This window comes from Malania oleifera, chromosome 7 (genome assembly GCF_029873635.1).
Source record: "Malania oleifera isolate guangnan ecotype guangnan chromosome 7, ASM2987363v1, whole genome shotgun sequence".
NCBI lineage: Eukaryota > Viridiplantae > Streptophyta > Magnoliopsida > Santalales > Ximeniaceae > Malania > Malania oleifera.
The window spans coordinates 45,965,547-46,109,725 of NC_080423.1; the positions used below are offsets into that span (position 1 = coordinate 45,965,547).

The following is a 144,179-nucleotide window of genomic DNA, read 5'->3' on the forward strand; positions in this document are numbered from 1 at the left end:
CCGCTCTGGTAGATGCGTAGAGAACTCCACCAGGAGTGTCGTGGTAGCTTCAGATCGTCGATCCGGTGAATGGTGGGGCCGAAAATGAAGAGAGAAGGGAGAGAGGGTCGTAGGAGAGAGAGAGAGAGCGGCGAGAGAATGACAAAAATCTCGGGTTTCCACTACTTATAGGACCGAGTTCGTCGATGAGACACGTCACTTCGTCGAAAAATCCTTTAGTAAATTCATCGACGAAGCCCTGTGTTCATTGACAAAATTCTGAGAAACCCGAACCGTCTCTCGGTATTTTCTCGTCGACGAAGCCCTGTGTTCGTCGATGAAATCCTTAAAGCCTTCGTTGACGAAACCCTGTGTTCGTCGATGAAATTCTTACGGCCTTCGTCGACGAAACCCTATGTTCGTCGATGAAGTCTACGGCCTCCTTCTATTTCTATATCTATTTTCTCTCTCTCTCTCTTATTATTAAAATACTATTATTCTTCGGGTTACTACAATTCTGGCCTTCTTTACTTCATCGGGAACGATATATGGGCAGAAACGCGAGAGCTCAATAAATCTTGCCGCATGCTGCTGGACTGTCATCGACCCTTGGGAAAAGTTCAGGAACTCCTGAATTTGGGCCTCTCTAACCAAAGCAAGATAATATCTATCAAAGAATATATCCTTGAAATGGGCCTAGGTCATCGACACTGGAGTCATCCTCTGCTCCTCCAATAGTCTAGTGGTCGTCCACCATCTCTCAGCCTCCCCTACCAGTCTATACATGGCGTACATAACTCTTTGCTCGTCGGTGCAGTGAAGTACTGTCAGGATCTTCTCTACCTCCAGCACCTAATTCTCAGCAACTATAGCGTCAGTTGCTCCAGAAAAAGCTAGCGGGTTCATCTTCATGAATTTCTCTATGGTGCATCCCTGAACTGGAGATGGACCTCCTTGCTCTTTGGCACTCCGGGCTATCTCAGCCATAACTTGCTGAGCCACACTACGTAGCATAGCATCTAAATCCCCACCTACTGCACCAGAAGGACCAGCACCATCATTCCCACTAGCGTGAGTGCTATTGCCTCTTAGGTCCATCCTGCAAACACATAGAACAACGTTTCAGAATTTTATTTCCCTATAGACCCAACTTATTCAACTAAAACTCCAAATTCTCTATTAACCATCCCTCCTGATCTGAACCCCAAAATCCACTCCTACAACCCAAACACATGACTCGTCGACAGTTTACTATGTTTTTCCTGAAATCGTCACCCCACGAAAAACACAGAAACTACCATGAAATCCTGTATCCAGATCACAGAATAAAACCTTAAATCTTTTTCCCATATTTTGGTATTGTTTTCCGCTGCACTCTAGAGTCTACAGAACCTAGCAACCTAGGCTCTGATACCAAAAATGTAACATCCTCAAAATTCTTACCATTTTTTCTTTTTTTATATATGTATATCTACATCCACACCTAAGCAGTGGAAACACAAGTCATATAACCATTTATATATATATATATATATATAAATGGTTATATGACTTGTGTTATATATATATATATATATTCTGTATAATACCAGAATCTAGTATATACAAGCCATAACCATACAAAATAAACCCCTCTAGCATCATCTAACTCAAAAATACAAAACTCTGTCATAACTCACCCTACAACTGGGGTAATCAAGTAAACTTCCTATCCGCGAGCCTAATCTGCTCCCCTACCTGTCTCACCTGAAAAATGGTAAAGTAATGGGATGAGTCGACGCTTAGTAAGTGGAAATATGTTATTACTAGTGTGTGGCAACCGAGTCATAAAATTATAATAATAGTATTTAAAAAACTACATAATCTGGCAATTCTGTACAACACATGTATGATATCTTAAAACATTTGTATCATCTAAACTTTCTAGCATTCATAGTGTTACATCATACTATTTACAATAAAAGTTGTAAAATTGTATACATATACATAACTGTGTTCTTTCCCCAGGACTCTGTATGTCATGATTTGACCCCTCATGACAGGGTTGTGCAGCCCGTAGGCGGGACTTAACCTGGTCGACCCTCTAGGTAAGTCATCATACTCTACACTACCTCAGCCTGGCCAAACTGCATCCAATCCTAAGCACGGGACTGGCTACTACCTCGTCTAATCAGCCCCCTCTACCCAGCGTACTGGGGAGCTGCATCCTCTCCGAGCACGGTTAGATGGTACCCACACACTATCTGAGATATGTGGTTGCACTCTATCTGTATATAGCAACGGTACCGTGCTCTGTAAACTGCATCTATCTATAATGTCTCCAAAGGGATCTAATACTATATAAGTACATCTATATATATATATATATATATATATATATATTGTAGTAACCCAACCCCGAAAAAAAATAATAATAATAATAAATAAATAAAAAGATATTTTGGAGAAGATATTTTGAAAAGAGATATTTTGAGATATTTATATATAAATATCTTGGAGGAGATATTTATTTAGATTACTTAAGGGATAAGTTAGGAATTATTCTATAAATTTTCTTATTCTCTCTCATTCTCTCTCTCTCTCTCTCTCTCTCTCTCTCTCTCTTTCTATCTCTCTCTCTCTCTCTCTCTCTCTCTCTCTCTCTCTCTCTCTCTCTCTCTCTCTCCTCTCTCTCTCTCTCTCTCTCTCTCTCTCTCTCTCTCGCTAAGATCCGTCACCGTTCGTCGTCCGTTTCCAAAAATGGAGGGTACTGCGTGGATCAGAAGAGGAAACTCTACACTTTTAGTGGATAGGATCGTCGTTTCGGAGAGTTTCAGGTTTTCCCAAGAATCGAGGTAGGAATCTGATCCTAATTTTGATTAGATATTTGGATAGCAGTAGAAAACATGGTAAGGTTATATTCTATGGTTTTAGGTTTTCGGGATCTCGGGTTGTCGATTTGAACCGTTTTCATATGAACTTTCATTTCGAGTATAAGGTAAGGGGAATTTGATTACAATAGCTATTTTGGAAAACTAAACCACTAAAAAGCTAGTTTATGTTATTATCTATGATTTAACTGCTTATTTTTGAAATTCTACCGAGCAAAGATGCCGGTTTGACGATTTTACGGTTTTTGGTAAAAACGAGGTTTTCAACGTGTAATCTCCAAAATTTTACGAACATCGTTTATTTGTGTTTATACTATAGTAGGAGAGGCTCGAATCCTTTATTTATTCAGTTAAACTATGTATATTGAATTTCTATCATTTAGCGGGTTTTTGTATTAAACTTGTGTGATATATGTTGATATGGGAATGAATGGATTTTCTATACTATTGATATAGAATATGGGAACGAAGTTCCAAATTTGTTATACTGATAATGTGAATAAACATAGGCTGGTAATACACCGAGCCGCATCAGTAAACAAAGAAGGGTAAACTAAGTGGAAAGACACCGGTTTGAACCCAATGCTATTATGTGAATTTGTGAAAAATACTAGAAATGCGCAGGTTATCATATTTGTATAAATTGAATTTATGATACATGGAACCACAGCTTGAGAGTCCTGGGAGGGTTGAAAAATACTTTCTTTGCAGGGTGAAATGAAACCACTGTTATATGATACGGCATGATATCGTAGCTAGATGTACACGTGCAACCACACGTATTAAATGATGTGGGTACCAAGATGGTCGGCTAGCAGGGTGAAACCATTGGCTGATATTGGGCCAATGGAGGCAGTCGGATCGTATGTAGGTACTCGACAGTTTCTGCACGAACAGGGCATTGGACGAGTATCAGTGCACAACCCGAGCCACGGGGTAAAACTGGTTATAGGGATATTTTGCTGTTGGTCATATGATAAATCATTAAATGGTCGAAAGACAGATGTGGGAATTTTGTAATATGAATAATGATATACCTAATGCATTACTGTATTGAAAATATTTGATTTATATTCTAGTTGTTGAATGAAAATATGCATGTATACAGTCACACACTGTTGTAACTCCTTCTTCCTTACTGGGAGGTGTCTCACCCTATCTTACAACCTTTGTTTTCAAGTCCGTCCGCGCATCGTTCTTGGTAGATAAAGGGACTGGGGAGGTTATTTTGGTTAGCTTACGTAAGCATCTAAATTTTGTACTAAACTTGATGAAAGTCCTTTTTGGAGGGTTGTAATATGACGATTACTTTAAGTCCGAATGTATGTAAATTATGGATGTATTAGTGAACTTTGGTATAAGGCTAGTAGTAATCCCAATGGATGTTTATGTTTTTCCGTGACATTTACATCATGATTATGTATGATTTACACTCGTATGTCCCTGTTTAGGGCGGGTTGTTCCCATATCTTGAACAGGTATAGGTATTTGATGTATGTGAGTGACAACTGAGTCCGTGTAAAGGGTCGGGTCGTTACATATATACTTTCATTATGTTTCCAAATTAACCATAATGCTATAATTCGGTACTGTAAATACTGTAAAATCGTAGTAACTGTAGCATCTCGATGCTATAACTATATAATCTGTCTTTATAAACTGTGTGTTATGGTATTCAGGAAAACATAGCATTCTGTAAAAACTATGATATACTGAACTGAATAAAATCTATATAAATCTGTCTGTTAATCATCTGTGAATAACTGTATGTACATACTATATAACATGATATGCTGAAGTACTGTATAAATTTTACATCAAGTAAATATCTACTCAGGCCACACAACATTTAAACATTCGTTCTGTAAAAATTGCAAAACAACTAGTTTATATGTATCTATGAAAACTCTGTCAATATTCTTAAAACCCTAGCATAGCATATTTCCCTTACCTGGTTTTTGCTAAAATCCCCTTTCTGTAACAGGTTCTACACCCCTAGGGTTCTCCACTCAACACCCTGAAAACCACATTTTCCAGAACAATATATCAATATTTCTTGGCCTACATCATTTCCTACAACTGTCAGAAGGCCGAAAACTGAATAAAAGACCTTACCCTGGATTTGGGATGAATTCCAACTTCATTTCACCAACGATCCACTTCGACAGACTTGCAGAGAATTTCGCCAAGAGCGTCGTGGTGACCTCAGATCGTCGATCTGGTGATTGACGAGGCCGAAATCGAAGAGAGATGAGGGATGAGTCATAGGGGTAGAGTGAGAGAGAGAAAGCGGCGCTGATTTTTTGTGATTAAAATGAATTTAGGGCTATTTATACTACGGGATTCGTCGACGAGCCACGTCATCTCGTCAACGAGTCCTTAAGTAATTTCGTCGATGAATCTTACCCTTCATCGACGAAATTTAGAGTAGCCCAAATTCTTCTCTCGATATTTTCTCATCGACGATTCGTAGCTTCATTGACGAGGTCCCCTTATGCACTCGTCGACGAACTCCTTGTGTTCGTCGACGAGGCCCTGTGGAAAATCTTTCGGGTTATTCCATCGAAAATGCAATATCGTCGATGAATGCCTCGCTTTCGTCGACGAAGTCAGCTACCTCCTTTTGATACTGTTTCCATTTCTCTCCCTCGTTATTGTTTAAATACTATTATTCTTTGGGTCACTACACATATGATAAACACATGAAGCTCAATATGTATGTAACGATAAGATCGTTATATGAGTAATGTGATGCTTCCCAAATATATTTTTAATCAATATTTCCCAAAAATAATTTCTTAAAAATAAAAACTTTGGAGATCTTAAGGTTTGATTTCAACTCACTTTATGTAAGAATAACGAATAAGATCTTTTAAAAAAATTGCCTTTAATATGCTGATCTAAGTTCTTGCTATCAAATAACTTGTAGATTAAACTTTTGAATAAACATATGTTTTTGGATATTAAAAAGATTTAAAAACAATAGTTTTTCAAGTACTTTTTGCACCAATAATGTAAAACTCTTTGTATAAAGATGTAACTTTGAATATCACAAAGATTCAATCTTTAGAGTGTTATTCCCAAAAGATTTTTTCAAATAAATAACTATAGGAAAATAGGTGTCTTGCTCCCAAGAATATTTTTATATAAACAACTAATGGAGAAGAATACTGTTTAATAACATATTGAATACTCAATGAAAGATTTTTCCAAACCTCAAGATCAAACCTAGATTAGCAGAAGCTGTGCATGTATTCGCTTGAATCTTGATGATGAGAATGCCCAAACAAATGTGTATTCTTTGGAATGCAAGCAAAGATTCTTAGCGGTAGGATTCAAGGCTCTCAGAATGTAGGCAAAAAAGTTTAAGGCTCTCAATAATATGCAAAAAGGTGTTCTTCTAGGGTTTAGAGACTATTTTTATAAGTGTTCTCGACCTTAGATTAAGTTCTGGCTGTTGGATCATTTAGATTAAGTAAATTTTGTGCGTATCCTTGCTAAGATGTCGTTCAGTGCCGCAACCTTTGTCGATGAATGGGTACGTTCATCAACGAGTGTACAACACTCATTCGTCGAGAGGCCATGCGCTCATTGACGAGAGAACTGTCTGAACTTTTTGGGCTCTCGGTATTTTTTTGTCGACGAGAGAAAACTGTTCATCGTCAAGTGGCCTTCATGCATTTGTCGACGAGGTCATGGGGTTCGTCGATGAGGCCTCTAAAATTTTGCCTCTAAAAATTTATTCAACTTAGAACTTATGTAAATGTATCTTTCATGAAATGCAGGAGTCCTAAGGTCTGTTTAGGGTATATTTGAGTTTCAAATTATATCGTATGACATATGTAAATAAATTCAATTCTAAATACTCATTCTCATTGAAGATCTTGAACTTGAAGCTTGCTTCTTCATCCTTTTATTCTTCTAATTCCATGGATTGAGCCAAATGATATGTACTTTAGATTCCTTGTGACTTCCATGTCAAGCTTACCATTCGTGCATTCTAAATCATAATCTTGTTCACAAACTCAATTGCGTAGGTCAAATACCAAGTGATTTGTCATTATCAAAACATGATTGGACTCATAGAGTCAACATACGTAATTTCCTTCAAATCATAATTTCAACCTATCATATGATCATAATCACATAAATACACAAATATGTATAAAGAATTCCTTTTTGGCCATGTCATGTTTAACCCCCATGGCTGGGTTACGCGGTCTGAAGACTGGACTGGACTTAACTGGTTGACCATAAACCAACTAGCCAAAATCAAAAGTTTATGTCTGTAAGATCAGTTTGCTTGTCATATCCTCATACTCATTCTCATATTCAGGCCAAACTGACCATCCATCGCCAACACTTACACAACAGTGTGATTTCACTAATATTCATCTGTAACTAAGACCATCAGGGTTCTTAAAACATATAATACAATTTATGCAATTAAACCGTATAACAATATGAACATTTCCCCAACATCAAATTTATAGTCAAATCGCATAAATATTTTCAATAAATCACATAATAAGCATAACACTGCAAAAATCCCAAATTTGCTCAATTAAGCAAAAATATAAAATTAACTCATGCCACACGATTTGTCTAATAATTATAATTTTAACAAATTACCATAGAAAATGTATAATAATCCACATATTTAATTTAATACCAATATAATCAGAAAACCCGATTTAATAAAATCACCATAGTACAATTTAACTCAGGCGTAGTCAATTTAATTCAGACATATTTTAAAGTAAAATCTGACATAATTTAGCCCATTTACCCTAACCCTGGAGTGGTGCCTACGGCGTGTAGATGATGAAATCTCTCCAATTAAATCCTTGGAGAGCAGAGTTGGGACCTAAGAATGCTGTTCGTTTTTTAATTTGGCCAAGAAATGGCAGAGAAATTAAGAGATCTAGAGAGAGAGAGAGAGAATAAGAGATGGATGGGGGTTATTTAATTAATTATTTTTTTTATTTTTATTTTTTTATTTTAATTTTAATTTTATATTATTTTAATTTTATTTATTTATTTATTTACACTTCCAATCATATTATTTTTGGGGTCGTTACAGTTAGGATCGGTCAGTTGAACATTGTAGTTCATTTTTGGGCTGGTCAGCTGGGCTTTAGAAAATCAAGCCAAAATCTTAAAGATCGGTTGGTTGGGGCTTTGAAGCTTTAAATATGGTCGGTCGACTGAGACTTTATAAAATAGGCCAAAACATGGTCGGTTAACTTGGGTGTTTAAAACAAGAAAAGGGTCGGTTGACCGAGGTTAATAAAAATTTAAGTTTTAGCCTTATTTTGACCTCAAATTCATTTTAAAAACTTTTGTAAGATTTTATCAGTTTAGAAAATAGTTTTTCATGAAGGTGTTGGTTTCTAAGGTCAGTTTATGGTCTTGTTTGAACATTCACCCACATTATGCAAGATATGCATTACTACAGACAAAATCTAAATGCATTTACAAATCAAATAATATATGTCTTCTTCCTCTTTGCTCTTTTGATTCTTCATGGAATACACCGAACGATATGTTCTTTAAGTCCTTTAGGCTTCCATTTTTCCTTTTCTCTTATGTATGATATGAATTATAAACTTGTTCACATGCTAAGTATACACATAAGATACTTGTGCTTTGTTAGCATCAAAACAGGGATCGAACTTAAAAATTCAACATCCTCTAAAGAGGAATCAAGTCACATATTGTTCCCAAAAAATGTTTTCAAATTTTAATTTTAAAAACATTTTTTTGGTTATTTCAAAAAAACTCATAAAATTTGAATGCTTTGATTTCTTAGGAGGAAAACAATGAAACCCAACTTGAAAACTTTGATTTTGCCTTTTAGAGAAGAGTTTTATATATATTCATTTATTTATTTATTTATTTAAGCACATCATGAATAGTTCACTAAAAATTATATTTTCTAAAGGATGTTTTGATTTCTTTGAAAAGAAAATCATAAAACCCAACTAGACATCTTTGGTTTTGTTTTCGTAAAAGAGGTCCTTCGATCCATCCATTATTCACATCATGGATAGTTCATTAAAAAGTTAAATTTTCTAAAAATAATTTGATGTTTTTCAAGAAAAAATCATAAAACTTGAAAAATGATGATCTTTCACTTCTTTTAAGAGGAAGAGATAAAACTAGCATGCCAGGACATGACCAATCTCATCATATATCATACAAATATTGCAACATTCCAGAAAATCAAAAGAAAATACCAAAAATAAAACTTCAACATTTTGGTCGGGCAGTTAATTGCCTACATGCATATTCCACAATACTTAAATTTTCATGCAATTTTCATTGAATCTAAAGTACAATCCTACTTTAACCTGATCTTAGATGACATCCTATCACTCAAAATCAACATACATATAGGAATCATACAAAATCAATCATGTCAACTTATATTCTCAAATAAATAATAAAGTAAAAGTGACATGCAAATGAATACAAAATAAAAGATGTATGATTTACTTAAAAATTGCTTTTCAGTGTAGATTAGAGGGGAAAAAACTCTCACTTGATTGAATTATGGAAAGATGGAAAGGATGGAAGTGTGAAAAAAAGTTAAAAATGATGGGAATGAGAGATCTTCTCCAAGCATGTAGAAAATCCTCAACTTTGTCATTATGCTCTTTTTTCTCTCTATAGGCATGCTCCAAAATGGTCCATGCATGGTATATTTATTGTAATAACCTAAGAAATTTATCTAATTAAGCCTCATCGACGAACACAGGGGTTTCATCGATGAAGGTTCTTTAGGATCTCGTCGACGACGACACGTATCGTCAACGAGAAGATACCGAGAGTGGGTTTAAAGCAGACTGAAAGTCATCGACGAACTTTCTATAAGACTCCTCGACGAGGTGACGTGTCTCGTCGATGAATCTGACTCTATAAATAGCTGAAACTCAAATTTTTTTATAGAACTTTCAACGCAAATCACTCACTCATTCTCTCTCTCTCTCAAAGGCACCCCTCCCCTTCTCTCTTCGATCTTGGCTCCATTTCTCGCTGGATCAAAGATCTGAGGTCACTACGACGCTTTAGTGAAGTTCTGTACAAGTTTTCAGGAACTGATCGTTGGAGAAGTTGGTTTGGAATTCATCCCAATTTCAGGGTAGGGCAATTTATTCAACATTTGCTTTCCTTACAGTTATAAGAAATGTTGTATGTAGGAAAATACTGATATTTTGTTCTAAGGGATGCTGTTTTCAGGATATTGAGTTAGGAACCCTACGGGTATAGGGCCAGAATTCAATAGGGGTTTTTCCAGAATCTAGGTAAGAAAATATCCTATGCTAGAGATTTTGTTATATATTTTAGAAGATTATGAATGTGTATTTACAAGCATGCAAATTAGGTTATTTTTTCAGAATATTATGAACATTATTTTATAGAAAAAAATTACAAAAATTGAGCATGATATTTTTAGTATTTAAATGTGTGGCATGAGTTTATTACAATATGATATGTTGATCATGTAACATTACAGATATTCAGTTATACAGATGAATAGTAGAAATGAGACTAATAATATTTCCCAAAAAAACATGATTTCTAAACCATAACACTCATATAGATTCTTCAGACAGATTATGCAGTTATAGCATCAAGATGCTATAATTAGATTATTCAGAGATTACAGATATTATATACATGGAATACAAATATTATATACAGATATTCTATACAGATATTATAGATAGTACAAACAGAAATCACAGGTGATACAGATAGATATTATATATATATTTCAGTCAGATATCTTAGATATTACAGCTCAGAATGATAGTGTTATGGTTATTTTTGAAGTCAGGTTAAAAGTAGTAAGATAAATATATATTTACATATGTATACAATATTACACAATATCAAAAATCCTTGTGGAAATTTCAGATAGAGATAAACGGCAGAGCACGGTACGGTTGCTATTACAAAATATAGAGTGCAACCACATAACTCAAATAGTATGCAGATTCCATCTAGCCGCGCCAAGAGAGATTGCAGTCTCCCCAGCGAGCTAGGTTGAGGTGGCCGGTTAGACGATGTTAGAGTTTGGAGATTGCTCGGAGAGATTGCAGTGGGCCAGATTGGTGGATGTACAGATATAGATTGACTTGCCTGGTAGGCCAACTAGAGTAAGTCCAGCCTATGGGTCGCATAATCTTATCATGAGGGGTTATATCATGATACACAGATCCTAGGGTACAACAGAAGTTCCTATGTACAAATATATCACACAGCAGCAGTTTATATTATTATATTAGCAGTATATTCCGATTGAAAACTTAGAGACACAAATACACTTTAAATTACATAACATATACTCTATACAATTTATCAGTCTATTCATATTACAGTATCAGTATTTGAAATGTGTAACTCAGCCGCCACACACTAGTAATAACATATTTCCACTTACTGAGCATTATCTCATCCCGACGACTTACTATTTTTCAGGAGATCCGGCTAGGCGAGCAGATCACGCTCACGGGTAGAGGTTGACTAGAGCTACCCTTATTGGGAGGGTAGGTGTGTTTTGGTATCAGTGATTTGGGGATAGTTTCCAAATTTTGATGTTGTCACTGGATATTTAGTATTGTAAAAATATATTTCAGATTATGTAGTTTTCTGGTATTGTGTATAAGACAGTGTACAGTTTTTTCAGTTACTGTTACTTAGATACATATGATATACAATATTATTCTCAGCACTCCTTGGAACCTGAGTTTACCAGTAGTATTTCAGACATATGACATTTATTATATTCAGATAGAAGGAAAAAAAAAATTATAAATAGCAGGTCGTTACATTTATAGACCATACAAAAAATGAAGAAAAATAAGTTTGAATTTTGAATTTTAAAAATTTAAATTTAAATTTAAATTAAAATAACTACCAACAACCAACGACCAATGTCCTTACCTTGCTGCTTAACATGAGGCAATAATTAGGATACGTGGTATAACCAAAAGAATCAATCAATCAATCACAAGAAATACATTCAAAATTCAAATTCACATTAGACTAGTCAATTGTCTTGGATCGGTTAACCGCCTTAAGAGACTAGTCGACTGTGTGCAAATGACGCCAACCATCTTTGCAAATGTACAAGAAATTGGGAAGAGAATGGGGTTAGTTGACCGCCTATAGGTGCCCAGTCGACCATATTGTGAAAAATTTATCTTCTTTACTTTTTTTTTCTTGAATTTTGATTTTTTTAGTTAAGATTTGTTTGGATCTCATTCATCCTCGTACTATCTCCCTTTTCTCCTACAATGTGGGGATTTGCAAAGAAACCCTCAACGCAAATGACATAATTAGAAATAAAGAAAAAAAAGAACCACAATCTCGTAACCCAAAGTCCTTACAAAGAGAAAGTACTCACAGAATCAAGTAAGAACACCCAAACTTTCACCCGTCTTCATTCACTCTAGACATGTGTAAGATTGCAAGATAATCATACTCAACTTAAAAAAATATTTAAAATTTTTGATTATAAATAATATAATATAAATAAATTATGAATTATAATTACAAATTTCTATTTAAATGAACAAAAATTCAAATTCTATTACATAGGGGTGAGCATAATTCGGTGAAAACCGAATTAACCGACCGAAATTGGTCGGTTCGGTTTGGGTAAAAAACTTGATTCGGTTGGTTCGGTTGGGATTTTTCAAAAATTCGGTTAATCGGTTTCGGTTCGGTTGACAACAAAAAATAATTCGGTTAACCGATTAACCGAAATATTAATTAATTAAATTTTAAGTATAAATTATGAATATAATTGTTTTTTATTATGAACATGGATATACCTTGTGGAAATTAATGTTGTCGTCGAAGGGGATGACGACGCCGACAATAATTTTTTTCAGCGAAATTTTTTTTATCTTTTTTATTTTCAACATTTCAATAATAACAAAAACATCGCTTTTTTTTATTATTTCCACTTGATTTGTGAAGACCTAGAATATATAAATAAATAAAAATTATTATACCTCAAAATAAATAAGCCTATGTGATAGAGTAAATGCATTGACACAATTATTAAAATAAATTAGTTATAAAATTTTTATTTAATGTATAATTGAATAAATTCGGTTAAAATTGTTTAACCGAATTATCCGAATTGGTAATTCGGTCGGATTCGGTTCGGTGTGATTCAGTAGTTCGATCGATTCGGTTAACAGTATTATTTAACCGAATTTTTCGATTAATTCGATTAATTATCCGAATTTGGCCTAATCCATCGTTTGCTCACCCCTACTATTACATGACATTAAAGCAAATTCACTTTGTTCTTGGATAACTTTCCAGGCATAGAAAAGTAGCCGTGAGCATTAGAATTTGACGGGCGCGTGCCAGCAATCAAGGATCACAGAATATTATCGGAGAGATTATTACACGGCACTGGAGAGGAGCCGGAACCTTGGGTTGGGGGTTGCCAGCCACAGAGCCACTCACATGGGAGCCGCCGCCGCTGCAACTTGTATTTTTTACAACCTCCGATTTTCGAACACCGACAAGCGCTATGAAACCACTAAAACCATTACGCATCTCTCTTTTCTTCCCACGCTTTGCCCCACCGTCAGTTCTCGGGCGGCTGCAAATTTGCAGCTCAAAAGGGTCACTGCATGCAGCTTACCATCTGCTCCTCACAGCCACGGCCCCTGCCAACAGCTCGCTGTTCTTCTTGAAGTTGAAGGGTGTGGGATCTTATTTTTCTATATGAGGATATTTGTGTTACTATGTGTTCTTAATTTCTTCTGCTACATTTGGTGTAAGATTTTCTACGTGGTTGATGGTACTGTTACACTCGCTGTTCTAGCTCAGACTGCTCAGTCATATGTTCTGCAATGCGTTTGGCGAAATGGGCTTTCTCTGTGCTGTTACTTTCTCAACTGAGCTTCATAATTTTTTTTTTTTTCAAATTTTCTTGCGGGACCAGAATTTGAAATCGAAATTTAAGACCTTGGTCTTATGAGTTCTTCATTTGCTATGTAGAAAGCAATATCCGCGGCCCAGTTGTTATAAAGATTCTTCACGTCTCCTAGGTTGAGAATTTCCTCCCACGAGAGTTTGTTGCTTGAGCATGAATCCCTGAACGCGAGCATCTGGAAGCACGGGAACGATATATGCCTGTGGATTAGTCTCCCTGGGGATTACATTCCACGGCTCGACCGCATTCAGTCCAGTATTTGCACTCGTTTTCAGTATACCACATTGAATTTTCTCCAGAGTCTCAATTGCTCAGGGCGATCGGGGTTGCGGGTGCCAGTTCGTTTCTACTAAGATTAGGTCATATTTCTTCAGCCCTCCTTGACTTGCCGCATTATTTGGTCTCATTGTTCTCTTCATTTGAGTTGGCAATTTGACTTGTCCTTCCTCAAGACCCCTAGGATGCAGACGGGTTTCCGTATAAAAGAACGAGCGCATAACAGTGCTGTTATACTAATTTTATTAGTTTGTGTTCTGTATACATACAATTAATTTTACAAAAATATATTTGAACATAACTCCTGTATGCTCCTGAATGTAATTTTAGTTGTCACTCGGCCCTCAAGTGCTCGTCTATATCTTTTGGGGTCTTGGAGACTTGGTGAGGTTGGGTGATACATAAAAAGCTTCTGGAAATGCCGGTGGCCCCTTCTGGATGCTGTAAGTCTCTACCCCTATTTTTAGAATTGGTTGACTATCCCCTGTCCTTCAGTGACTTTTGTGCTGCCTCCTGCTATGGTACTCTTAAATGCATTCACAAATTTTCTACAGCAAGGGAAAACTAAGAAGCACTTGCTTCCTTCAACTAACGACACCTTGCTAGCAAGGTCTCTCCCTTTGTTCCTCCACTGAGTGACCAAAGATTGCTTAGTTATGATTACCTGACGTAAATACTAATGGTGTGTAAAATCAAAATTTTGTTCATTAGTTTGCTATATATTTTATTTTCATCCTTATTTATATCAAACTCGACAAAGTACATTCCTTCAAATTTTTCTTTCCTTTCCTTAATGTTTTCCAAGCTCCTAATGGGGTCTTAATTTGCCATGCCTCCTTTGGTGATACCAAGCTCGCCATGCAGGTGTTTCTCCTTTATATGAATCTTGGTGGGGCTGACCGAATTAACAAGGTCCTTCTTGGCTATTTTGATTAAATGCTTGGCAATGTCATCTATGAAACTGAACCAACTAATGAAGCTTGGCCTAAAAAGGCTCCCATCCACACACTTGTGGACACTACAATCCCAGCATCCAGTTTAAGGAGTTTTAAGGCTCACTTTTACTCTGTTTCACCTACTGTCAGCCTGGTATGACTCCTTATACAAGTCTTGGTGGGCTTAGGCTAGATGAATATTCAAGATCCTTCTCAGTCATTTTGATGAAATGTTTGGCACTGTCATCTATGAAACTGAACCAACTAAAGAAGCTCAACCAAAGAAAGTTCCCATCCATACTCTTGTGGACACTACAATCCCTGCAGCCAATTATTTGGTCACTCCTACTGATACAGTGACTAAGAAGTACAACACTGCAAGTTTGTTGGCTAATTCTACATGTCTTTCTAATAGAATTTTCAAGTGGCATATGGCTCTTAATGTGATGCCTTAAAAACACTAAAGGAATGAGATGATGCCAAATACTGCAAAAGTTGGCCCAGTTGCTTTAAAAATACCCCAATGCCACTTTCGGCTGGGTATATAAACCCGTCAACTTGGCTGAGTTTCCTCCAATCCTGCTGAATGATCCTTTTTCCCTTGCTCAAGAAATAAAATACCCATATTTGAGCTGATAATTGGTCATCATGGATCAGCAAGAGGTTATCAGAGCTGGGAGGATTTGAGGATGTTATTTCAGCATTGAGTGATCATGCATTTTAAAATTTTGAAACTTTCTTTTCAGCTCCTATTCTGAGTGCATTTACAAAACTGATCACATCAAGAAATAGCTGTAAGGCTGTTGTTCCACTTCCACCTTTGGTCGTACTTAAACTTCCTTGACCGATAAGTGACTCCTGCTTCTTACAACTTAAGCTATGCATATTCTGTGTAAGGGAGTTACAAGCATGTTGGAACTAGATTCAGAAACCTTCCCAGCCTGGTCTCTCACCCAGACACCCAGACAAACAATAGAGGACAAGAAATCATTAATAAAGAAAACAGAAAAAGAAAAAAAGCCTCACAAACAGAACTGTTCATCATCCAAAAAACCTAACAAAGCTACCTGAGAAAACCCCCTTTTCAATCCCTTTCCATCATAGTTATTAGAACACTGCAAATTAGCCAATATCCATTTTCCCTTCTTGGCTGTATTTTTACCATCATCTGGATGGACTTCCTTCCACTTTTGATTAGCTGACCACAAACCCATTTGATCTAGCAAATGTTGAAAGAGAGACCCTGATACAGCAAAAATTCCGGCCTCAGTCTGCTCAATCTTGTCTCTTTCCTCTCCTCTTCCATCATTCTCAATAACGGAAACATCGTCGAAATCATCCATTGGAGGTGGAGGCTTGGAGGAGAAATCACCCATAAACCAAAAGAATCTGATCAAAACCCAAGTTGTTCACGAACCTCGTTTATATGTAATCCTCCATCACAATTAAAATTGTTATACAACTCACCCTACTTGTCAGATTCATCACCCCATTTCTTCTTCTCAATAGGATTTTCTTCACTAACCTTCTTTATTGAATATATCTTCAACCCATTCAATAGCTCCTTGATGCAAAAATTGTCATCACTATGTCTTTTCAAAAACTTAACAACCCTCGCATCTGCTGCTTCTTAACTGAGTGGTTCCTTTATTCTATGCCCTTCCTCGTAGTCAAAAAATTTTGTCCCCCCATCCATCCCCACCTTATTGTTATTAGAACTTGCACCATTTCAATCTCAAAACTGATCAGCAACATGCCAACAAGATTAATCTCCATCTGCTGCAGTTTTGCAACCTTTATCTGATGTTCATTCTCCAAGGGAGCACCTCTGGAAAACTCGTCCTATTCAAAACATCCTTTCTCGCTGCTCGCTGGCCAGTAGACAAAAGCTCATGATGCCCACTGGCACTAACAACTCTTTCCAGTGAAAATATGCTGCAAATCTCTTTCTCTTCCACCTTCAGGGTTTGTCCAAAACCAATCCTGCTGTGCCCATACTTTTTGAAACCATCCTCCTGTGGGCCTCACACTCCCAATCTGTTGAGATGCATGCTGGGCTTCAGATCTTCTATCTGTATGCCCTCTCCACCTGTATAAGAGGTCCCCGGATTCTGTTGGACAGCTACATGGTGCCGCAATGACAGCAGTGGCAGTTACATTCTGGCTAGACAAATTCCCTTGTGTATTAGAAAACTAAATCTGCGCCTGAACACATCTATTGCCATCTATTGTTTGCATATAGGTAAAATCCCTTGAAAGCCCCTGGCAAATTTCCAAATAACTGGGTTAAACGTACAATAATATTTAGTATTCCTGGCTCAACCATTCCAAAGCCCACTCCACTCTCGGTTGCACATGTGATCACCCCTTGCCCTCACAAACCCTAGCTTCCCTGAAACCTTCTGAACCACCATCTTCCTCCAATCCAATGCTTACCAATTGGGAACCTCCACAGTACCAGCATTGCCATCCACCTTTTGCTACTTCGAACTATCGAATATTACCTCCTTCAGCCTTCTGCAACTATGAGACCTCAAAGGTTGACCCATGTCTTTTGCTTCTCACTTGTTTGTTTTCTCTGACCTGCAATCACCTGCAACACTGGCATAAACCTTTTTCACCCTCCCCTTCCAAACTTCTAGGGATAAAGATTGCATGTCCCTTGCTGCTTGATCATGGACACATCTCCAGAAAATTGCCCTTCTGGTTTGATTTGAATTATTCAATCATCACAGAGTATTGCTTCTTTTGCTGAACTTCCTGTAACAAATGATCTGCTCCAATCTTGATAGAACCAAAGGCAATCGCTCTCATATGCATCGAAAATAATCTTTATCCACCAGCTTCAATTTTGGGATTTCTCCTCTAGCTGAAAAAAAGCTCCTACATCAACCTTTTCCAGTAGATTGAAAGTTGAGGAACTCCTCTATACATAGTAGTTAAAAGCGTGCCTCTAGACGCGAGGTGCAGCGAGGCGACCAAGCTAGCTCCTCCTCCTTCTTCAGGCGAGGCGACCTTCAAGAGGTGCAGGTAGGCGGACTGAAGTGCACTGATTCTTCTGGCACACTGAGTCGCGCCTTGAAATTTTTGAAACTGTTAAGAAATAAAACATAGCCAGAACCAGCCCCAGCCCCAGCCCTAGCCCTTCGTCTTAAACCCTTCAAAGCAGCACGAAACCCGCAGGAGAAGTTCGTCTTCGACCAATCGATCCTTTGAAGCAGTATGAAACCAGCAGGAGCCCTTTGTATTCGATCCTTTGAAGTTCGAACCAACATGAGGCTTTCGTTTTCGACCCTTCAAACCAGCAGGAACTCTTCATCTTTGAGCCTTCAAACCAGCAGGAGCCCTTCGTCAGTTCATCTTCGAGCCCTTGAACCAGCAGGAGCCCTTTGTCATCGAGGTTCAAGCCTTCTTGAGTCATCAGGCTGCTTCAATTTTCAAACTTGTAAGTCGTCGTCGTCTTCTTCTTCTTCTTCTTCTTATTCAGTTCTTGTTCGGCTTCTGCTTTTTTTTTTTTTTTTTTCAGTTCTTCGTCAGTTCTGCTGCCTACTGTTGGCTGCTTCTTCTTATAATATTAACTTGCATTAAGCCTATAAGTTAATATTATGTACTGTGTAATTAATTATGTAATTTAATGCAAGTGTATACTTTATAATTAATATATAACATTTTATACTGAATTTTGCTGCTTTTTTGTCATTTGTTTGGAAATGCAGGGTACAAACTATACATTTTCCTGAAATATATTATTATATAACATTTTTTTACTGAATTTAGCTGCTGTCTTATTGTACTCTTTTCTTTTGATATTGAAGATGCTTTTGGGCCTTTAGCTTGGCAATTTTATTTCATTTCTAATTCAAAGCTTGAAATCTTGCATGCGTAATTACTTATGTTGAACTATGTTTGTTTCACTTGGAACTTGGTACTTGGTTGTCATAATTACTATTGAATATTTTGGCATTTTAAATTCTAATATAACTATAGATGTATTTTTATATCAATTACCCACCAAATAGGCATTGTACACAATTTTAATAATTGTGCGCCTCACCTTCGTGGGCCCCAAGTACCCTCTGCGCCTCAGTGCGCCTTGCACCTTTAACCACCATTCTTCTATACCTACTTTTGAACAAATCTACCTGTCGCTATTTGACCAAACTAGTTTTAATCTGTGCATTTTCTCAATTTTGGGACACCATTTGCTTGTTCTTTGCCTCTGGTCGACTTGAGAAGGGTCTTGTCTTTGTTTTGGAGGGCTGCTAAGTTAATTTACCCTATAATTGGGGAAATTCCCAAATGCCCCTTGAATCCATTGCAGTTGTGCTTATGATTCAAATTAAAAGCAAGGGGGCAACTTCCAATTTTTAAAAGAAGGGGGAAATCAAAAGGATTTTTCTTTATTTTTAGTTCTTATATATATATATATATATATTTTATTTTTTAATTTTTTATTTGCAGCAATATGTGAGGTTCTCCTCCATGCCTAGTTTTGAACAAGTCTACTTGTCGCCATTTTGACCAAACTACTTTTAATTGGTGTCCATTCTCTCAATTTTGGGATCATTGATTATTCTTTGCCTTTGGTCGACTTGAGAAGGGTCTTGTCTTTGTTTTGGAGGGCTTCAAAGTTAGTTTACCGTAAAATTGGGGAAATTCCTAAATACCCTTTGAATCCATTGTGGTTGCACCTATGATTCAAATTAAAAGCAAGGGGCCAATCTTCAATTTTTAGAAGGAGGAAATCAAAAGGATTTTGTCTTGTTGGGACAAATTGAAATTTGTATTTAATGTGTCATTCAAAGTGAACCCTTAGAGACCTAATTTTGGATTTTAAAGAGAATTCTGGGGTGAGACTCGACTTTGGGGTTTATCTCCTTTTTCCTCCAGTACAAGTTATGTCGTTTCTTCCATATTCTCCTTTACATTTGTTTAGCACAATTCTTGCTTTGCATTGATGTTTATTATGCATAACTTATTTTATTTTTAGGGCCTTTGTTTGGTTTTGTTTAGCTTAGAATAGTGACGAAGAGATGAAGGATAGGTTTGTTCTTGGAAAGTGCAAGGCAGCCACTTAGCCTTGGCGGTTGTGCATGGTGTGTGCACACGACTAGGTTTTAGAAAAAGGTTAAAGAAAAATAGTTAAAAGGAAACCAAAAGGGGAGTTTGAGAAAGATTTAGGCATGGGAAGCTGATAGAAACCAGAGCCAGAGGAAGAGCATAGAGAGGGGAGATAGAGTTCGGTGTTATAGTCTTTGGAAATTTGTGTCTCAAATCTATCGGTCTTTCTTCCCTAACTTCTATTATAAAATGGGTAATGAGGAAAGAATCTATTTCTAGGAGAACAATTGGATCAACAATGTGCCTTCAACTATTTTCCCTCATTTGTTTAGTCCTTCTAATCTTCATGAGTATTCTATTGTGTGGCCTTCCTCATTTTGCAAGAGAGTGGCCTTTTGTGGGACTCTCGCTTTAGGAGGAACCTATGAGAGAGAAACTAATAAGTTTGCTTCTTTGACTATTATGCTTGATTCTTTTCAAGTCTAGGTGGGGAAAATAAACGTTCTTGGGATCTTTATTTTTGTGGGGATTTCTCGTGCAAATTTTTTTCTCTCATTTGATCCATGACCGTAATGTCAGTTCCTTTGGCCTATATTCTTTAATTTGGAAAGCTAAAGTTCTTGAAGATCAATGCTATTGTCCCTTCTCTTTTGGACTTTGGAATAATTTATTTAGGATATTTGGAGGAAATTGGGTATGACTGGCTTCTTTGGATCATTTTTGTATTACTATGTTTGGAGGCTTTGGGTAAGAGAAAGGAAAGGAAAATTCTTTGGCTCTGTGGTGTTCTTTGGTGCATGTTGTAAGGTTAGAGATGGAGTAGAGAAGAAAAGAGGGAGAAAAGGAGAAGAAGAGAGGGAGAAAAGGACAATAAAAGAAGAAGAGAGGGAGAAAAGGAGGAGAAAAGAAGAAAGCAAGAGAAAAAAAAAAGGCGGCAATTACTTGAAGCCTTATGTACACCTTGAGGTTTGCTCTTTCATAGATTGTTAGATTCCACTTTACCTAAAAGCCTAAGCTATTAGTTTAGCCGACAATGTATATTAGCCCTTAACACTCCCCCCACGAGTGTAGCCTGACAACATGTGGAGAGAGAGAAATGATAAACAACACTCATTATAGGGAATAAGATAATTCTTAGAAAACAGACAATAAACATGGGCAACGAGGCTAGAACCCATGACCTCGTGGCAACCTGGCTTTGACACCATGTTTGGTTACCACTTTACCTAACAGATTAAGTTGTAAGGTTGTGGTCCAACAATGTATATCAAACTTTAACATATATTAATAATAAAAAGGACTTAGTAGCCCTAAGGGTAGGTCGCGTTGCTTTGAATTGGTTGTTATCTTAGTTAGGAGTGCCTTTAGGGGTTTAATCCTAGATCCACTAGTTTTTGGGACCTTGTTGTCGAGAGAGTGGCTAAGCGAAGCAACAATAACTCTTTTCTTATGAAGGGGTCTCATTTTGCTGTATGGACTTCTCCCAAGGTATAATAATTATCTAGCTAGATCCTAAAATTTTGATCCACGTCGTAGTATCCGTAGACGCTTTTTTCTTTAGGAGGTAGGATTACTCTCATTTAAGCTTGTTTTCTAGTATCCCTCTATATTTTTTTGTCTATTTTCAAAATTCCTGCAGGGGTGGCTAGTAGGATAGAGAGAATCATGAGAGATTTCCTTTGGTCAGGGGTGGGGGAGTGTTAGGGATCATTTGATGAGTTGGGGGGGGGGGGTGTGATCTGTAGGCCTAAACAAGAAGGTCGCTTGGGTCTTGGTAATTTGGTGTCGAAAAACATAACTCTCTTGGCCAAGTGGCTTTGGCGGTTTCCTTTGGAGGCCTCTTCCTTGTGGCATGAAGTTATAAAAAGTAAATTTGGACTTGATGGGAACGCTTGGGATACCAATTTGGGTCTTAGATGTTCTTTGGAAAGTCCTTGGAAAGCCATCTCTCAAATTTATTTCCTCTTTATTCCCCATACTATATTTATATTGGGTAAGGGCTGCAATATTTGCTTTTGGAAAGACCTATGGTTGGTGAATGTTGTTTTGTCCATCTCTTTTCCTTGCCTATTTTGCTTAAGCTTAGGACAATAAGGATCTATTTTTTCTTTCATTGTGGAGCCAGATCGTCCTTTACCTTCTTGGAATTTTCAGTTTAGGAGACCCTTGAATGGCTGGGAGATGGAGGAGCTATCCTCCTTGTTAGTTTTGCTGAATAATTGTCGAGTCTCATTGGAAGTTGATAGTTGTTCTTTGTCCTTAGTTCCGTTGGGGTTTATTCGTACAAATCTTTTTGTTAGTTTTTGACTAGCTTTGGTTTTTCTTTTCCTCTCTATAAAACTACCTGGAAGGCCAAAGTTCCCTTTAAAGTCAAAGCTTTTATCTGTCTAGTTATGCTTAATAAGATCTAAACCAATAACTTGTTATAGACAATGTCTTAAATTTTGATTTTGACTCAAATTTTAAAGCTCCAAAAGTACAAAAATTTCGACTGAAATTTTGATTTTGATTTGAAAAAATAACGGAAATCAATAGTAAAACATGAAATTTTTTTTATGAAATTTTAGAAATGGTTAATAGACATAATAATATAAGTTTTAGAACTAATATATTACAAGTTAAATACGTCTATGTTGTGTATGAGGTGGAAAATTTGTAATATAATGTGTGTGTCAAACGTATTTGTTAGATAATGTACATTAAACATATTCAATTAATACAAATTAAAGTAATAAATAATTTAAATATTATTTATTATAGCAATAACGATAATTTAGACATGAATGGTTAATAAAATGTTGTTGTAAGTTTATTTTTTCAAATAATTTCAAAAGCCCTTGCAATAATCTTTTGTTTCGATAAAAAAATAAATTATATTAGGAGAGAAATTTCACTCCACTCTTGATCTCTCATTTGAATTCCGAGGAAATTTCATTCTATAATTAAAATTTCGACAAGTTTCACTAAGATTTTGAGATTACGATAAATTTCGGATGATTCTTAGAAATTTGAACGAAAATTATGTAAGATGTAATCGACTGCCATTTCGATTTCGAGGGTGATGGATAACCGAAATTTAAATGGAAATTTCGATAATTTCGTGGAAATTTAAGACCATTTAGAAGACCATTAAAGACTTTATCTCCAGACGTATGTGTGCTTTGTTTTAATTGTTCTGTTTCTTCCATTGTGATTTTGCCTGGAGGATTTGGAACAGGCTATTTAATTATTTTGGGGAATGCTGGGTTTGTCCAAAGACAGTGGAGGAGTTTTTGGCAATTCATTTTGTTGGTTTTGGCAGGAAAAAGGAGGGTAAGGAGTTATGGAATTGTGCCTTATTTGCTGTTTATTGGGGTTTGTGGATGGAACGAAACGTGTGCATTTTTAGTGGGAAGAAGTTGTCTCTTACTAGTTTGAGAGAAGATTCAACATTTGGCTTCTCTTTGGTGTGTCGGTAACGGGAACTTCAGGGGGATGCACTTTTCGGACGTTCAGTGTGATTGGCATTCCTTGTTGAAATGATAGGGCTTGCTGATTTTTATTGGGTTGTTTCTAATGTTGTTTTTGGTTTGTCATTTTCCTATTCTATCAATAAAACTCTACTTGCAGATTTTTATTGGGTTGTTTCTAATGTTCTTTTTGGTTTGTCATTTTCCTATTCTATCAATGAAACTCTTAGAAACTCTTATTATTATTATTATTATTATTATTATTCTATCAATAATTTTATTATTATTATTATTATTCTCCATATTTTTCATATTTTTCTTAAAATTAATTTAGAAGAGTGGTTTAGCGGCTTTGAATATGACAGTCAAGTGTGTCACGAAGTGGGCCACGGAAGTAAGGTATGGTATTCTGGTTTGGCCTTTGAATTATATAGGTGTCCGGTGCCCCTTTGGGGCGTAACCCTAGAGCTGCGGATTTTTGGAAACCGGTAGTGGAAAGGGTGATGAAGAGATTAGATGGTTGGAGAGGAGCCCTCTTCTCTCTTGGGGTTAGAATTACTTTAATCCAGGCTTGTCTTGCTAGCATCCTGTTATGCTTCTTGTTTGTTTTTAAGATTCCGGTGGAAATTGCTAGCAGGCTTGAGAGGATTATAAGAGATTTTTTGTGGTCCGGTGTGGGGGGGGGGGGGGGGGGGAGGGAGGGTTTCATAGGGACCATCTAATGAGTTGGGTTGAGGTTTGTGGATCTAAAAAGGAAGGGGGGTTTGTGTCTTGGCAAGATGTTGTCTTAAAACATTGCCCTTCTAGCTAAATGGCTACGATGCTTCCCTCTGGAAGAATAATCCCTTTGGCATAAAGTAATAAGAAGTAAGTTTGGGATGGATGACAACAGGTGGTATACCAGTGCTAATTTAAGATGTTCCTTGGGGAGTCTGTCAAGGTCCATTTCTCAGATCTATCCCTTTTTCACCCCTCACACTAAACTTGAGGTGGGGAGGGATTCTAATATCCGTTTTTGGAAAGACCCTTGGCTGGGAAACACTCCATTTTCCACTTCTTTTCCTCATCTCTATCATCTAAGCTCTGAGCAAAATAAAGCCATTCTGTTTTTTTTTGGTTGGTGACTTGAGCAGCCCTTTTGGTTTCCTGGAATCTCCACTTTAGGAGGCCTCCCAACGATAGGTGGATGGTGGAATTGTCATATTTTTTATTATTGAATGGAGTGACCTTTCTTCAGGGAGGGATGTTCGTTCTTGGTCTTTGGACTAGTCAGGAGTGTATTCCTGAAAATCTTTTTTTGAATTTTTGATTTGTTCCAACTCTTCTTTCCCACCCTATTCTACTATTTGGAAGGCCAAGGTTCCCCTAAAATAAGGGCTTTCACTTGGTTGGTTGTGTTTAATAAGATAAATACTAATAACTTGTTGCAAATTAGGAGACCTTTGAAGGCTCTCTCTCCCGATGTATGTATGCCCTGTTACAAGAACTCTGAGATAGCTTCTCATCATCTTTTGCAATGTGAATTTGTTTGGAGGATATGGAATATGATTTTTGGAGTTATGGGATGGAGAGAGGTTTGGCCTCCTTCGATGGAAGACTTCTTAGATATATCCTTCGTAGGCTTTGGTAGAAGGAAGGATAGGGCAGCTTTATGGAAGTGTGGTTTTTCGCTGTCGGTTTATGGATGGAATGTAATACTCGAATATTTTCAGGAAAATTTAAACAGATGCTGGTTGGGAAAAAAATAAGTACTTGGCCTCACTGTGGTGTGTTGGTTATGGATTTTTTAGATAGGCTAGCTTCCAGGAATTTCAAAGAGATCGGAGGAACATGCTGACTTGATAATTTCTTCTCTTGGTTTTTATTTTTTTTATTTATTTATTTTTTATTTTATTTGTTTAGTTTTGGAGTGTCTCAGTTTGTTTTGGGAGATATCTTATTCTCCCCCTTGTAAATTCTTTATCTATTAATGAAATCTTCTTTTGTTGTAAAAGAAAGGACAAAAATACCCCCACTCACACAACCTAGGTACTCAAATAAAATATTCTCTTCTAACATTCCATAAGTTGGAGGTGTATAAATATCACCTAACCCCTGCTTGTTACAACCATTAATTAAGGCAGGCTTAAACAAAGGCTTTGTGAAAACGTCGCCTCAAACTAATCTGCTGATTTCGCCAAGGGAGTCTCATGACTCTCTTCAACACATCATCCCTCACAAAATGATAGTCAACTTCAATATGCTTTGCCCTCTCACAAAATACTGGATTGGCTATATAAATGGAGTTTGATTATGACGAAACATATGACCAAGAATCCCATTTTTGACATGAGAGACTTCAGCCACATAAACTCCCTTATAGCTCAGAATTCTGTTTCAGCACTACAACTTCTTGGCGCAAGTTGGTTTTCCATGGGGTTCTTGAGAGCAATCAATAGTATTGTTTTCCTTGCGACAATGTGTGCAAATGCGATAATTGCCATGACGAACTCCTTGTTCTGACAAACTACCTCTGGCATGACCATTTTCCAAACGTTGCCCTTGGTCCCTAAGCTTTACCATGTTTGGAGGCAATGCTAACCATGGTTGAAATATCATGGGAAGAAGCTTGAGAAGAAGGCTGTGAGCCATCTTTGGTGACCGTTGGATTCTAGTATATGCTTCATTCCATGGATGGAATGGGTGCACTCACTAGAGTCTGATAGCGGATGGGTTGAAGCTCAGGGCTCAACCCACACAAAAACCGGCTGCCAAAAAATCTTCCCTTTGCCACTTAATCATCTCAACATTGGAATTGACTAGTTTATAGATGTTGAGTTCCTCCCCCCTTCAAAGTGCTATAATACTCAGTAATGGACCTACTTTTTTGGTCATATTTTGAACTTTTCATATAGATCAAAACCACGATTGTGATTTTTTATCTTGTTAGCAAGCTTTCACGAAGGTCATCCCATACGGCCTTGTTTGTTCTATGGAACATCATGTTTTTAGTATTGTGGCTCCATGCTATTCCACAACCATGCAAGCAATATGTTTTTATCCTTCATCCAATTTTTCTAAGTCTTGGAGTCTGGAGATAGAGGAGAATGCAATGAATTGGACTTCCCTTTTGAGTTAATAACACACACACTGCTGTAGACCACAACAGGTAGTTGGATTTGATGGCTGTTATCTGTTCATTACCAGTATAAGATGAAGCTCTCTCTGTAGAGGCCATAAAAACCACGCTCTATACTGTACAATCAGTGCACACCGGTATAGGGAATGAATAGACAACAACTATGCACATTCAGGCATCACACAGGCACAGAGCAGCACTTCATAACTTCAAAGATCCTTAAACCAAAGAGGCAGTCTGACCGCAAAACTGGATTTACAATTGTATGATGAATTACTTGACTATGAAAGAGAAGGAAGATCACAGGAAGCACCACAAACGCTTGATAAACAACATGGCGGTGCAGCAGCTGCAGGCATTATTGCTGATAGCAGCTAGAAGCCAGTGCAGGCAAGAGCCAGAAACAGTCATTGAACACCAATCAAAGCCACTGGAAACTTATACTCGATTGCAAGAAAGCAAACAATCACAAACACACAGCATTAAAACAACATCATCGATTCATCATGCCACAACCAGCTGGTGAGCAGTAGAACAGCACCAGCAGAATACCCAAAACAGAACATAACTGTTTCACACCAGCAAATCACGACAAATGCACACAGCATCGAACCAAGGATGCTGCACAACCAAACTAAGATGAAAAGTGTCCCTAAGTGACTCTCAAACCAACTAGAAAACCAGATTTGATAACTAATTAGGGGAAGATAAGAATAAAAAACAAAAAAAAAACAAAACTGAGTATCTGAAAAACAGTTCTGATAAATCACATTTAGAGGAGATTAATCCTCTATTACCATGTTGTATAAAAATGGAGCAGAGAAGAAGAGAAAAGAGAAGAAAAGAAGAAGAAAGAAAGAGGGAAAAAAAAAGGCCGCAGTTTCCTGGAGCCTTAAATAGTTCCAGGTCTGCCCTCATATGTCAATTTTAATAATAAAAAGACTTAAGGGGCTGCCACTTCCAGGAATATGCTTTGGAGTGGACTGGTCTTTCTGGCATCTCTTTGGTGTTTGGCTGAGGGATTCTTCTGGCATGTTTCTTTGTAAGGCATGCAGCGAGATTGGCTGGCTCAACTTTATTGATTTTCTTTGTTTCTACTTTACTTCCCGTTTAGTTGCTTTCTTATTGATATGGGAGGATATCCTGTCATCCCTCTTTTTTCAATCTTCCTTTTCTGTTTTGTTGATTGTAATTCTTGTTTCTTCCTTAATATAATTCTTTGTTCGACAAAAAATAATAATAATAATAGAAAAAAATAAATAAAAAAATAATTGCACTTTTTTGCTTAATGAATTTACTTTCTTTCAGGGTCCTTATGGATCTGTACCGTTTGGGCAACTGCCAGGCTTTCAATGTAGGTGCGCTGACGTAATAATTAATATGTAATACACTCAGAGATTTAGGTTGTATTGCAGTTATTAATGCATAGTTAATCATACTTAGTTAGCAAATTAATACTTATGAGTCTAACATATTCTTTTTATTTTATTTTATTTTGATATTATCAGCATTTCAAAAGCTAGGGTTGGACTGTGCAAATTGGACTGAACCTATCTATTTTGATCTTGTAAGGTGTGAGTTCAATAAAGTTTTTGTAATGATTATATGGGTTGCTTTATTGAACTATTATCTTATATTTTGGACTAAAATGACCTGTCTATGCCTTGTAAAAGTCTATCAATCTCCTTTTCATTGATATAGATTAATTTTTCTCTTCAGCAGAAAGCTTGGAGGGTGACTCTTTTTAATGTCGTTTCTAATTTATCTTTTCCTGAAGCTCATGAAAGTCATATACTTGATTAAAAATGTGTTTTCAGTTAATTGTCTTCACTGAAAAATCATACTTTGCCCTCCTGGATCTAATGCTCATGGGAACGTTACAAGTTTATCTTTGTTTTAATGGATAACACATTTTCAGTTTTATCATCTACTTCTTGATTAGTGCTTGTTATTTTTTATCTCAAGAAATGATTATGATGAATTTTGCGCTACCTGTAGGAAGAGTTCTGGTGATGAGGAAAGGATGCTAATATTATTTTTTAACAGGGTGTGTTCCTGTTCTTTATTTTCAAGAAAAAAAAAAAAATGCTAACAGATAGCTCTATGTATGTATCTTTGGCAGATGATGTGTTTAATGTGATTCTACTGTATTTCTTTTTGCAGATTGGTTGGCCTACTTCATTGCCCACAAGTGAGAAAGGAACATTCATGAAAAGTGTTCTGAGAGAAAAGGTTAATATAATAATAAGCAAAACAAAACTGTCTTGAGTCTTGATCCTATTACTTCTGCTTAATTATTAATAACTGTTGCAATACAAATGTAGTGATTGCTCAGATGCTTTCTTTATTATTAGGCTGCATACATCATGCCCTACTGAGATTCCCAACTGGGAGCTTGTGCACTGCTGGTTGTTTTATATGGAGCTCTTTTTGACTTTCTTGATCATATTTCTAGATTTAAATGGTGAAAGCGGAAATGCTTTGGATTACTTTATAAGTTGAGGTTTAGATGTTTAATGAATGTTCTTTGGGATTGAGCGACAAAACTCTGTTTGCCGACTCATTTTTCCTATAATGTTTAAGATGCATTTAATGAACATGCTTGTTTTGTGTTTTTAGTTCTCTCTCTCTCTCTCTCGCTCTCTGTGGGTTGTGTGTATGTGTTTTTTTTTTCCTCACAGGAAGGGAAGGCCTAGGATAGTGTTTTGGGCAGATGAGTTAAACTACTGCCTTTTCCATTTACACCTCCTATTATATAAAAATATCTTATTTTCATTTGCATTAAGTAATTGAAATGAAACCCTTAAATAATAGTTTATTCTAAATTTGATCAAACTATGGGGAAAATTTGTTCAGAAAAAATGATTTATACTAAAAAATTTAAAATGACATAAATACAATTGAGAGCTTGAAAGCTGAAATTTATTTCAAGTTAAAAAGCTTTGGCTTTGATGATGACGACAATGACAATGACGGTGATTATTAATTCATTAGTGAAGTGGGATTTTATTAAAAAGGCACAGAGGGGGTGCCTCTCATACAAGCAAAGAACTGAGAAAAAAAAAACAAGAAGTAATGACCCAGCTGTGGTTTTAGGGTACCCAAGAAGTCAAAAATTGTGTGTGTCCAGCATACACAGCCTGCTGAACAAACTTGTAAGAGTTGTAAGCCATCTTCCTTGAGCATTGTGGGAGAGTAGTTGTTTCTTCAAAAGCACTAGCATTTCTTTGTGTCCAAACTATATAAAACATAGTGAGTAGATCAAGGACAAGGCGTTTTTCCTTTCCCTGTGATGGAGGACACCTATACCGTTTAGGTAGCCCATTTAGAGTGCTTATTTTTGGTGTAGATTCAGGAAACTATGCATGTATTAGGTTGTAGTTTGTGGTGTTTAATTTTTTGTGTGTTTTTTTAATTAGATGTAGGGTATCAGTACTTAGGTAATTGTGTTGTGTTGGACAATTATGTTCTTTGTGTTTTATTGGACAGTTATGATCTGAATTTGGAACTGGTTCCCTGTTTCCCTCTCTTTTCTCCTCTTGTTCTTCCTTCTTCTTCTCCTCTCTTTCTGCTTCTCTCTCTATTCTGTTTTTATTTCTGTTCTGTCCCGCCACAGTCTCTCTTCTTCTACCTTCTTTCTTTTTCCCCTCTTCTTCTCTCTGTTACTCTCCTCAATTCTCTCTGTTCTTGTTTCTGCATCTGTGCAACATCAATTTGTATCATAGCAAACCTGATTATCTATGTTTGTCTGGAGTGATCCACCATAAATGTTTTAACTCCCACAACAATCTCCCTTGAAGAATCATAAAATAAATAATTTGAACAACAGCTATGAAGCCACGACAATTCTCTTCCATTGCTGCTAACAGTGCTTCAAACCAGAGAATTCCAACAATTTAAGCACAGAAATCAAGGAAAATTCAAAGTCCAAAGCACTGCTCATCAACCTGCAACTTCCCAGAAAATTATTAGTGCACCCCTTAATTTCGAACACTATTTTCCATGCATCATTTCAGAACTTTACCATCACCATCAGCCTCAGAAACTTCTGAGAGGCCCTCCCCTGAAATTTCATTGCTGTTGATAGCCAGGAAGCTCCCATGTGCCACCTGAATTTTCCCCAGCTACTCTCCATTCAAAGATAAAAATTTAACAGAGTTCTCTTGACACACCACCACCACCATTGGAATCCCTCAATCTACCATCAGCCAGAAGACCAATTTCGGGATGACCACCACTGGTGGTGCACAAGTTCCATGTGCTGGCAACGCGCGTGCGGAACAGAGGCAGCACCTTTTGTAACTTTCCAAACTTTGAGAAAATGAATTTTTCCATGATAAACTGGATTTTATGCACTATATTTTGAAGTAAATTCAGTTCTAATGCTTGCTACATATTTTGGGAGATGAGTTCTGTTCTGCCAGCTCCCTATACTGACCTATTTGCTGCATCTCATTTGTTTGCAAGAACTTTAGAAATGGGGAATTAGGGTGAGAAAATTGCATGACTGAGCTGGGACTCATTACGAGTTGTGCTTAGAGTTATTGGTGACATAACCAAAAGTTCTCCCATTTATCTTGAATAATGTTTAAATCTGTAGGAAAATTTGTAATTTGCATATTTTAAGTTTCTTGCTTCCATCTAAAAAAAATCTGCACTTTTCATGCGTGCCTTTGGTTTATTCATTGTTTGAATCCTTGTTCATCCCCATAATCCCCCCTTGTATTAATACTTAGGACTGTGTCAAGTCATGTGCATCTTTTTCAATAGCTTAATTGTGTGCATGTAGTAATTTTGGGACTCTGTCACTTTTAGTGGTCTTTGTCAGCATCACTGTACCATATTGAATTATCCCATGGTCACTAACTAAACCACTATATCCATGACCACTGAACCTGCATGATACCGAATGTGTTTTATTTGGTGTTAGTGAACGGGAGCCTAAATCTTGGTTTAGAGCTACAAGGGGGATTTGACAAGGAGACCCCCTCTTTCCCCCTTTTTGTTCATTTTAGGGGCAATGTCTTAAGTAGGATGATACTATCTTTTTCTTAGAGGATCATAGGTCATCTGTTTTGAATATTCTGGGGCTTCTTCATATATATGAAAGGGTTTCAGGGCTTAAGATCAATTTGGGGAAGAGCAGCATGGTACGGAGCAGCATGGTACGGAGGAGCATGGTACGGAGTTAGCCTTGGAGGTAGGTTGCGTTGCTTTGGATTGGCCGTTATCTTATTTAGGAGTTCCTTTGGGGGGTAATCCTAGATCTGCTAGTTTTTGATACTCTGTTGTCTAGAGAGTGTCTAAGCAATTAGATGGTTGGAAGGGTGTTCTTTTTTCTTTAGGAGGTAGGATTACTCTCATTCAAGCTTGTCTTTCTAGTATCCTGCTGTATTTTCTGTCTATTTGCAAAATTCCTGTGGGGGTGGCTAGCAGGATCGAGAGGATCATGAGAGAGTTCCAGTTACTTCAGGTCCATTTCCAACTTCTTCAAATAAGTAATTAATGGAAGCCATATATGATCTCTCTAGCTTGCTCCTTATATTATGGCGGTGATGAGGCAACTCTGAGGTGCAGGAGGAATTGATTTTTGGTTTGACTCATTCGTCCATGGAATTGTGGTTAGGGTGGTGGTGGATAAGGGTATGAATATGGAGAGTGGGCAAGAATAGGTAAGGGAGTAGGATTAGCATATGTAGGCTTAAGATAGCCTCGATTATAGTGTGGATAATAGTATGGGGTGGAGTTGTGGTGGATAATATTGTGGATGTGGAAGATGTTGATATGTCCCATATGGGTTATGGCTCTCATGACTCCTCTCACTCTTTTTTTTTTATATCACCGAGTGTCCTGGGCTTACGCACTGGACTAATCACGTAGGAGGTAATAACTCCTCTCACTCTTGGTGCTATGAGAAGTTGACTCCTTAATGCCAAAATTTTCAGAACTTTTCCTGATTCTATAGGGGTCCTCTGTTGGTCCATGTTCATGCCTATTTATTCTCCTTTGACTACTATCGCTTGCCTTATCACAACCTCCACAGCCACGCCTAGAATGAGGAAAACCCATAGGTTAAAGTCATCTAGTAAAGATTCTAATCTGTGATCTCCTTCAAAAACATGACTTAGTTGAACTTGCTCACCTTCACCAAAACTACAACTAGCACTGGGACCACCACGAGCACCAGTTCTTGGACTAGCATTATTACCACTAGGAGTAGTCAAACCACAACCATCACTTTGAGCTAACTTTGCGAATCGATATATCCTGTCTTGAATAAATTGACTAGGGAGCTAATATCCTCTTCTTTAACCAAATCCGTTCCTCCCTTCCTACTGCCGTGTCCACTACCATCATGCCATCACCAGCGAGCTGTTTTGACTATTACCCACCCAAAATTAAAGCTGGCACTCCATATCTCTCTTTTCCTGTCATAGTTTGAGGGCTGGTAAGCTGCTGCTGGGCTCTCATATATGTAATCACTGTTCATCACCATTGGAACCCACTGGTGAGATCTTTTCCCTGCTCAATTATTTTTATTACGTGTGCATGGATCCTAGACCTGGCTCTAGGTCAGGCGTTAGATAATTTTGAAGGGAACACAGGTTAAGAGTAGGAATTGATTACTTAGAGGTTGGTTTTGGGTTTCAAGTTTCTACCTTTTCTTTTTGAATTTATAAAATTGTTTGCATCAACCACTTACTGACCTAAAAGCTAACTTGCATAATTTACATTTTGAATTTTTATACAACTTGAAAAATCGAACACTTTTAATTCCAAGAATACTATAACTTCATGTGCATTCTAACAACCTCCTAGTTTCAAGGACAACTAGCTTTCACTCCAATTTTCAGGTTAGGGCTTGCGCAGCCTTTGTTTTCCATCTTATACACTAGCCCTTTTACACCCCGGATTTTCAGAAAACAGAATTATATGCATAAGCTTCATGTCTAATTTTCAATAAAGGACTACACATTTATCTACATTTAAAAAAAAAAAAATCTTTCCTCAAATGATTAGATTACTTGTACTTCACCTTTGTGGCACTAAATTCCTTAATTATCCCTATGCATAGTTGGTCCCAAGCTCGGATAAAGGAGGGTTGCATTAGGTAGTTAACAGCCAGCATAAAACTTTTTAGATCTGTATGATATGAATCCTTACCAAATGTTCACTGAGGCGTCCCCTATATGCGACATGTTGCACTTCTACCACCTGGGTGTGACAAAAAACAGAAAAGGGTGGGCTAGGACAGGCCCTACTAGATGTGAGAGGGTCAGGAAAGAAGTGTAGGAAACTAGGGTTGGATTAGCGACTTGGAACATAGGGACACTTACGGGAAAAAAAGCATGGAGTTAGTTGATATAATGATTAGGAGAAAAGTCAATGTATTCTACCTTCAAGATACTAAGTGGATAGGGCAGAAAGCTAGAGAAATTGGAAAATCTAGATTTATACTATGGTACATCGGAAAAGAAAAACATGGTAGCCGAAGACCTAAAAGATAGTGTGGTAGATATTAAAAGAATAGGAGATAGGATCATACAAATTATTATGACTTTAGGCCAAGAGATAATAATATTATTAGTGCCTATGCTCCCTAACTATACGTTAACAGAAAACCTTGAAAGACAATTTTGAGAAGATATAGATAGTATTATTCAAGGGATACCAGGGTCTGAAAAATACATTAATAGGACCTGATTTGAATGGAAACATTGAAAAGGATAATAAAAGGGTATGAGAGGATACATAGAGGCTATATGGATATGGAGATAAAAATGTTGTATAGTTAGAGATGGAGGAGAGAAGAAGAGAAGAGAAGAAGAGATAACGGTAGGGAAAAAAAAACTGAGTGGTTGTTTCTTGGAATCTACGTAAAAATACCTCTAGTAACACAACCTAATTATTAAAATAACATATTCTCTTCTAACAATTCCCCTCAAGTTGGTCACCTAACCCCAGCTTGTAACAAACATTAGACAAGGCAGACTTAAATAAAGACCTCATAAAAACATTGCTTAATTGATTGACAGATTTCATAAAGGGAGTCCTCATAACCATCTTCAACATAGCATCCCTCACAAAATGATAGTCAACTTCTACGTGCTTTATCCTCTCATGAAACACTGAATAGCCAACAATATAAATGGCAGCTTGATTATTACAAAACACATCTACTGGCATCGTTACCAAGAATCCCATCTTTGACATAAGAGATTTCAGAGACCGATGCGAACCTCAACCGACACGCTTTGAGACCCGACAAACAATTTTGGAATACTTGCCCAAAAAAGCTAAAATTCAGATTTTTGATAGAAAACCCCGACCCAACGTTTATAAATGAAACACAAACCAAATGTATAAAGTAACAAACCTCGACCCAATGATTATAATTGAATCACGAAACGAAGGTATAAAGTTTGAACGCCACAAGAAAGAATCCTTGATAAGTTCACAAGTTTTCTGAAGAACCAATAGAAGAAAAAAACCTCACATTTTTATTTTAATTTCCATTCCATTTTTTTTTCATTACAATGAGTGCATGCTATTTATAAAAAATGGCTGAAAATCACGCCAATAATGCATCGTATTGGGCAAGGAAATCACGCCTAAGGAAGGTTTGAAATAGGCAAGTCAATCAGCCAATTAATTGGTATGGAATAGGAAAGTCAATTAGCCATTTAATTGGTATGGAACTGGAAAGTCAATCAGCCAATTAATTGGTCTGAAATTTAGAAAGTAATCAGCCACTTTCTCCTTCTAATTTCCACCCCCACTTAAGCCATAATCAGCCATTAATCCATGCCATTTCTAAGGAAATTACAGCCATGGTCTTAAATTTCCACGAAATTGTCGAATTTTCCATCAGAATTTCCGGTTTCCATTACCCACGAAATCAAAATGGCAACCGATTTCCGTCTTGCTTAATTTACGTCGAAATCTCATTGAATCGTTTAAAATTCATCGAAATCTCAAAATTTTAGCAAAACTTGTCTAAATTTTAACTATGCAATGAAATTTCCTCAAAATTCAAATGAGAGATTTAGGAGTGAAGTAAAATTTCTCTCCTAATTTTTTTTTTTATTGGTTTTGATCGAAACATAAGATTATTACAAGTGCTTTTAAAATTATATGAAAAATAAACTTACAGCAACATTTTATTTAATCATTCATGTCTAAATTATCATTTTTTGTATAATAAATAATATTTGAATGATTTATGAATTTCATTTATATTAACTGAATATCTTTAATTTACATTATCTTACTAATATGTTTGATACACATACTATATTATAAATTTTCCACCTCATACATAATATAGATGTATTTAACTTGTAAATATTAGTCCTAATACTAACATTATTTTGTTTGTTAACCATTTCTAAAGTTTCACAAAGAATTCCATGCTTTACTATTGATTTACGTTATTTTTTTTTTTTGAATTGAAATAGAAATCGAACTTTTCGTACTTTTGGGGCTTCGAAATTTGAGTCGAAATAGAATTTAAGACCTTGATTACAGCCATTAATCCACGCCATTGCAAAAGAAATTATGCCCAATTAAGCAAGATCAGCCCCATCAATAGCTTGGATTAAGTTTATTACGCCTTCATCTTTCTTTGGGCCATGCTTGGAATGCTCCATTTTAGAATCAACCCAAATCTCTTGAATCAGCCCATTAAGTGCTTCTTTGATCTTCTTGGATTTTGCTTTAGTAATAGGCCCAATTGGAACATGCAATGGATCCTTTAATGGTGCTTGTTGATTCTCATCAACGACATAATCTCACTCATAGTATGAGCCATAGCTCGATATGCTCCTTGAGCACTTGATCTTGCTATAGTAGTTTGTTTCTTGCTGAGCTAAGTAACAGGGTTACCTCTCACAAATGTACAATATCTACTAGTAGACTTTCGATCATTAACAGTTCCAATTCAATTTGCATCAGAGTATCCCAAAATATCCCAATTTTTTTTTTATATTTATATAAAACCTTTGCCATAGAGCCGTTGAGATATTGCAAAGTCCTACAAACAACATCCCAATGTGGTTGTTTGCGATTTTCCATAAAATGACTCACCACCCCCATTGCAAAAGATATGTCACGTCTGGTCCAACATCCCTAGACAACTTAACATTGTGGTCCATGGGAGCGTCAATTGGTTTAGCTCCCAACAAACTAGTCTCACTTAGCAAGTCCAACACATATTTTCCCTGAGATAGATTCAACCCTTTCATACACTATACAATCTCAATATGAAGAATGTAACTCAGAATACCCAAGTCCTTGATTTGAAAATTTTCTTGAAGCCACTGCTTGACATCTACAAACCCAATATGGCCACTTTCAGTGATGATGTCATCAACATAAACTACTGGAGGTACTACACTTGTCTCCGTTTTGCAGAAAAAATTTGAATGATTAGAGTAGCACTAGATAAAGCCAAATGCAGAGATTACAACCTTAAAATGTCAAACTAGGCTTGAGGAGTTTTTTTAAGACCATAAATGGCCTTATGCAGCCTGCATACTTTACCATTCTCATCCTAAGCAACATACCCAGGAGGTTGCTCCATGTATACCTTCTCCTTCTGCAAGTCTCTATAAAAGAAGGCATTCTTCACATCCAACTAATGTAAGGGCCAATTGAAATGAACTGCCAATAAGATCAGTAAGAGAGAATGTCTCAAAATAATCAATACCATACATTTGGGTGTAACCCTTGGCAACCAGCCGGTCCAGCCCTGCCTTAAGCTGTTCGATAGAGCTGCCAACAAGATATTTGATGGTGTATACCAGCAACATCTAACCACCTCTTTACTAGGAGGAAGATCCACCAAGTCTCATGTCCCTTGAGTGGTCAAGGCATCCATTTCTACATCCATTGCATGCTTCTACCTAGGGTTAGCAAGTGCTTCAACATGCGAGGAAGGGATAGAAACTGAGGAAATAGAGAAGGCAAAAGAACGTAAGAACTAGAGAGGTGAAGAACTAAAACATAATGAGTAATAGGATTAGAAACTAGGGATTGATGGGCACATCTTTGGGTAGAAAACTTGCAATAAGAAGAACTTCAGTCTAAAAGGTTTTGGGAACATGCATATGAAGGAGTAGAGATTGTGCTATGCTATGTCAAGTAGACATCTACTTTTTTTGTTCAACTACTCATACTTTTTTGTTCAACTACTCCATTTCGTTAGTGGTATGTATACGTAATGTTTGATGAATGATTCCCTTGGCCATGCAAAATGATTGGGGCTCATTTTGAACTAATTCAAGTGCATTATTAGATTGAAAAATTTGAATACCGATGCCAAACTGATTTATTTCCTGGAGGAATTGAATAAATACATGCAAAAATTCAGACCTATCTTTTAACAAATGGATCCAAGTCATATGTGAAAAATCATCCACAAAGGATACAAAATACTGATGACTAGTCAAATACTAGTTGTACCCATACCCTTAGTGTTTGAATGAATAAGAGAAAACAATGATTTACTAGGATACTCGATTCTAGATGCAAACGATGTTCTAATATGCTTTCCCAACTAACATGTAGAACACTCAAAACGAGAAACGAACTTGAACGTAGGAAAAACTTGTAGTTTTTGCAAGGATGGATGACCCAAATGAGCATGCCACTGATCAAGAGAAAATGAGTAGAAATTGAGGAAGCTATATGACAAGAATTGGACCCACAATAACATTCATCGAAATAGTGCAAGTCATCCTTCTCAAGCCTTCCTCCAATCCTCTTCTTTGTCTAGAGTCCCTAAAGAAAACAATGAAGAGGAAAGAAGGTCTTAAAACAATTATGAGACTTGGTTAATTGACTAATTGATAGCAGGTTGAAGCGGAATTTAGGCACAAATAACATAGATGAAAAGGGAATAGAAGGAATTGAGAGAATATTTCCAAAATCAGAAACTGGTGTAATCGAACTATCAACATGAGTAACCTTAGAGTGAAAAGTACTTTGGTTCATGGACAAAATCAAATTAGGACTAACTGTTGTGGGAAAACTGTGTATAATTTGTTAGCTATTTTAAGATATTCTTTTTGTAACAGATTGTATCCTTAGAATTAGGCCTATACAGCTAAGTTTCCTATTCTGTTAGGGTGTCCCATAAATCATGGGATTTCCTATTCTATTAGGGTGTCCCATAAATCATGGGATTTGATTTATTAATTTACTTTTTAGGAATGCTAGGATTGTTGTATATATTCACATGTAATGTTTAGATCAATACATAACTCTTTTCAATTTTCGACATGGTATCAAAGCCAAATTAGGCTCCTTAGGGTTTCAATTTTTTTTCAGCCTTCATCACTGATATTTCTAGCCTTCATTGCTGGTATCTTCCCGTCTTTGCAGACCTTTGTTCTACTCTATTTTTTGAGCTCGTGTACCTCTGTTTCTGCCAAACAAGGCTTGTTTCATCAAAGCCTTAAAAACTTTTGTTTGCCTTCATTGCCAATTTTTCTCTTCTGTGGGTTTCACTTTTGCCTAGTCGTCATCATCATTTCTGCTTCCTATTGACATCATCATTGATTAGCTGATTGTTCAAGCCTTCAAGATGTCAGGAATCGTGGAGACTACTGCTACAGCCCAATCAGAAGAGGTAATTCGACCCCAACAAGCAGGAGAATTGCAGAATATTCATGCCTCCTACCGGTTAGATGGAAAGAACTACCTTAAGTGGTCTCAACTCATTTGCATAGTGTTGAAAGGCAAGGGAAAGATTACCCATCTCACGGGTACAAGTACTAAACCAGGGGATCCTAAGTTTGAAGCATGGGATGAAGAAGACTCTTTGATCATGGCGTGGTTGTGGAATTCCATGATTCTAGAAATAAGTAACACATGCATGTTTTCAGCTACTGCAAAGGACATTTGGGATGCAATTCAGCAAACCTATTCCAAAGCTAATGATGCGGCACAAGTGTACGAGGTCAAGGTAAAAACTATGGTTGCAAAACAAGGGAATAAAACAATCACTGAATATGCAAATCAATTGAAATCCTTGTGGCAAGAATTGGATCACTATCGGGTGATAAAAACAAAATGCTCTGATGATGCAGCGGTTCTAAAGGCCTTTATTGAACAAGATAGGGTGTATGATTTTCTGGTTGGACTTAATCTAGAATTTGATCAAGTGAGGATATAGATTCTTGGGAAGCCGGAGGTTCCAAGCTTTAACGAAGTAGTGGTATAATCCAAAGTGAAGAAAGTAGAAGAGGGTTGATGCTTGTACCACAAATCATTGATAGTTCGGCTATGGTGGCTAGTGGTAACAATAAATCAGCCACAAACATGGAGAGAGGTGCAACACTTGAAGGAGAAAAAGGTGGCCAGCCAAAAACCCAAAATCGTGACGGATTATGGTGCACTTACTGCGAGAAGTCTCGTCAAACCCGTGAAAAATGCTTGAAACTTCATGGAAAGCCTCCAAGCCGAGAATGGGGCCAAAAAGGAGGACAACCACGGAACAATGGACAAGTCCACATTGGTGCAGGACCATAAGGTGAATCGACATCGCAGGAGCTGAGTAGTTTCAACCAAGAAGAGATTGAGAGGCTGAGATCACTTATCAACAGTCTTGGAAAACCTGAAGGATCTCCAGCTACTTGTTCTTTGGCATATTCAGGTGAGCTTCCATCTTCTATTGGATTAAATGTCTCAGATAAAACCTTTACCAACTCCTGGGTCATGGACTCAGGAGCAATTGATCATATGACCATTTATCCAATATTTTTTCAACCTATACTCCATGCCCAAGCAGTAGGAAAATAGCCATAGCAGATGGATCCTTGACCACTGTAGCTGGTTTTTGGGATGTGAAAATAAGACCATCAGTAACTTTGAAAAATGTCCTTCATGTTGCTAAATTGTCCACAAATCTAGTCTCTATACATAAACTCACTCAAGATTTATGTTGTAATGTGATTTTTGATAGTAGTAATTGTATATTTCAGGACAAGGATTTGGGGAAGATGATTGGACGTGCTAGGGAAAGGAATAGCCTCCACTATCTTGAAACACCAAGTCAGTTGCACATGACCAAGGACAGATTATCTTCTTCCTTTATGTCAGAGTTTGTCTTATCCAATAAAGAAAAAAATTTACTTCATCATTGTCGACTTGGACATCCATCGTTTAGGGTTATTAAAGTTATGTTTCCTTCCTTGTTTAAGGATTTAGATGTTGAAAACTTTCAGTGTGAGGTATGTGAACTTGCTAAACACAAGCATGTACCTTTTCCAATTAGTTACAGAAGAAGCTCAATTCCTTTCTATCTTATTCACAGTGATATTTGGGGTCCATCTATTGTTTCTAATGTTTTTGGGGCAAGATGGTTTGTTTCTTTTATTGATGATTGCACTCGTGTTACCTAGATTTTCTTGCTTAAACATAAGCCTGATGTTAGTATTGTGTTCCCAAATTTCTATTCCATGATCAAAAACCAATTTGGGGTCAATATCAAAAGGTTTAGGTCAGATAATGCCAGGGACTATTTCAATCAAATTCTTACCCCATATTTTCAGACAGAAGGAATAGTACACGAGTCATCTTGTGTCAATACCCCACAGCAAAATGGGGTAGCAGAGAGGAAAAATGGCCATCTCCTTGAAAAAACCAGAGCTTTGTTGTTTCAAAAAAATGTGTCTAAGGTTTTTTTGGGGGAAGCAGTTTTGACAGCCACTCATATGATAAATCGTTTGCCTTCAAGAGTCTTGGGTTTCAAGAGTCCTATGGACATACTTTCCACATTCTACCTAGACCTAACCACTACAAACAACCTTGTTCCTAGGATTTTTGGGTGTGTGTCATTTGTCCATGTTCATAGTCACAACAGGGGGAAATTAGATCCGAGGGCTCTAAAATGTGTCTTTGTGGGCTATTCTTCTTCTAAAAAAGGATATAAGTGTTACCACCCTCCGTCAAAGAAATTCTATGTCTCGGTGGATGTTACGTTCAATGAACAAGAGTCTTATTTCACTAATCCTTATCTTAAGGGGGAGAATTCAACTAGGGAAGATAAGGAAGATTTTTTGCTTGATTTGCCATCAATTCCTATGTCTAAAACCTCAAACCCTATACCTGTACCTCCTTGTTCATCTTGTTCCAACCATGTACCTGAGAGTTCTTTTGAACCTGTGCTTGAAAAACCAAATGAACCCAAAGAAAAGATCGATTTTGCTCCTAGAAATACCATATTTGGCAAGGTGTTCACAAGAAGATAGATGACTGTTCCTGAACCAATGCAAGGCCAAGAGTCCAACTCAGATCGTTTGAATGAGGTAACAATTGTTAACCATCAATTGCAAGATGAAACTGAATCTCATGTTGATAATGATGAACAGGACCTTCCAATTGCCATCAAGAAAGGAACCCGAAAATGCACAAAGCAACCATTGTACCCTCTTGCACATTTATTGTCGTTTAAGAATTTTTCACCATCCCATAGAGCCTTTCTTGTAAGCCTAAATACCATCACCATTCTTACCACATTATCTGAGGCTTTGTCCAATGGAAAATGGAGACAAGCTATGAATGTGGAGATGGAGGCGTTGGAAAAGAACAAGACTTGGGAGTTGGTGAAGTTACCGGAAGGAAAGAAACCAGTGGGCTATAAGTGGGCGTATATGGTGAAGTATAGGTCAGATGGGTCGATTGAGAGATACAAGGCGTGGTTGGTAGCCAAGGGGTATACTCAAACCTATGGGATTGATTATTTAGAGACCTTTGCTCCTATTGCAAAGATGAACACGGTTAGAGTATTATTATCCCTAGCAGCTAATTATGGTTGGGAGTTGCAACAATTTGATGTCAAGAATGCTTTCTTACATGGGAAGCTAGAGGGAGAGATTTATATGCAGGTTCCACCGGGATATGGGAAGAATTTGGCTGCTCACACTGTGTGTAAATTGACAAAGGCACTGTATAGCCTTAAGCAATCACGACGAGCATGGTTTGGGAGATTTGCGAGAGTTATGTTGGCTATGGGATACAAACAAAGTCAAGGGGATCGCACATTGTTCATTAAATACTCTTTTTCAGGGGGAGTTATAGTCCTTCTAGTGTATGTTGATGACATAATAGTGATAGGAGATGATGCTAAGGAGAAATAGGTCTTGAGTCAATATTTGGCTAAAGAGTTTGAGATTAAAGTGTTAGGGAGACTAAAGTATTTTCTTGGGATTGAATTTGCTCACTCTGGGCAGGGAATTTTTATCTCTCAACAGAAGTATGTCAGATATCTTCTCAAGGAAACTGGCAAGACAAACCAGCAAGTACTCACATGGATTCTAATCTTAAACTTGGAAAAGCTGAGGAGGATGTCGCAGTAGACAGAGAAATGTATCAACGCATGGTAGGAAGACTCATTTATTTGTCTCACACACGACCAGATATAGCATATGTAGTGAGTGTGATTAGTCAGTTTATGCATAGTTCGAAGGAAGTTCATTTACAAGCAGCCCATAGAGTACTACAATATCTCAAGGGAACACCAGGGAAAGGTATCATGTTCAGAATAATGGAGGATTGGTACTTGAGGCATACACTGATGCTGATTATGCTGGATCAATTGTTAATAGAAAATCAACCTCAGGATATTGCACCTTTTTCGGTGGGAATCTTGTGACATGGAGAAGTTAAAAACAAAGTGTGGTAGCTCGGTCGAGTGCAAAGGATGAATTCTGGGCAATGGCTCAAGGTGTGTGTGAACTACTTTGCTTGAAGATCATCCTTGAAGATTTGAAGATTAAGTGGGATGGCCCTATGAGACTTTATTGTGACAAATCTGCAATTAGCATAGCTCATAACCCAGTACAACATGATCGAACGAAGCACATTGAAGTTAACAGGCACTTTATCAAAGAAAAGTTGGAGAGTGGATTGATTTGTACACCTTACGTGTCTACACATGGTCAACTTGCAAATGTCCTTACCAAAGGGTTGAGTAGCTCTGTTTTCCAAACTATTGTTTCCAAGATGGGAATGGAGAATACCTATTCACCAGCTTGAGGGGGAGTGTGGGAAAACCGTGTATAATAATTAGCTATTTTAGGATATTCTTTTAATAACAGATTGTATCCTTAAAATTAGGCCTATACAGCTAAGTTTCCTATTCTAATAGGGTGTCCCATAAATCATGGTATTTGATTTATTAATTTACTTTTTAGGAATGCTAGGATTGTTGTATATATTCACATGTAATGTTCAGATCAATACATAAGTCTTTTCAATTTTCGACACCTGTCATATAAGAGGAGGCACTAGAGTCTATAACCCAAGGTGAGGAGGATGAAGAGGCAAGAAGCCTGGTTGTACCTGAATGGGCCATAGTAGCACTAGACGTAAAAGACTAAGTTTTGAGTTGTTGAACCATGCAAAAAAGATTGTTAAACTCCTCTTTGAACATGATGGATGATGTACTTAACTCCTCAGTGGAGTGGCTAGGTGCAAGTGAAGCGTCAATAGTAGAATCGCCCTTTACAAGAAACTTATTGGCCCGAGCTAATTTCCCAAGGAGATCCCAATATTGATCAATGGTATGAGTTTCCTTGCCACAATGTGTGTGAATGCGAGAATTGCCACGGTGAACTCCTCATCGTATTACATAACCGCTGCCATGACCACACTCTAAACCTTGTCGTCGTCCTCCCAAACTTCCTCTACTACAGTTAGAGGTGGTATCCATGGCTGACTCATCACGGGAAGGAGCTTTTGGAAGTTAGGTAGCACACACTAACACAAACATCACTTTCAGGATTTAAAAAAATCCAAAAATTGCAACACTTCAAACTCTCCAAAATCCAGATCTTCAATAGGCAGCTATGACTACAGAACTGCGCTTACAATATCCTAGGAGGATTTACTTAACCACCATGAACAGGGCAGACCACAGCAAGGTACTGCAGGCATTTAATAAACAACCTGGCAGCAGCTCCAGGCATTACAGCTGGCAGCAACTGGAAACCAATGCAGAGAAGGAACAGGAAATAGATATTTAAACACCAATCGGTACCGACCAGAGATCGGTACATGATTGCAAGCAATCAATCGCTGAATACACGTTATCAAAACATAATCATCAGCAAACCACGAACAGAATGACAGAGGAACAGCAGCAGCAGCGGCAGCATACTAGAAACAGAGTATAACTAACTTCACATCAGCATATCACCATGAAAACACACAGCTTCCTGCCATGGATGCTGCATAACCTAACCCAGAGGGAGTGTATTCTTAGACGACTCTCTAACTAACCAGAAAATCATATTTGAGAACTAATTAGGGGAGGATAAGCAAAATAATGGAAAGCAGAGTATCAAAACCAATTCAAATAAATCCGATTTTAGAAGGAGATCAATACTTTGATACCATGTTGTAAAGTTAGAGATAGAGGAGAGAAGAAGAGAAGAGAAAAGAGAGGAAAATAGAAGAGAAGAAAAAAAGGAGAAGAAGAGAAAAGAGAGGAAAATTGAGCGGTTCCCGGAGTCTACATACAACTCCATGTCTGCCCTCTTATATATTATTAATAATAATAAGATTTTAAGGACAGAAATACTCACATTAACACAACCTAATTATTAAAATAACATATTCTCTTCTAACAAAAATGAGCTCGGTGATATGATTTTTAAAATTTTCAGTAAAGCCCATCTTGTTGCCATTAAACTTCCCAATCAAATTCATCGTAACACTCATAATGATCAATTTTACGAAGATCTCATTCTATTCTGGAAGCTCATAGCATTGATCCAGATAAACCCCAATTTATTGCTTCCTCTCTGCCAATAATCCCCACTCCTTCAACTTGTTCTAAAAAAAAAAAAGGGATTCCGTATAATAATATATATAATAATATAATAAATTTTTGATATTTAGTAATTCTTGAAAAAAAATAATCGCAGAAATCCAAACATTTATCTATCCAACCATGAGGTAGATCGGCAGCTACTCCTTTGATACGAAAATAATTATGCACCATTCTCATACCTGTGGCAGTTTCAAATAGATCATATACCAATTCTCTTTCTCTGAAAATATAGAAGAAAGGAGTCTATGCATCAATATTTGCCATAAAAGGGCCAAGCCATAACAAATGAGAAGCTATACGACTCAACTCCAACATAATTACTCTGATATAGCTAGCTCTTTTAGGTATTTGAATATTTCCCAATTGTTTTGGTGCATTCATAGTTATTACTTCTGTGAACATAGTAGCTAAGTAATCTCAACGTGTTACATAAGGCAAGGTTTTCTGTAATTTTTTCCAACTTTTCAATCTTCCCATTGATTCCCTGTGGACCCTTCTTCCACTAATTCTTTCCATTCTACCAATGAGTAATCTATGATAATTTGCAAATCCAGATCGGCTAATTTTTCTTGGATAGCACCTGCCCCAGTAGAGATTTCTCGATTTCTAAATGTATCGAAGCTTTGGGTAGTAAAAAAAGTGGGATGCTGTATTTCTAGGATGGGATTTCATATTCGAATGAACCTCATGTCATACAATTGTTATAATGAAAACCTACTTTAAGAAAAGAGGAGAACAATTATTAACCTTTGAGAGTGGACAAAATGAAAGTGAAGTAGGCTTTTCTTTTTTTAATTTTAATTTTAATTTTTTTTCAAACTAGGAGAGGAGATCGTTTATCTTGTAAGGATTGTAAAGTTATCCTAGGGGGAAGCCTAACTTCTCAACATAGGTTTTTAGTATTAGATATTTGTACAAGGAAATGGAAGAAAAAGACTAACATAAATCAAGGCATGAGAATTAGGTGGGGGAGTCTAAAGGGAGAAAATATAGTAAATTTTTAAGATAAAATGATCAAAGAGAGTGTTTTGACAGTAGGATATAAAGTAAATGCGAACACTTTATAAATAGTATGGCTAACTCTATTAAAATGATAGCAAAAGAAATTTTAGGTGAATCCAAGGGAAGAGTTTTGGACATCAAATAAAGCTGGTAATGAAATCAAGATGTCTAAAAAGTAGTAAAGACAAAAATATTATGGTCTAAAACTTGGCAAAATTGTAGAAATGTAGAAAACTTTGAAAAATATAATGAGTCTTGAAAAGAAGAAAAAAAAGCCATTAGTGAAGATAAATATAGAGCTTATGATAATTTATATGCTAGAATAGATACAAAACAAGGTGAAAGAGACATCTATAAACTAGCTAGAGCTAGAGAAAGAAAGTGCCAAGATTTGGGAAATGTAAAATGTATAAAAGGAGGAGAATTGTAATGTCTTGGGGAAAAAAAAAAGACATAAAAAGAGAGGCGGTGAAGATACTTTAATAAGTTGTTTAATGAAAACCAAATAGAGAGCTTAAACCAAGAAGTGAGAAATAAGGAAAAGACAAAGTCAAAGATTTATTCGCAAAATTAGAGTTATTGAAGTTAAGATGGCTCTAACAAAGATGAAAAGTGGGAAATCTATAGGACCAGGTAACATCCCAATTGAAGTTTGGAAATGTCTAGGGGATAAAGGAAATATATGGTTAAACAAAGAAAATGCCGAAGGAATGGAGGAAAAACACATTAATACCTATATACAAAAACAAAGGTGATATTCAAAATTGCGATAACTATCACAAAATTAAACTTATGAGTCATATGATGAAATTGTGGAAAAGAGTAATTGAACAAAGAATAAGAATAGAAACTAGGGACCTAAAGAATCAATTTGGTTCTATGCCTAGGAGATTGACAACAGAAGCTATATATACACTAAGATGATTAATGGAAAAGTTCAAGGAAAGAAATAAGGACTTGTATATGGTCTTTATTGACTTAGAGAAAGCGTATGATAGAGCACCTAGGAAGTCCTTTGGTGCGTTTTAGAAAAGAAAGGAGTGTGCAACAGGCATACTGATGTCACGAAGGATATGTATGATTGAGTAGTGACTAGCATTAGGACTATAGGAGGAAAGTTTAGAGAATTTCCAATCACAATAGTTATATATCAAGGTTCTATTTCGAGCGCCTATCTACTTGCTTTTGTGATTGATGAACTCACTAGGAATATCCAAAATGAAATCCCATTGTATATGTTGTTTGTAGATGGTATTGTTTTTATTGAGAAAATAGCAATAGGGTAGAATCTAAGTTAGAAGTTTGGAGAATTGAATTGCTTTTTTTAATGGTTTTAGGATAAGTAGAAGCAAGAAAAAATATATGAAATGTAATCTCAACCGTGTGAGGAGGAATATTGAAGATAAGATTAAACTTCATGAGCAAGAAATCAACAACTCTAATAGATTTCGATATCTTGGATATTTATACAAGCAGAGGGAGAAATTGAAGAGGATGTTATACATGGAGTTGAAGCACATTGGATAAAATGGAGGACACTTCGGGTGTGCTTTGTGATCATAGAATGCCACTAAAATTGAAAGGAAAGTTTTCTAGGACAACAATAAGACCAACAATGCTGTATAGATCAGAATGCTGGGCAATAAAGAAACAACATATTCAAAAAGTAAAAATGGCTGAAATGCACATGATATAAGGTGGATGAGTGGTAAAAAATTAATGGATAAATAAAGGAAGGAACATATCCGCCATAAGTTAGGGCATACCACTAGTAGAAGATAAGATGAGGGTGGGATAGGTTGGGTGGTTTGGGCATTTAAATGCTGGTGAAGTAATGCACTAGTAAGGAGGTGCAAGCTAGTTACTGCTAATGGTTGTAGCAGAGGGAGGGTTGGACCTAAAATAACTTGGAATGAGTTAGGGAGGAATGATTTAACATCTCTTTAGTTAGTTGAAGAAAATGCCCTTGATCGAGTGAATTGGTGGAAAATGATTCAGCTAGCCGACCCCACTTAGTGGGACTTAAGGCTTGTTGTTGTTGTTGAAGGTGAAGTTGTTTGGCTTTATACTCTTAGAGCAATATGTTGGAGTTTAGGTGCACAACTACTATTTGATATCCACCATTCCACTGCATTGTTAAAATCATTTATGCACGACTACTATTTGATCACCCCTTGACAAGATACTTATTGGCCTAGGTAGGTTTCCCATGGAGATCCCAACATCGATCAATAGTATGATTGTCCTTGCTACAATGTGTGCAGATGCAAGAATTGCTATGATGAACTCCTTGTCTTGATAGATTACTTTTGACACAACCGCCATCCAAACCTTTTCCTTATCCTACTACTTCCCCGACCACGATTAAACATACTTCTAACCATGGTTGAGCTATCTCGTGAAGAAGCCTATAAAGAAGATTGAGAGCCATCTTTTGTGATCGGTTGGATTCTAGCGTATGCTTCATTCATAGATGGAGTAAATTCAAGAACTTGGTTTACTACTTCGAGACGCGTTAGACAAGGAGACCCATTATATGCCCCTTTTGGTCTGTACTAGTGGCTGATGTTCAAAGTAGGATGGTGGAGAGGGCGGTGGATGGAGGGTTGGTTAAAGGATTAGGTGTGGGGAATGAGGGGGTGGTTGTTTCTCACCTTCAATTTTCTGACGATACCATTTTCTTTCTTGACGATCATAACATTTCATTGACAAGAATTTTGGGTCTTCTTAATGTTTTTGAGAGTGCTTGTGGGCTTTAGATTAATATGTGGAAAAGTGGCTTAGCAGCCCTAAATGTACCCAATGAGAGGATAAAAGTTTGGGCAGCAGAAGCTAGGTGTGGTTTATTGGAATGGCCCCTAACTTATTTAGTGGTTCCATTGGGTGGGAATCCTAGAGGGGCGGGTTTTTGGAATCCAGGAGTGGAGAAGATTACAAAGAGATTAGATGGTTGGAAGGCTGCCCTTTTCCCTCTTGGTGGTAGAATTACACTTACCCAAGCTTGTCTCTCTAGCATCCCTTTGTACTTTTTATCTATTTTTAGAATTCCAGTGGGAGTCACTAGAAAAATTGAGAGAATTATGAAGAATTTATTGTGGTTTGGTCTTGGTGGTTGTAGGGACCATTTAGTAAACTAGGCGGAGGTTAGTAATTCTAAAAGTGGGTAGGGTTGGGTCTTGGTAATTTGGTGTCTAAAAACACCGCACTTTTAGCTAAATGGTTTTGGCGCTTCTCTTTGGAAGATAATTCCCTATGGCATAGAGTTATTCACAGTAATTTTGGGTTGAATGAGAATGGGTGGGATGCCATTGCTAGCTTGAGATGCTCTTTGGGGAGTCTGTGGAGGTTTATTTTCTAGATTTACTCTATTTCACCCCTCACACTAATTTGTAGTGGGAAGGTTCATATTTGGAAATACCTATGGCTCAGGAAGATTCTTTTTCCATTTCTTTTCCTTGCCCTTTTAGATTGTGCTTTGAGCCAAACAGAGTTATTTCTTTCTACGTGGATAATGGGAGTGGTGTTCTAGTCTCTTATAATCTTCATTTCAGGAGACCTATAAATGATAGGAAGATGGCGGAGTTGTCTTCCTTGTTGTCAGTATTGAACAATTGCAAATTATCCTTGGGTAGGGATGTTCATTCTTGGTGTCTGGATCATTCAGGGGTGTTTCGTGTAAATTATTCTTCAACTTTTTGACCTATTCAAATTATCACCTTCCTCTTTATTCAGTTATTTGGAAGGTTACAGTTCCCCCTAAAATTAAAGCGTTTACTGGGTTGGTTGAGCTTAACAAAATCAATACCAATAACTTGCTGTAGATTAGGAGACCTTTGAAGGCTCTACCTTCAGATTTTTGTGTGCTATATTATAGGAATTTTGAAACCGCCTCTCACCTCGTTTTGCATTGTGATTTTGCATGGGAAGATTTGACATAACTTGTTTGGTTTTATGGAAGAGAGTTGGGTCTGCCCCTAATCAGTGGAAGAATTATTAATCACGCCTTTTTGTAGGCTCTGGTAGAAGGAATGATACGACAACCCTATGGAAGTTTAGCAAGTATGCGGTTTTACAGGTATTTGGTTGGAACTCAATGTGCGTTTTTTTTTGGAGAAAAAGCTGAATTTGTATTTTGGTGGGGAAAAGATTCGGTTCTTGACTTTTTTATGGTGTATCGGGTTTGAAATTTTCAGAGAAGCTAGCTTTCAGGATTTAAATAGGGATTGGAAGAATTGGTTGGATTGATTTATGTTTTTGGTAATTTTAGTTTTTATGGTTTGTTCCAGATTTTTTTTTGTGAGAAACCTTTTCTCCCCCTTGTATATTCTCGTCCTATTAGTGAATTTATTTTTCTAAAAAAATGAAATAGATTCACCAGCAAGAGTTTGATCATGGATGGGTTGAACTCTGCATTCAACCTAGCCAAAAATTTGGCAGCCAAGAACTCTTCCCTTTGCCACTTAATCATTTCAATTTCAGAAGTAATTGGTTGATAAAATGTTGAGTTCCTCCGACATATCCTTCAGAGTCCTATAATACTCACTGCACCATCTACCTAAGCTACGCAGGAAGGGCCCAAAGCCAATCCCAAGGATCAGTGAAGCTTCATAGGATCTTTCTATCCAGGTGTAGGGAATCCGTATCTTCAGACATGTCAATTTCATCGAGCCTGCATTTGAGATAGTGCCCAGATCGTTATGCCTTTCATTTGGGTTGAAACTTATTTGACGAGGAATTTGCTATGTTAGAACTGCTATAGTTACAACCGCCGTTTACCAAAGCTCTGGTCACTGGCTCGGTCATATTTGAAAAACTTCTCGTGTAGGTAAAAAAAATTGGAGTTTGATTTTTATTTTGTGAGAAGCTTTCACATAGATCATACCATACGGCCTTGGCTGTTCTATGAAACATCATGTTTGCAGTAATTCATGGCTCCATGCTATTCAACAACCAAATAGGCAATACTCCATCCTTGTTTATCCAATCTTCATAATCCTTGGAATTATAGACACAGAGGAGAACGCAGCAAATACTTGACTTCCCTGTTGCGGTAATATACAAATGCATTGCCTGATAGCATAGTAGGTAGTTGGAGGCAAGGTCTTTAATTTTGATTTTGACTAAAATTTCGAAGCTCCAAAAGTAAGGAAATTTCCATTCGATTTGTGAAAAAGTTGGAAATTAGTAGTAGCATGAAATTCTTCTATGAAACTTTAGAAATGGTTAATGCACATATTAATGTAAGTTTTAAGACTAGTATAGTACAAATTCAAAATACATCTATGTTGTGTATGAGGTGCAATAGTTGTAATATAATATGTGAACTAAACATATTCGATTTGTTGAGATTTTCTGTAAAGCAAAAGACTCAACACAATGATAGGTCTCTCTTTATATTTACAATACTTTTCAAATACATTCAAATGACCATTATACCTTTACTAACTCTCACTTAATGAAATTACACTTATGCGCTAATGAGAAGAGAAAAGAAGTGTGGACTTAGGAAGATGCTTTGATTGTTTCTCTTTTGTGGAACTCGATGGTACCCAAATTTCACGGGTGTGCATGCATCTGGACACATGCAAAGAGATTTGGGATTATGTCAAGCTGTTGTATTCCAGTAACATTACATGTATGTATGATTTATCCCTGGAGTCCTTTCAGTTATAGTAGGAAGATAGGAGTGGTACTAAATATTTTGCAAAGATGAAGCATATTCATGAGGAGCTCAACATTGTGAAACCTATAACCCCTGATGTTCGCGAGATGCAGAAGTAAAGGGAGCAAGTGACAGTTCTTTGGGTTCTAGTGGGTTTGAAACCCAAGTTTGAAGTAGTTCTGTCTTAGATATTTGGTAGTGCAAGTTGCCATCGTTTGGCAATGTTTATTCTCGCATTCTTCGTGCTTCCTTGAGTACACATTCGCTTGCGTGTGGGTCTGAGGGGACAGCCTTTGCCACGTTAGGTGATTTTTATTTTCAACCAAGCGGGTGTAGAAGTTATTAAGGTGGATCGAGTGGCCCTGGTGGAAGAGATAGACAAGGTAGAGGCACTCATCGCAAGTGCGCTCATTGTGGACAAGGTCATACTATTTAGTAGTGTTGGGATCTCCACGGTAAACCTTCTTGTGTTGCAAATGCAACCCCACAGACTCCAAAGTTTTGGGGCCAAGTGGGCAGCAGTGTACTATATCTATGTTAAAGGAAGAGTATTCCAAATTCCAGCAGTATCAAACGTCCCTCCCAGCAAGCTTCTCTGCCCATTGCATCCCTTGCCCAAACAGGTAACCCTACAGCTTGCTTGTCATCTAATACTTCTTGTCCTAGCCCTCGGGTTATAGATTCCGTAGCCACTGATCATATCATAGATTCGTAGGTATATCTAATTTCTTCTCTACTCTGTACCACCCTGAAAATTTACCTTGTGTTATTTTTGCTAACCGATCCACCGTTGCCTTTAATGGAATTGGGACTGTAAATCCTACTTCCTCTATTTTTCTTCCTTCGGTTTTGTATATTCCTAAGTTTCCTTTCAATCTTATATCATTTAGAAAAATCACCAAATCCATGAATTGTTTAGTAACATTCTTCCTTGATTTTGTGATCATTTAGGATTTGAAGACGAGGAAGATGATTGGTGGAGGGTGTGAAGCTGGTGGACTTTATCACTTTGAGCCATTATCTCCTTCTACCGCCTGCACTGCTTGCTGCCACACCTCTCCAAATCCATTGTTTTCTGGGTCATCCTTTGTTAGAAAAATTGAAACTACTAGTTCCTTATTTGAGACCTGTATCAAATCTTGATTGTGAGTCTCGTCAGTTAGGAAAGTGTCACCCTTTTGCTTCCCGAATCAATAAAGGGGCAGCAGGCCCTTTCATTTTAGTCCATTATGATGTTTGGGGTCTTTGTTGAGTTGTGTCCAAGTTGGGTTTCCGATATTTTGTAATCTTTGTGGATGATTATTTAAGGATGACTCGGCTATATTTAATAAAAGATCATTCTGAGTTATTTCATATATTCTGTGCCTTTTGTTCTGAAATAAAATCTCAATTTGGTTCACCAATTCGGCCACCTTGGAGTGATAATGCTAAAGAGTATTTCAGTAATCAATTACTACTTCTATGACTTTGCTGGTATTGTTCATCAATCATCTTGTCTGCACACTCATCAGGGTTGTGGAGAGGAACTGGCGACGACCGAGTTTTCTAACAATCCCTGGACTTGTTTCTAGGTTGAGGAGTGTGGTTGATCCTCCTATACCGACTAGTTTACATAGGATAGCTCCGTTTAGGGTTTGGTTTGGTGGTAGTGTTTAGGTTTTGGTTTGGTGGTGGTGGTGGTAGGGTTGGATCTTGCTCTGGTATGATGTTGAAATTTGGAGTAAAACGGAAGGCCTGACTCAGCAATATGTCTCTTCCTCTATTTATAATATATGTCAAGGACATTCTAATGACCATAATACCCCTACTAACTCTCACTTATTGACACACTAACAATACTAAATGACTAAAATAACCATTAACAGAACATAAGTTAAAATATCCTACAAGAAATTACATGACATGGAAGTGGGCAAATCACAAGAAGCCCCACTGGCACTTGATAAACAATCTGGCTGCGCCACAGCTACAGGTAAAATGGCAACTAGAACTGAGTGCCGGAAAGGCAGGAAATAAGGTCATTGAACACCAATCAAATACACCAGCAACTGTTACAAGATTGCAGCAATCAATAGTGAACACACAGCATCATTGTGCCACAACCAACTAATGAACAGCAACACAGCAACAGCTGATACCAGAAACAGAGCATCACTTCACATCATCAAATCACCATCAACACATGCCAAGGATGCTGCACAGAGAAACAAAGATGAAAGTGACCTTTAACGACTCTCAAACCAATCATAAAGTCATACTTGAGAGCTGATTAGGGGAAGATAAGAAAGAAAATAAAAAACAGAATGTCTGGAAAAGAAACCCAGACCAGATTTAGAGGAGATTAGTGCTCTGATACCATGTTGTAAAGTTAGAGATGGGAGGCAAGAAGAAGGGAAGAAGAGAGGAAAAGAAGAAGAAAGCAAAAGAAAGAAGACAGCAGTTTCCTGGACTTACATTCAGTTCCAGGTCTGGCCTTCTATATATTAATATTAGAAAAATCTTGAAAGACAAAAACACCCCCACTCACCCCACATAATTACTAAAACCTATCTCTTCTGACATAAAATAAAATAAAAAAAAAATCAACTTCGTTTGGCACAAGAATTTTCGAAATAGCTTTCCAGGGGAAGTAAAGCGTCACCACATGGGTTGTCCAATTGCTTCTTGATGGAACCAAGGACTTAAATTTTGGTTGAAATGATTTAGAGTTTCAGAGGGTATCAAATGGAAGCTCACTTTCAATTTCAGTTTTGAAAAATTTCAGTGCCAATATGTCAGAACAGAAATCAGATTCAACAAAACTGTTCCAGGGGCAGTGCAGAAGTAAATGGTCACAGTTTCAAAATCTTCTTTTTATAAAAATTAGAAATCATCTATCGGCCAATCTGAAACCCCTTTTATTAAGGTTATTAAGACTGACGATCTTCTCCAAAGTGACCTCCCAAACAAAATAAAAAAAATAAAAATAAAAAAGCTACTTTAGTTGGCAGAAGATTTTTCCAAATAGCTTTCCAGGGGAAGTTGAGCCTGGCTGCATGGGGTTGTCTCATTGCTTCTACGTGGAATGTGGAACCAAGGACTTAAATTTTTGTCAGAACAGGTTCGAGTTTCAGAGGGTATCAAATGGAAACTTTCAGTTTTGATTTTTAGAAATTTCATTGCCAGTCTGTAAGAGCAATAACCAGATTCCAAAAAAAACTATTCCAGGGGTGGTGGAGCAGTTTCAGCATCTTGTTTTCATGAAAATTAGAAAGCATCTATTGACCAATGTGAAACCTCTTTTCCTAAGGTTATTAAGAATGATGATTTTCTCCCAAGTTGCCTCCCAAGTAAAAATATAAAATAAAAATGGAAGAGGCAAAATTTTTGGTTGGCTATGGCACAAATTTTTTTCCAAATAGCTTTCCAGAGAAAGTTGTGCCTGGCCTGCTGGCTGCAAGGGTTGCCCAATTGCTTCTAGATTGAACCAAGGACTTAAATTTCAGTCTAAACAATTTTGAGTTTTTTTGGAGGGTATTGAATGGAAGCTCACTTTCAATTTCATTTTTGAAAAATTTCAACAAATTTCAGTAAAAATTTGACAGAAATTTAAAAGTGTTCAGTAAATTTTGAAATAGCTCAAATTTTGATGGTAAAAATTGGAAAATAAAAATGAATTTTGAAGCCCTAAACAAAGCATACCTCATCAGTCACCCTTGTTTTGAAGCCCAAAACTAAGCGTACCCCCTTATGATGATGATGATGATGTAATTGAAATACCCTGTCACCCTGTCACCCATACCCAATTGCAACATTTACCCCATTGTTTAACTATGGCCTTACTATTTTTATCGTTGTCGTCGTTGTTGTTAATGTTGTTATTATTATAAATGTTCTTCACTGTCTTGTTTGATTCATGATATGCAATTCATATACCCTACATACCAAAAATTTGTCATGTATGCATTTTCTAGATTTATCTGGTTCCAAATTGTGCATAATCATCTATAATAATAACAACATTAACAACAACAACGACAACGATAATAATAGTAAGGCCATAGTTAATAATCACCTATTTTATTATTTCCCAACATTTCATTGTAAATTTTGATCGTTTACAATAAATTTCTGTCATTTTCTTTAAATAAAAATTGAGATTGAAATCAAGATTTCAGTTGGAATTTTCGCAAATCAAGACCATTGAAATTTCCCCTGGAATTAAATTTTAAGTCCCTGGATTGAACTGATGATGAAGTAGCATTTTGTTGAGCTTCCATATAAGCACATTCAGTTGGATCCAGTTGGGGACATTTGATCCACATCCAAACACTTATCCCATAGGATTGCTAGGGCTCTTTGCATGCCCATTTATTGTTATCGAGGTCTTGCTTTAAGGTAATAAATCTTTGTCCATAATAACACCATCTCATTCATGAATTTGGGAAGCCATTTATGAAGGAGGGCCTTATCAAAAACCACAAGAGGTTTGAGTCCGAAGCCACCTCTTGGAATTGGTCATGAACAACTTCCCATTCAACTAAATGGAATTTGAAAACCTGCCCCTTATTTTTCCCAAGGAAATCTTTTTTCATTGTCCTAAATCTTTTGGCCAGAGAGCAAGGAATAGGGAAGAGGGATGTGAAGTAAACCAAGAGGCTGGGGGGAGTGCTTTTAATGAGAGCGAGTCTTAAAACTGTCAAGTCAGATAGAGTTGAATGGCCCTGTTTCGTGAGGGTTCATCCAAGATTCTACATCTCGCTTCTTTTGAAATCTTTCAACAATAGGTTCCTATATCCTTTTTTTTTTTCTTGAAATTTGTACTGAGAGGGAGATTGTGGCATTCGAAGGAAAGATCCCCAGCTTGAAACCCTTGATACCAGCCAGGAAAATGACTTCATTTGCATCCCCTACATAAGCTTGCTCTTTCCCAGATTGAGTTTCAATCTCAGATGAAGGATTTGATGTGCTTCATCTCACAGAAAATCATGGTATGGTCTGCAAAGAGGTGGTGAGAATCTTCAGCTCCCAGCCATTTACTTCCACTGTCAGCTGTTTTATGAGTACTGTTCTCTTGGCATTTTGTAGCAAGAGGCTTAGGACCTCCATAGCAATGATGAATAGCAAAGGGAATGGGGATCTATTTGTTGTGATCCCCTAGAAAAGTGTAAAGCAGTCTGAAGAGCAGCCATTAACAAGAATTGGGAAGGACGGCCTGGTGATGCATTGTATGTATTTTGCACCAAGTTCTCAGAACCCATTTTTATGAGAAAGTAAAAAAGAAAATCCCAACAAACAGAGTCCAAAGCCTTTTCCATATCGAGTTTGCATGCAACACCAATCTTCCAGGCTGAAGTCAATATGACAATTTCTGAACTATTATTGTTACCATTATCATCATCACCACCACCACCACCACCACCACCACCACCACCAACATTATCTTTGCAAATTCTCTGCATAGTATGTAATGCATCACCAACAAAACGGTTAAAGACTGCACTTCTGATGGTTTAAAACTTGCACCATCAATCAGCTAGCTAGTTTTCGCAGCAAAATAGCTAGATAAAATAATGTTCCAGTTCATTGATTCTGATAAATAGCATGCGCGCTTCTTGAGAAAAGTAAGCAGAACTTTTCTTGGTCAATATTATTCTCCCTAACGTCAAAGTTATTTATTGGCATGTCTTGCTGATGATACCCCTTCTGTCCTGCTGCTTGTTTGAGTTGTAGCCTTTTGTGTTGCGTGTAATTTAAACTTCTTATTTGGATTGTTCTATACTATTAAGTTTGTTAGCAAAACATGTTTAATTTCTTGCCTTAGGTCTTGGCTGTAATTTGAACTTCTTATTTGGATTGTTTTGTACTTTATGCTTGTTGGAAAACATGTTCAATTCCTTTTCCATGCATATAATGACACAAATTTTCAACTCTTCCCCTTTTGAAAATTAAGATGAGCAATTTTCTCGTGTAAACTACTAAAGCATGATTAGTTGTTGGCAGAAAAATGCATTGGAGGAATTTGTAATGGCAAAAAGTCTACCTTTACGACCCGGGGTAGAAGAGTGAGTATTCTTGTACTGATTAAATATCTGTCTGATGTCTACCTGGAGTAGCTATCTGTTCTCAATTTTCAAGGCCTCCATATTGGCAACACAGATTCTTTCCTTTGAAATTATAGTTGACTTTTCTTTGCCCTTTGGTAGTCATATTAGCTTTTCTAGACTTTTGAATGAATATCAATCTCAGTCAGTTGGATAGTTTAGATGATTGACTCTTTTTTATGCTTGGCTTAGTAATAGATTGACTACATGTCGTGAAACTTGATTTTCTACTGAGCATCATTTGCAACACTGTATCATATTTTTTGCACTATATGGTTCATTTGTGTACCCACATTTTTATTTTGTGGATAAAAAAGAAGAGATTTCATTAAAGAAGAAAGAATGTATGAAAGAGCGAATAAGACATCCTCCTTGACTAAGAATAAACTACAACCAACATAGCACTGTCTTACAGTCTTACTGCAGATCCTAAAAATGACATCTCATTAAAACATCAAGCTGCAAATGGCCAAAGCAAAGCCAAATAATGAATTCTTTCCCGTAGTAAATAACATGCTACTTTCTTCTCCATAAAAATGAGTTCAGTTCATTCGAACCAAATTCCCCATAAAAGTGCAAAAATCCTCAACTCCACAAAGCTGAGCTATCCACTCCTCCCAGGTCCTGTTAAAGAAATAATCAATAAATCCTCCACTGATGCTCTGTGCAAACCCCAATCCACTCCAAATAAACCAAACAACTTATTTCAAATCTTTCAAATCCTCCAAGAGAAAAGGCAACACAAAAAAAAAAAAAAAAAACGAGAGAGACGCAAGTTTTGCCCAATCAAATCAGTTGTTTTAAAAGGCGAAGGCAGAAGAGGAGATGCATAAACCTTTTAATAATTTTATTTTAGATGAAAATATGTAAATAAATTGTATATTTTAAAAAATAAAGAAAAAAAGTTAAGAAAATGACAAACAAAATGTGAAAAAAATATTTTGTAAACTACTTGTTGACCATTCAAAAATTGTGAACTTGAATTCGTTATGTATATCATGGAAAGAGAGAGCTATAGCATTACACAGTTCAAATTGTTTTCAAGATCTACAATGCAACTCTTAATTATTTTAAAAGGATGAGGTTCAAGAGTTCTAAAAATCAACTCATATTACAAATTCCTTTTCTAAAAACATGTTAAGATTTTTTAGCCAAATCTAGCTCGAGAATCACACAACAAAAATGGTAAGCCTAAACTAAAAAGGCGCAAAAGGCATGCTTTTGTACAAACACGTTAGTCCAGCATGTAATGTGGTAGTCTTTTTGGGATTTGGTATTTTACATTGAGCCTCAAGGCATTTTAGGCATGCCTCTACTTAAGGCGAGGCTTGATTGCCTTAAACATAAGGTACACACAACTGTGAGACAATGTTATCTTTATATCAAAGGCTTTTTTATTTTTTTTTGTAATTTATAGGAAAAGAAATTCATTAGATAGATTTACAAGCAGGAGAGAAGACATCTCCTTAGAAAAGTCTGATAAAATCCTCAGGGAAACCAAAAAAGAAATTGCAAAAATAAAAAATTACAAAAGAAACTCAAGATGCCCTAAGAAGAGACTTTCAGTTGTGTTGAACATCTGAAACAGACATTCCCTTGAAATTTCTATAGACCATACACCATAAAGAAGCCATAAAAGAAACAGACATTCCCTTGAAATTTCCATAGACCATACACCATAAAGAAGCCATAAAAATAATCTTTTCCCACGCCAACTAATATGGTAACTTTTTCCCTGCAAATATATGCGCATAACGTTCCTTCCACCAGCTCCAAAATTCTGCAAATAAAGCACAAATCCATAATGCAATTCCTTCTTCCTCCTAAACCCCACAAAATAAATTGCCAAGAGCTCCGCCACTGTTCTAGGACAAGTCCAGCTTTCTTCAAAATAATTGAATAACTTGTTCCAAACCTTCCATGCAAAATTGCAGTGCAGGAAAAGGTGTGAAAAAGATTCTGAACAATTAAAGCTAAGCGTACATATATCAGGAAGGATAGCCTTTAAAGGTCTCCTCATCTACAAGAAGTCATTAGTATTTATCCTATTAAGCACAACCAACTAAAGAACCGCTTTGATTTCAGGGGGAATTTTGACCAGAATCCGACTACCAATATTGACTATCATTTTCAGAAGATACTCTACAATTATTCAGCATAATCAATAAAGAAGATAACTCAATAGTTCCCCCTATAATTCATGTCTCTTTTGAAATGAAATTCTCTTGAGGGTAAAAGGACTGCCCAAGTCTACTCTAAACCAAGAAATGGGATCATTTTGTTGTGAGCTCAATCGAAAAATGTGAGGAAAAATAGGTGGACAAAACAACATTCCCCATCCCTTGATCTTTCCAAAAATGGATATTACAACTTACCCAAAACACATTTTTAGTATGGGGAATAAAGAGAGGGTAAATCTAAGATACAACTTTCCATGGACTTCCGAAGAGCATCTAAAACCCAAATTAGTATCCCATCCATTCCCATCAAGTCCAAATTTACTTTCAATAACTTCATGCCATAATGTAGAAACCTCTAGTAGGAACCGCTAGAGCCACTTAGCCAGAAGAGTCGTGTTCCTAGACACCAAATCTCCAAGACCCAAACCACCCTCCCTCTTAGTCCTACAAACCACCTCCCAACTCTCCAAATGATGCCTAGAACCCACAACCCCTGACTAAAGAAAATTTCTCATAGTTCTTTCAGTCCTACTAGCGATTCCCAATGGAATTCTAAAAATAGAAAGAAAATACAACGGAATACTAGAAAGAAAGGCCTGAGTTAAAGTAATCCTTTGTCCCAAAGAAAAAGGGCTCCCTTCCACCCATCTAAATACTTGGACACACTGTCCACCGTAGGATCCCAAAAACTAGATGATCTAGGATTACCTCGCAAAGGAACCCCTAGGTAGGACAATGGCCAACCCAACTAAGCGCACCCAACTTCCATGGCTAAATCCCTAACACACTCTATAGGCATGTTAATAGGTGCAATATCACTCTTACCCAAGTTAATCTTAACCCGCGAAGCCCTTTCAAAGATTTAAAGGAGCCACAAAATTTTAATGAAAGAAGGTTTATCATCCTTCAGAGAAAGATAGTATCATTTGCAAATTGAAAGGTGCGACACCGTGATCTCCTCCCTACCCACTTTAAGGACTTTTACTAAACCTCTATCCACTGCCCTATCAACCATCCTACTCAAAACATCAGCCACTAGCATAAGCAAAAATAGAGAAAGAGGATCTCCTTGTCTAATCCTCCCGTGGCCTTGAACCAAGATTTAGGCTCACCATTCATTACCACCACAAAATTCACATTAAACATACAACCTTTCATCCTTCTACACCATCTCTCTCCAAACCCCTTTCTTAGAAAGACGTTATCCATAAAGTTCCAACTCACTTTATTGAAAGCTTTTTTGAAGTCCAACTTAAAAACAGACCCCTTCTTCTTCCTCCTCCTAAAATCCTTAACGGTTTCATTTGCAATCAGGATTGCATCCACAATTTGTCTACCCCCAACAAAAGCACTCTGGGCCTTATACACACTTAAACCTCTTATATATCAAAGTTGATTACCTACTTTTTTTGTGTTTTTGTACCATATGCAATATATGATTCAGTTCGTTAGTTTTGTTTTAATGAGTTAGCAGCAAAAGATAATACACATGTAGAGTTTGCAATGCTCTCTTAGTATGAAGGCTCTCCTGACTTCTTCCTTTGACTTTGTGAGCATGGCTGGCCTGACCTCTCCTCTTCAACTCTATTATTTTTCATCCTCAATTGATACACTGTTCAAGAAAGCAAAACCTAGCATTGTTAAACCAACAATAATCAAACTATTTTCTTTTCCTTTTCCTTACTAGAAAACCCTTCTGACTTCCAACATAACATTGCAGCAGATTTTCAAACACACTTTTACAAAATCATCCTTGGCCTTCAGAAAGAAATCAACTTACCATTTTGTGGCTGTAGGAGAACACTCGTGCAGGAGTCTGAGTCTCCAGAGTGTTGGGCGAGCATGGTTTTTGGCTTTTTTGCGACTTAGGTTCATCGGAGTTTGGATTGAAGAATGGGGGAGACTATCCGCTTATCAAGTAAGAATCTGTTTGGGTGGGGAGGGCATTCCTCAGGTTGGGTTGATTGTAAAATCTTTTGTGCTAATCGTCTTGAGCCCTCAGTCTTCCAAATTCTGGAGTTTGCAGGGAGAAAGTTTTCTCCTATTCTACTACAGGAAGAGGAGTTTCTCAGGATTGTTAAGTTATTGGGGGTGACTTGCAAAGGAAATCAAGGCATTGATGAGCTCTCTTGAGGAGGCTTATACCTAAAAGGCAAACGATCTTCGGCCTCAATCAAATTGTGATCCAATGATAAAGGGAGATTCCCTCGATTAGAAAAGGGGCCTGGAAGAGGAAAACAAAGCATTATTTGTGTTCTTGAGAGTAAGAACAATGAAGGCTGGAGAAATCTCTTCGAAGCCCTATTGCAGCTTTCATTTGAACAAAAAAAGGAGAGTATCTTTAGATGTTCAGATTGTGGTTTCTTGAACATAATAAGATATAGGAGGTTAATGCAGGAGCAGAGTGGGGCTGAGTCAGTTGGAGAAGTAATCTTTGCAGAAGAGTTCGATGATGTGCCAGGAGGGGAAAGAATGATTTAGGAAGGAATGATGGAAAATCTTGTGATTTTAAGAAATATTTTCTAGCTTTCATACCCATGCGAGATTTTGAAATTGCTTCCAAATATAATATTGGGCTTGAGAGATGGAAGTCTGGGCCTATTATTAGTGGGCCACTTAGAGCCACTAAATAGGCAATTAAAAGTAAAGGGGACAGAAGGCCAAGCCTTATCCAAAAGGATGTTGGGTCTGTCTTAGAAGATGAGAAAATAGAAGCTTGTATTCCAGACTCGAGAGAGCACTGGAAAAAACAGCGAGGAATATATTGAGACCAGAACTGTGGAAGAAAATATAGAAATCTAACCAGAGGTGAATGGTTGCAGCGAGCATACTCAAATTAATTTAACCTGAAATGATAAAACTGAGCTTCCCAAAGATTCAGGGGCGGAATTAGGGGGAGAAGGTTGAATTAGGTGAAGGGGAAGTAGAGATTTCAAATGATGTACCTCGGTAGTAGGACATTTTAGAGGATTTGGTACAACAATCAACACAGCAGAAAGAGGGCAGCTCCTCTTACGAAATCGATCATTGTTGCAGCAAAGGGCTGTATTCAGTTGAATATGAAGATACTAAAATTGATGAGTTCAGTGAGGATGAGAGGTGCTTAAAAGTAGATGATGACCTAAGCAGCTTTTGTGATTCTGATTCTGACTTACTAGATGATCAGATGAGAAGTGAGTTAGAGATGGGAGGAGAAGACAATTGGGAAGAACTTGCTGGAGATTTTTGTTTAACGAAAGAGCGGAAGTGATATTATTGAGTAAGAAACAATCACATACACCTCAGCTTATTCATAATAAGATGGACAATGGTCTTAGTCTTTCAGGTGTCGGGAGGGGCAATGACGAGGAGACAGTGGCACTAGTATTCGATCTGAATTTTTCAAAACCTGGAAAAGGTATTCTTCTTGTTTCGATTCCGTCCTTCTTTCCTGATGATTTTTTATGCCACAATGAAGTGACGACTTTGAGGGAGGTCTCTTATTAAGTCTCTTTCCTTCCTATTGATCTTGCAAGAAGGGGTGAGGGAATGAATCGAGGGAGTGACTTTGGTGTTGGCCGAGGGGTTAGTGAGATGGACCACAGTGACCCAAATGGGCTCTTTATGTTATGGAGTTGAAGTTAGTGAGTTTTGCAGGAGTTGAGGTTAAGTTAGGGATGAGTCCAAAAATTTATGAGAGGAAAAAAAATGTGGTAATAGAATTAAAAAACTTGATTTCTGCCATCAATTATGGCAGAGGGAAGGGGATAGGGAAAGGGTGTAAGTGCAGTACACTATGAGGATTATTAGTTGGAATGTTAGGGGTGTAGGGTATGTTAGGAAGAGAAGTCTGATTGGGGAGGTTTTGTTAAGGAATTCCCTAGATATTGTCTTAATCTAGGAGACTAAGCTTGAGTCAGTAGACGGGGAGGTAGTTGGGGGGATTTGGGAAGGATGGTGTAAGGATTGGGTTTTTCTACCATAATGGGGTTCAGTGGTGGCATTTTAGTGTTATGGGACACTGGGTCCATTATTGAAGTGGGCAGTTTATTGAATCTTCTCTCTCTTTCTGTCTTGCTTGATATTAGAGATAGGGGTCAATAGTGGATTGCCTCTGTGTATGGTCCTTCTAGGCCCGCTCTTAGGGTAAATTTTTGGGATGAACAGTATGTTGTTTCTTGTTTTTGCTCGCGTAGGTGAATTGTGGGCAGTGATTTTTAATGCAGTTAGGTTCCCTTAGGAAAAGAAGTGGGGTGGCAGGGTTAATGCCTCTATGCAGAAGCTTGATTTGGTTATTAGGATGTGGGTTGAGGTATCTTCCCTTGGGCAATGCCAAGTTTACGTGGTTAGTGGGTGGGGCTAGAGAGGTGGCTAGTAGAATCGATAGGTTCTTGTTTTTTAATGCAGCTAGGTTCCCTTAGGAAAAGAAGGGGGGTGGCAGGGTTAATGCCTCTATGCAGAAGCTTGATTTGGTTATTAGGATGTGGGTTGAGGGATCTTCCCTTGGGCAATGCCAAGTTTACGTGGTTAGTGGGTGGGGCTAGGGAGGTGGCTAGTAGAATTGATAGGTTCTTGTTTTCTAATGACTTGGAGGAAGATTTTTATAATCTTTCTCAAGTAGTATTACCTAGACCCACTTGATCATTTTCCTATGTTGTTGGAATCTAGGACAGTGCCTCGGCGCCCCGCCTTGTTTAGGTTTGAGATGGGTGGTTATAGTATGGCTCCTTTCAGACCTTGGTAAGTGATTCTAGGAGTGAGGATGTTGAAAGGGGTTAGGAGGGGTTTAGATTTATGAAGAAGTTAAAGAGGTTGCAAGAAAATCTGGAAGTGCAGAATAGGGAGGTGCTTGGAGATGCTAGGTTTAAAAAGTCTACTATTCGAGGAGATTGAAAGAGTTAGAAAGGAAGAAGTAATCCTTTCAAGGGAGGAAGAGGCTAAAAGGGTTTCTTTGAGAAACGAATGGGAAGAGCTGATTGTTAAAGAAATGAGAAGTTGGTGGTAGAAGACAAAGTTTAAATGAGTTAGAGATGACAATTATAATTCTTAACATTTTTCATAGGATAGTGATGAACAAATGAGGAAGAATTTGATTAGGGAGATGGAGGTGGATAGTGGGGGTTATTATGTCAAATTCTAGTGTAATTGCCTCTAAGATCACTGACTTTCATATAATTTGTGTGTTGATGATGAGAGCAGACTGATGTTGGAAGGATTAGAGTGGAATACTTTGCCTGTTGATTGGATAGCTTGCTTAAAGAGACCTTTCGAGGAAGAGGATGTTACGGCTGTAGTTTTTGGAATGGAGAGGGATAAAACTCCTAGGTCGGATGGTTTTAATTTAGCTTTTATCAAGTTTGTTGGGTGGTGGTGAAGAATGACCTAATGAAGGCTTTCAATGAATTCTTTTTGAATGGGGTTTTAAGCAAGAGTATTAATTCTATGCTAATCACTTTAGTGCCTAAGAAAAGTAAGTCTATCAGGATTTCTGATTATATACTGTTTAGTCTAGTTTCAAGTGCTCGTAAAAGAATCGCCAACGTGCTAGCTAAAGAGGTCAAGGGTAGGGCTTCATATGACTATTTCTAAGGCCCAGAGTGCGATTGTGGGGGGAAGACAGATTGTGGATGCAATCCTGATTGCGAATGAAACTATTGAGGATATTAGGATGAAGAAGAAAGGGCTTGTTTTTAAGTTGGATTTTGAAAAAGTGTACAATAGAGTGAGCTGGAACTTTATGGATAACATTTTTCAATTAGGATGAAGGTAGGTCCATTAGTGAGTATTATTGCACTTTGAAGGGTAAGTGTGAGGAACTCAGCATCTATCAACTGGTTAGTTCTGATGTAAGATGATTAAGAAGCTGAGGGTAGAGTTTTTGGCTGCCAAGTTTTGGTTGAGTCTTGAGCTTCAATCCATGTGCGATTAGATTCTTGCTAGTGAATCCATATCATCCATGAATGAAGCATATGCTAGAATCCAATGGATCACCAAAGATGGCTCGCAGTCTTCTTCTCAAGCTTCTTCTTGTGATATTCACCCTTGGTTAGCACCAAGGTCTTAAATTTTGATTTCAACTAAAATTTCAAAGCTCCAAACGTACAAAAATTTTGATGGAAACTTCGATTTCAATGTCAATTTCGATTTTGATTTGAAAAAAACAATGGAAATTAGTAGTAATTATATTCTTGGTAGTGAATCCATATCGTTCATGAATGAAGCATATGCTAGAATCCAATGGATTGCCAAAGATGGCTCGTAGTCTTTTTCCCATGCTTCTTCCTATGATATTCACCCATGGTTAGCATCAAGGTCTTAAATTTTGATTTCAACTAAAATTTCAAAGCTCCAAAACTACAAAATATTGGATGGAAATTTCAATTTCAATTTGTAAAAACAATGGAAATTAGTAGTAAAGCGTGGAATTCTTTTATGAACTCTAGATATGGTTAATATATAATAATGTAAGTTTGAGGACTAATATATTACAAATTAAATGCATCTATGTTATGCATAAGGTGCAATGGTTGTAACATATTATGTTTTAAACATATTTGTATTGGCCAGAAGTGAAGGTCTACCGTGGAGATCCCAACACTGCTCAATAGTATGATTACTCTGTCCACAATGAGTGCACTAGCAAGGAGTACCTCTTCCTCGCCTGTCTCTTCCACCAAGACCACTCGAACCGCCTCGATAACTTTTGTGGTTGTGTGGTAGAGAACTAGAATCACCCTGTGTGGTTGATGTCCTCCCACATCCAAATGCAAGAGCAAGAGAATGCGTGCTAAAGGAAGCACGAAGGACATGAGAATAAACATCGACAAATGATGGTAGCTCAACACCACTAAGTATCTGGGACTGGATTGCCTCAAACTCGGGTCTCAAGTCTGCTACAACATGAAGGACTGTCCTCTGCTCCCTCAGCTTCTGCATCTTTAGAAGGTCAGAAGTTATAGGTTGCACAATGTTAAGCTCCTCATGAATATGCTTCATCTCTCCAAAATAATCTGCAATACTCCTACCTCCTTGTTGTAATTGAAAGTACTCTTAGGATAAATCATACATACGTGTAATGTTATTAGAATATACAAGTTGGACATAATCCCAAATTTCCTTGCACGTATCTAGATGCATACACATTCACGCAATCTACGGCTCCATAGAATTCCACAAGAGGGAAACAATCAAGGCATCTTCTTCAACTCACACTTATTTTCTCTTCTCATCAGAAGGATCAGATTGGAGCAAGTGGTTAGATTTTCCTAATCTGGCTAAATAACCCTGAACAACTTTAAACCATTGAACATAGTTCTTTCCATTAAATTTTGAGTTGTTATCTGTGCTAGGCCAGCGATGTGGGAAACAAATTTTTGAAATTCATAGATTCCATCCCAACACTCACAAATCAGCAGCCACAGCAATGTCAAAAAAGAAGAACAATCAAAACTAATCAGGACAATAACAAACTATGTGAAGCACCGACACAACCACAGACGAGTTGAATGACTCACTATTCACTAACGAATATAGCACTGCTATAGCCTCACAATTGGACATACGAATGCTTCCACTGCTCCAAACAACTCACAAATAAGCCTTCACAAACTTCAAACAGAGATTAACAGAGTACCGCGAGTGCATGGTTGAAAAAGATTGGATTTTTTTTTTTAATAAAAAAACAGGCCCAACATCTTGATAATATGTCTAGAGAAGGAATTAGAAAATGGCATAGGGAAAAAAATAAAAAAAGAAAGAAAAAGGTGGCTGGAAACTCACTCACGTGTTGAGGCGTGGGGTTGGCACTGCCGGCATTTGGCCGGCGCATGGTGGCACATGGGAGCTTGTTCATTGATGGGGTTTTGTGGGGTTAGGCTTCGGAGGGTTCTGTTTTTGGTTATATGGTTGGTTATGTGAAATAATGAGGGGTGGAGTTGGATCTGGGAAGGACAACTACGGGAATGGATTTTCCGGTGACGGCTGAGAGGAATAGGGTTTAGGTTGGATCACACTTTGTTACCATGTTAAGATTTTGATTAAAATGAATGACCTAACTTGATGATAGGTCTCTCCCTCTATTTATAATACAAATTAAGTGCATTCTAATGACAATAATGCCCTTACTAACTCTCACTAATTAACATACTGACACACTTAATAATAATGATACTAAAAGACATAAATAACCTCGAACAGTTTTGGCCAAATTTTTTATTTGTTAAAATGTCCTTCTGAGTACCTTTTCTAAAGGGACATTGACACTCTAACGATGACAGGAAATATAAAAATAACTAATAACGATTTTCATTTAGGTTAACTATACTTGATATTTGTTTTCACATTAAATTTACTATTTTCGTTTGTATTCGCTGACAATTAGAAGTATGGAAATTTTATAAACTATACCTATAACAAAGAAATTAGAAGTACGTAAATTTCATAGGCTATACCTATACCAAAGAAAATTTATTGGTCATAATTGATGTAAACATCTTAGGACATGCTATCTATTTCTCGGGAGGGAATCATGGTATGACATGAGGGAGTTAAAGGTGACAATGATTATAGTGGTTCAATGGCCGATAAATTAAATGGTCATTGCAGTGGATATAAATAGGAGAATGAAAAAGGTGAGAATTTTTATTTACTTAATAAGGGCAGCCTCAGGCCATAAGGTTCCCCATTTTGCGAGGGTGAGGGGAGGGTCGTCACAGTGTAGGCAGCCTTAACCCTGCTTTTATGCAGAGAGGCTGTTTCCTTGGAGTCAAACCCCAACTAGTCACAGAGGAGCAACCTTACCATTGATCCAAGTCTTGCCCTCAATTTTTATTAACTTAATGAAATAATAAAATAAAAATATCAAGACAATAAAGTTTTAAAAACCGATAATATTTGTTTACTTTCTATATGTGATATATATATATATATATATATATATTTATTTGAGTATAATTGTTGTTGTGTGACCTAGAGGTCACAGGTTCGAGGCATGGAAATAGCCTCTTGTAAAAATGCAAGGTAAGGCTGCATACTATAGACTCATTGTGGCCCGCCCCTTCCCCTCACCTTGCATACGTGGGAGCTTTGTGCACCAAGCTGCCCTTTTGTTTATTTGTTTATTTATTTATTTATTTATTTTTAAATTATCAAATACAATGTTCTAGCAAACAAATGCACAAAAGCAGCGAAGCGTGTGCATTGGGCGTGCCCACAGCTAGTTTATTACATGGATAAGGACAATTTAAACATGAATGATTAAATAAAATAAAATAATGTTGTAAGTTTAATTTTTCATATAATTTCAAAAGAACTTTTAATATTATTTTTTTTTAATAAAAAATAAAATAAATCAAGAAATATATTTCACTTTGCATCTAAGTCTCACATTTGAATTCTAAATAAATTTCATTCTCTAGTTAAAATTTTGACGAGTTTTGCTAAAATTTCGAGATTTCGATAAATTTCAGATAATTCATTGAAATTTTGATATATATTATGTAGGATGGAAATTGACTGCCATTTCAATTTCGAGGTTAATGGAAGGCAGCGGAAATTTTGATAATTTCATGGAAATTTAAGACCATGGTTAGCACTGCCTCTAGTTATAGTAAGTGAAGTGTTGGAGGACGAGGGTAAGGTATGGAAGATGGTTGTGGCGGAGGTAGTGTGTTAAGACGAGGAGTTCGTGGTGGCAGTTCTCACATATGCACACATTGTGGCAATGAAAACAAACTGCTTTTGGATCTCCATAAAAATTAGATGGGCCAATAAGTCTTTTGCAGAGGGCGATTCTACTATTGGAACTTCAATTGCAGCTGACCACATGGGGGACGTGAGACTTTATGGATCTTCCTCTTGGTAAAGAGTTGGTTTGGTGTCATTGAGTCTGCACCTAAATATCTTCCTCACAGCCCTATCGAGTGGCTTAAGATTTGTTTGGTTGCAAGGGGTACACCAAAACATATGGTATTGTTTATTTTGAGACCTTCTCTCTTGTTGCTTGACTATATTCTTTTGCTGTATTTATCTTGTTGGCAATTAACTTTGATTGGCCTTATATTAGTTGAGGTGAAGAACGCTTTCCTGTATAGATATTTGATGGACGAGGGATGCATGGAGCATGTTGCTCAAGGGGAGGGTGCTAAAGTACGTAGGTTGCATAAGGCCTTTTATAGTCTTGAGTTGCTCCCTGGAGCCTGGTTTCACAAATTTAGTGTGATCGTCTCTGCACTTGGCTGATAATTCGATTTTTAGCCACCAAAAGGAGACAGGTGTGGTACTTCTAGTGATTTTTGTTGATGATATCATCACTTTAGCGACCATAGCTGGATTGTAATTTTTAAATTGTGGATTCAATCAAAATTTCAAAGTGAGGATGTGGATACTCTGCATTGCTTCCTTGGTATTGAGATTTACAGTGTAGGAAAGGGTTGTATCTATCTCATTGAAAGTATATGTTGGACCTGCTAAGTGAGGCTGGTTGAGGAGCCCACTGGTCCTTTACCTTTTTGGGATTTTCATTTTAGGAGACCCTTAAATTGTAGGGAGATGGTGGAGTTATCCTCCTTGTTAATCTTTTTGAATAATTGTCAAGTCTCATTAGAAGCTGATAGCCGTTCTTGGTCTTTGGATCCCTTGGGGTTTTATTCCTGCAAATTTTTTTGTGAGATCTTGACTAGCTTTGTTTTTTATTTTCTTCTCTATAATACTATCTGGAAGGCCAAAGTTTGCCCTAAAATCAAAGCTTTTCTCTGGCTGGTTGTGCTTAATAGGAACAACACCAATAACTTGTTACAGATTAGAAGACTGTTAAAAGCTTTCTGTCCAGACGCACATGTGCTTTGTTTTAATTGCTCTGAAGCTGCTCCGCATTTTTCTTACCTGGTGACTTCGCCGCGAGGATTTGGAACAAGCTGTTTAATTATTTTGGAGAATGCTGGGTTTGTCCAAAGACTGTGGAGGATTTTATGGAAATTCATTTTGTTGGTTTTGGCAGGAAAAAGAAGGGTAAGGAGTTATGGGATTGTGCCCCATTTGTTGTATATTGGGATTTGTGGATGGAATGAAACATGCACATTTTTTCAGGGAAGAAGTCATTGTTTTTTCTGGTATGGGAGAAGATTCACCACTTGGCTTCTCTTTGATGCGTGGGTAATGGGAACTTAAAGGGGATTCACTTTCGGATATTCAGTGTGAATCGTGATATTATTTCTTTGTTGAATTGATAGGGCATGCTGATTATTTTGGGTTATTTCTAGTGTTCTTTTGGTTTTTCCTTTTTAATTTTTGTGGGGGTAAGCCAGAGTTTTGAAAGGAGATGCCTTATTCTCCTGTACATTCCCATTCTATCAATGAAATTTTTTGTTGTCAAAAAAAAAAAAAAGTGGCTGGTTTGTTGGTAGTTAAACTAGTTGATACTCATATGAGTCCTAGTGTTGATGTAGGTAGTAGTAGGTTGGTAGGTTGATCTACTTGATTGTTCACTAGGTTTGACATCTCTTCTGCATTTAGGGTGTTGGGAGAGTTTATGGAAAGTCCCAAAAGACCACATTGGGGTGCTATATGTTGGATTTGCAGTTTTTCAAAGGCTTTCCTAGCACAGGCTTGATGTATAGTTATATTAGAAACTGTGACTACCCTGTGTAGATTAGGCTGGCTTTGTTGATGATCAAAGGTCTAGTACTGGATACTGTGCATTTATTGGAGGTTCTTGGTACATGGAGAAGCAAGAAACAAATTACTGTAACAAGAGTTAGTGCTGAAGCAGAATATTGAGCTGTGACCCACACTGTGAGTGAGCTTATGTGGTTGAAGTCTCTTATGTCAGAGTTGGATTCTTGGAAGCAAAGCCAATATATGTTATGTGACAATCAAGATGCCATTTATATTACTAGCAATCCGGCGTTTCGTGGGAGGACAAAGCACATCGGAGTTGAATATAATTTTTTAAGGGATGTTGTGTTGAAGGCCATGAAGACTCCCTTTGTGAAATATGTGGATCAATTAGATGATGTGTAGGACAGCATCAAGGATCTTCAGCCAAGGGAGAGATTAGAAGAAATTGAAGAGAGGAAGGAGAGGAAGAGAGGAGATAAAAGGGGGAATCACACTTTTACTTCCAATTCAAATTCATCAACCACCTCTTCCTACATGGATTTCACACGCTATTTATAAGAAAGCCTCTCAACACCTGAAATTGCAGATATACCGCTAAAGCCGCATGAAATTACAAGCAAACCCCTAAATACACAAACATTACAAACAACTAATTAACTAACCGCATTTGGGTTTATGACCCATTAATCCATTGATCCTCTTCTTTGACATAGGCCTCCAAATTGGATTGAAATATCCATCCAAATACCCACAGAAGACCCAATAATCCTTTGAGCCTATTCTTTGACATAGGCCTCCAAATTTGGTTGAAATGATCCATCCAAGTACCCGCATCTTGTCCTACATCACGATATTTTCATGAAGCCTTAATTTAAGGCTGCTTTGTCTACTGGTTGTAGCAACAAGCTGGGGTTAGGTGATGTTTATACACCTCCGGCTTGAGGGGGAGTGTTAGAAGAGAATAAGTTACTTTAGTAATTAGGTTGTGCGAGTTAGATATTTTTTTAATGAAAGTCTTTTTTTTTTTTTTTATTAATATCTAAGAGGGCAGACCTGGAGCTGTATGTTTGTTCCAGGAAACTGCAGCCACTTTTTTCTCTTATTTTCTTCTTCCCTGTCTCTCCCCCCATAACTTTACAACATTTACAATTAATTTTAATAAATAGATTTTTAATTCATACTGTCTCTTTCTTTTGCAGTTTTATAGATGATGCATGTAATGAAGGAATTCCAGTGGTAATACTAAAAGCCTACTGTAAGAATGGTGACAAGATAGCCAGGTTTGTTGAGTAAAAATGAAAGCAGTTGTTTACGTTAATTATTTTTCTGAAGATGGCAAAGCTAATTTTGGTTTATAGAATATGAGATATGCTTGATTGAGATGAATTTATCTCATATACATGAACTGAATGAGAGGATCTTCATTTTCCAACGGAAGTGAAATTTACTGATATTGCTGTATAATGCATGGGAGTACTTTCTGGAGATAAATCCGGCATATATCTGTGAACTGAATGAGAATATTGTTATTATCCTAACAAGGTGAACTTAGCTAATATAGTTGTACTTAATGTGGGAAGAACTAATTTTGCTCGACTTCAATATGAGGATATGAGCTCCAAAAGAAGCATTTTGGAGTTCCATTTGATAACAGCAAGAACAAAAAAAAACCAAGCCTTAAGTCCTAGTACGTGGGGTTGGCTATATGAATCATTTTTTACGAATTTATGTGATCATGGGCCATTTTTTTTGACAAATTCAGGGCTATAAAATCTTTACTCACTATCTCATTCCAAGTTGTTTTAAGACTACCCTTACCCCTTCTATTGCCCTCCACAGTAAGTGACTCACCCTTCCTCATTGGTGCACTATGTGACCTACATTGCAATTGCCCAAACCATCTAAGTTGTCCATCCCTTATCTTATCTTCTATAGGAGCTACATCTAACTTACCGCGAATATGTTCATTCCTTTATTTATCTTTTAGTGCTACTGCTACACCACTCATCTATCCAAGCGTTTTCATCTCGGCAACTTTTACTTTTTGGATTTTCTATTTCTTCGTCGCCCAACATTCTGATCCATATAGCATAGCTGGTCTTATAGTCGTCTTATAAAACTTCCCTTTTAATTTTACGGGTATTCTATGATCACAAAGTACACTTGAAGTACTTCTCCATTTTACCCAACTTGCTTTAACTCTATGCATTATATCATCTTCAATTTCTCCTTCAGCTTGCATAATAAATCCAAGGTATCGAAATCTACAAGTGATATTTATTTCTTCATCGTCAAGTTTAACTTTGTCTCCAATATTCCTCCTACTATTGCTAAAAATACATTTCATATATTCTGTCTTATTTCTATTTATCCTAAAGCCTCTAGATTCCAAAACTTCTCTCCATAATTCAAACTTCGTAGTTTCATCAATCAATACTATATCATCTGCAAACAACATACACCATGGAACCTCATTTTGAATGCTCTTAGTCAGTTGGTCCATTACTAAAGCAAAAATATGAGGGCTCAAAGCAGAACCTTGATGTACACCTATGGTGATTGGAAATTATCTAGTTTCTTCATCTGTAGTCCTTACACTAGTCATTACTCCATTGCACATATCCTTAATGACATTGGTATACCTACTATGTACACTTTTTTTTTTTTTTTTTCTAAAACTCACTATAAAACTTCCCTAGGTACCCTATCATATGCTTTCTCTAAGTCAATAAATACTATATGTAAGTCCCTTTTCTTTTTTTTTTTTTAAAAATTTTTCCATTAATCTTCTTAAAAGATATATAGCTTCTGTGGTAGATCTACCACGCATAGAACCCAAATTGATTTTTCTGAGACCTTCATATCTAGCCTTAATCTTTGTTCAACTACCTTTTCCCACAATTTCATTGTATGACTCATAAGTTTAATTGCACGATAGTTATTTCAATTTTGATATATCTCCTTCATTTTTGTATAAAGGCATTAAAGTGCTTTTCCTCCATTGATCTGACATTTTCTTAGTTTTTTATAATTGTGCTAAATAAAGTAGTTAACCATGTAATTCCATTATCACATAAGCATTTCCAAACTTCAATTGGGATGTTATTCAATCTTATAGATTTTCCATTTTTCATGTTTTTTAGTGCAAACTTAACTTCGTTAACTCTAATTTTGTGAATAAATCTCATATTCTTAGTCTTTTCCTCATTTGTGAATTCTAAGTTTAATTCTTCTATTTGGTTTTCATTAAACAACTTACTAAAGCAATTTCGCCATCTTTCTTTTATGTCTTCCTCCTTAACCAAGACAATTTCATCCTTACTTTTTATACATTTTACATTTTCTAACTCCTTACTCTTCCTTTCTCTAGCTTTAACAAGTTTAAATATATCTCTTTCCCATTCTTTTGTATCTAATCTATCATACAAACTATTAAATGTGTTTAGCTTCATTAGCGGCCTGTTTTGCATCTTTTCTCGTCTCTTTATACTTTTAAAAATTCAAAGTTATCCATGTTTCTACATTTTTGCCACGTTTTATACCAAATTCTTTTTGTCTTTATGGCTTTTTGGACATCATTATCCCATCACCAACTTTCTTTGCTATTTGAGAATCTTCCTCTTCATATGGATATAAATTAGCTAGTGGCGATGGAGCTTCTTTTCATTAGGTTCTTTTTTCTTGTCATAGAAAGTTTCCATCTGGCCTCCGCTTTAGAGGAACTGACTTTTCTATATCATGGGTAATGCCTTGAATAGTGAAAAATAAATGCAATCAATTGTTTCAAAACATTGTACACTGCTAGTGAGAACAGGATGGACAGAGTGTTATAGACTATCGAAGTTTTTGTGGTTGTGCAAAGTAGTGAGTGATTTCTTACCCCATATGAATATGTTGTGGCAGTGTTCTGTGACTTGTTTGATAATTGTTTTTGTTAAAGAAGTGCAGGGTATTTATGCATTTATTATGTATGTGGGAGTATTGTTTTGTCATAAGTACTTTATTAAATAAATAAGTTATGCTTGGAGGATGTATGTTAGAAAGCTTTCTCCAGATATCAATTTTCTCTTCCCGCTTTTCTCCCTGAGACTTCATTCATCTATCTCTTTCTGTGACTGTAAATACATCATTCTTTTGCTAGTTAACTTAGATTTCTTTATGTTTGTAACATGGTATTAGAGCAATAAACTCTTCAAAACCTGATTGATCTGCTCTCTCTTTAGTTTTTTGGTTCTTCTCTTCCTTGCCTTATTTTGAGCGTTGTTTGTTTTTCTATTGTCCCTGCTGTACAGTCCCATGCATCCTGTCTGTAATGCAATGTGTGGTTGTGACAGAATCGTACTATGAAGGCCTCTCTTCTTTGTCATTAGATGGTTGTGATTGCTGTATATGATGTTCATTTTTGTGTTCTTAGATGCGCCTCTGTTCTGGCATTGGCTGTAATCTTGGTTGTACCTATGAGTTTTGGCATTTCCTCTCCAATCTTGTGACCTCTTTCAATCAACTGTAGCTGCTGGCGTGTGGCGGATGCAATTTGTTATGGATTTGTTTTCTGTTTGCAACTTCTCCAAGAATGCTGCATGGGTTGTTTCATGCCTGCAAGTTCTCTTAAGCTTTTTAGTTGCTGATTGGTGATCATCCAGCTGCCTTTGGTGATCTTCCTCATGCTTATGCTTCTTTCACAGTTGGCTCAATAGATATTTGGTTAAATACTATGCATGATCATCATTATTGCTAACTTGTTAACTTATTGAGGGTAGCAAATGAAATGATGATCTGGCAATAGGCATCATAAATATAATGCCCCTAAAAGAAAAATCCTAACTGAAATTGCATTGTGGCATAACTGATCCTAGAGATGTGCGTTGTTACTGGATATTTTTAACTATTGAGCATTATTTCTGTGCTATTGTTGCGCTAGCATGCGTGAGTAAGGTATTATGGTCATTGTCATGTACTTAACATATATTATAAATAGATGGAGAGTCCTATCATTGTGATTAATTCTTCTATAACAACAATAATAACAAACCAAGCTTGAAGTCCCACTAGGTGGGGTCATCTACATGAAGTCTTTCCGCCAATTCACACGATCATGAGCAATTTCCTCCAACAAATTTAGGTCTATTAAATCCCTACTATCTCATTTTAAGTCTATCCCTATCCCTTCTATTGTCCTTCACAATAATTAGATAACTCCTCTCATTATTTGGCCTATGTTGCAGATGTCCAAACCATTTGAGTCGTCCCTCTCTTATCTACCTTCTATAGGATCTACGTCTAAATTACTGTGAATATGTTCATTTCTTAATTTTTAATTTGTCTTTTAACGTTATACTATTCATCCACCTTAGCATTCTCATCTAAAAAAATTTTACTTTTTGGATATGTTGTTTCATAGTCATCGACATTCTAATCTATATAGCGTAGCTGTCCTTATGACCGTCCTATAGAACTTTCCCTTTTAATTTTAAGGATATTCTACGATCACACAGCATGATTGGAGCACTTCTCCATTTTACCCAACTTGCTTTAACTCTATGCATTTCCTCTTCTTCAATTTCTCCTTCAATTTGCATAATAGATCCAAGGTATTGAAATCTACTAGTGTTATTTATTCCTTGACCCTCAAGTTTAACCTTTTCTCTGCTATTCCTCCTACTATGATTGAAATTACATTTCATATATTCCGTCTTATTTCTACTTTTCCTAAAACCTCTAAATTCTAATGTTTCTGTCCATAATTCTAACTTAGATTCTACTGCATCCATATTTTTATCAATCAAGACAATATCATTTGCAAACAACATACGAAATGGACTTCATTTTGGATACTTCTAGTAAGTTCATCTATCACTAGTGCAAAAAGATAATGACTCAAAGCAGATCCATGATGTACACCGATTATGATTGAAAATTCTCTAGACTCTCCACCTGTAGTCCTAATGCTAGTCATTATTACATCATACATATTCTTAATGACATCAATATACCTACTACAAATACCCATTTTTTCTAAAACTCACCATAGAACTTACCCAGGTACCCTATCATACGCTTTCTCTAAGTCAATAAAAATTATATGCAAGTCCCTTATATTTTTCCTAAACTTTTCCATTAATCTTCTGAAAAGATATATAACTTCTATAGTCGATTTCCCGGACATACAATGAAATTGGTTTTTTGAGACCCTCGTTTCTAAACTTAAAAAATCTTTGTTTGACTACTCTTTCCCATAGTTTCTTTGTATGACTCGTAAGTTTAATTCCACAATGGTTATTACAATTTTGAATATCTCCTTTACTTTTGTATATAGGTATTAAAATGTTTTTCCTGCATTATCTAGCATTTTCTTAGATTTTATAATTGTGTTACGCATATTAGTTATCCATATAATTTTGCTATCACCTAGGCATTTCCAAACTTTAATTGGGATGCTATCCGGTCCCATAGATTTTTTATTTTTTATCTTTTTTTCCAATGCAAACTTAACTTCATTGACTCTAATTTTGCAATTAAATCTTATATTTTTAGCCTCTTTTCTCATTTGTCAATTCTAAGTTTAAGCCTTGTATTTGATTTTCATTAAGTAGCTTATGTAAATAAGTTTGCTATCTTTATTTTATGCCTTCTCCCTTAACCTTAAGATTTTATAGATTTTATAGTACCTAAGTCCTTGCTCTTTCTTTCTCTAGCTCTAGCAAGTTTAAATATGTCTCTTTCCACTTTTATTGTATCTAATCTAGCATATAAATTATTAAATGATCTATTTTTAGCTTCACAAACGACCTCTTTTGCATCTTTTCTTGTCTTTTTATACTTTTCAAAATTTTCCATGTTTTATACCTTTTTTCTTTCCCCTCATCTTTACAACTTTTTAGGCATCTTGAACCCACCACCAACTTTTTTTGGTACCTAAGAATCTCCCTCTTGAGTCACCTGAAATCTCTTTTGCTAACTGCTTTAATAGAGAGCTAGCTATTATACTCTAAAGAGTGTTTGTGTCTACACCATCTTGTATTGCCCAATGACCATCTTCGATCATTTTATCTTTGAAGTTTATTATATATATATTCCATTTAGGTTCCACCACATAGTTCTCTTGCATTGATTTATATTATCATTTCTCTTTCATTTTTTGGTACATGTATCTAACAAAGACTTTATCTTGTCTCGTTAAACTTTTACTTGGAATAACTTTACAATCCTTACATGATAAAGTGATAAACGATCTACCCTCCTAGTTAGGAAAAAATCTATTTGATTTTTATTTTGTCCACTCTTGAAGGTTATTAAGTGTACTTTTCTCTTCTTAAAGAAAGTATTCATTGTAATAAAATCATATGACATGGTGAAGTTTGAGACCTTATCCTTAGACTCATTTTTATCACCATATCCATGTCCTCCAAGTATCCTCTCATACCTTTATTATCCTTTCCAATGCGCCCATTCAAATATGCTTTTACAAGTATTGTCCCAGTCCTTGATGTGCCTTCTACAATACTATGCATATCTTCTCAAATTTGTCTCTTAAGGTTTTCTGTTAAGCCTATTTGAGGAGCTTAAGTGCTAATGACATTTATTAAATCTTCTAATTTGCCAAGCACTTCAACATGGTATTAGAGCATTATCAAACCTAAACTTTAAGTGCCTTAGCTGCAACCAAACCCTAAACATCATAATCTTGTACTAATCTGCCATTGGAGGAGGGGCCCACCGAAGGCTAGAAACAGCTCCCAAGAGTTAGTGGAAAACTCTTGGACATCATTGAAATTTCGGAACCTGAAGACCTTTAGGTTTTACAAAACTTACCTGATAGATAGCCATCAACACTGCCGAATCTGCAACCCCTTCAAATTTCATTGTTGGTGCCTTGGACAGCTAGCCATGTGCCTGCATGCGCCAATAGACAATTGATTGCATTGACGCTGCATGCTGGAGCATGAGACCTCATTGGGCACTGTTTTTGCTCCAATTTCTTCCATAATGCCAAGTTGCAGTTCATGTATTTTGTTCGAATTCTAACCTTTTGTAGTCGTTCATTCGCAGAATTTTGTTGATGGTTTTTTGGTACCATTAAAGTTGTAGGTCAGCTTCCTAGGGTGTGGCAGTGTTCTACTGGTGTGTTTCTGGCTCGTTTTTGGTTGTTTTTCACCTTTTTGTGGTTGTTTAGGTTATTCCTGTTGTTCACCTTGCTCATGGTTGTCCTTGTTTCCTGTTGATCTCATTTGCGAGTCTGGACTGTTGAGATGAAGTCGATGAATACTAGAATTGTCATCTCTTCATCATTGCTCTAAGAAGTCGGATGGAAAGAATTACGGCAGACTGTGTAGTGGTCTAATTTGTCAAGATCTATTTGACGGACTTAGTCAATCTGAACATTTGTTTCAATCTAGGACCAGTGATGACAAAAAGTAAGAAGTATGGATTCAGTAAGATGCGTTATTGTCTCCCTACTGTGGAACTTGATGGAACCCTACATTGCACAGATGTGTATGCATTTGGATGTATGCGACGAGATTTGGAATTATATCAACCTCTTATATTATATTCCTGTAACATACACATATGTATGATTTATCCTTGGAATGGTTTTATTTGCAATGAGGAGCAGGAGTGTCACAAAGTATTTTGTAGAGATGAAGCACATTCACAAGGAACTTAACATTGTGCAACCCATATGTTCATGAGGTGCAAAAGCAGAAGGAGTAGATGACAATCCTTTGGGTCCAGCAGGTTTGAAACCCAAGTTTGAGGCAATCTAGTCACATATCCTTGGTAGTATAAAGTTGCCATCCTTTGCTCATGTTTCTTCTCACGCCCTTCGTGCTTCCTCTTGCACACATTATTCCTCAACCCTTGGTTCTTATGTTTCAGCCTCTAGCTTTGAGAAGATTGCTTTTGTTACACAATGTGATTTTGGTTTTTCACCAAGTGTTCATGCAAGTTCTTAGGCTGGTTCATGTGATCATGGTGGAAAGGATGGATGTGGTAGAGGCCCATTTAGCAAGTTCCCTAATTTTGAATGAGGACTTTATACAATTGAGTAGTGTTGGGATCTTCATAGTAAACCACTGCTCATCACCAATGCAGCCACTATAGATTCCACTATTTGGGATTTGGCAAGTGAGAGCAATGTATTATATCTACGTCAGAGGAGAAGTTTTCAAAGTTCCAACAATATCAAGCATCTCAACAAACTTCTTTTCCCATTGCATCTCTTGCTTAGATATGCGGTAACCCTGCAATTTACTTGTCATCTAGTAATTTCTTCAACTAGCTCTTAGGTAATAGATTTAGTTGCAACTACATGTATAATACGTATAGCCATTTTCTTTTCAACATGATGGGTCCTACTACCGTTAAGGGAATAGGGATAGTAAATTGTTCATCTCTATTTCCCTTTTGTGTTTTGTATGTTCTCGAGTTTCCCTTCAATCTTGTCTCAGTTAGCAACATTACAAAATCCATGAGTTATTGAATAACATTCTTTCCCCATTTTGTTTTTATTCAGGATTTGAAGATGAGGAAGGACATAAGGTTGGGGGCTTTTAGCACTTTGAGTCACTATCTCCCTATACTACCTACGCTTTTGCTACACCACTGCAAATCCATCGTCTCTTTGGCCATCCTTCATTCGGTAAGTCATAAAATTAATTCCTACTTCAAATTTTGTGTCTAGTCTTGAGTGCGAGTCTTTCCAGTTATGAAAGCATCATTGTGTTCCATTTGCTTCCATAGTCCATGAAAGGGGTAGTAAGCCCTTTCATGTTAGTCCATTTGGTGTTTGGGGTTCTAGTCGAGTTGTGTCTAAGTTGGGGTTCCGATATTTTGTAACTTTTGTAGATGACTATTTAAAGACAATGTGACTTTTTCTAATAAAATATCATTCTGAGTTATTTCATATCTTTTGAGTTTTTGTTTATAAAAAAAGAGTTAATTTGACTTGTATGTTCAGATACTCTGTAGTGATAATGTCCTCAAAGTGTTTTGGAATGATGTCATGTTTATTGCGTGCTCTCTTGTCAGCAAAATGCGATCCTCTATTCTTGGTGGTAAAATTCCATAATCTGTTCTCTTCGCAAATGCTCCTTTATTCTCTTTCCCTTTTTGTATATTCAAGTGTCTCTCCTTTTTTCATCAAGATGGGTAAGTTGGATCCTACTACTTTTTTTTTTTTGGGGTAGTCATGTATCGAAAAAGGATATTGCTGTTATAGTCCTTCCTTGCATTATCTTTTTGGTTATGTTGTTGATACCTTCTTTGAGTTTACACAATACTATTCATTATTCACATTCCTTGAGCCTATGACCTTGATGTGTCCTTTCTTTGCCTTGCCTTTTGTAGCTTATTGGCTTTGCCCAATCATTCACTTGCATCTTCATCTACTTTGAGTCCTTGTGGTTGGGTTGTCTTCCTAATTTGAAGGTTTATACACAACAACAACTCAAGGGAGGAGAGCCTCCTCCAATGCTTTTATTACGCTTTTAGTTTGCTCGGATGATGATGTTCCTATTGTCACCCTCATATTCTTGTTCATCTTTATCTTCAATTGCTTTTCTTAAATCTATTTGTGAAGCCTCAACCCATTCTGGGTGTGTGTAACATGATAAGTCTTTAGTGGGAGCTCGTACTTTTCCTCTTGATAAGTCTATGGTTGGTTCTTTGGGTTTATACAATGAAAGTCAATCTTGATGGTTCCATGGCTCACTTAAAAGCCTACTTGTTTCCAAGGGATATACTTAGATGTATGGTTTGAATTATTTTGACACATTCTTCCTGATCACCAAACTTTACTAATTTCCTTACCACTACATGTCATTGGTCAAGCCACCATGGTTTGTTGCTCAAGGGGAGTCAGGATTGGCATGTTGGCTTAGGAAATCATGTAAGGACTAAAGGAATCTCCCATCACATGATTTGGTTGATTCAATGCCATAGTACATGAGTTTGGATTTCAATAGTGTGGTAGATCACTCTTTATTGTATGGTCATACTACCTCTAGTTGGATTATGCTCATGGTGTATGTGGATGATATTGTGATTAATGGTGATGATGATCAAGGTATCCGATGGTTGAAGCATTTTTTTATAGATTAAATTTTAGACCAAGGATTTAGGGGCACCGAAGTACTCCTTTGGTGTAGAAATATCTAGATCTCTTACTATGGGCCATCTCGTCACAAGTGCAAGTATCTTCTAGACCTTTAAGATGTGACCATGGTCTTAAATTTCCATGAAATTGTTGAAATTTCCATAGAAATTTCCATTTTCCATTACCCTTTTAATTGAAACTGTAGTCGATTTCTATCTTACATAATTTCCATTGAAATTTCAAGGAATCATCTGAAATTTATTGAAATCTCAAAATTTTAGCGAATATTGTCAAAATTTTAACTATAGAATAAAATTTCCTTGGAATTCAAACATGAGATTTTGATGCAAAATGAAATTTCTCCCTTAATTTTGTTTTTTTGGTTTTTATATAGAAGCAAAATGTCATTACAAGTGCATTTGAAATTATATGAAAATTTGAACTTACAACATTTTATTTAACCATTCATGTTTAAATTATCTTTATTTATGCAATAAATTATATTTAATTGATTTATAGTTTTCATTTATATTAACCAAATATGTTTAATGCACATATTATATTACAAATATGTTTAATACACATTATATTACAGCCATTGCACCTCATACACAACATATATGTATATAATTTGTAATATGTTACTCCTAAACTTACATTATTGTGTATATTAGCCATTTCAATAGTTCCATAGAAGAATTCCATGCTTTACTATTATTCCATCATTTTTTTCAAATCGAAATCAAAATTTCCATACTTTTGGAGATTCAAGAGTCGAAGTTGAAATTTAAGACCTTGGATGTGACTAGGTTGTTTGGATCCGAAGCTGTGAGTACACCCATTGATCTTAACAGCAAGTTAGTACTAGATCTGGGTGATTTGTTGGTTGCCACTGGATGATGCTGAATACTTGTTGGAAAGTTGAACCATCTCACATTTGCACGACCAAATAGATCATTCGTGACAAGTGTTGTGAGCCATTTTCTTGATTTTCTTGGTGCAAATCACTAGGATCAGTCATTCGTATTTTGAGATACCTCAATGGTGCACTTAAGAGTGGTCTCTTATATCACAATCAGGTTCACACTTATGTTTATGGATATATAGATGCAAATTGAGCCAGGCCACCTTTCGATAGAAGATCGACAACTAGGTATTGTATTTTCATTGGTGGTAACTTGGTGTGTTGGTCAAATGTTATCAGAGTATAGGTCATGGCCCACCCTTCATGTGAAGTTATTTTTCTAAAGAACATGTTGGAAGATCTTGGATTTTCACATTCTTGGCTTATGAGTTGATGCGTGGTAATCAAACTACAATTCATATTGCCCCCAACCCAGCCCTCCATATGCGGACAAAACATAATGAAGTTGTTGATTGTGACTTCCTTCTGAAGAAATTTGTGCAAATTCTCATTACTACCATTCGTCTGAAGTCTGAATTCCAACTTGCTGATTTATTCACTAAAGCACCGCTTGTGCTAAATCCATTTGTAACAAGGAATATATGATCTCTATGCTCCATCTTGAGGGGAATTTTGCTAGTTCTTTTTAGTTATTTAGCATCATGGCTGTCTGCTATTACTGTGTTAGTAAGCTTGAGATAGTAAGGTATTGTGGCCATGGTGATGAACTTGGCATATATCATAAATGGAGGGAGAGACCTATCATTGTGATTAGGTCTTCCGTTTTACCCAATACTTCAACAGATGAAATCCAGCTGAAGTCATTTTATCCATTAATCCATCCAAAAGGAGAAAAGGATTGGTGCAGCACTGGTGCTCTAGTAGGATACAGCTGCTGGTAGCTTGCAAACCAATACAATTCAATTCATCTCAACATATGCAAGTTTTGAAGAATTAAATATAACTGGGGAACAAACTGCTATGTATTGCTCCCCATAATGCCATGTAGAGTAATATAACTATTTTGCCTTCTATAAGTAGATTTTGTACCATGTGACCCCTAATGTTCTTTGTGATTTTGATACCTTAGTTTATTGATGAGCCATCTAGTCTGCATACCTGTGGTCATGTGACTCTCATGGTGCCGTTTTTTTCCCATTTCTTTTTCTGGCGTGACTGGCTTGGTTAGTGAGCAAGGGGGGTGGGCTTTAATACCACATGTAGGAATATTAGATTAAAGAGGGAGGAGGAAGAAGATGAATGGGGACAAAAGGAGGAAAGAAAGGGAAGAGGAAGCAAAAATTAGGGAAGGGAAAAGGGAAGTTTATACTTTTTCTGCAGTAAAACTGAAGTTGTTCAAATGGAGTTTTATTAGAACACCCAAAAAGCAGTACATATAAAGGGAAGCAGAAAAAGAGGGACAGAGTAGAAGGCTGTAGCAAGGAGTCACCAAATCAATATTTTTATTCCATATTCAAACGGGTACAAAATCCTAAAATCTCTAGTATATTTTTACTTCCACAAGATTGACAAAATTAAGAAATTTCTAATTATCCAAAACTAAGCCATATCCATATAACCCAAAATTCCAAGCACAATAAATTTTTGTCTTAGCTTGGCTGCTTCATCAAAAAACCTATATATTTTATTTATATGTTTATTTATTTTTGCTGAATATGCTTCTGGATTACCTACTCAACTTATTTTTAACTGAGTCTAGCAATCATAAGGTTGAATCTCAGCTGAAAACTGGCTCAGAAGGCACTCATTTGATCTGAAGGTCTGTTTATGATCATTGATGTGATGGAGGCTGATGGGCAGCTTGAAAGGAAGATAGCATTCCCTTTAAAAATGGATTTTTAATTTAGGCTGTAGCAAGCAATCACCAAATCAATATTCTTATTCCATATTCAAATGCTTACAAAATCCTAATTGTCTCATATATCTGCACTTTACATGATTGAGAAAATTACAAAATTTCTATTTATGCAGAACTAAGCCATATCTATATAATCCAAGAACTCAAGCACAACAAATTTTTGTCTTGCTCGGCTGCTTCGTCAAAAAACTGTCTTTTTGTTGAATATGTTTCTCTGAATACCTTTGGCACTCAATTATTTTATCTGAATATAGCAACCATGAGGTTGAATCTCGGCCCAAAACTGGTTCAAGAAGCACTCATTTGGTCTCAGGGTCTGTTTACGGTCGTTGACGTGATGGAGGCTGATGAATAGCTTGAGAGGAAGATAGCATTGCCTTGAGAGATTGGAAATTCTTTGATATTCTATGAACTTTAATTTATTAATTACTGTCTGAAGTACTTGTTTATTTTCTGTATCTTTTGGTCTACTAGGTCCTGCACAGCATGACTTGTGGACTGCATTAGGCAGAGATCCTGAAGCTTTTCTTTTCATTTTCATTTAAATTTTTGAATATTGTTAGATCCATTATTGAAAAACTAGGAAAGGAACGGCTATCGAAGACGAAGATCGTTGGGAATGAGGAGGTGGAACAAAGTCTCTATGGACAACTTGTACTTGGTAAAGGAATGTCTTCTGGTTTGGATGAGCAATTAGCTATGGAAGCTAAAAAAGCAGGTTGCTTCTTTATCCTGATTTGGTTTGCTTGTATTTCTTCAACCAAACCCTCGTATTGTTATGCAGAAGATTAGGTAGTAATGTGATTTGTTCTTGCTTTTTGGATCAGCTTCTGCTGAGAAACAAAGGATAGCGAAGGAGGTTGCATCCGTGCTGAAGTTGAGTGTGGATATTGATACTAGCTCTACTGAAAGGTTGGGTAATTTTTTTTTTGTTTCTATTTTTATGCATTTGTAATCCCAATCTGCATCGACAACTTCTTCTTTGGGTCATATTAACCAATAGGAGATACGATGTCTGAAGCAAATGCATCATTTGGAATTTTATTCACAGGTATTGCTTGAGCTAAATGTTGGAAGTTGTTTATCTGAGAAGTTCTCATAATTTCATAAATCTAAGATTTTATTCTTAATATTTATCCTTTGAAAATGATTTTTTTTTTAATCTAAATGACATTAAAATTTTATCCATTACTGGTTGGATATAATTATTGTTAAGAATATTTTATCTTTCTTAATTGTAATAGATAATGGCATCTCCACAAAATTATTTCTTAGTTGCTCTCTCTCGCAGGTTCTGTTCTTCTTTTCTCTTCTGATTCTTCCTCACCTTTTGTTCTGTTCTTCTTCTTCTTCTTCTACATTAGGAACTTCCTTTCTTTCCTTTCTTTTCCTTCTTTTCTCCCAAAGACCCAAAAAAATTCAAGGATTCTTGTCTCTTCAGCCCTAAAACCATGAAAAAGCAGTAAAGGTTTTATGGGTTGAGAAATCTTGTTTCTTCAATATTCTTGGATTTTGAATCTTGAATCTAGATTGAAGAGTTCTTGCAATCCCTCATTGCTTAAATATTCTTCGATCGATTTTCGTTAATAGCATTAGATTTCCTGAGGTAGAGATGAGGATATAGTAGCCGAAACCATAGAAAATAAAATCTTGGTTGACCCAAAACTTCATATTCATTTTCCGATTCAACTCCTATTGGGCAGATTGAATAATTATTGCAATTCCTCATTGCTTAATATTCTTCACTTGATTCTCATTACCAGCATCAATTTTCCTGCATCAAACGGTATTTTTCAAGTTGTTGTCTTCACTTTTTTAGTTTCAGCCACCGGTGAGATTTTTTCCTCTCTTGTTATTTCTTTTTCTTAAACCTGTTATTAAATATTTTCTTTTTCAGTAGTTGGTTAGCTGTGGTGATTTTTGTGTCTAGGATTTGTAGGCTTAATATTTGTTTTTTGTGTTTTCATTTGCGATTTGCTAGCCTTGGAATATAACAAAATTTATTTTTTATTTTTTATTTATTTTCAAAACTTACTATTGTGTGGATTTTAGTCTAGCTTGGATGCACACTCAAAATTGTATGCTTTTAATTTTTTTATTTTATTTTATTTTTATGCATTGTATAGTATGAATAGTTTCTACTTGTTGTAGAGTGTAAATTAGAAAACTGTCTTTGTGAAATTAGTTTTCTAAAAAAAAAAAAAAAAGGGCCTCAAATGTGTACTTGGCTTGTGTAACACAAAGTCTTTGTACACACAGCTGGTCCCAAGCCTGGATAAAGGAGCAGAGTTGTGTTTGGTAGCTGACAGTCAATGTAAAACTTTGTCAGATCTTTTTATCATGAATTCTTACCAAAATCACCTAGATCAAAGTAATAGACTAGGTTAGCATAAAAAGGAGAGGGTTAATAAGTTAGTACAAGAAACTAAGATAAGATTAGCAACTTGGAATATAGGGACTCTTATGTGAAAAAAGTATATAAGTGGTGGAAATAATGCTTAGAAGGAAAATTAATTTAGTTTGCCTTCAAGGGACAAAATGGATAGGAGAGAAAGTCAGGGAAATTGAAAAATGAAGATTTAAACTTTGGTACACTGGCAAAGAGAAACATAAAAAAGCGGTGGGTATTATTATATACAGAGACCTAAAAGATAATGTAGTATATGTTAAAAGAATAGGGGATAGGATCATTACAATCAAGTTAGTTTTAGGCCTAGAGATAGTGAACATCATTAGTGCATATGCTCCCCAAATAGGCTTAGCATAAAATATGAAAAGACATTTTTGGAAAGATATGGATGGTATTTTACAAGGGATCCCAATATCTAAAAAGACATTTTTATGAGCTGATTTGAATGGTTACATTGGGAAGGATAATGTAGGGTATAAGAGGATACATGGAGGCCATGGATATGGTATAAAAAACAAGTTTGGTGATACAATCTTAGATTTTGCCATGTCTTACGATTTGGTTATATTGAATACTTGCTTTATAAAAAGAGAAGAACACTTAATAACTTTCAAGAGTGGGTACAATAAAAGCCAAATAAATTTCTTTTTAACTAAGAACATAGACCATCTATCTTGTAAGGATTGTAAAGTTATCGCTGGTGAAAGTTTGACTGCACAATATAAAGTCTTAGCATTAAATATACATATTTAAGAATGAAGAGGAGTGACATAAATCAACACAAGAGGACTAGATGGTGGAACTTGAAGGGAGATAATATAGTAAAATTCCAAGATTAAATAAACAAAGAGTGTGATTGGACAATAGGGGATAAGGTTGATGCAAGTCAATATGGTTTTTATTGATCTAGAGAAAGCTTATGATAGAGTACCTAAGAAAGTGTTTTGGGGGGTATTAGAAAAGATGGGAGTTAGCAATAGATATATGGAGGTCATTAAGGATATGTACAATAGAGTAGTGATTAGCGCCACAATTGTAGGAGGAGAGTCTAGAGAGTTCCCAATCTCAGTAGGTGTTCATCAAGGTTTTACTTTGAGTCCTTATCTTTTTACTTTAGTAATTGATGAAATTATTAGGAATATCCAAGATGAGATCCCTTGGTGTATGTTACTTGGAAATGATATCGTGTTGATTAATGATAGTAGAAGCAGAGTGGAATCTAAGCTAGAACTTTGGAGAGCCACATTAGAGTCTAAAGGATTTAGGATAAGTAGGAATAAGACTGAATTTATGAAATGTAATTTCAGTAATGTAAGGTGTGGCGACAGAGAGAAGATTAAACTGGATAATCAAGAGATTAATAACACTAATAGATTTAGATATCTTGGATCTATTATGCAAGGTGAAGGGGGAATTGAAGATGTACATAGAATTAAGACAGGTTGGGTAAATGGAGGAGTACATCAGGTGTGTTGTGTGATTGTAGAATATTTTTAAAATTAGAAAGGAAAGATTTATAAGACGGCTATAAGGCCAGCTATGCTTTATGGTTCAGAATGTTGGGCAACTAAGAAACAACATATACAAAGATTGAAAGTTGTTGAGATGCATATGCTTAGGTGGATAAGTGGTTTACCATTAAAAGATGAAGTAAGAAATGAACATATACACAAAAATTTAGGCATTGCACCGATTGAAAACAAGATAAAGGAGGGGCGACTTAGATGGTTTGGGCATTTAAAATGCAGGCCTAGTAAAGCACCTGTGAGCAGTGCGTTAGTTATGGGTTCTGGCGTGAAAAGGGGTAGGCCTAAAATTACTTGGAATGAGGTAGGGAGGAAGGATTTAATAGCCCTTAATCTAATAGAGAAAAATGTTGTGGATCGGGTGAATTGGCGGAAAAGAACTCATGTAGCCAACCCCACCTAGTGGGACTTAAGGCTTAGTTGTTGTTGTTGTATATTATTTCCATATGGTGTGTGCATGTGTGTGTGTATATATATATATTAACATTATTTAGTCGCTTGGAATTTGTGTAATTGATTGTTTAAGATGTATGGTGAGAATTAGGTGTACCAAAAATCATTGGAGGCTTTCTTTTGTATTTATTTCATAGCTTTTGGGAGGAATAAGGATGATAACAAGTTGTGGCATTCTACTATTTTTGTGGTTTTGAGGAATTTGGTTGGAAAGGGATGCCCTTATTAAAATGATGCTCTCTAAGTTCATTGATAGAATTGAATTTATGTCATCTTTGGAATTTCTCTTTTGGGGTGTTTCAAGAGGATATTCCTAGACTTTCAAGAGGGATTGAAATGCTGACTTTATTATTATTATTATTATTATTATTATTATTATTATTATTATTATTATTATTATTATTGTTGTTGTTGTTGTTGTTGTTTTATTATTTTTATTATTATTATTATTATTATCTTGTTTTTATTTTTTATTTTTTATTTTTTTTTCTTATTTTTCTATTTGGGCAGGATACATTAAAAATCTGCTTGTGTTGCACCTAGGAGACATTTGGTTTGCAGCATATTTTAGCGTTCTGAGGGATGTCATGCCCTGAACATCTTATTCCCACATTTGTTTGGAGATCTAAATTCTATGTGGGGGCATTTTAACATTCCTAGGAATGAAAGATGGGGCATCCCATTTCCACCCTGAACATCTTATTCCCACATTTATTTGGACATCTAAATTGTACGTGGCAGGCATTTTAACATTACTAGGAATGAAAGATGGGGCATCCCATTTCCACCCTAAGTTTTATTGAAATCCTGCTCCCAAAGGAATCAAAATTGGTGAACTAAGTTTTTGCTCATTATTTTGGTGGCTTGGACAATAAGGCCCCAAAAATGTAGTATAATTACACTATTATTATATTTAAAATAATACTTTTTTCTGGGCTAAAGTAATTAATTATTGATAAAATGAAAGTAATATTATTATTATGTTATAAAAATATAATATAATGGTTAACATTTAGACTCCAAGAACAGTTCTAGAGGGACTTGTGACCCCCATCAAACCTCCCCATTTGCTTGCTCAACAGCGACATTTGCTAGGCTCAAAGCATCTTTCATTGAAGCAACCTATTCTTTGTTGAAGGGTCAAATCAAAGCTTTTCTCTAAGTTCTCTTGAAGGCTCAAACTCTTTGGGTTTTTTGCTCGATGATGGGCCTCTCTCTTATGAAACAACTCTCTCGCACGAAATTGACCATGGATGTGCCAGAAGTAGACGATGTTAAATGCTCAGTAAAGGTTGAAGGTAAATCCTTCTATCCGAGTCTGGAGGAGGGGGAAACCCCATTTTTGTGTTTGCTCAAGAACAATGTTTCTCGAAATAGATTGATAAAGATTTCAAAGGAGGCAGCTTCATGGGTTGCTGATGTATTGTTAAACTTTCATTTGGCTGGGCAGGGGATCCAAAAATATTCACAAAGAAAATCTATTTTGCTGGATGGTGGTTAGATGGATGAGGATGGGGAAGTTTTTGGAGGTAGCACTGAGGGGAAAAGGGAAGAATTTTTCGGTGTTCATTCCTGGAGGTGTAAATGGTATTGGATGGTGAAGCTTTGCGAATGTGTTGTGTGATTTCATAAAGGAGTTCTGTCCCAAGTGTGGAGGAGCAGGTGCTGCATGCTCATCAGCTCCCAGACTGTGGAGGCAGGTGGTTTTCGAAGGGAAGGTAGGTGAAGGCTGTGTTAGCAGTTCAAAATCAGAGAATATGTTTTTGGTTTGGGGGAGATTTGCAGAGTGATGAATTTGTTGCTCGTCCGGAGGAGATTATCCATGGTGAGGTAGTGCACAGGTCTCCAGTAGTCGCTGCAAGTGTCCTCAGAGAAGGCTAGGGTTGCAACTTGGGGAGGGGAGGGTAAGAGGGGTGGGCCGGGGCAGCTGGCTCTCATTTTTTATTTGGGCCAGGTATGTGAGAAAGGTGGGGCTTCATTTTTAGCAAATTTAGTCTATTTAATAGAACAGGCCAAATATTTAAATAATAAACCTATGGGCCTCTCTTTAGTTTCTAAAGAGGGATCCCCCCAGCAGGCGATTTCTAAGTTGGGTCTTGCCTCTAAGAAGGCCCAATGGAAGGTTATGGACATCCAGGCCCCTCCCATGCCTGATCCTATCATCAATCTGGTCCATTTCCCTGGCCAATTGCAGAAATCGGATAAGGTGGTGGTGGATATATAGCCAGTTAATGAATTCCAAACTCCCTTGTCAGTTCTTCAAGAGAAACAAAAAGGGATTCAACATTCAGTGTGTCATCAGGATGATTTTAGTATGGTTTCAAGAACAGGTTGGGAAGAAATTGAGAAATTGACTATAATAACAAAAGCATTAGACTGGTGGTTGATTTGGGTTTTGCAGGGGGGTTAGAGGCTGGTATATCCAGGAGGAATAGAAAAATGGAAGATGGATTGGGTACAAAATATGATGTTTTATGTTTTATTTCTGAAAAATCTAAGGGCCCTAAGGTTTGTTTAATACAGCTAACAACCAATGTAAAGTTTGGTAGATCTCTATGAAATACTAGACGGTTATACCAACCAGGTGCAGCAAGAAGTAGGCAGAGGGTGGGTTGGATTCAAAGTAAAGCATGGTATTGGTGGCCTTTTAGGTGTGGAATATGCTTGGGTTTGTGCATAATTTTTTACGTGTGCAGGTAAAGAAACTAGTGTAGGTGATTAGGATCAGACTAGCAACTTGGAACATGGGGACCATAATCGTAAAAGTATGGAGGTGGTTTAGCTTCAAGAAACTAAATGGGTAAGGAAAAAAATCTAGAGAAATTTAAGGGGAAAAAGCTAGTGAAATTGAGAAGTGAGGATTTAAATTTAGGTAAACTTTGTAAAGAAAAATATATGAGTGGGAGTGGGTTAGGATGTTAGACTATCAATCATGCAAGATCACAATATACAAGCATGGTATAAACCAAGATCTGACAATGTTTATTTATGCAAATGATAAAGAAGGATTATGGAATCTGAACCTTCAAATTCAACATAGCTTTATTGATACTCGTTCATTATCTGCACAAGTGCCTAGCTTCAAAAGACAATTGATTGGCTTTTAGGGCATACAACTAGCATGGGCACCATCATGGACAAAGAGCTAAAAGCTGCACAAACATCTAAATTATTGTGTCAATATCCTATTTTGTTTTGTTGAGTTAAGGCATATCCACGTTGAGCATCACTTGGACTAGTCTTTTTGGGTGATGATGTTTAGTTAAATTTTAATTTTTTGTTCAAATTTGAAAATTAATTGGAAGGGTAGGCTGGAGGTCTGCGTGCTGGGTCCCCAACTCAAATTTTAATTTGAATAAGTGAAGAAAAATAAAAAATTATATGGTCGGCATTGATTTATGGCATCCTTAGCAATTCTTATTCTTGGCTTAGGATAATTGTTTGATTTGTCACTATAAAGCATGGGAATTGTAGATTACCACTTTACCTAAAACCTTAAGCCATTAGGTTGTGGTCTAGCAATGTATATCAAACTTTTAAAACTCCCCCTTATGTGCAACGAATTGCACATAGCAATGTTTTAAAAGGCAAGGGTGTAAAGCGAGGCGTTTTAACCCTTTTAGAGGCGAGTAAGCGTTAAGGCATTGGGATGTAAGCCCTTTGACAATTTTATTTTTAGATAAAAATATTTAAATAAATTACTTATATTTTAAAAGTAACGAAAAAATTAAGACAATCACAAATTCAATGTAAAAAAGAGAAAAAAAATAAATATAATTTGCAAACTATTTGGTGATTAAAAAATTGATAACTTGAATTCATTATGTAAATCATGACAACAAATAGCTATAACATTACTAAGTTCAAATTATTTTCATGATCTAAGATATAACTTAATTATTTTTGTAAGGCTGAGGTTAATAAACATGGAGTTAAAATTTAGATATCAACATGCATTATGACATTCCTTTAATAAACATGGAGTTAAAATATTCTAACCAGATCTGACTTGAGAATCACACACTCATAATACAAAAGCCTCAGCTAAAAAGGTGCAAAAGGCATGCCTTTTGTACAAATATGTAAGCCTTAGCATGTAATGCTAAAGCCTTTTTGGCATTTGGTATTTTAGATCGAGGCTCAAGGCATTTTAGGCATGCCTTGCCTTGAGGCGAGCCTCAATTGAGCCATTTCAAAACATTTGTACGCAGAGAGAAACAAATGATACATAACACCTATTGTAGAGAATAAGATGATTTTTAACCACTATACTATAAGTGTAAGAAACAAGACTTGAACCCACCTTTGGTACCATGTTAAAAGCTTAAGTTATTAGTTTGTGAACCAACGATATATATGAAGCTTTTAATAGAAACAAATTAAATGGAGCATGGGAGAGCAATTTGAGGTTACAATCTATCTAGTCAAACTAATAGGAGTATGGATTAATATGATCTGATCTCAATATGGAAATGGTGTTGTTTTTTTGTCCCACATTGGTAGAATACTTCCACCTTAGTATAAAAGGTGGTTTTGAATTTTTTATATTATTTGTCCCACATTGGAGAGAAGTGTTTTTTAGACTTGAGGTTGAAGCTATATAAAGAGCTCAACTCTTCATTTGTAAAAACACCTCAAAGTTGTACTTTGTCAAGAAGTAGTGGATTGATCATCGGCGCCCGAGGACGTAGGTAATTCTATACCGAACCTCGTAAATTTCTTGTCTTGTTCTTTTTTATTGCTTTATTATTAGTTTCTGCATTGCTTTAATTTCTTTTATATTCAATAGCAATAGTTGTAGTATTGGTGTTTGGCACAAGTGGGGTGCCCGGCACAACAAATGGGAAATCCTGCATTAATGTAGTGTCCCCTAACCCTAAAATTCCATCTATTAAGATAAATACAACTAGCGGGAAGAAACCTTAGCCGCACACAATTAAGAGAATTGGAGAGGGAGTGGAAGGGAGGTAGAGAGGAGTCTAGACGCTGGCAATAGATAGCCGTACACACATGGACAAAGGGGTAACAAATGGTGTTTTCTTCATATTCAGGTATACTGAAAGCATTTGTTTTGATTCTTTATTACATCATTGGAATAAATTATTGCATTTGCACATGTATTTTAATCTTTAATTTCAAGGTATAATCATGTAGTATTCATAGTGATCTGCTCTCTACGAGAAAATTATTTGAATTGGGTATTTGCTAAAGGGTAGGACTTGGCCATAGTTAAGTCACGAGCGAAGGGGTCTTTTCCCAGTTTGACTCTTGAGAGAACACAAGAAATTGTGAGAAAATCAAGATAAATAAAGAAAAGGTAAAAGAGAGGTGAGAGTGAGATTGTGACAAAAGTGGATTTCTTGAGTTGTTTGGTTTGTAGGGAAGTAGAAGAAAATGAAAAAAAAAAAAAAAAAATTGAGAGAGAGTCGTTTGGAACAGTGCAGGGCAATGGCTATGGTGGCTACACACACCCCATCTGCATTTAGAACAAGAAAAATGGGAGATGGTTGAGGTGATATTTGCATCTAGGTAAGAAAAAAGGGGAGAGGGCTACTTGCAAGTAGAAACCTCCCACTATATTTGAATCTAAATAAGGAAAATGGGAGAGTGGGGGCTTCAAGGATCAAAAGACAAATATTCTTTTATATTTTTGTTGAAATGCTTCTTTGTTTATTTAATTATCTTTTTAGCAATTAGCTATTTTTATAACCATTCAAAAATTCAAGAACTTTTCTTTAATAAATTTTCTAAATGGAGAAATAGGTTTCAAAGAAATTGGAGGTTGATTTTTTTTGGGATTAATTAATTTTTACTCATTTTTCTTATTATCATTTTTTGTGTCATGGAAAACTTGAAAAGAACTAAAAAGTACTTCAAAAACAATTCATAAGAAATCTAGAAATATGTAGGAAAATGAAAGAAAATATTTGGATGTTGTTCTTGCCTATGTGATAGCACCTAAGGTGATCATGCATGTTCGGTTCGTATTTATTACTATTTGTTCAATTAAATCTTAATTGGTTGCCTCTCCTTCCCTAGTGTGTTGTACTAGTTACCACCTCAAATGTGATATAAGAAGGATGGTACTTTAGGGATTTACTTGGACTATTGGGGAAACATTAGAGAGGTATTAATGAGGTTTTGTGCGTGTTGTTTCTTAGTTGCCCAACATTCTGAACCATAAAACATAGCTGGCCTTATAGCCATCTTATAAACTTTTCCTTTTAATTTTAAGGGTATTCTACGATCACAAAACACACCTGGCGCACTCCTCCATTTTACCTAGCTTTTTTCAATTCGATGTACTAAATCTTCTTCGATTTCCCCTTCAGCTTGCATAATAAATCCAAGATATCTAAATCTATCACTACTATTAATCTCTTGATTATCAAGTTTAATCTTCTCTTGATTGCTACTCCTTAAATTAATGTAATTAAATTTCATATATTTGGTCTTATTCTTACTTACCTTGAATCCTTTAAGGCTCAAGTGTGGCTCTCCAAAGTTCTAGCTTAGATTCCACTCCACTCCTACTATCATCATTCAACATGATATCATCTGCAAACAACATACCAAGGGATGTCATTTTGGATATTCTTAGTTAGTTCATCAATTACTAAAGTAAAAAGATAAGGACTCAAAATAAAACCTTGATGTACACCTATTGTGATTGGAAAACTCTAGATTCACCTCCCATAGTCCTAACGTTAGTCGCTACTCTATCACATGTATCCTTAATGACCTCTATATATCTACTACAAACTCACTTCTTTTGTAAGACCCACCCAAGAACTTCCCTAGGTACTCTATCATAAGCTTTCTCTAGGTCAATAGAAACTATATGCAAGTCCCTCGTCTTTTCCCTAAACTTTTCCATTAAACTTCTGAAAAGATAAATAGGTTCCGTTGTTGATCTCCCGGGCATAAAACTAAATTCATTTTCTGGAATCTTCAATTCTAATCTTATTCTATGTTCAATTACCCTTTCCCATAATTTTATAGTATGACTCAATCTTAATTCCATGATGATTATTATAGTTTTGAATATCGCCTTTGTTTTTTTACAGAGGTATTAATGTACTTTTCCTCCATTCTTCTAGCATTTTTTTTGTTTTTATGATAGTGTTGAATAGATTAGTTAACTAATTAATTCCCTTATCCCCTAAACATTTCCAAACTTCAATTGGTATTTTATTTGGTTCTATAGATTTCCCACTTTTCGTCTTTTTTAATGTTATCTTAACGTCAAGGACTTTAATTTTGCGAATAAATCTTCTACTTTTAATCTTCTCATTTGTCACTTCCAAGTTTAATCTTTCATTTTGGTTTTTATTTACAACTTAACAAAGTATCTCCGTCACCTCTCTTTTATGCCTTCTTCTCTAATTAAGACATTGTTATTTGCGTCCTTTATACATTTTACAATCACCTAAATTTTTGCATTTTCTTTCTTTAGCTTTAGCAAATTTATAAATATCTTTTTCTCCTTCTTTTGTATCTAGTTTAGTATATAAAGTATCATAAGCTTTATGTTTAGCTTCACTAATAGTTTTTTTTTGCATTTTTTCTTACCTCATTATATTTTTCAAGATTTTCTATATTTCTATAGTTTTGCCATATTATACCAATTTTTTTTTGTCTTAGTGATTTTTTGGACTTCTTGATCCCACCACTAACTTTCTTTACTACTCAAGTATCTTCCTTTGGATTCACCTAAAACCTTTTTTGCTATCCTTATGATAAAATTTGCTGTTCTATTCCAAACAGTATTTGCTTCAACTTTATCCCCTACTATCCTATCGCACTTTTTGATCATTTTATCTTTAAATTTTACTATGTTATCTCTCTTCAAGTTCCACCATCTAGTTCTCTTACGATGATATATGCTACTCCTATTCCATTTTTTAATATGTATATCTAATACTAAGACTCTATATTGTATAGCTAAACTTTCATTTGGAATAACTTTATAGTCCTTACAAGATAGATGATCCCTGTTCTTAGTTAAGAATAAATCTATTTGGCTTTTATTATACCCACTCTTGAAGATTATTAAGTATTCTTCTCTTTTTATAAAACAAGTATTCAATATAACCAAATTGTAAGACATAGCAAAATCTAAGATTGTATCATCGACCTCATTTTTATCTCCATATCCATGGTCTCCATGTATCCTCTCATATCCTATATTATCCTTTCCAATGTGACTATTCAAATAAGCTCCTATGAATGTTTTTTCAGACATTGGTATCCCTTGTAAAATACTATCCATATCTTCCCAAAATTGTCTTTTAAGGTTTTCTACTAGTCCTATTTGGGGAGCATACACACTAATGATGTTCACTATCTCCAAGCCTAAAGCTATCCTAATTTAAATAATCCTATCCCCTATTCTTTTAACATCTACTACATTATGTTTTAGGTCTTTGTCTACAGTAATACTTACCTCGTTTTTTATGTTTCTTTTTACCAGAGTACCAAAGTTTATATCTTGATTTTTCAACTTCTTTAGCTTTCTTTCCTACCCATTTCATCTATTGAAGGAAAATTAAGTTAATTTTAATCCTAAACGTTATTTCCACTATTTTCATACTTTTTCCCGTAAGAATCCCTGTATTCCAAGTGGCTAATCTAATCTTAGTTTCTTGTGTTAAACTTATTTATCCCTCCCTTTTATACTGACCTAGTCTATTCCCTTGACCTAAGTGAATTTGGTAAGAAATCTTGAAAATAAGATCTAACAAAATTTTACGCTAGCTGCCAGCTACCTAGCATAACCCTGCTCCTTTATCCAGGCTTGGGACTAACTATATGTACAAAGAATTTGTGTTACACAAGCGAAGTACATGTTTTATTTTTATTTTTTTATTTTTTATTTTTATATTTTCACATAGAAAAATTTTTAAATCACACCCTAACTAGTAGAGCAATTTTTAATTTGTGGCTAGGTTGTCGCCCCGAAGCGACGCGCTGTGTCGGCGCCCTAGTACAATGTCAAATATACGAGGGTTCCTGCATCATTTTGGATGTGGGCAGGTAAAGACGTTAGTTCAGGAAACTAGGATTAGATTAGCAATTGGGAATATAGGGACACTTATGGGTAAATGCATGGAAATTGTGGATACAATGATCAGAAGAAGAATTAATATAATTTGCCTTCAAGAAACTAAGTGGGTGGGGGAGAAAACAAGAGAAATTGATAAATCAGGATTTAAACTTTGGTACACTGGAAAAGAAAAACATAAGAATGGAGTAGGCATTATTATAGAAAAAAACTTAAAAGATAGCATTGTGGATGTAATTAGAGTAAGAGAGAATTATAAAAATCAAGATGATATTAGAACTTGATACTAAATATCATTAGTACTTATGCTCCTCAAGTCGGCTTAGCAGAAAATCTTAAGAGACAATTTTGGGAAGATATGGATAGTATTATATAGGGCATACGAGGGACTAAGAAAATATTTATAGGAGGAGATTTGAATGGACACGTTGGAAGAGATAATAAAAATTATGAGAGGATACATAGAGGATATGGATATGGAGACAAAAATGAGTCTAGAGAGATGATCTTAGACTTCGCTATGTCATATGATTTTAGTATAATGACTATTTGCTTTAAGAAGAGAGAAGAACACTTAATAACCTTTAAAAGTGGACGAAATAGAAGTCAAATAGATTTTTTTTTTTTTTTTTTAACTAGGAGGGTAGATCATTTATCATGCAAGAATTGTAAAATTGTTCCAGGTGAAAGCCTAACCACACAACATAGTTTTAGTGTTAGATATATGTATTAAAAAATGGAAGAAAAATGATAAAATAAACCAGTGTAAGAGAACTAGAGGGTGAAACCTAAAAGGAGAAAATATAATTAAATTTAAAGATAAAATGATCAAAGATGGGGAGTGGATCATAGAGGATGGATAGATATAAATACTCTTTGGAATAGATTAGCTAGCTCTATTAAAAAGATAGCAAAAGAGATTTTAGGTGAATCAAGGAGAACATTCTCGAATAGCAAAGAGAGTTGGTGGTGGAATAAAGATGTACAAAAAATCGTAAAGACAAAAAGAATTTGGTATAAAACGTGGCAAAAATGTAGAAACTGAGATAACTTTGAAAAATATAAGGAGACAAGAAAAGATGCAAAAAATATTGTTAGTGAAGCTAAATAGAGACCATTTAATAGTTTGTATGATAGATTAGGTACAAAAAAAGGGGAAAGAGATATATTTAAACTTGCTAAAGCTAGAGAAAGGAAGAGTAAGGACTTAGGAAATGTAAAATGTATTAAAAGTGAGGATGATATTGTCTTGGTTAAGGATGAAGACATTAAAGAAAGATGGCGAAGTTACTTTAGTAAGTTGTTTAATGAAAACCAAATAGAAGGCTTAAACTTAGAATTGTCAAAAGAGGAAAATACTAAAAATATTAGATTTATTCGCAAAATTAGAATTAACGAAGTTAAGTTTGCACTAAAAAAGATGAAAATGGGCAAGTTATGGGACTAGATAACGTCCCAATTGAAGTTTGGAAATGCTTAGGTGATAACGAAATTATTTGATTAACTAATTTATTTTATACAATTGTAAAAACTAAGAAAATGCCAGATGAATGGAGGAAAAACCCTTTAATTACCTATATACAAAAATAAAGGAGATATTCAAAATTGTAATAACTATCGTGGAATTAAACTTATGAGTCATACGATGAAACTATGGGAAAGGGTAGTTGAACAAAGATTAAGGTTATAAACGAAGACCTCAAAAAATCAATTTGGTTTTATGTCTGGGAGATCTACCACAGAAGCTATTTATCTTTTAAGAAGATTAATAGAAAAGTTTAGGGAAAAGAAGAGGGACATGTATATGATATTTATTAACCTTGAGAAAGCATATGATAGGATACCTAGGGCAGTTCTATTTTGGGTTTTAGAAAAAAAAGGTGTATGTAGTAGGTATACCGATGTAATTTTAGTAATGATAGGAGGAATATTGGAAACAAAGTTAAACTTGATGATGAAGAAATAAATAGTACTTGTAGATTTCGATACCTTGGATCTATTATGCAAGTTGAAGGAGAAATTGAAGATGATGTAATGCATAGAGTTAAAGCATACCCTTAAAATTGAAAGGGAAGTTTTATAGGACAAGTATAAGACTAGCTATGCTCTATGGATCGGAATGTTGGGCGATGAAGAAACATAATATCAAAAAAGTAAAAGTTGCTAAGATGAGAATGTTTAGATGGATGAGTGGTATAACATTGAAAGATAAATTAAGGAATGAACATATTCGTGGTAAATTAGGTGTAGCTCCTATAGAAGATAAGATAAGGGAGGAATGACTCAGATGGTATGGACACTTGCAATGTAGGCCACATAGTGCACCTGTGAGGAAGAGTGACTTAGTTACTATGGAGGGTAGTAGAAGGGGTAGGGGTAGACCTAAAATAACTTGGAAAGAGATAATGAGTAAGGATTTAATATCCTTGAATCTATCAAAAGATTCATATAGCTGACCCCACTTAGTGTGACTATGGCTTAGTTTTACTGTTGTTGTTGTGTGTTACCCTATAACTAGTAGAAACCGCACACGCCATTTTTAATGCAAATGCATTAAAAAAACTTTTAAAACATACCATTTAGAGTGTGAATAGTTATGGTTTTAGAGACAAAAATGAGTCTGGGGAGATGATTTTAGACTTCACTATGCCATATGATTTTAGTATAATGAATACTTGCTTTAAGAAGAGAGAAGAACACTTAATAACCTTTAAAAGTGGACAAAATAGAAGTCAAGTAGATTTTTTTTTAAAGTATGAGGGTAGGTCGTTTATGATGCAAGGATTGTAAAGTTATTCCAGGTGAAAGCCTAACCACACAACATAGAGTCTTAGTGTTAGATATATGTATTAAAAAATGGAAGAAAAGGATAAAATAAGCCAGTGTAAGAGAACTAGGTGGTGGAACCTAAAGGGAGAAAATATAATAAAATTTAAGGATAAAATGATCAAAGATAGAGATTGGACTATAGAGGATGGGATAGATACAAATACTCTTTGGAGTAGATTAGCTAGCTCTATTAAAAAGATAGAAAAATAGATTTTAGGTGAATCAAGGGGAAGATTCTCGAATAGCAAAGAAAGTTGGTGGTGGGATAAAGATGTCCAAAAATCCGTAAATACAAAAAGAATTTGGTATAAAATGTGGCAAAAGTGTAGAAACATGGATGTCTTTGAAAAGTATAAGGAGGTGAGAAAAGATGCAAAAAAGACCATTAGTGAGGCTGAATACAGATTACTTAATAATAGTTTGTATCGATGTTTTAAAAGGTGAAGGCGTAAGGCGAGGCGTTTTACCCTCCAGGAGGCAAGGCATAAGCCTCAAGGCGTTGAGGCTTAAGCATTTTGAGACTGTATTTTTTAAAATAATTAATAAATAAAATAAATTTATATATAGTATAAAAACGAGAAAAAATTTCGAATAATGGGGAAAAAAATAAAAACATAATTCTTAAGCATCATATAGGCCAATTTTAGTTAACAAACTCGAACAATGCATGTTAAAAATAAGCATTAGCGATAACTTTACAAAAAGAAGAGAAAAAAACAATTTAAAGCATCACAATGTCTTATCATCCAAGATTCCAATTTCTAAGAATATAAATCTAAATCAACAAAGTTCAGAGGGAACTATCAAGATCTTCATCAAAGTCCTCATCTTCATCAAACTCATCTATAGTAGGAGTTCTTCCACTTATAAATTCCTCCTGTCCCACTTCAGCATCATCGTCTTCCTCAATTGTGACCAATGTTGGCCACTTGCCTTTGTTTTGAGTGCCTAAATATTCAATAAAGCTATAAGTTAGGAGTTAGGAGAAATGGAGAATTATAAATTAGTAGATTCAAAAATGACTATTGATATGTATGTACTCGACTTCTCACAATAATAACTAATCTTCCTTTTTCTAGGAAGTATAGAATGCGAGTTACCAGAAGCTTGTGTTGCTTGAACATCATCTCCTTCAAAAGCTACCATGGGCAAAGCTCTAATAGCATCAACCTCCGGGAGATTTTCATCATCAAACCGAGAAGTATCTTTTGGGAGGATAGGTTCTTCCTTCTCTGTGATTCATTCATCATCTGAAGCTATTTTTGGCACCAATATTAGATCATAATTTTGTATTCTTCTTAGAGCTCTCTCCCTCAGTTTGGTGTTGTATTCACGTAAACTAGAGCATTCAATCTCTTGTGCTCTAACCTATTCCTCTTTTTCGTATGAATCTACAATTGAGTTTAATCCATTTAATTTTTTAGATATTAGGAGATCTTTTCATATTTGAGTGAAACGATAATAACATGGCATTTGTAAGAACTAGGAACTTGCTCAAATGTGCTGCAATTCCTTTCACATCCACTAGCACTACATGTCAGTCTAAGAACACGAATAGCAAACTTTGTCAATTATGGGGTCTTTGTCCCAAAACGCTTCCACCAATCAGCTACAAACGAAAAAAAACATGTTTAAGTTCCAAGTTATAAGAAGAAACAAGGATGGAGTACTACTAATTAACTAATTTTTACTGAATTATTATTTTTACCCAAGCTTCTTAACTTTCTAGAGTCAACAACCACTCAAGTCCCAAAATCCCCTCGTGCATTTTCAAACAAATCCAATTGGATGTCTGTAGCCAGCCTCTCCTCATATCTCAACATTCTATCCATGCATTCAAATAGTCATTTCTTCACTTCTTCACAATCAGAGAAGTTCTCCTTTTAACGCAACTGGGGATTTAAATAATATCTTGCAGCATGTAAAGGGTGATGAAGTTGTGGAGTCCATCTATCATCTATTTTTCTCCCAATGGGTCCATACTTCTTGGAATTTATAGAAAAATTTGCAGCAATTTATTCCATCCCTGAATCCATCAACTCATAAAGAAACCCCATGGCTGGTCTTTCCTCATAATCAACTTCCCTCATAACACACACAAAACAGACAACACTCTTGATAACATAAGCTACGTGAGGCCAAAAATGTTCGTCAAATAAAACTATTGAGCGAGTCCTTATACCTTCATGTTTTTTTGCATATGTAGAAGTGCACCACATCTCTGAAGAGAACATAGATTGAAGGCCTTGCTTTTGTTTGTAAATGCTTTGAAGTGTCAAAAATGCAGTAGCAAAGCATGTCACTGCAGGGCGGATGAGTTCTTTGTTGTTGGTGAAATGCTTCCTCATCATTGCAAGTACATAGGAATGATTATAAATAAATTTCACAACTTGCTTAGCCTTTAGGATTGTGGTTGCATGGATCCTCAATTTTGCAATATCTTCCAACATGAGATCCAAACAATGTGCAGCACATGGAGTCCAATAGAGCTTCTCCCTCTTTTCCATAAGATTTTTTCCACCATTTATCATGTTCTTTGCATTATCAGTTATCACCTGCACAACATTCTCCTCACCAACTTCCTCAACCACCTCTTCCATATACTTAAACATCAAATCACCATTTTTTATAGAATCAGAAGCATCAATGTATTTTAAAAACCATGTACTAGCAAGACTATTCACAAGGAAATTAATCAAGACCCTTGAACACCCATCAATCCATCCATCAACCATGATAGAACACCCATATTCCTTCCAAGTTTTTTTGTGGTCTTTTAACTTGCCATCGATGTCTTTCACTTCATCTTTAAGGATCCATTTCCTCATCTCTTGCATAGATGGAGGCTTGAAACCTAGCCTGTAATTAGTAATACCATCCACCATAACATGCCAATATACGTCATCCATCAAATTAAATGGTAGAGCATTGTTGAACACACAAAGGCCAACTTTCCTAGACACTTCATTTCTTTCTTCCTTCTTCCATTTTGAGTTTAGAGTGGATTGTTTGGTTTGTGAAAATGAAAACTTATCCATTGGACCTCTAGCCCTAGGATTTAGGCCAGTCCCACTATTCCGCTACTCAATATCTCCAACTAATGGAGACATACCACTCTGAGCCCCTCATCCTAGACCCATCCCAATCTCTTCATGAAGTTCATTTCTTTTACCCTTCTTTTCTTGGAAATTTTCAAGAGCAATCTTGCACTTATCTCTAACGTTTTGAGGAGCTTTTGGGCAAGGTTTCATTCCCTTCCTTGTACTTGCCAAATGATGTTTAAATCTCGTGACAGTCCCACTGCAAGTTTGATCACAAATTTACATCTAAAATATTTTTTCTCCATCAACTTCTTTTATGTATTTCCAAACAACATCATTTTTATACCCCTTTGAATCACCTTCAAACATGTTTTTGTTTATTGAACAGGAACAATCAGCAGCTGCTGCAGGAAATTAAAATTGAAAATTGAAATCTGAAACAAACCAAGAGCGTTGCAGCTACCTTCTATTTTAGAGATAGAGACAGTGGTAAAGAGACTCGTGGGAGCCTGCTACAAACAACACTAGAGAGTGGAGAGAGTGCAAGTTGAATGCTCGAGCAAAGACCTCAGACTTGAATGAAATCTCGAAGTAGAGAGGTTCTAGAAGGTAGTTGCAGAGAGACGAGAGGTTCGAAGGAGTCATCGGAGGCAGATCAAAGCTTGGAAGGGATCCTTGACTTGTCGGAGAGAGACGAGAAGCTTGGAGGAATCGTCAGAAGCAGTCTTCAAGTCTTCGGAGAGGGACGAGAAGCTTGGAGGAATCGTTGGAAGCATTCATCGAGTCGTCGGAGAGGGAGAAGGAGCTGGAGGAATCGTCGGAGCTACCGAAGCTTTGTTGAGTTGTCGGAGAGGGAGGAGCTGAAGGGATTTTCGGAGAGCTATGGAAGCTTCGTTGAGTCGTTAGAGAAGGAAAAGGAGCTGGAGGAATCGCCAGAGAGCTGCGGAAGCTTCGTCAAGTCGTTAGGGAGGGAGAAGTAGCTAGAGGAATCGTCGTAGAGCTATAGAAACTTCGTCGAGAGAGGGAGGAAAGAAGCTTCGTCAAGTGGGTTTTGACGAGAGGTTCTGTGCTTGTTCCTTTTTTTTATTTATATTTTAAATCAAGTCATCCAGAAAATGCATACGCCTTCCAAATTGAGGCGTAAAATGGGAGTTTTTTTCCTTGAGGCGTACGCCTTCTCTCCCGAGGCATACACATTTGAGGCTTTACGCCTTTCCAATTACAGCTTAGGGCGTTTTAAGCTCAAAACGCCTCAAGCTTACGAATGCCTTTTAAAACACTAGTTTGTATAATAGATTAGATACAAAAGAAGGGGAAAGAGATATATTTAAACTTGCTAAAGCTAGAGAAAGGAAGAATATGGACTTAGGAAATGTAAATGTATAAAAAGCAAGGATGATTTTTCTTGGTTAAGGACAAAGACATTAAAGAAAGATGGCAAAGTTACTTTAGTAAGTTGTTTAATGAAAAACAAATAGAAGGCTTAAACTTAGATTTGACAAATGAGGAAAAAACTAAAAATATGATACTTATTCGCAAAATTTGAGTGAATGAAGTTAAGCTTGCACTAAAAAAGATGAAAAATGGAAAAGCTATAGCACTGGATAACATCCCAATTGAAGTTTGGAAATGCTTACATGATAACGGAATTATATGGTTAACTAATTTATTTAATACAATTATAAAAACTAAGAAAATGCCAGATGAATGGAGGAAAAGCACTTTAGTACCTTTATACAAAAATAAAGGACATATTCAAAATTGTAATAACTATTGTGAAATTAAACTTATGAGTCATACGATGAAACTATGGGAAATGGTGGTTAAACAAAGATTAAAGTTAGAAAAGAAGGTCTCAGAAAATTAATTTGGTTTTATGCCTGAGAGATCTACCACACAAACTATATATCTTTTAAGAAGGTTAATAGAAAGTTTAGGGAAACAAAAGGGACTTGTATTTGTTATTTATTAACCTAGAGAAAGCATATGATAGGATACCTAGGGAAGTTCTATGGTGTGTTTTAGGAAAAAAGAGTGTATGCAGTAGGTATACTGATGTCATTAAGGATATATACGATGGAGTAATAACTGGCGTAAGGACTATAGATGGAGAAACTATAGAATTTCCAATCACCATAAGTGTATATCAAGGATCTGTTTTGAGCCTTTTTTTTAATTTGCTTTAGTGATGGACCAACTAACTAAGAGTATTCAAAATTAGGTTCCAAGGTGTATGTTATTTGCAGATGATATTGTATTAATTGATGAAATTAGGGGCGGAGTAGAGGCTAAGTTAGAATTATGGAGAGAAGTTTTGGAATCTAAAGGCTTTAGGATAAGTAGAAATAAGACAGAATATATGAAATGTAATTTCAGTAATGGTAGGAGGAATATTGGAAACAAAGTTAAACTTGATGATGTAGAAATAAATTTCACTTGTAGATTTTGATACCTTAGATCTATTATGCAAGGTGAAGGAGAAATTGAAGATGATGTAATGCATAGAGTTAAAGCAGGTTGGGTAAAATGGAGAAATGCTTAAAGTGTACTTTGTGATCGTAGAATACCCTTAAAATTAAAAGGAAAGTTTTATAGGATGGCTATAAGACCAGCTATGCTATATGGATCAGAATGTTGGGCGACAATGAAACCAAATATCCAAAAAGTAGTTGCTGAGAAGAGAATGCTTAGATGGATGAGTGGTAAAACACTGAAAGATAAATTAAAGAATGAACATATTCACGGTAAGTTAGATGTAGCTCCTATAGAAGATAAGATAAAGGAGGGACGACTCTGATGATATGGACACTTACAACGTAGGTCACATAGTGCGCTAGTGAGGAAGAGTGAGTTAGTTACTGTAGGGGGCAGTAGAAGGGGTAGGGGTAGGGGTAGACGTAAAATAACTTGGAAGGAGATAGTAAGGATTTAATAGCCCTGATTCTATCTAAAGAAATGATCTTTGATCGCATTGCTTGGCAGAAAATGATTCATATAGCCGACCCCACCTAGTGGGTCTTAAGTCTTGGTTTTGTTGTTGTTGTTGTACAATTTAGATTGTGAATCAAGCTAGTCTACAATTAAAAAATCATGCAATAGCACTTTTTTGAATAATTTTTTTTTTATTCCAAAATTTGAAATTGAAAAAAAGAAAAACAAAAAAAATGCATATATTAAGCCTAAAAATCATAAACACAAAATCTCCATTACTAAGCAACTATTTGAAATTTTTTTTTAATTATAGTAATAAGAAAAGAAATAGCAAGAGAGGAGAAGATCTCATCGGTGACTGAAACTAAAAGGGTTACGACAACTACTTGAAAAATACTACAGTATGTAAGCCTTGCTGCAGGAAATTTTGATGTTGCTAACGAAAATCTTTAAGCAACGAGAGATTACAAGAATTCTTCAATTTAAATTCAAGATTCAAAATCTAAGAATATTGAAGAAACAAGATTTTTCAATCCATAAAATCTTTATTGCTTCATCATGATCTTAGGGCTGAAGAAACATGAATCCTTGAATTTGTTTGGGACTTTCAGGTTTTGTGTTAATGATCTGGAATATTAAATGTCCTGCATATTTCTCTCTCTGTTTAAAAGAAAAAAAAAATAAAAATAAATGTGATCTCATTTTTGAAATTACCAACAATGAATAGTTCTTACAATCAATGTTATTATGATACCCGAAGAGGGTGTCTTTTCTAGGGATTCTTGGGTTGAGAGAATCTTTGCATATGTGACAAGTGACTTCATGTTGATGTAAAAGGGATAAAATCAATTATAAGGACCACTTAACTACATGGTTAATTGGCACTGTTCCTAGAATGGATGAGAGCACTAATACTTTCTTCATTTGTAATCGTTGTTTGAACCTTGCTCATGTTATGCATACCAAATTCTTTTATTTTTAATGAACCTAGGCTTGAGTTAGAATTTCATTTAAATTGTTTGTAATTAGATGATTTGGCCTCACCTTGGATTAAGTAAAAAGGTTAGTGATGGCACCATTAAAATTACAAATAGGAAACTCGTTTCCCACATATTTTCTGGCCACAATTGAGGCGACAGTGTCCTAGGCACTTGCGTTGTATTATTGTCGATGTTACCACAGCTAGGAATAGACTTACGAAAAGTAAAATGGTCTTTGGATGAGAGATAAGCAATGTCATTATGCTCCTAAAGTAGGTTTAGCGGAAAACCATAAAATGAAATTTTGAAAGATATGGATAATATTACACAATTGTATTGGGGAATAAGAAAATTCATAGTGGTGATCTGAATGGTTACTTACGAAAGGATAATAAAGGTTACGAAAAAATTCATGGATATAAAGAAAAAAGCATGTCCAATGAATTGATCTTCATGTTTGTTATGTCATGTGATTCTGTAACAAAGAGTATGTGCTTTAAGAAGAGAGAATGCTTAATAGCCTTTAAGAGTGAACACAATAAAAGTCAAAAGTCGACATCTATAGTGAGTTCTCAAATTGAAAGGAGTAGGTAGTAGTTACATAGATAAGGAAGTATATGATGGACTAATGGCTACACATGGAGAGTTTAGTGAATTTCTTCTTGCTATCTATGTACATTATGGGTGTGCCTCAAGTCTTGATATTTTTGTTTTAGCTACGAATGAACTCATTAGGCATATCCAAAATGAGGCATGATGAAACTAGAGGTCGAGTAGAATCTAACATTGAGTTTTGGGGAGAAGCTTTAGAATCAAAAGTCTTGAGTAGAAGTAAGATAGTGTATTGTAGAGAAACTCTTCTTAGAGGAATAATGGAGAAAATATTAAACTTGATGGTCAAGAAATTTGAGATGCTAATAGAGAATCATATTTGATCAATTATGGATGTTGAGGGGAAAATAAAGGTGAAGTGCTACATTGAGTTAAAACAAGTTCGATTAAATAGAAATGTGCTTCTAGTGTTTTGTGTGATCGTAAAATGCAGCTAAAAATGAAAAAAAAAAAATTTGTCAGTTTAATGGCCTCATGGATGAATGATATAACTCTAAAAGATGAAGGAATGAACATATCCATGCAGCACTTATAGAAGATAAGATGCAGGAAGTGTTGCTAAGATGGATTGGGTACTTGCGATGTAGACCAAATGGCACACTAGTTTTAGTGGAAGTTGGAAATGTGGCATAGACCTACAATAACTTCTACCACAATAATAAGAATTTGCATTTGAAAGATATTGCTCTAAATTGTCTAAAATGCATGGTTTTAAATCATGGTTGTTGGTAATGTTGCTCTAAATTTTCCAGAATGCATGATTATGTGACGGGAAGCAGTGACAACGTTTGTGAATATTTTACATGATTGTATAACCTTGCTAAAATTGAAGAATAAGCATGGAATCCTTTTGAAACATGATTTTTAATGAATTTTGACTGCTTTAGCCTACAAACATGTTTAATATAGGCAACATGGTTTTTATTTTAATTTCAGTGTGCTGTTTATAGAAAAATTTGAATTTGTTTAGTACTTTTCACTATTTTAATGACTAAAATCATAGAAATGTAATTGAAATCGACAACCAATTAACTAGAGAGAAAATGAGTGAATATACATATACATGTAATTCATAAATCAATACTTATAATACAAGTTACCATAATACAGATTGACATGGAGGCTCTTCATAGTCTCCATCTCTAGTGTCGCCTTGGGTTTGAGATTGGGAATCATCTCTCCACCCTTGTGGAGATACATAATTAAATAAACCCATGTTCACATCATCCCACCACACATCTTAAAAATCTATATGTGGAAAAAATCCAACTGATAAAGGAAGTGCGCATAATCTCCTCCTTGACCATATCCTTGGTCATATTTATATCCATAGGTTGGGGCTAGGGTTGGCTGTAGCTAGTGACTAGAAGATGACTCACTAGACCCACTAGGATAAGGTTCAAAAGGATATGGATGATATGGATTATAATTCTAAGGTGGTAAAGGTGATACATTGGATAGTAATTGCTATTATGAGACGTATGATTGTGATGATCATGTAAACCAAAATCTCCAAACTATGTATTGTATGATATGAATCTTCAGTTGAGTCATGATCTCAATGGTGGCGACTTCTTCTAGGTTGTGTTGCACGACTCCTACTAGGCCACCACTAGTTGCACTCCAATGTTGTAAAGATTGGAATTGAGGAGAAATACCAAAATCATAATTTTTAGGCATATCTTGTAATCCATAATGACCAGAATGATATCTGTCCCCTGTAAATGAAGTCCTTGTGCATACCCATAGCCTCGATTTGACCTTCACCACCATCACCCCTAGCAACACTAGCACCACCACCAACATCATCATCATCACGTGGTGGGCTTACACCTATATTATCATCACTGTTTTGTGTATGTTCATAGCTTGACTTTGAACCTTGCACATTTATTGTTGGCCAATCACCTGCTTCAATAGTACCAACGACTTCTTCATCTGACCAATTTGAGGTATCTTGACTTTTGAGTAATGGTGTTTCATTGTCCTCTAATTAGGACTCAAAGGATCATCTTCTTCAAAAATAATCTGAGTTGATAGGGTTGTAACTATTTTTTATTTCCTGTTGACTTCTCCTCATTGTTAGCCTAAACTTTCTCCTCATTGTTTGCCTCAACTATACCACATGTTTGTAATCTTATGTACTTCAACCTTTTCCTTGTTTTCGTGTGAATGTGGCTAAAGGTGCTCCAATTGCGCTCACAGTTTGAAGCAGGTGTAGTTTGGCTAAGAACTCCATTGTTATTCTTTAAAGATCGGGAGTACACATGAGATTGAATAATTGAAGAAAACATATGTCAATGTTGTGGAAGTTTTGAAAAGTAAAATTTGAATATAGAAATTATAGAATAAGAATAATTATTAAATATCATTAAATTACCAGAATTTGTTTGTTTCACTGCTCTTTATACCAATGGAGTTCCATCTCTCTTTTCTTATGCCTATCCTGATATAGCAATAACTGCAGATGGATGATTGTGTGATTTATAATTAATTAATTAGATATATATTATAGCATATTATATTACTATGTAGTTTAAACTTTAAATCGTAAGTCATTCTATTTATACAAATTATAATTGAACATTCAATACCTGATTGTTCGAATTCAAATATGTATATCAGGCACCAACTTGGTCATCATTTTTTGAATTCCATCCATGACTGCTATAGTTACCTCGGGAGAGGGCAGGGCACCATAGAGAAATGGGGGATTCAGAAAATAGCCTAAATTAGATTCAGAAACATATTAATCAATAATGATGCCTTAATACAAGCATGTAATACTAATAGAATATAGCATCTTGCATAATTTAAAAGTTAAAATAATAAGCCCATTTATTTACACTTGCCAAAAATAATAAACCAAAGCAACCTAGATCTCTAGTACTTACCCTACTTGACCCCAAAATTAAAACTACAATAATAGCCCATAAAATGCTTTCTGTTTTTGTTAACGTTATATTTTTTTTAAGAGAAATTTTTTCTATAAACACAAATCCATTTGGTAACTTGAAATTTTATTTCCCAGCCTTATGTAATTGACATGAGGTATAAAATTTCTTTAATCTGAACTATTGTTTGCATTACTAATTTGTTACAAGGGTCATGTGCAAGAATGTATGTCAATCATGTCTGTCTCAGCATGTCATAGCATTAGGTGGCATTTGTAATAATACGATATTAGTCAAATGCTCCATTATAAAACATAACAGTTATCAAATCAAATTAATGTGTGAACTACCTTGGTTTAATCTGGTAATTTTATGGCTATCTAGCTCACAGAAGATTGTGGCTGCACTGCGTGCTGGAGCAGAACTTGCAGAGGTACCTGTATTCAACTGTGTGCTTATTGCAGGAAGCCAATCAGGACTGGCTGGAGCTCAACGAGTAGGGATGCCATGTATTGTTGTCCGTAGCAGGTACACACTTGTTGCCAAATACCATAATTGCGAATATGTGATGTCTCATTCAAGTTTATGTGATCTATTTTATTTCTCGAGTACAAACAGGTTTCAAAAATATAAATTCAAATTTAATGTGTTTAGAGTAGAAATTTTGATGCCAATAAATGTAATTACTCTTTTTTTTCTTTTTACTATTTTAAGTAGAAGGTGATTGGGAAATCAAATCTGGAAGATCCTAAGCATATACGAGCATGTGAAATTTCTATAATGTAGCATAGATAAAAAATTAGCTAGTAATGAATCAGTCTCGGCAGGAATTAGTACCAGTGGAAATCAAGGATGCATATATATTAAGAGCTTCAATTAGTTGCAATGGGCACAATGACTGCATGGAAGATGTAATCTTAGGCTCAAAAGACCACATTTAGAAATTATGGATTTTGGGAAAAGAAAAATAAACAACTTTTGGTAGAGAGCAAGTCTTGACCCAGTAGTCAGGGCATCACCCAAATCTAAAAGTTACAGAACAGAAACGGCCTTTATAAATGTGGAGGTAAGGTTGCGTACATCATGCTCCCTAGAGCGCAATATGGAATAGGAACCTTGTGCATTGTGGCTGTATACTTTTAAAAAATTTTACTTTCAGTTTTTCTTCCTTCCCCCCCCCCCCCTCTTTTTTTTTTTTCTTGTTTGGGCAGGGAATCGTTGTTACTTTATTTAGTTTCTTTTGTTTTTTTAGCAGGTTAAGCAAGTTTCGTGTGCCTGTGAGTTTTGGTATCCCTTGCTAGCCTTTTTCTTTCTTTTTCTCTCTCTGCTCCTGCCGTTACATCACTACAGCTCATATAATCATGGGAACTATAGTTCTTGCAGAGAAAGCAGGATGGAGGGAGAGTACATAGCCTCATAACTTCCCATACACAATCACACAAGTTTAAAAATGATAAGTCCTCCGGTCACTAGATGAAGCAAACTAGATTCAGATGTCAGTATATATTGTCGCTGAATTTTGCTGTAACGGATATCATCACAATTTTAAAAACGATAAGGACTCCTTAGTTATTGGTAACCAATAAAAATGATTGAAGGGATTTCTTATAATTCGTTAGTATATAGCAATGTTGGGTAAAATGAGGGAGTATATATTGTTAAACATCAGTCCAGAAGATTGTCAAAAGTTTGAATTTGCATTTTTGAAGTACGAGGAAGTATACACATGACAAATTTGCATGCATCTGCTGAGCTTTGAAGTTGCAAAAAGTTTGGAAATTCAAACTGGAAGTTTTAAATTGAGTTACAAGTCTGATGTTATTCTTTCTTGTTTGATTCCTGTGGAGATCAGGTACATCTTAGTGCATTGTTGATTCCTTTACCTTTATATATTGTAGTTCAACATCTAGAGCTGAGTTTCCTTCAGCTAGTGCTGTAATGGATGGGTTTGGAGGGGCAGACCTGACAATTTCGAAACTGCATCAAAAGCGATGGTCATGAAATCCTACATAGCTGAGTTTCTTTTGCATGGTCTACATATTGTTGATTTTGTGTGGAGGATCATCTGCATCAGGTAAGCACCGTTGGGGCTGTCAAAGTATGTCAATCCTACATTCCTGGACTTACCCTTCCCATGCATTCTTTCCTCTATTACTTTATTCTATTGTGCATAAAGTGCATTGCCTGTGCTAGTGGACTCTTATGTACCATTAACATTTCCTGGGCCTCTTCGATTAGAGGACAACTGCCATGGACGAGCTTGTGGTTAAGTTTCACATTACACTGTTCTGCAGTGCATGGTTGGTTTTTCTATTTAAATGCTAAATACTTTGATTTCACAAATTGAAAAAACTTGACTTCCTAAAAACATAACATGATTATGCCTATTTTGGCTGAACACATTAACAAAAACATTGACTTTGTATGGAATTTAGACCTTATATTTGGATTTGTGTAAAATAAATATTTTTATTATTTTATAGCTGACAGGTAAGTACAAGTAAATAAATAATCCATTAGAAAAGGGTCTAATTTACAAATATTTTCAAATGGCCTAAAGAGTTTTGTGTGTTCTTTTGTTTTCCCAATGAGGGTAAAAATACTAGGGGGTGCTCATGTGGGGTGCAGCCTTTAAGATGGATGTTGCCTTTTAGGAAGGAAATCAAGGCTCCCATATGGGCACACATGCAGGAGATGGGTATGATGATTACTCGTGTGCAGGGAAGGATGAACGTCTTGTTGGACTTGAAAACAAGCTTGGGATCCTCTATAGGAAAATAGGTAAGATCCTTTTATACATATACAGGGAAGGAAAGAAAAAGGCGAGGTGTATGAACACTGATCTCCAATAACTTTTATTGATTATCCTACTAATTTAAGCATCAAATAAATTTTATTTTTTAGTTTTATTTTTATTTATAAAAAACCCCTACTCCAATAACCCGATTTTTTTTTTTTTTTTTATGGATATAATAGGCTACTTGAAAAGCATTAGAGTGACTCTTCAAAAGTCATAGCGTTAGGCGTCATTTGTTGACGTTTTAGATTCATTTTTAAACCGACAATTTGGTACCATTTGTGGGAAATAGTAAGAAAGCCGAATAGACACCCACCATATAAAAAGTCGAAAGCTAGCAAAGAAGTAAGTCAAGACCACATAGTAGTGTTCTTTAACCTTGTTAACCCTCCTTAGGAGGAGGAGCTGACGCCCCAAACTCTACCAGGGCACACTCTTCATACGAGGACAATTTCAAGCCATATGAAAACATTGGTGAAGATCGTCCAAGCCCAACTTAAGCATGACCTTTAAAGATAGGAAGAGAGGTAGCTTAGGGGTCCTTATATTCTTTGCCTCATGAAGAAGTAACCCCTCAATGGCTCGTTAGTCACACCCATCAATCCACTACAAGAAGGAGTTGTCAAATAGCTAGCCTAGGAATCTGATTAGGAAAATAAAAGTGAATAGTTCATTGAGCTGTAAGATGGTACCATGGAACTTGTCGACTACTTAGAGACCTTTTAGGCCATTGTGGTGCTACATGGCGCCTCGAGTCCGATAAAGCGTCATGCTTTCACCACTACATTGAAGAAATGAGCTAGAAAACATGGTACTGCGGCCTCAAAATGAGATCCATTGCCAACTTTAAGAATTTTAGTGCCCAGTTCATGTATCACTTTGCAAGTAGCCAATTGCACGACAAATACCTCCTTCAGTTTCATAGAAGTACAGTGAAAGCCTATAGAATATCGCCTAGAGTACCACAAGTGCTTCAATTTTGAGGCATTTAAGGTTCCGAACTTAAAAGCAAGGGGTGGTGGTCACTATGCTAATATACGAACTAACCCCCTCCAAATTCAGCTTTGACTAGTTGAAGAAATTGCCAACAACCCTCTCTAAACTCCTAAAGAAAGCAAAGGACAATTGTAACATCAAGAATATAGAGTAGGCTCGTAGGGGTTTGGAGCAGGAAACAAGAAAAATAGAAAGAGCTAGAATCGAAGTAACTTGAAAGGAACAAGAAAAGTGATATTTTCATAGCACTTCTTAAGGAGTGAGGACAAATTATGATGTCTTGAATGATGCCAGAAGTTTGTTGGCCAACAAAGCTTTGAAAAATTTATGGACCACTATTGTCAATTTTGTTTCGACTATGGGCGTAACACTGAAGATTATTGCCATCTCCAAAACGTGATTAAATCCTTCATCCAAGATCGAACCTTGGTGCAATGTTGGTTGTTCCTAGGCATGCATATATATATTCCTGAGACAACTGATTGTTCAAAATAACCTCCCTCCAAATTTACGTAAGACTTTGAAAATAATCTTCGCAAATGCAATGGAGTGAACTTTTTGAAAAATGATTTTGATTTTGAGTACTTGTTCCAAGTTCTACACGATCCTTAGTTAATTGATTTTCTAAAAGAGCCTAAAAATATTTACCAATTGATTATTCATGCTAATATAACTTAACATAGTCATAAGAAACATTTCTAAAAAAAAAATGGCGCACAATGTCGATGCGTTTTGTTCTAAAATTTTTTTAGTAGGATGATTTGGCAAACTAATAGCACTATAATAATCACATAACATAGAAATTGTTTTATTTTTCAAACTATAACTATTTAACTTATTTATCATCCGAAGAAGTGTTGCACAAAAACTTGCAGTAGTAACATATTCAGTTTTTGTTGTACTTAAACTAAATACAAACCAAGAAAATGACAAGCCCAATAGTATTTTTCTATCAATTTTACAACTTGCGAAATTTGCATTGGTATATCAAATCAATGTCAAGTAAATATATCAAAATCCTTCTTACAGCAAGGAAATGTGATTCTTTAATATTTGATTAAAATACTGCGCATAAACACACACCCTATATCATATCAAGTATTCCGACGGTGTATAAAAATTATCAAAAAACTTAAAATTAGTCCAAAATTACACCGAGGAAGTAAGTTTTGATTTGGTTTTTCGGTTTTCAATTTTGGTTTCAACATTGATTTTTAATCCAAAACTAAACTAGAAAAATTAAAAACCAAATTTATTAATAATATATTTATATATGAACTTTTATATTGAAAAATAATTGTAGGCTTATCTATCAATATATTCCTTTGTCACAATTTATTATAATTTTATAGTGCTTCTACGGTGAAAAGATTTAATTTTTCTTCAGCTGCTTAGTGCTTGCAATTGCTCCCGCTACTCTCCATTTCATCCTATGTTGGAAATGGAAGAAAATATTTCTGCACTAAAATGTTTATAAATAACCGATGTCCCAAGTGACAATCTGTGTAGCCCTTTGTTGTTAACTAGTTTGATGTCCATTTTGAAAAATAAGTTATGTATAGCTAGTCAAACAATTGATTGTTAAAGGAATTTTTTTTTCAAAGAGTTTTAGGTTCGGGTAGGAAAGGTAATTCTTTAATTCTTTTTAATAAAATTAAAGAATTAACATCCTAAAATACCCATTTTATGAATGGTTACCACTCTTACATTGTGTTTGCATGCTTCTCATTTAAATAAATTCTTTTTAAAATAATTAATTTAAATCCAAATTTTATGAAAAAATGGAGGCAAGTAGGGACTCGTCGACTACCCTTAGGCCGGTCAACCATTCCCTAAAGGGCAATCGATCGCTTATAGGAGACAAACTACTATTTTATTTTTATTGCAAGAAACTTTTGCGTTCAAGAAAAAAGTTAAGAAAATTCTTTTTCAAAGAATTTTAGGTTCGGAAGTACAATTGCAAATAGGAAAGGAAATTTTTTAATTCTTTTTAATAAAATTAAAGAATTAACACCCTAAAGCACCCATTCTATAAATGGTTACCACTCCTACGTTGTGTGTGTGCGCTTCTCCCTTAAGAATGTTAACTTTTTAAATTAATTTAAATCTAAATTTTATGAAAAAATGGAGGCAATTAAGGACTGATCAACTACCCTCAGAGGTCGGTCGACCATTCCCTAAAGGGCAATCGATCATCTGCGGAAGACAACCTTCCATTTTATTTTTATTTAAAGAAACATCTAACTTAGTCCATCTAACAAGCTTTCGTGGTATCTATGCAAAGGCCAAAGCCCTATGGAGACCCCATTACTTGGTATAATTGTCACACAAAAACATAAAATGAAGAAAATACAAACACAAACACAAAAAAAAAAAAAAAAAATAAATAAATAAATAAAATCATTTTTTTTAAAGGTGTGTTTGCATCTATGTGAGAATAGATTGTCTACATACAATAGGATCAAGCCACTTGTAGTTTCTCAAAATATTTTTAATTTATTCTCAAAATATTTTTAATTTTAAATTAAAAATATTTTGGAGATTTTAGAAAATGACTTGAAATCTTGAGTGAAAAATCTATATTTTAATTTTAAAAACATTTATTTTTTAAAAAATTCTTTGCAAAAGTAGAGCCTTGATATCTTTTAATTTTTAGAGGACAGATACTTTTCAACCTTCAAGCTATTTCATAAGTGATTACTTTGAAAATTGACAAAATTTCTAAAAGAACTTAAAAAGTTGATTTGTGTGTGTGTGTGTGTGTGTGGAAGAAGCATAAATGTGCCTTGGAATTCCTTAAAAATTGGGTTAAAAACCTTCTAAACAACGTCTAAAGACACATTATGACCATTTATTTTAGAATTTTTATTTTTAGAAAAGACACTAGAAAAATTACATTTTAAACCATATCAAAACAACATCTAGCATATGGTCACACACTTTAGTGAGTGTTTAAAGCAATCATTGACTCAAAAATTTGAGAAATTTTTTTTTTTTTTCGAAAAAAAAAAGGGGGGTGCTTATCAACTTCTAGACTAGGCGGTTGACCATGCTTTAATGGCTAGTCAACCATCTACAAAGAGTGGAGTGTTTGACCAAGCCTTTGGGACCGGTTGACCTTTTGAATGCATATTAAAATTTTGTGCAATGTTTATGAATCCTACATTGGGATCTTATCTACTCTTATCCTAAATGACTCATTAATTATAAAAACCAACATGCATACATAAAGAAAAGGGTAGAAGATGTTGAATATAATTTTCTCAAAGATGCATTTTTTTAATAACAAGAAGTCAAAACTATTGTAGTTTTACAATATGCATGCTGAGAAGTAAGGTGTAATCTCAAGAGGGAGGGGGGAGGGAATTGGGTTTATTAAAATTTCTCTAAAACTTTTGTTCTACAAATTCCTTGATTTAAGAATTAACCCAACGAATTAATATTTAGCAATTACACAATTACAATGATATTGATTTGCAACCTTGCAAGAACAACCAACAATCCTTTTAAGTTAAGTCAACAACTAACTCAAGTTCAATCCTTTAATGAATGAAAGATGATAAAGATCAATTTGAATAAAATCTTAGAAAATTCAAAATTTGAATTTTTAATCAATGAATAGTTAGAATAAATAATTTTCAAAGATTTGATTTTTCAAGACCTGAAACTTTCTTTAAGTTGACGGAGCAAGATTAACTTCAACAGTGTAGTAAAATCAATATTCAAGATTACTTCTGAATTTGTCAAACCACTTAACAACCAAATAATAATAACCAATATGTTTCTTGGTTTCAAATATGAAACAAATTTAGTAATTTAATGAGCTTCAAAATTTGATAACTTGATTTTTCAATCAATCAATATAGTATGTTGATTTCAAATATGGATAAAAGTAAGAAATTTCAGCAACTCTCAATATTTAGCAAGTGTTAAATAATCATATACACAGGTTATATGTTTGCAGAAAATTAAAGAGAGTAGGGAGAAGAGCTGAAGACCATATTTTTTACAAGGTTCGGCCAGCGGCCTACGTCCTTGCCTTAAGCAACCGCTATGAGGATTTTCCTTTCCAACTTCTTTACAAGCCAAGTGACAACCTCTCCGTATCAAGCCCTTCTCATTAGCCAATGATTCAATAATCCTGAATTGTCAAATAACAACAAAACATAAAACAACTTTGTGTACAAGTATAACTCTCTCAGTAAGATCAGATTAGTACAATTTAAAATCAAAATATGTTAGCTTTGGGGCAATCCCAAGAGGGGGGTGAATTGGGTATTTAAAAATTATCGCCTAAGTCAATCGGTTTAATAGTAGTATTATACAACCTAGGGTCAGTCTATGCAATCAATAAATAAACATACACGTGTAATAAAAGTAAAGTGCGGAAAAGTAAACAATACATGCAATATGTTATCGAGGTTCGGCTAAATTGCCTATGTCCCCCCCCCCCTTGACCACACTAGCACAAGGATTCCACTACTGCTCACTTAATGGGTGGAGTGGCACCGATTACAAACCATTACAATTGAAAGATATCATAAGACTTGTGGAAGATTTGAGTTAAAAGCACATGACACGTGATACCAAAAAGAAGGTTTGAGCATAAACACAGTCTAACTAGTTCGCATGCATTTTTATGTGAAGTTACCGAACCAGTTATGCAATTTTATAAGATATATATATATATATATATATATATATATATATATATAATAATAAATATATCCCCCTTTGATATTTGCAAAAAGTACTTGGGGTGTGCTTGCAGAAAAAGAAACTTTAATTTAAAAAGCAAGCACAAATTTTCTGGTTTGTCAATTAAGCACATACAAGAAAACAACCAGAAAATTCAACCATAACGATCCTAAAGATATCAAGAAATTTAAAACAAAGATCATATGGCTACACAGCTGACTGTGACAAAACAACATATTTCAACTTAAAAATTTTCAATATAACCATTTTATTCAAGCATATGCCACAATTGATTCAACAACATATCTAAGTTAAAAATTTTGTGAGCATAATATGATAGACATTTTAATTTAAGATGCTCCCCCTATCATTTTGAGTTATAGCTTAGATGCAATAAATAGCTTATACCAGATAAAGAATTATTTCATTATGCCTAGTAGTATAAGCCATCATAACTACATTAGATATTAGCTGATTTATTTCAAACATGACAACCAGTATAGTCTCCCTAGATCCTTCAAAATGCATCAGAGAATATATATTAAGGCATAAAATAAAGCATATAACCAAGAACAATCCATATCTAAATACATAGCTGTTAGCTTTGGCGTATTCCCAAGGGGGGGTGAATTGGGTATTTAAAATTTCTCTCATAGGTTCAACTAATCTAACAACAGTATTACTCAACCTAGGGTCTGTCTAAGCACATACCAAATCCCGCAACAAAATAATACTGAGCAGATATATGAAATAAATGCAGTAGACTCAATATTTCCCAATCAATTTAAAATATTTAAAACATGCACAACATTCATATAACAATTCAAATATAAACATACATATGCATAAATTAAATTGTGGAAATATAAAGAGTATAGGGAAAGAAAGAGCCGACACAGGATATGTTATCGGGGTTTGGCCAACTGTGCCTATGTCCTCGCTTCTAGCTCGCAAGCTTGAGGATTCCACTAATGGCTCACTTAACAGGTGGAGCGGCATCGGTTACAATTAGATTAATTAGCAGGGCTAACCTCAACCAACACGCTTTACAAGGATGGCGCACCTACCTTTCCTTACAGGGTTTAAGCAAGTCCAGGACTATTCAATAGCAGGTTCGCGCTTGAAATACAAAAAATTGAACCAATAAATTGCATACAACTAAAGTGCTTCTTACTCTAAGCAAACTTGCACAAATATGCTCAACCAAATAATGCACTCACATAAGATATGAATTAAAGCTCAATGTGAGTATGGTGATTTTTTCAAACTAATCTTTGAATAAAGATATTTATGATAAGTGCACTTCAAAGATTAACCCTAATAAAATTTTTTCTCCAAAAACTATTTTCAATAAAAAGGTGTAAGAGAACCTAGGGCTTTTCCCTTCAAATGATCTTTGCCTAAAATAATGATATATCATCTTTGATCTAAAACAAAGTATGCAATAAATATGTTCAAAGATCTTGAACCCTTAAAAATTTTCCCAACAATGATATTCAAATATTCTAACTCAAGGGAAGCTAGGGTTATAGCTAAAAATAATTTTTGCAATGAAGCACAATGACCTTTTGGAAATATTTGCAATATATGTGCAAAGATCCACAAGCTAGCTATACGTTTTCTCCAAAGATATTTATCAATGAAATATATGGATAAAAACTTTAAATTTACTCTCAAGATAATGATTTAAAAAAATAATAAAAGGAGATATGAGAGTATAAACAATATGATTTGTAAAAGATAAAATGCCCAAGATAAAGAATACTCTCTTGAAAACAATTTTTCGAATAAATAACAAAGAGAAGATGAAAAATAAGCTTAGGAAGATGAAAAATGATATAAAAATTTTGAGAGGATTTTCTTACTAATCATCTTGCTAATTTTGAGTTATGAGGAGGAATATATATACTTCTTAGGAATTCTGACCGTTAGGAACATATTAGGGATTTTTGGAAAAGTTTAAATGAGGTTAATAAAATTTTAACTATGTTTTAACCTTGGTAATTTTTGCCAACCCAAGAGCATCGGTCGACCGAACTTAAGGTTCGATTGACCAAGTATCCAAGTTCGGTCGACCAAGGAAAAAATGAACTAAGAGTTCAGTTGACCGTACTTAATATTTTTAAGGCGATTTTTCATTATAGCATGGTTCGGTCAACCGGAACACTTTGAACTAAGAAGTTCGGTCGACCAGACGATTGGGACATCACCTGAGGAACTTCAGTTGACCAGGGCATTGAAGTACTTTCCTGCTCGGTCGACCAAAAGGCCAAAGTGTTGACCTCAGGGCAGTTCAGTCGACCAACATAATTGAACTAGTCTGGTTTGGTCGACCGAGCCATGGTCAAACTGTTGACCCAGGCCGGTTCAATCGACGGAGGGATATAGTGCTTTCAAGTACGGTTAACCGAACATGTATTTTTCATATATTTCAGTTCAAGTCCTTTATACATAAATCCTATTCATGTGAGCATATACATTTAAAAAGATAGGGCATATTTTAATAAATTATAAGGAGTCTTAAGGTCAATCTAGGTCTTCTTTAGGACACCGACAAAATTCGGTGTCGGTTGACCAAGGGTGATCCCTAAGGTTCTGTGGCCCCTTATGGTTAGTCTACGGTCATCACTGAGATTTTATCCATATCATGCATGCAATGCATTAATTATTATAGACCATTTCCTATTTACTATTACAGACCAAATAGAAAGACTAAATGCAATACAAGTGAAATTTAAATATCTTCAATCTTCTTTGCTCGTGTGACTTCCTTGGAATACGCCAGCTGATGTACATGTCCTTCGAGTTTCTTTTGGCTTCCATTTTCAGTATCCTTATGTGTGTGCTAACATATCAAGCCTACTTAAACACTTGATACGCACATAAGAACCTTGCGGTTTGTCATTATCAAAACCAGGGATCAGATTCAAAAAGTAAATAATAACTTTAAGAGCTGGATATGATGTTCGGGGTTCTTAGAAGAGCCTCAATATTCAAAATTCAAAGCATGATGTAAATGAGTTTTTTTATGATCTTTCCATAGGTATAGAGCTTAGCTCCTCTAAGTATGTGATGATTATGCAAGGATGAAAGTGTGATATTTTTATTTAAGTTTTCACTTATCCTTTCAAAAAAATTTTAACATTTTTTATTATTATAATCATCTTTGTACAAAGTTTTATTTTGGGAAAAATCTACCAAAATTTCGGCAGCATTCCGTCTATAAATTGGGCGTTTTTCCATAAAACTTGTACCTAATAATGGGTTGTTTTCAACAGATAGATCATATAAAGCAAGAAACAACCTAATATCCACAACTAGCATGCAAATTATATCATTGCATCCGCCATGCAGGAGGCTTTCAACACAAGCATGCTTTCCAGTAGTTCAAACAACAACTTATAAAAGAAATGAACTATCCAACATATGACATGAAAAATAAATAACCATGGATAATTAGGAATTCAGTGCAGTACTTATGGACATTTAGGCATAAAATAAAAATATAAGAGCATTTTAATTTATATAACCATGAAAGAATATATGCTCGCCCTGAGTTATGCACTCAACTCATTTTATTTCTTTTCTTTCATCTTCAAGTTCAATAACCAAGAGTTATAATATTTTCAATAATTCTAGCTTGGCTTTGAGTTCTTAGGCTTAACGGACCAAAAAATCACAATGATTATTTCTTTGAGAGTTTTAAACCTATATTGCCTCTATTGATATGAGTTTTAATGTGTGTGAGAGGTACAAGTTAGAATGGCTTTCGATTTAAACTGCATGTGCATAGGTCTACTTGAATTTTATACATTCATCTAGACTAAGACCTAGGCAATTTTATTAGCCTTTAAACTCATCTCTAAGTGTTAGCTTTACCGTGATCCCAAGAGGGGGGTGAATTGGTATTTTTAAAATTTATCTCCTAGGTATTCCTCCTAACAGCAGTATGTTCACAAGCCTATGGTCAATCTAGTGCAAATAATGTAAATGTACCAGAAATTAAATAAAGCAATTTAAACTATCACACAAGCACCAGACAACAGTAAAGAAAGGACGATACGCACATATGTTATCAAGGTTCGGCCAACTGCCTACGTCCCCGCCTTGGCTAACCAGCACAAGGATTATCACAATAACTTGCTCACTTAAACGTGTGGAGCGGCACCTATACAAACCAGGTCAAATTACCACAGGGCTGACCTCAACCTTTACACCAATCCTTACCGGGCTGGATTACCGCCCCCTCAGGCCACGTCTGGAATCTCTCAGGTATACAAACAAACGGTACAATATATGGGTGCTTTCACGTAAAGTAGATTTGTACCAAAAATGCGCACAAACACAAACACCACAGATGATTTAAAATGTAAGCTCAGTGTAGTTTAAATAGTTTCAACGCTCAAATAGATTTACTATCGTTGTAATGAGTGCGTGAGAGTGCAAACCTAGATGATCTTTGTATCACAGGATATTCAATCTAAGTGCTCAAACAAAGATATTGTCCAAACTTCATATATTTCAATCAACAAGTTTTCTCAATACATATATGTATATGAAGCTCTAGCAATGTATATGTTTGGTTTGCAAGATATATGAAATCTTTGTATTTCAGCAGATGATATAGACTTGTATGAATATTGCTACAAGATTAATATAACACACACGCAAATACCTTTTCACAAATAAATCAATATGAATACCACAAGATATTTGAGTATGTTTGAAAGTATTTTTGCAAGCCCCAAACAAATAAGAACTTCCTAAGTTATTGCAATGAGAATGCAATACTAGGGAGTTCACCACAAGTCTTCTTAGGGTAGGCTTATTGGCAAAGCCTCCTACGAAAACTTAGGTTATGCTCTCGAAGAAAAATCGATTCAAATATGCAACAAATGAGAGAGAAAACCTCTGAGCAGTAATACTCAATACACTTACAATGATATAGATAGATGAAGAAGGTGAGCTTGAGTAGATTTCAAAAGAGTATAAGCAGTAAGAAGAAAACTAAAGTATTTTTGCTTGAGAGAGATTTTCTTAATCTTTTTCGCTAATCAATGCTTAATCCACCAAATGAAAGAGTATATATAGACATACTGAAAATTTTGACCGTTGAGGACCTATTAAGGATTGTTAGAAAAGATTAATGACATTTAAATCAATTTAACCCTGTTTAAAACATTTAACCGCGGTAAAAAAATAGGAGCAACCCGAGAGGTCTGGTCGACCAGGACTCAAATGGTTCGGTCGACCAGGGGACTTTTGAACTGAAAGGCCTGGTCGATCGGAGAGGGAGATTTCCCAAACTTCCGAGGTTCGGTCGATCGAGCCTTTTTGAATTGTATGGTTTGATCGACCAGACCGCTGGGAATTCTCCCGAGGACCCTCCGGTCGACCAGGTCATTGGAGTACAAAAGTGGTTGGTCGACCGAGAGGTCAAAATGTTGACTCCCAGGTGATTCGGTCAACCGGGGTCAAATGAACTACAGGGTCTCGGTCGATCGGGACCTTGGTCAACGGTTGACCAAGGTATGGTTCGGTCGACCAGGCCAAAAATGAACTGATTTGGCTGGTCGATCGAAAGTGCACTAAGTGTGCATTTTGGTCTCGTCTTGACACAATCAAGCCCTATTTAAGTGCCTAACAAATATATGTGAAAGTGTGAGTGTCCTAGGGGCACTTGGGGTCCAATTTGAAGACATCGAAAAAGTCCGGTGTCGGTTGTCCTTCTATCGACCGAAAGGAAAACCCTAAGGTCTTTCTATGGTTATTTTTGGTTTGTATCTGGTTTGAGCTTACAAAATAAATCATACATGTGATGTGTGTGCTTATTACAAACCGAATACCCTAATTACTATTACAGATAAATTTCACTAAAATTATTACAATTAAGAGCATGAGTTTGTCTTCAAGCTTTGAGTTTTCACGTGCCATTGATGATATACTAATATGAACCTGCACATGCACTAGATATTTATTAAATATAAGAGTATTTGTCATTATCAAAACCAGGGCGAGACCTATAAGGTCAACAATAAGTATATAAAGCTCTAATGGGTTTGGCGTAGAGTTTGAGAGCTTTGTGTGAGAAGTAAAGAATGAATACTTTTAAAGATTAAACATTTTATTTAAGAGAGTATTCAAAAGTAGGACACTGTACAAGATAAGCATTCTAAAGAATATGTCCTAACTTATTCTGACAAAGAGCATTGTGGAGGATATGAATAACTAGTAATTGACGCTTTTTGGTGATTGGAATGTATCCTTTAGATATGATCACAATTTTGGAGCAAGGATACAAACCAATGAGAGGGTGGATCTTTACCTAATGTGCTCATGGTATGGTAAAGATTTTCTATGAATGATATAAACTAAAATTAGAGGATTTATAATTTAAGCTCAAAGGGAATTTTTTGATTTAACAATGAAACTAGAATCCCCTAGTGGATGCCTCTAGTTTTGATCCAAAGAAAAGATGTCTTTTAATAAGCACCATAAATATTTGGAATTTATGGTCAATAGTTCTTCAAGCCTAGAATGATGACTAAACATTTTATTAGACATTTTAGGCTTTCAAGATGAATTTAGGACAAGATTTTTAACTTCATTTCCTAAAACTCAAACTTGTGCAATGGACAGAGTATACTTAGCTTTAGATATTCATATTTAAGCATGAGTTAAGCAATTTGAAATTTTAATACAAGGCAAACATGCCATGTCCTTTTGGAAGTGGATTTTTATTCAAGTAGCCAATAATTTTGTATTTCAACCAAGGAATCTATGCATTAAGTTCAAATTGGTTATTTTGCTTGAATTTACGTATTAGTTTAAATTTTAAAGATCCTTAGTATGTAAAATTTTAAATAGTGGACATATACTGAGATTTTACATTTTCAGCCAAAACCACTTCCTAAGCCTTTAGTTAACACTACCACCTATAGCTAATCCTAAATGTTAAGGAAGAATTATGTGATCATGTAATTCCTGTTTGAGCAAATTCTTCCTTGAATTTCAAGGGGTTTTATTTCTTAATAACCCATACCATTTTTATATCTTTGATTCTTGATGGGTTAGGACTAGGTGGTACTTTGACTCTCTAGACTTGTTTGCATTTTACACCTTTCCTTTTAAAAGGGCAATCAAATTTTGTATGCCCCTTCTTTTTAGATAAGATGCATGTGGTGTGAGTATATAAATCAGAGGAGGTACTAGCATAGTGTTTTGATGCTCTTACAAAGTACCACATGTATAAGTTCTTTCTTTTCTTATTTTCAATCCCGTTATAACCTATACCTTCTTTGCCTAAGGTCATCTTTTGTGAACCTAAGAGTTTTTCTAAATTTTCTTTACCTCTAGTGAATGTATGGATGATCTTAGATTGGTCTTCTATTTTCTTTTCTAGATCTTGAATTTTCAAGTTCTCTAGATGTTTGCAAACATTATGAAGTTTCATAAATTCTTTAGTCATATAGTTTGCTTTGAGTTCAAGTTCTGAAATAAGAAAATCTTTATTATTATCATTTGAAGTTTGAGATCTTACTGCATTCAATTCTTTTTCTAATTTTTCATTCTTATTTACTAACTTTTTGATTTTAAAATCATTTTCCCTTTCAACAAGAACTTTTGATTCACATTCTTTCTCACATGCCTCATACTTGTTCTTCAAAACAGTATATCTTTTATTAGCTTTAACAAGTGACTTATGAATTATAATATATTCAATTTGCAATTCTTCATAAGTAGGCATGCTCTCACTATCACTACTATCATATGATTCACAATCAGATACATCATTCAAATTAGTATAGGAATCATTTCTAGATTTATCTACTAAAGTCGAAGGAATAAAGATAACCTCATTATCAATAAAAGCAACAAAACACTAGTTACCTCCTTCAAGATCAGTAGAGCTTGAGGCACACGGAGAGTTCACTTTGTTTTTCATGGGTGCTCCATATCTCCTCTCAAGTTCATCCTAGATCTCCTTAGCATTACTACATGCCATAACCTCACATAAAACATTAGAATCCAAAGCATGTAGTAAGGTATTCATGGCATCAAAATTTACCTGCACTAAGTTCCTATTATAATCATTCAATTCATACTCAGATTTAGGAACACTAGTACAACCAATGGATTTAACAGGCACATTATCACCCTAATCAATGACATTCCAAAATTTCCAATTTAAAGCTTTCACATACACAGTCATTCTGAATTTACATACGACATAGTTATCAACACAGAACACTGGTGGGTGTGTGATCAATCTTCCCTCACATGAAGGGGATGTACTAACATGAGCCATCATGATCTTTTACTAAATTACGTTTACGTCTAAGTTACGAGGCTCTGATACCAATTGTTAGCTTTGGTGCAATCCCAAGAGGGGGGTGAATTGGGTATTTAAAAATTATCGCCTAGGTCAATTGGTTTAACAGTATTACATAACCTAGGGCCAGTCTATGCGATCAATAAATAAACATACACATGCAATAAAAGTAAAGTGCGGAAAAGTAAACAATACATGCAATATGTTATCGAGGTTCGGCCAAATTGCCTACGTTTCTGCCTTGGCCACACCAACACAAGGATTCCACTACTGCTCACTTAATGGATGGAGTGGCACCGATTACAACCAGGTCAGTTCAAGGGGTTGACCTCAATCAACATGCCTTACCAGGATGGCACACCTAGCTTTCCTAACTAGGTCTAAGCCAGTCCGGGACTATTTAACAGGGCTAGTCTCCCTCTTTAGGCCCACGCCTAGAATAGAACAAATGATTTGAAATTTTTGTACATGAAAATACACTTCTTCCCAAGTAGATATGTACACCAGTATAGCTCAAGCAATATTGCAAGCATGCATGATATGTAAGTATGCTTAGTGCTCTAATGTGTGCTAAACACTCAAATAGGTATAGATAATCAATCTAGATTAAGAGTGTATATCTAAGCAGGATTTGAAACACAATATTTGAATATCACAATATCATATCAAAGTTTCAAATATGCTAACAAGTTGATTCAAAAAAACTCAACAAGATATTCTTAATGTACTAAGCACAAGGAGTGTTTGAATGCAAGTTTTGAAAATGATTTTGCACACAAAAATATAGGCTTAGGTGTCTTGCAATAACAATGCAAGAACCACAACCTTCCAAGTCTTCCCACACAAGATTTATCAAGTTAAATCAGTGAAAGAACTTGATGCTTCTACCCTTAATAAAATCAAACAATTAATATAATCTAATGAGAGTATGAGCAAGCTAGATTAGACACAAGCACTTTACAAATACTCACAACACTTGAAGGATCAAGGAAAATGGAGTGTATAAGTGTTTGTGAGTAGTATAGGCTAAAAAGAGATTTTTGAAATTGAGAGAATTTTGGTCTTAATCAAAATGCTAATCCTTGCTAATTATGACAAATGAACAGGTATTTATAGGCAAGGAGGATTTTTTAACCGTTGGGGACTAAATGGGGATAATTAGAAAAGTTTAAGACAAGTTTAATGAAATTAACCCATTTTACTCCTTTTAAAAAATCAGTAAAAAATATTTTAACCTGAGAGGTTCGGTGTCCAACCTAAGGTTTGGGTGCCCTAACAGACTTGGTCATAAAACCATTATTTAATGGTTTGAGTGCCCAAATTGAGGATCGGTTGGCTAAACCAAAGTTAGTAGCTAAATGTTCGTAGGTTCCGGTGCCCGGTTCCAAGTTTGGTTAACCAAACCAGCCAATTCAGTTGCCCGAGCCCATTTTGAACGTGATCGTTTGGGCACCCAAGTAGTTGAGAAGGAACCTGACATAGGTTCGGGTGCCCGAGGGAGATACGCTCAATATAGGTTCGGGTGCCCAAAACATGAAGTTAACATGTTGACTTGTTCGGTCGCCTGAACCCTATCAAGATTTTCAATTTAAGTCCATTTTTTGCCTGAATTGATTCCCCTGATTATATAAGTGATATGGGGACTGTTTGTGCATTTGTTTAAGGACCCAAGGTCTTTCTATCTTATTGGAAAAATTCAGCGTCGGTTGACCGAAAGGTGATCCATAAGGTCTTTCTCTGGTCTGTGTAGGTACCTAAAGTCCAACTAAGGTTTGTGTGAGCATAGCTACCTATCATGCATGATTGAAAATATTACAGGCCATAGGGTGTACAGTCCATAACAATATTACATCTAGAATGAAGAAATGAAATAATAAATACAAATACAACACAAAATTCTTCATTCTTTGGCACGAACACCGCACGACATTATGGTATGACTTTCAGTACCACTGTAACGCCCCAACTTGGGTCTGCCAGGGAGCACTGCATCTCTCCTCCTTCACTTGGACCAGACAATAGGGGGCGGACCTTATCGGATTAATGACTGGCCCACAGACCAACACGTGTCCTTTTCAGTATGTTTTATCCTCACTCACACACTTCCTGAGAAAACTTCCCAGGAGGTCACCCATCCTAAGATTGCTCCAAGTCAAGCACGCTTAACCATTGAGTTCTTATGAGAAGGCTTTCGAAAAGAAAAGTGCACCTTATTGATATGGGTAGTAACTTATAATCCTTTTAAGCCTTTCTTTCATAGGATATCATAACAACCATCAGTACCAAGAGTATTTTTCATGATCAAAACTGAGCGTGACCTATCAGGTCAACAAAATACTTCAATCAATAATCAATATAAAATAGTGAAGCTCAGATTATTATCATCAGGATTTGATTTGATTTGAAAATCTTAGTAGAGAACAATCAGAAACCGTGAGTTATATTAGCACAAACACAGCAAGATGTTAGAGAATATTTGAGCAAGAAAGCTTTGAAGAGTAGGAAGAATTTAGATTGATTGCTGCTTGTAGGTATGTTTGATCTTTAGGTTTACCATGTATTTATAGATAGAAAAAGTTAATTTTCATATTCACCAAGTTTCTTAGAGTGTTTCCGAAGTTTTTACAAAATTTGGGGGTCAAGCAAACAATTTTGGAAACTACCTTCGTTGTTTTAAAATTTAAAAACACGAAGTCAGTTGCCTGATCCCAAAGGGTCAGTCGCATGTGCCTTGAAATTACAATGTATTTTGAAAGTCAAAGTTGTGTCAGTCGCCTAAGCCTTAATGGTCAGTCACTTAATGCAGTTCTGTTTGCATACTTAAAAACACAAAAAATGTGAGTCAACTGATTTAGCAAGGTCAGTCGCCTGAACTTACAACTTTCAAAAAATCTATGATTTTCAACACTTTATCCCTTTGATCTTAGAAAGACTTAAATGAGACTTATTTGAAAACATTTTCTGGGGTTTTCAAAAATTGGTTTCTAAGTCAATAATGATTCCTAAGGGCTTCAACCATTTATATTGAACTATATAAAGTACTTACATGAGACTTCTTAAGACTTATATATTTTAAAAACTAAGTCTTCATGCTTTTGCTTCCATTCTTTGAGTTTATTTTGACTTCTTTTTTCGATACATTTTAGCTTTATCAAATCTTCTAACTTTGAGACCAAGCTATTAATGTACTTCATCTAGCACTTATGATCTTGAACCTTTTATCAAAAAACACTTGAATCCTAAAACATCATCACTTAACCAAATATATTAAATTTCCTTGTTTTGTTATCATCAAAATAAGATTCTTAAGCATTGTTAGGTCAACAATCTCCCCCTTTTTGATGATGACAAATAAGGAGCAAAAATGAGTAAGCCTAAATAAGGCTCCCCCTTACAATAAGCATAGTTTCAAGATCATCAATGATAGGTATATCTATATGAGCAATATATATCTCATATTCACAATATACGTCTCAGTTGTGTTTCAGTTTTGCTCAAAAGTTCTCACCCTTTTGACATCATTCAAAAAGAGAAGAGTGACAATAAACACATGCAATCTAATGCATAGAGCAGCATGTGCACAAAACAGAAAATAACATCCATCATGTTGTAAGCATTGTGTCCAAAAACAACAAGAAGGAAGATACAAAGAAAATATCTAAAATATAAATGTCAACTATAAGTCTGTGAAAGCAAAAGTCAAATAACTAAGCATCGCCTGCTTCATCTTCTTCATCATCTTCAGTTTCTTCCTTATCACCTTCTTCTTTAGATCTGGCTGCACTTATCTCCATTGGGTTATTTCCTCATGAAGAACCAACTATATGCTGTTCAATACGACCAAACCAATGATCCAGTAAAGAGTTGTTAACTTGAAGAGATGCAAAATTGTCCTGAAGAGTGCTAAGTCTAGATCTCATTTCTTCACTAAAATATGTGAATTGCTGATGGTAAACAAGGAACCATGAAGGTGCATCATTAGGAGTAGGAGCAGGTTGCTGATCTTGTTGTTGAGCAGGTTTAGAAGCTTGGCGTTTGCGCCTTCTGAATTTCGGAAACCAACCTTGATCATACTTTTCATAACCCAGTTGTTTGAGAGTGGTCGAAGAGAAAATGTCATAGTGGGTTTTCTTAATGAACAAGGTGGAAGGGGTGACTACACTTAGGTGTGCAAAGATAAGATTTAAAATGCCACCATATGGAATAATCACTCGTCGAGCTTCCTCTCTTGAGATCATCCACTTGAGAATTAAACTCGGTAAATCAAGCTTCTTACCTTCGAGAAAGCACCACATTAAACAACACTCTAAGTATGAAACTTGGTTATGTGATCCGGCTCGAGGAAAAATATTGTTTGTGATGAGCTTCTGAAGGATTTAAGCTTGCAAATTCAGTTGGTTATAAAGTGGAGGATTTCCAAAATAAACAGGGCCTTTAGACATGACTAATAGGAGAAATTCTTCAGGAGAGAAATCCCGAGCCATGATCCAAGATGATCCAAAAGATGGACACTCAAACTCCCCTTGGGTGATATTAAAAATTTTTTTCCAATATTTGTGGAGTGAGAGCAAGTGATTTCCCCATCTTACAACCCGAAAGAATTGTGTGTGTGTGTGGGGGGGGGGGGGGGGTTATTTTTGGGACATTACTTCTGTTGAGGTTACTGTGTCCCCTTTAACCATATTTGCATAAAAATTTTTGACTAAGTTCAGATACACTCCCTTGGCTTGATATGTAATGATTTTTTTTCCATCCTAAATTTTTGAACATGGGTAGAATGTCTAGAAAATCAATGTCAAATAAGGTAGTGTCTAGAACTTTACCAAAGATAGGATCAGCTGCTCGAAGAAAATCTTTGTAGAGTTTCTTTGCGTGAGGACTTATAAGCCATTGCTTGATGTTTTGGCTATCATCTTTCCTAAAAGAGGATGCTTTATGTCTAGCGGTTTTCATTCGTGGCATGATATTTCGAACGGTAAAACCCTAGAAAAGTGCAAGATAATGAAGTAGAAAGGTGAGAAGTAAAGAGTAATTGGAAGATTTTGAGTGAAGAAAGGATGGTATATGGAGGAGAAAAGAGTTTAGAGAAGAGGAGAAATAGGATCAGGAGACTGAGGGTTTGAAAAATAAGAGTTATTCATTCATGGGAATATAACCCACCGATCATCAGTTGTATGAAATAGAGGGGTCAGTCACCTGATGTTTAGTAGTCTTTAAAATTTGAACAGATAGTATTGAGTCAGTCGAATGTGCTTCATAGAGTCAGTCGCCTGACTAATGAAATCCTAAAAAAAAATTTCAAACAGTGGCTAGGTAGTCGACTCGGCCACACGAGTTAGTCGCATGTCTTGCAATTTTCCAAATTTCTATTCAAACTACTTCTCTACTATGCAATAAACTCGTTTGCTTCAGATTCTCATTCTTTGGATTTAACACTTTTCCTTATGTATATAGATTTACCAAGCTTCAAATATCTTTCCAAATTAGTCATTAGAACTTAGTTCTCTTGAATTCATTGCTCTTTGAGTCAAGCCTTGTACAATCCATCTTTTGATTGTGGCCAACAATGCCATTTTTGTATTCACTTGATTTTAAGTCTAATGTCATCAATAAGCTTGGAGATAATCCTTCAATATCAATATACTCAATTTAAACCTTGTTCCACACTCTTGTATTATTTAGGAAATTTTGATATATTAAGCAAAGAAGAATTTTCTATTTAAGATTTGTGAATTTTCTAAATTTCTTAGTAGCAGCTTTTGAAAGCTTTTGAGCTATAATCAGTTACTAACTTAAATAAACTTAGAAAGACTACTTAGATACACTTTTCTTCTTGAATTAACCATATGTCGTAAGTGTTTTGTTATTTATGGCTCTTATACTTCTGTTTTGATAAATAAAGAAGGAAGAAGGATAAAACATGAAGGGGGCAGCACAACAGGCCTCGTCGACGAAGGTCTTGTGTTCATTGACGAGGGGACAATAGAGGTTCGTCGAAGAAGGCTTTGAAGTTCGTCAACAAATAATTACCGAGAGCAGGAAATTTCAGACTTCTAGCATTATCGACGAAAGCCTTGTATCCGTCGACGAAGGTTCTTCTTGGTCTCGTCGACGAAGCCCTATGATTCGTAGATGAGAGGCACCTGGACTATGGTAGTTTCTTCAAAAATTTGAATTTTTAAATGTTGGGTGGTTGGGAAAACAAGGGGAAACCTCTGAGGAACCTCTATATATGTCATCTGTGCATATTTTGACAGTAAGAGTGATCATTTGAGAAGTGTATTTTGTACATTTTGATTTCCATAGTGAAATTTGTGTGCCTTTACTTCCGTGGATGTAGGTTTTGCCAAACCACGTAAATCTTTGTGTTGATCTTGTTCTAGTTGTGTGTTATTTACATTTACTTGTTATTTATTCCACTATGCATCTTCATTATTCGATCCATATTACAACAAATTGGCATTAGAGTGATTGTTGTTATGACATCGGGATCGTCTTCTACAAGATTTGACGTAATTAAATTCGATGGAACCGGAAAGTTCGGTTTATGGCATAGGAGAGTGAAGGACATTCTTGTGCAGCAAGGAATGGCTTAGGCTTTGCTTAATACTCAACCAGAAGGAATAGATAAGATAACATGGGTAGATTTGAAAGCAAAGGCAGCATCTACAATACACTTGTATTTGACCGACGAAATTCTCTATTGGGTGATGAAGGAGGATTCTCCAGTGGCGATCTGGAAAAAGTTAGAAAGCTGATAAATGTCTAAATCCCTTAATAACAAACTTTTTCTTAAGCAGCGTTTGTATTGGCTTAATATGGTTGAAGGGTCAAGTCTGAATCAACACATTAATGCCTTTAATCAAATTATAAGTGATTTGATGAGGGTTGATGTGAAGTTTGATGAGGATGATAAGGATTTGATGCTATTAAATTCTTTGCCCTCAACTCATATCTACGAAAATCTTGTGACCACTCTTATGTGGGAAAAGAAACTCTTGATCTGGAATAGGTAACAAGTACCTTATTAAATTTTCATCAAAGATTGAAGATATGTGATGAAGGAGAATGTCTTGTGGTAAAGAGTGGTAATGAGCGAGGCAAAGGAAAGTTTAAGAATGGGTCTAATCAGAAATTTCGAAATCAATCTAAGAAGAAGAAGGAAATTTGGTGCTATAAATGCGATAAAAAGGGGCATGTGAAACCGGAGTTTTTGGATTGGAAGAAGGGAAATTCTGAAAAGCATGAGGGGATTTCAAAATCTGTGAAAATTGTTCAAGAAGAAGATTCAGTGGATGGTGATGTTCTATCAGTTTCAGTGTAGTCGGATAATCTAACAAACTTTTGGATACTTGACTTAGCATGTTCTTATCACATGACTCCGAACAAAGAGTGGTTCAACACTTACAGGTTAGTGAATTCAGGATCAGTTCTTATGGGTAATGATTCTTCTTGCAAGATCATTGGCATAAGAAATGTAGAGATAAAAATGTTTGATGGTGCTATAAGAACATTGTGTAATGTAAGACATATACCTGAGTTATGAAAGAGTTTAATTTCTTTTGACACTTTGGATTGTAATGACGTTAATTACAAGTCCAAAGGTGGAGTCTTGACTATATGGAAAGATAATCTGACTGTAATGAAAGGGTAGAAACTAGATGGGAATATTTACACGTTGCAGGGAACTACCATTGTAGGTGGAGTTGCAACTGTGGATGCTGAATTAGATGAGATTGTCTTGTGGCATATGCACCTTGGGCATATGGGAGAACATGGCAAGAAAGAACTACACAAGAGGAAACTCTTGAAGGGCTTGAAATCATGTTAGTTGGAATTTTGCAGGATATGTGTTATTGGAAAACATAATAGGGCAAAGTTTAGACCAGCTATTCACAAGACAAAGGGAATTATTGACTATGTACATTCAGATGTTTGGGGCCCAATTAGTGTTGCATCAAAGGGTTGACATGTATATTATGTGAGTTTCATTGATGATTACTCATGGAATGTCTGGGTTTACTTCATGCGTCACAAATCAAGTACGTTTGCCAAGTTTAAAATTTGGAAATCTAAAGTGGAGAACCAAACAGGGAGGAGAATCAAATGTTTAAGGTCAGATAATGGGACCAAGTACGTTGACTCTCGATTTATGGAGTTTTGTGCAGAGCAGAGCATCGAGAGAAATTTTACAGTTCTACGAACACCTCAACAAAATGGTGTGGCAGAACGGATGAATTGGACTCTTGCTAATAGGGTTCGGTGTCTCAAATTGAATGCAAGGCTACCGAAGAACTTCTGAGCTGAGGCAGTTAGTATGGCTTGTTTTTTGGTAAATAGATCACCAAGAGCGTCACTAAAGGGTAGAGTGGCGGAAAAGGTATGGACGGGAAATGTAGTAGACTATTCCGAATTGAAAGTATTCAGGTGTCCAGCTTATGTCCATGTGTCTAGTGAGGAGAGATCTAAGCTTGACCCAAAGTCTTGTCGTTGCATTTTTTTTAGGGTATCCAATAGGTGTAAATGGGTACAAGCTATAGGATCCAGTGGCAAACAAGGTGGTGATCAGTAAGGATGTAGTCTTTGATGAAAAGACTATGGTGAAGCGTACTCAAGAATGTGATGAACAAAAACAGGAGCCAGATAGTTGGGGCAGTGATGAACATATCGTGCAGGTGGAGTTGGAAGCTTAAGGCAACAAAAATGATCATGATCCCGTGGTTGCAGGGGGTTTTAGCTTGGAAATCCAGCAAGTCGATGATATTCCTTTAAGAAGATCCAGTCGCACTATTCGGCCTCCATGAAGGTATGGGTTTGAAGAGTTAGTGTCTTATGCTTTTCTTACTAGTTACAATGATCCAACTACATTTCAAGAGGCAGTGCATGTCTAGGAGAAAGATGGATGGGAGCAATGATTGAGGAAATGGGGTCACTACGTAAATATCAAACTTGGGAGTTGGTGGAGCTTCCAGATGGAAAGAGACTGATTGGGTGCAAATGGGTGTACAGGAAGAAGGAGGCAATATTAGAAAAGGAAGGTGAGAAATTCAAAGCAAAGTTGGTGACAAAAGGATACTCACAAAAGAAGGGGATAGATTATGATGAGATCTTTTCTCCAGTGGTCCGACATACTTTTATTAGAGTTATGTTGGGGTTAGTAGCTCATTATGATCTTCATTTGGAACAAATGGATGTGAAGACAACGTTTCTTCACAGCGATTTGGAAGAAAAAATCTACATGGTTCAGCCTGAGGGATTCATTGAATAGGGAAAATAAAATTTTATTTGCAAGTTGAAGAAACTCTTTATGGGCTGAAATAGTCTCCAAGGCAATGGTATAAACTGTTTGATTCCTATATGATAAAAATTGGCTTCAAACGATGTGAGTATGACTGTTGCGTACATGTGAATAAACTTGATGATGACTCACTTATTTTCATGTTATTGTATGTCGATGATATGTTGATAGCTGCAAGAGATTTAAGTGAGGTGAATTAGTTAAAGGACCTGTTGTATAAAGAATTTGACATGAAGGATCTTGGTTCAGCCAAGAAAATACTTAGGATGGAGATTCGGCAAGACAGGACTGCAGGGAGATTATCGCTATCTCAGGGCGGTTATGTGTAGAAGGTATTGGAGAAGTTTAGCATAGATGACGCAAGACCGATGTGTACACCTCTAGCGAATCATTTCAAGTAGTCCACTGCATATTGCCCAAGTTCAAATAAGGAAATTCAGGACATGTCAAAAGTCCCCTATGCTATTCTTGTGGAGAGTTTAATGTATGTCATGGTGTGTACGAGACCATATTTAGCTCATGCAGTGAGCATGGTGATCAAGTTCCTCTCTAATCCAAGAAGGTAGCATTGGGAAGTTGTTAAATGGATACTCAGACACTTGCGGGGTACACCAAGATATGGCATTATGTTCAGCAAGTAACAGGATTGTCCTTCAGTTATGGGGTTTGTTGATGCAGATTATGCTGGAGATATGGATGACAGAAGGTTTACACCGGGATATGTGTTTACCTTTGTAGGAGGACTGGTATGTTTAAGATCCATGATATAGTCCCTGGTAGCATTGTCCATGACTGAAGCGGAATATATGGCAGTTGTGGAAGCTATAAAAGAGACCTTATGGCCTACTTGTTTAGTTATAGAGCTGGGGTTACAGTAAGATGGTGTGGTGTTGTATTGTGATAGTCAGAGTATCATTTATTTGGCAAAGAATAAGATATACCATGCTAGAACCAAGCACATTGATGTGAGGTTTCGTAGGATTCGGGATTTGGTTGCTTTGGGTGAACTCACGTTGGAGAAAGTTCACACATCTGATAATGCAGTGGATATTCTAACCAAATCGGTAACTTCTTAAAAGTTCAAGCATTGCTTGGACTTACTCCATGTCTCCAAGTAATAGAAGAGAGACGAGCCCAAACCTAGCATTTTTAAGTTCAAGGTGGAGCAGATCATGTTTCTCGAGACTCTCCTAAGGGGCATATGATCGCCAAGGTGGAGATTGTTATTTGTGGCTCTTATACTTCTATTTTGATAAGCAAAGAAGGAAGAAGGGAAAAACATGAAGGGGGCAGCACAGCAAGCCTCGTCGACGAAGGCCCTGTGTTTGTTGATGAAGGCTCTGAAGTTCATCGACGAATAATTACCGAGAGCAAGAAATTTTAGACTTCTGGCATTGTCGACGAAAGCCTTGTATCCATCGAAGAAGGTTTTTCTTGGTCTTGTCGAGGAAGCCCCATGATTCGTCGACGAGAGGCACCTGGACTGCTGCATTTTCTTCAGAAATTTGAATTTTTAAACATTAGGTGGTTGGACAAATGGGGGGAAGCCTCCAAGGAACCACTATATATGTCATCTGGGCATATTTTGACAGTGAGAGTGATCATTTGAGAAGTGTATTGTGTACATTTTGATTTCCATAGTGAAATTTGTGTGCCTTTGCTTTCATGGATTTAGGCTTTGGCGAACCACATAAATCTTTGTGTTGATATTGTTCTAGTTGTGTGTTATTTAAATTTACTTGTTGTTTATTCCATTGTGCATCTTCATTATTCGATCCATATTACAACATGTTTAAACATAATTATATTTCACTTGCCCTTGAGGACCTTTGCAATGTTTTGAGATAATTTTAAGATGAATATCTTGTTGATTTATTCAATTTCTACCACACTGATTTCATTTTGAACTTATTTTAATGCTTGATCAAACAACAATGTCTCAAAATAAATTAGGATCTGCAACATTACTAAGACTCTTTTAACTTAATCTTCCAAATTTCACGTTTATGCAAAGAGCAACATATGTTGTGCTTTTAGAATTTTTAACCTTAAGTATTTATAACCTTTCTTTAACAATTCAACTAAGGTTATGCTATTTTATCCCTTTAACGATAGATGATATTATAATCCATTTACTATGCTCAGTCAAGATAGACTTTTAGTTTATGCATTAGATTTCTTATTTTCACTCAGCTTCTCAGGGTCTCTACTATAGTAGACATCTCTATTAGTAACTTACATTCTAAGCATTTATCTATTATCAAAGCACATTTATAGTCATTAGCTAAATCTCTTCTGATATTTGAATTGGCTACCTCAAACCCTGTATGTTATGGAGGCATTATCATCCCTTTTCATTCTAGTACAAATTTAGTGTTTTTTTTTTTAAAAAAAAAAAAAGACTATTCCGAAGATCTTTGGAGTCCTTAGTTCGTGAACTAGGCTTTTATTTTGGTGCCCATACTTTTTTGGGTCTTGATGTTTCTTTTTACTCTTCAAACTTGATTAGTTTTCACACCCTTTTTCTTTAATGGACATTCAAACTTTATGTGTTCTTTCTCCTTACATAGGAAACATGTGGTGTGTGTGTGTGTGTGTGTGTAAGCATTTGAGGAAGTGCTAGCATAATCTTTGGAAGTTTTTACAAAGTACCCCATGTAGAGGTTCCTTTTCTTGGTGTTCTCAATTCCATTGAATCCTATTCCTTCTTTATCTAATGATATTTTTGTGTTCCAACTAATTTCTCAAAGTTCTCTTTTCCTCTAGTAAAGTTGTAAATTACTTTATTTTGATCCTCAATTTTACTTTCCAAGGCAAAGTATTTCTGAACCTTCTAGTCCTTTGCAGTTAGCTTGCAGCCTTACTAATTCCTTAGCCATCTGATTTATTTTTCTTTCAAGTTTGTCAATGATTAGGTCCTTTTATTTTTCAATAGAAGTTTGAGATCTTAAAGGTTCCAATTCTTTTATCACTTTTTCATTCTTGTTTTCTAATCTCTTAATTTTTAAATTCATTTCTCTTTCAGCAAGATTTCTAGATTCTAATTCTTTCATTATTGCCTCATTCTTATTTTTCAATGAAGAGTATCGTTTAGTTACTTTAACTAGAATCTTATGAACCTTGAATAGTTCACTTTGTAGTTCTTCATAAGATGACATACTCTTATAATTGGATTCATCAGATGAATAGTCACAGGATTCATTACATGAATTATCAAAAGATTTGGATGAAGAACTTTGTTCTTCATCATCATCCCATGCTATAAGACACGCATTAGCAACCTCTTGGTCTCTTGATTTACTTTCTGAACTATTGGAACTTATATTGTCCCATGTAGTGGCCTTCATTGCTTTCTTCTTCTTTTTCTTCTAAGAATTCTTCTTAAGTTGTGGACAATCTGGTTTTATGTGTCCAGCTTTCTTGCAATTATAGCATGTAGGAGATTCAGCCTTTGTTTCCTTTTTATTAGTTTCTCCTTTATCTGATTTGGAGTCTCAGAATTTTCTTGTAATTTTATTATTTCTAAGGAATTTTGCAAGTTTCTTGATTATGAAAACTATATCATTAACTTCCATTATCTCTTCATCTTCATCGCTAGAGCTTTCTTTTAAGGCTTTAAATGTTATGGATTCCTTGAATTTAGATTTTCCTCTAATTCTTTAATTTATTGTCATCTCATAAGTGAGGAGAGATCCAATTAATTCATCTAATGAGGTATTTTTCAAATTTCTTCCTTCCGTTATTGCAGTGGCCTTAGATTCCTAAATAGGTGGAAGTCATGATGGTTTCTTCAGGGTTCATTCTAAATGCTTCATATTCGCTAGTGAGCATATCAATTCTACTATCCCTTACGTCAAACCTTCCTTCATAAGTTACTTCCAATTTATCTGAGATTTCTTTAACTGATTTACATGCCATGACCCTATTGAATTCATTTACATCAAGGGCGTAATATAGTGCATTCATTGCACTAGATTTTATTTGCAGCATCTTTAGGTCATTATCAGTCATCTCTTTTTCTTCCTTAGGTATGTCTTTGTTGCCTACGTTTTTAGTAGGGATGTGGTTGCCATGTGGGACTGCTTTCCAAGCTTTCCAATCCATAGTTTGCAAGTAGATTCTCATTTGCTGTTTTCAGAAGGTGTAATTAACACCACAAAAGATAAGTGGTCTAAAAGAGGATTGGCCTTCGGCAAAGAAAGATACACCTAGATGTGCCATAGGGATCCTTATGTAGCTTCTAGATTAGGATTTACTACAACCTAGGGCTCTGATGCCAAATGGGAAGTAAGGTGTAATCCCAAGAGGAGGGTGAATTGGGTTTATTAAAATTTCTTTAAAACTTTTTTTCTTCAAATTCCTTGATTTAAGAATTAACCCAACGAATTAATATTCAATAATTACACAATTACAATGATATTAATTTGTAACCTTACAAGAACAACCTACAATCCTTTTAAGTTAAGTCAACAATTAATCCAAGTTCAATCCTTTAATGAATGAATGATGATGAAGATCAGTTTGAATAAAATTTTAGAACATTCAAAATCTAAATTTTTAATCTTTGAAGAGTTAGAATAAATAATTTTCAGAGATTTGATTTTTCAAGACCTGAGACTTTCTTTTAATTAATGGAGCAAGATTAACTTCAACAGTGTAGTAAAATAAATATTCAAGATTACTTCTGAATTTGTTGAACCACTTAACAACCAAATAATGAAAACCAATATGTTTCCTGGTTTTAAATATGAAACAAATTCAGTAATTCAATGAGCTTCGAAATTTGATAATCTGATTTTTCAATCAATCAATCAATATAGTATGTTGATTTCAAATATGGATCAAAGTAAGAAACTTCAGCAACTTTCAATATTTAGCAAGTGTTAAATAATCATACATGCAGGTTATATGTTTGTAGGAATTTAAAGAGAGTAGGGAGAAGAGCTGAAGATAGTATTTTTTAAAAGGTTCGGCTAGCAGCCTACGTCCTTACCCCAAGCAATCGCTATGAGGATTTTCCTTTCCAACTTCTTTACGGGCCAAGTTACAACCTCTCCATATCAAGTGGAGATCCCTCTCTAATAAGAATACCCCTTCTCATTAGCCAACGATTCAACAATCCTGAATCGTAAAATAACAACAAAACAAAAAACTATTTTATGTGCAAGTATAACTCTCTCAGCAAGAGCAGATTAGTACAATTTAAAATCAAAATACTTCAATCAATAAAAAATATAAAAGAGTGAAGCTCAGATTATTATCATCGGGACTCTTATTTGATTTGAAAATCTCAGTAGAGAACGATCAAAAACCATGAGTTATATCAACACAAACACAGCAAGACTTCAGGGAATATTTGAGCAAGAAAGCTTTGAAGAGTAGGAAGAATTTAGATTGATCGTTGCTTGTAGGTATGTTTGATC

General features: G+C 35.8%; 1 protein-coding gene across 4 annotated transcripts; it reads left to right on the forward strand.

Moving 5' to 3' along the window:
* Positions 1-13,176: 13,176 nt before the first annotated feature.
* On the forward strand, positions 13,177-115,057 carry LOC131160220 (uncharacterized). 4 transcript variants are annotated; one of them, XM_058115653.1, is made up of 14 exons: positions 13,567-13,585; positions 13,665-13,767; positions 13,884-14,177; positions 14,425-14,537; positions 27,966-28,015; positions 28,166-28,229; positions 28,656-28,704; positions 28,821-28,889; positions 58,142-58,203; positions 73,217-73,297; positions 86,459-86,613; positions 86,723-86,807; positions 113,020-113,163; positions 114,534-115,057. In XM_058115653.1, exons 4-14 carry the CDS (start codon positions 14,533-14,535, stop codon positions 114,634-114,636), a joined length of 867 nt encoding a protein of 288 aa, XP_057971636.1. In that variant the 5' UTR covers positions 13,567-13,585; positions 13,665-13,767; positions 13,884-14,177; positions 14,425-14,532; the 3' UTR covers positions 114,637-115,057. The 4 variants fall into 4 exon arrangements, with proteins under 4 accessions (XP_057971634.1, XP_057971635.1, XP_057971637.1 ...); XM_058115654.1 differs by lacking the exons at positions 13,665-13,767; positions 13,884-14,177 and having other exon boundaries at positions 13,470-13,585; XM_058115651.1 differs by lacking the exons at positions 13,665-13,767; positions 13,884-14,177; positions 14,425-14,537 and having other exon boundaries at positions 13,177-13,585.
* The last annotated feature ends 29,122 nt before the right edge of the window (positions 115,058-144,179 follow it).

Bases quoted from the DNA above. Each gene is read 5' to 3' on its own strand.
- LOC131160220 (XM_058115651.1), top strand. From the start codon at position 13,344: ATGGGAGCCGCCGCCGCTGCAACTTGTATTTTTTACAACCTCCGATTT. The intron at 28,016-28,165 runs GTGCGCTGACGT...TGATATTATCAG, and splicing joins CTGCCAGGCTTTCAATGTAG to CATTTCAAAAGCTAGGGTTG. The intron at 28,705-28,820 runs GTGTGTTCCTGT...TTCTTTTTGCAG, and splicing joins TAATATTATTTTTTAACAGG to ATTGGTTGGCCTACTTCATT.